At 46.0% G+C, this 144179-nt stretch overlaps 2 protein-coding genes across 3 annotated transcripts; one reads left to right on the top strand and one right to left on the bottom strand.

Moving 5' to 3' along the window:
* Positions 1-37679: 37679 nt before the first annotated feature.
* SLC25A29 (solute carrier family 25 member 29) lies at positions 37680-111438 on the bottom strand. Its single transcript, XM_085626363.1, has 4 exons — positions 110752-111438; positions 106296-106339; positions 44325-44408; positions 37680-40732 (listed from the first exon to the last, which is right to left on the bottom strand). The coding sequence occupies exons 1-4, from the start codon at positions 110783-110785 to the stop codon at positions 39989-39991; spliced, it is 906 nt and encodes a 301-aa protein (XP_085482489.1). The 5' UTR covers positions 110786-111438; the 3' UTR covers positions 37680-39988.
* On the top strand, positions 107528-115204 carry LOC146799000 (uncharacterized). Of its 2 annotated transcripts, none has more exons than XM_085626364.1 (2): positions 107528-107686; positions 114114-115204. In XM_085626364.1, exons 1-2 carry the CDS (start codon positions 107677-107679, stop codon positions 114935-114937), a joined length of 834 nt encoding a protein of 277 aa, XP_085482490.1. In that variant the 5' UTR covers positions 107528-107676; the 3' UTR covers positions 114938-115204. The 2 variants fall into 2 exon arrangements, 1 of the variants encoding a protein (XP_085482490.1); XR_014968825.1 differs by lacking the exon at positions 107528-107686 and adding an exon at positions 112206-112319.
* The last annotated feature ends 28975 nt before the right edge of the window (positions 115205-144179 follow it).

Below are 144179 nucleotides of genomic sequence, written 5' to 3'. Positions count from 1 at the left end.
AATCTCCCTGGTCCTCTATTTCTGGAGCACCAGACATCAAGCATATTGAGCTCTGCCAGAAAATCTTCGACGGCTCTAGCTGCACTTGACTGTCGCAGCACCGGCCCCCAGACCGGTCCAGCGCCGGATTGAGAACACATTTAAAGTCCCCATCCCAAACCAGTGGAAGGGATGCCCAGCGCCGCAGGTGGACCAGCAAGTCTCTGAAGAATTGCGGATTATCAAATTTGGGCTGTACACATTGATAGCTATGAACTCCAACCCCCTACCTTTGACTTTAGAAATAACAAACCGCCCCTCTCTGTCGGTTACTAGAGCTTCCAGGGATACGTCACCTTTAGTATTGACCCATGTCAGGACCCCGCGGGTGTGAGTGGAAAAACCAGAAGCGTGAAAGGCGCTGTGAAGACGCCGGTGAGTGAGCATCTGTGAGTCAGTGGACAGATGGGTCTCTTGCAAAAGCGCGACGTCTGTTGAGATATGCGACAAGCTTCCTGGTTTTCCGAAAGTCATTGAGACCCCTAATGTTCCAAGTTAATAGTTTCAAACCATCATCTTAGAAATCACATGTAAACTTGTGACAGCGTAGGCCCTCGTGCCACGTGTAGTGCAAGAAGACCATCGAATCGCACTTGTAAGCAGAAACACTCTTACTGCATTACAAAGGTACCATGTGTATACTGTGTCCAAAAGAAAACGAACAGAAGACAAACAGCGCTTGTCAAAAGAACAACAGAAATACCAACAATTCTCGACATTACCCTTCCCCCACTCACGCCATGCAAACCTCAACTGAGCAATGACCATACCCACGCACCCACCACCCTTCCCAACAAAACCTATACGTCGATTAGAATAGTTCAGTGAGTAACACACAGGGGTGGATGTTACCTTCTACCGCACAAATCAAAGGAAAAAGGAATCAAAAGCAAAATGCAAGATAACAGTCCTAATTTTGCCATCAAAAGCAATTCCATAGCATCCATGCTGATAACTAACAAAGCAGGTCATTCGGTTGGGACAGCATGTCAACCCCCCGCTCACACATTCAAGGTGTAAAGATAACTTTAGTGCAAGGGAACCACAAGACCCAACCATTCCCAGTCACGCATGAGAACAAGAGAGGCTAAGCAATACTTGCGGTAAACTGGAGACATGATTAACATAGAGCAGGCACAGGAATTCAGGCATAAAGTACCGGATCCACATGGTCAAACGAGGGGGGGAGAAGAGAGAGCAGAGTCAATCCAAGCCTCGCACTGACTCCCAATCCAGCGGAGGATGGCGGAAGACACTTCAATCCTCGTCCCCTGCAGCACCACCGGTCGCCTCGCCCAGCCCCTCAGAGTCCTGACTGCATCCAGCTGTTTTGGGTAGGTCTTTCAGTGCCTTCTGGAGTGATTTGAGATCTAGGAAAATTCTGGATTGGCCATTTAAGGTGACTCTCAGTCTAGCAGGATAGTGCATTGCGTACTCGATGTTTTGGTCACGCAGTTGACCGTTTTAGAGGAGCAAATTGACGCCTGGCTTCCTGCACTTTCAACGTGAAGTCCAGGAACAGGGAGATCGCGGAGCCTTCGAAATAGAGGGCACCTTTTGTTCTAGCTTGCTTCAGGGCAGCGTCCCTGTCCCTGTAGTTTAGGAGCTTAGCAATAACTGGTCGTGGCAGTGCCCCGGGGGGAGGTCTGGGGACAAGAAACATCAGAGAATATCTCACGACCCAGGAGTGTGATCAGCAATTTTTTAGTGAACACCTCCATATTGCCAGTAGGCATCGATTCCGGTAGTCCTGTGATATACGTAAATTACTCCTCCTCGACCTCGCCTCTAAATCCTCCGCCTTTTCCTGCAGGGCAGCTATCATCTTAGCGAGCTGTTTTTTTGTGGTGCTGAACTCCGTCTGCGCCTCCTCGACGTCGGTGACTCTCCTTTCAGTCATATCAATTTGTTCGCCATGTTTGTCGAGGCGTTCGGACATCCTATCCATCCGGTATGCAAGAGTGTCGATCTTACCATCGATGGTGGAGAGACTTTTCTGTAGATTGTTCTGCATTGCCACAAGGATCTGTTTTAGATCGCCCGCTGTCTCCTCTGACAACTCCTCCCGGTCGTCGGTGGTGGGGGCATCCTCTATGTCTTTAGTCCTCGACTTGTGTTGCTCGAACTGGAGCTTCGTCTGCGTCTTGTCTACCCTGCCCATAGTATGTCGTGGGGTCAGCATGTACTGTGCCCTCGAAGATCAGCCGCACTGCACCCCGAGCAACCAAGATTAGGTGTAAGTCAACCTTCACCTCAGCACTAATTATGTGCCACTAAAACGGTGGGGAGTACAGATTATCGGGCTTTAATGTAAAGGCTCAGGAGACGCCAGGGCTGGCAGTAGGCAAAGGTGACAGGGTGCAGATCGGGGGTCACACACCTGAGACGATGGGGGAAGTGCTTCGCCTGGCAGGTCCAACGAGGCCGGCGACTCTGCGCCCCAGCGAATGATGATGACGCGCTGCAGAAAGGAGAGCCAGAACAGGCAGAATGAGCGGGAGGAGCGTTCTGCTGAATAGTGAAGGCACAGGTAACCTTGTAGGGTTGTCCTATGTGTGGAGGCCGTAGTGGACTCTACAGTAAATCCTGTGTGTGGACCCTCAGGTAGACCCGGACTGCGTCTCAACCGCCCCAGTTGATTTCAGCTGCCCCTAGTAACAGGCAGACGTAGGGGCAATATGGTCCCAGCTGTCTCGTGTGGGAGTGAGCGCTGTTAGACCTCTGTCCCCCTCTCTACCAGCGTCGGCGAAGAAAGATTGCAGGCACTAGGAGTGGGAGTACGGCTCTTCTTCTTGGTGATGTAGACTCCCGCATGCCACCTGGGGCCCCTCCGCTCCAATCTCTTTAGGTACGGCAAGTGGGTGTCCAGGAATGAAGCTGCGCCACCCGTGTGCTTGTCAGGAGTCCACCCACCACCGAACGGCCGCCAGTTCGGGCGATGTACCACAGGGACAGTCCACTGGGCACCCCCTCCAATCGCCGGTGTATTCATCGCAGCAGGCCCTACCTCGGTCCGTCACCACACTGCAGAGTCCAGTGCACGGCAGGCAACGAGGACCGGCCGCAGGGCCACCAAGGGCAGCAGCAGCAGAGCTAGCCCCGCCGCGCGTCACCCAGAGCCGCCACCGCACCTCACCTCAGAGCCTCTGCTGCGCTCGGTGGTCTCCACACGCACCTCGGCTAGCAGCACAGCCCGCTCAGCACTCCTTCAGGCAAGGCCTCGCGGCACCGCAGCGCCGCACTCATCTTCAGATCGGGCCAGCAGCTCAGTCGAAGATGGCCAACTCGTCGCTCCGCACCACAGGGCACACCAGGCCCCGCTCCGGGGCAGAAGCTCTTCTGTGTAAGGGCCCGTCCCAACACAGGCCCCCCGGGGCAAAGGCAGATCCGCCGGCGGTAGATCCACTGGGCGCCGCGGCGTGGTCCGGGGCACAGCACGGCCCAGACCCAGCAGCTCCCAGATGGGTGAATGTGGAGTTGAAACAGCGTGTAGAGCGCGGTTGTAGGCCTCAGCAAGTCATGGCATCCAGAGTGCCCCGATCTCAAGGATATTCACCCCAGTCGTTGTCACTGCCACCAGCCGTCCCCCGTCGTGATACAGGGGTTACTAATCAGGCATGGACGCAGGATAAGTGAAGGATTGTAGAGATGGCACGTGGAGCTCGCCCAGCGCGCGGCCATGTTCGGTTCCGGCAAGCTCCGCCCGCCATTGGCGAGGCACCTTCTGTGCCACCACTTACTCAGCATTTGCGTGGGGGGCACTGATATGGCTTTGGCCTGGGGTCCCCTTTCAGAAAACCCTCAGCGTGGTTGACACAGAGGGGCAGTATGCACTTCTAAAGGCCAATCAGTACTCATAGGTAGTATCTATGCACCTAGCACTGAGCAGGGTACATTTTGGGACCCCCCTCTCAGGCATCTTGGCCCAGTTTACAGTGTCACAATGGATACTGGGAGGGGATTACAATTGTGTGCTCGACTTTTCCCTGGACAGACTCCACCCTCCCCTTCCCCACTCCCCATCTTGCACACAGGCAGAGTGCTTTCGGGCCTGGGTGCATCACTGGTCGCTTGCAGATGTCTGGAGATGCCGACATCCCACGACCTCTGCGGGTGCCTTGATCGCTTCCTGTGCTTACAAGCAATCACCCCCCTGTTCCAGCACACAGACTACCTGGGGCGTGTTCTATCAGATCATGACACGCCCCTCATAACCCTTAGATGACGGCCCCCTCTACCTCCTGCTCCAACTTGGTGGTTACAGCACGACTGCCTCTGCCTCGAGGATCCAGTATTTCGCCATGAACAAGAAAATAACATCTGCCAGGATGCCTTTAAAGTTGTCACCAGGGGGGCATGTATGCAACAGATAGTGGGAGTCCGCACAACAGTGGATAAAGGCCTGCAAGCAGCGGTGCATAAGCTAGCGGCCCTCAGCAACGCTGCGGATGCCAACTTGGCATCTACGGCTCATCTCGCTTAGGCAAAAACTGCTTACGCAGCAGTGTTAGCAGAACTTGGGCGGTACAACTTTAATGTACCGGCTTTCCAAATTTAAGTACTGGCAAATAAAAAGTTGGTATCAAACCATCGGGACTGAGGTGGGCTTGTTCAATGAACTGGAAAAGGCACTTTGGAGAAAAATTGCAAAAAAGAAAGAGGTAGCGATTTTCTATTGGTTAATGCTGGACCTCGAGGAAGGAGAGTTTAAATTACCAAAGAAGCTGTGGGGAGAGAGTTTGCTCGGCAGTCATCTTGAAGATTTATGGCAAGTATCTCATGACATCTTGTACACTACAGTACAACCTGCAAATTTAAGAAGGAATCATATCTTTTGTGTTCACAGGGTGTATTGGTCTCCCCTTAAGCTCGCGAAATTCTCGAAAGGTCAAGTGCCCAAAGTGTCTCCTGGTTAATGTGGATGATGTCCATATGTTTTTAACCTGTTCAAAGCTTCGGCATTTCTGGGCAGAGGTAAATAAAGGTATGGAAGATATTTTTAGCCTAAGCATCCAGGTAAACACAGCTTTAGTTTTCTTTGGCTTGTTTCCAGATTGTAAGTCATTTTCCAGGTGGGAAAATAAGTTATGTTTATATTTGATTTTGCTTGCAAGAAGAGAAATTTGCAAAAAGTGGATAAAAGATATTTCCCCAACTTTTTTAGACTGGGTGATTTCCATCAAATATACAATGAAGATGGACAGAGTTAAATTGGAAAATATAAAAATAATAAGGATAGTCGAAAACATTTTTGGGGTCCATGTGAGGAATGGTTGGGCACTCTTGATCAATAGGGAAATCAGTCCAATGATTAAGCCTTTACACTCTTTTACTTCATCTCTCTGGTTCTGTAGGGCGCCCAGGATTATACAGAACAAGCATGTAGACAGGCTCTGTGTAAAGCATTTCCATCGAGATACAGAGCTCTCCAGTTGGAGCTATTTGAGAGGGGGCCACAGGAGTAAATTTAATAGCTCTGAATTATCTGATGGCGAATGAGGACATAAAAAATTTAATTAAATAAAAAATAACATCTGGCAGGATGCCTTTAGAGTTGTCACCAGGGGGCATGTATGCAACAGACAGTGGGAGTACGCACAACACTGGACAAAGGCCTGCAAGCAGTGGAGCATAAGCTAGCGGCCCTCAGCAAGGCTGCGGATGCCAACTTGGCATCTACGGCTCATCTTGCTGAGGCAAAAACTGCTTACGCAGCAGTGGTGGCAGAACTTGGGCGGTACAACTTTAAGGTGCACGCTGCCAGTGTGCATCAAGAGGAGGACAGACCGGGAGCGCTTTTGGCCTGGCTTATTCACCAAGACTCCGACACTCATCCCATCACAGAGATAGTCACCCCTTCTGGCATTCCGGTCCACTCCCAAACTGAAATCCTACAGACATTTTATGACATTATTCCCGGGTATACAGGGCTCTGGCGTATGATTGTGCGGAACCAATATGTCAGTTCCTCGCCGCCCTTACCCTGTCCTGGATTACTCCACTCAAGAGGACCTCCCTCGATGCGGAGATCACACCAGCTGATGTGTAAAAGGTGATCTCCTCCGTGGCCCACCATAAAGCCCCGGGCCTAGATGGCCTGCCACTAGATTACAGTACCTTTTTTCGCTCTTCTGGCCCCCCGATTGGCAGACATATACAAGGCGGCATTGAAAGACAGTGAGCTCTCTCGTTCACTTCGGGAATCTCTTTTGGTCTCGTTTCTAAAGCCAGATAGGTACCCAACCTTGCTGGCCTCCTATAGGCTAAATGGCCTTTTATCTGCAGATTACAAAATTATTGGTAAGAACTTGGCAGACCGATATGCCCAAATCCTCCCAGCACTCATGCGCCCAGACCAGTTAGGGTTTGTCCCAGGCAGGAGCACCTTCCAGAATATTTGTCGTCCTTTCCACGTCCAGGATGGGGTGAGGGGCCTTTTCCCTCGTGCCGTTTGCCTGGTCCTGGAGAAGGCGTTTGATACCTTATCCTGGCCCTATCTATTCGCTGTGCTTCAGCACATGGGAGTGAGACCCACGCTCTTGGCCTATACGAAGCTACTGTACTCGAATCCTGCATCTCAGGACCGTCTGGGCCGCTACATCTTGGCACCCTTCCCTGTGTCGCGGGGCACGTCCCTCTCCCCCCTACTCTTTGCCCTGGTAATGGAGCCCCTGGCTGTCCGTCTCCAGGGGGAGGGAAAAGATTGGGGCAATCTTTTGGAGGGCGATACCCACAGTGTGTCCCCGTACACTGATGACCTGCTACTCTACATACGGGACATCTCGATGGACCTCAAGCCCCTCTAGGTCACGCTTGCAGACTTCGCAGACACGGCCGGGTTGAGAGTCAATTGGGTCAAATCCTCTGTCTGTCCTCTTAGCCCCAACCTTCCCCCGTGGGTGGTGCATATCAGTGATACCTGCCTCGCCTGGTGCGAGCAAGCAACTCGATATCTGGGTGTCCGACTCTACCACACTCCGCGTGATCTCTATGAGGGCAATCACCACAGAGTACGGCGGGCATACGCTCACTAGTTGGTTTTTGGAGGACCCTCCAAATGGCCCCCCTTAGGGAAAATCGCTTTGGCGAAGATGGTCTTTTTACCTCGTCTCCTCTATCACTATGCGAACATTCTGTACATTCCCCCTGCCCCTTTTTTCAGGAACTGGATACCCTGCTCCCTTATCTGGGAAAGTGGTCATCGGCGAGTCGCCCTAGCTAAGCTACAGCTGATGGAAGTCTGGGGACCCCGTCATTTGAAGCATATTTCCTTGCAGCACAGCTCCAGTGGCTATTTCGCTGGACGGCGGGGCGATATCTGGGAGAGGCCTGTTCTGATGCTGGGCCTTATTGTTACCGGCAATCTGACATCTGCTCCTGCCGGGAGCCTGGCCTACCTCGACCCATAATATCCAGGTAGACGTGGCAAGGTCCTGTATGTGCCGGGTCCATCACCTGTCCCGAGGGATCCCCCTCTACACCCCACTGTTGCCGCTGGCGGGACTACCCCAGGGCAGGGGCTACTACACTGCCCGTGTCCTGCAGGCCTGGACAGACCTCTCAATTCTCGAAATGGACCCCCTTTGTTGCTGAAGGCCAGCTGCTCCCTTTAGATCCACTGCCAAAAGAGAGCAGCCCCCCCCCCAGGCAGTTTCTTCTCCACCAGAAAATTATATTGGACTGCCATCCTCTCTGGATCTGTCTCTCGGAGCAATTGCACGACTCACCCAGTGCTCCACACAGTACTGTCCATGGGCCTGGCAGTATCTGATTACATGGATATACAAGGCCATCCGGGAGCTAGCATCTGCTTCACTTACCCAACCGAGACACAAATGGGAAGAGGCTTTTGAGAGGTCACTACATGATAAAGAGTGGGAGCGTGCACTAGAATTTCCAAAGTAAGTATTCCGAAACTCCAGTTTCAAAAACATACAGTTTTTGATCCTACGCCGAGCCTACCTGACGCTGGCACAACTTCAGCGCTACCACCCAGAGTCACAGTTGTCCTGCCCCTGTTGCCAAGAGGTGTGGGAAGTGCATTGACCCCATCTTCACTGAATGGGCTATGCTACTCCTGAGCTACCGACAAGCAACTAATAAAGACTCAGCATCCCCGCAACAGCAGGATTCACCCAGAACATCTCGCTGAACACCCCTCTCAGGGTCCAAGGCAGGCCTATCCTCCCGAAGTCCCCTACACTGCACACATGTACATTGGGCATTGGTAACCCCCAACAAGGCCACTCTCCACCACCACTCACCTAGGTCCTCAGCCGCCTAGTAACCATCAACAAGAAACCCCCCCCTCCTTCCTTGCCACATGCCTCTGTTTTGTACCCCAAGTTAGTAGCTGGTTGTCTCTCCCCATTTTCTCTTCTTGGGTACATACATAGGAGGAACCCCCCAACCCCCACCCCTCAGGAGGGACTAGCTCCTCTAAGGCATCACTTTGATCTCCAGCATTGCCTGTTTTTATGACTATTGCCTGTAACAATGCTTCACTACCATTAATATGCCCTTGATGTTTTGCCTGAACCTATGATTGATAACAATGTGTACTGCTTCTGGAATGTTAAAAGCCCAATAAAATGGTTTAATAAAAAATAAAGTGTAGTTCAACTGAGTCCCAGGATCCAAAAGGAACTGTGGGGTGTTTCGCATACATTATATCTGAATAGACAATTGAGTGGCATTGTCTAACATGTCTAATCCAGTATAAGTCCTTATTTTTCAATGAGTCATCACCTTCAATGGAGCCAGGCTGTAGCTTTGGGACTTTTACCATGAAGACTGTGTGGCCTGTTCCAGCGAGAAAGCTCCTCTGTATTCTCCTAGTTGAGACTAATCCGGCTGGCTTGAAAGATGGTCACTACATATCCCATTGACTGCACCACACAATCCTGGCAAAGTAGAATGTATGGGCGAAGCTTGAACATTCTCTAGCATGCAGAGAGCAGATGTAAATGAGACAGCTCTATGTACAGAAAATTCACCCAAGCTACCTTGTTGATTCCAATGGTTACTTAGAGGGACGGGTCGATGAGAGGAAGCAGGAGCTTCAGGGGCAGCAAATGATCTGCCCCTGTGGTCATGCCGAGCTGGTAAACTCTGTTCATTATGAGACTGATGTGACAAGGCCACTACAGCCCCTGACAAATTACTAAGAGTCTTGACAACACCCAATTATCTTGGTTTCAGATTTACAACTACATCCCTCAGGCCAGAAATTAAACAATTGTTTTGTCCCGCAACAAAGGGTCTCGAGTGAGAGGGACGGGTGGGAGAGGTACTGGAGGTACAGGGACAGTCTGCGAGTGGGAAACTAGTGGGAAAGTCTCCTGCTTGGGGGCATACATATTAGAACAATGAACATTAATATGAACTTGGGAATACCCCCTATAGTCAAAGGTGGAGGCAGGATTATTTTGTGAGACCAGCATAGGAAGTTCCGTCTTATTATGAGTGGTATCAGATAAGCATGGATTTTTCCAAGCCCTATGCTTCATTTTGAATAAATCAGGAACCTTACCCCCTCTGGCGCCTTTCTCTCCGTTCATGTCTTTGTTTTTTAAAATGGTATCCACCACTACGTTTAAATGATCAATCTCATTTGTTACACAGTTCCCAGCTGCATGTCTTGACTATTTAGGGAGTTTTGGTTGAGCAGCTGCACTTACACAGCTTATTTGCGCCTTCCATTTCCCCATTCTCATGCCACAAATGAGGGAGTTCAATGGGTAAAAGCCGCAGTATCTTCAATGCCCAAGTGCACAGAAATTGTGGAACCTGGACCTGTCTTCTCCTGCCGCTGATGGAGATAGGACAGGCCGGCGTGCGCCCCACGCCATGCGATGACCTCAGGCGCTATATATATTGGGGAGAGGATGTGGTCTCACGGCTAGACTGCCGACTTTGTGGCTGCCCGCGGCTTGCGCAGTGGGCCACCTAAAATGGCGTCTACCTTAGTACCACTTAGGCACACCACTATCCCTCTAGTCTTGGGACCTCCTCTCCCGGACGTGAACCTTTGGTGCTGCCCACACTGGGCAGGCACGGACTCGAAGCAAATAAGTCTCCTAACCCCCACCATTTATAGTTTTCTAGTAATTCGTTTAGAATTGGGGCGGCCACCGTGGCCTTCAAGGTTGGCCTCTCGCCAGAGCGCATAAAAAAGGTTGGACATTGAGAGTCACATTGTTATGAGCGCTACATCCGCCCGTGAAGGGTTTCAACAGGCTTTAAGGGGTTGGCTAGGTACAAACAATAGTATATGCTCTGAAGTATCATTGGGTTGTTAATGTATATTGTACAGTTTTTGCGTGCAGTGTGTTATGGTTTGTTACTAGATTTGCTGTGTGTAATATGTAGCATCATTAAATAGTGTGTGAAAATTTGCCTTCATTTATTTTGCCAGGGTTCAAGGTGTGGGTGATCAGCCATTCATGCGTTGCCAGGTTGGCACAATGGGCGGAAACACAGGACTTGGAAGCACGTGTTCTCCCAGACACAGATTGCCTGGCTGGGGTACGCTGGCAGGAGATGGCACAGCCTGCTCAACAAACTGCAGCAGAGACTGGTGGGTGGGAGGCCCCCGAACATCTTGGTCATCCACCTTGGAGGCAAAGATCTCACGGTTATGGGCAGAGAGGCACAGTTGCAGGCAATGAAGGCAGATATGGGTGTAATCAGCAAATACATTGGGCAATGCGAGTTATGGTGGTCGGAAATAGTCCCGCGAAGGGTCTGGCAAGGCACCAGGTCATGTGAGGCAGTTGAACCTTCCCCTGAGAGGGGTAAACAGCGCCATGCGCAAGTTCACGGACCAAAGAAGCTTTGGCTTCATCAGGCATGGGCTAATTCATGCCAACACCAAAGGGTATTTTGACGAGGACGGGGTGCACCTGTCAATGGTGTGCATGGATCTGTTCTTACTGGACATTAGCGAGGCCCTGGAAATAGCAGGTTGCAAGTGAGGAAATTGAAAGGCTTGGTGGGGGGCTCTGGAGGCAACGGGGGCCACTTCCAGAGCTTTGGCGGAGTTACAGGGCGATCCAGAGGCGGAAGGGTACCTCTTCAGGAGCACAATAGGGGTGTCAGTGCCAAATCCCAGGAGTCTTTATGGCAGGTCCGTGTAAGAAAATCGTCGGCACCCTGCTAGTCCTTAGGGCGGATGTAAGCCTGAACAACCGGGGACTGGCCTTGCAATGCTCCGTCCGAAAAAGGGGTGTGAGTAAGATGGTGGACCAGTGGTCCAATGGATCCAAGGGGGAACCCAGCAAACTGGTAGCACTGATTGGGTTGGCCACAGTGCAATTTGGCTCATAAGGCGGGCAGGGCAGTGTAGGTCAGTCACCGCTGCCTACCCTTGGATCGCCCATAAGATAACCCACCATTTGCATTCTTTTGTATGGAATAAACCTGCAGCAATCTTTTTCCCAGCCAAAATTGTGTTGTGTATTTATTTATTCCATTGTGCATGCTAACTTGGCAAAGGGTGGGGAGTGTTGCCTATATAGGCACTATGGAGCTGGGAAACACCGGTTCGAGCCTCGGGTCGGCTCCACATCCTGTGATTCTGGGCAATGTCCCCATGCGTACAAAACAAAAATGAATGTGTCCTTGTGTAACATAACTCGTGCTCATGTAAAGTGCTCCAATACCTTCGGGTCGAGTTTGAGCTATATAAATCTGCAAAAATAAATAGCGCTACGGCAGCGGTGGCGGAAAGCTGCAATCCTGGCTCCTCCTCCTCTTGGCAATGCAGACTGGGGCTTGTAGTCCCCAGACCAAGGGCAAAAAAGCTCTCAGCGTCCTTCGTCACAGGATGACCTCAAGTGCTATATAGGGCAACGGAGATGGGAAGAGGCAATCCTGGCACCTCCTCCTCATGGCAATGCAGACTGGGACTTGGAGTTCTCAGACCAAGAGCAACAAAGCTCTCAGCATCAGCTAAATATAATTTATGACCTCGCCAAATATACTGTTTCTTTAAAGAGAATTTATCCCAGCATTTCAGTATGAGAAGAAGATCTTTTTTGCTAGTGTAGATGTCCATTTGCGAGTGAGAAAGAATTTCCATGGCAGATATGTTACTCTGGGTAATAACGTCTCCATGTGACAGGATGGGTTATGTATTTGTTGGTGAAGATGTCATTTCAGATTGATGATCCAGCTTGTTTTAGAATTTATGTTAGTTACAGATTTTAATGTTTACCTTTGACAGCAGGAGAAATACTTGTGATTGGTATACGTGAGTCCCTAGTGTGACCTGGCTGCAATGCTCTGATATTTCTGGGGATTTGCTAATCGAAATTTGATTCTCAGGATAGAATCCCTGTTTTGTGTTTTTCAAAATCTTGTTTGGGTCATGTAAGAGATTAGTTCCTAATATGTGACAGTTTAAGCTAATATATGAAGTGTACAGGTTTATGTATAAAAAGCTAACTTTGTCTGTGTAATATTGTCCATGCTGTTTCCCCTTCAGTCCATGTTATCTTGTCCAATGTTTATTTTTATTGTGGTAACATCCATGAGTTTGCCGTCTTTCAGCCATTTCAGAACAGTACGGGGTCCTGACAAGAGTGAGAAGAAAATGGTGAAGAAAGAAGCATACATTACAGAAATATACAAACAGCAGCAGAATTAAGAGTATTCAGCAAACGTCAGCCAGGTGAGCACCAAGAATATGAATCAAATCCATAGGTTTTGTGTATGCATGACTCTTTGCTCCTCAGGTTTTCCAACGGATATTGATTCCCACCAGGGCCCTCTGTTGTACCCATTTGTCCGTTGGCATCAGAAACCCCTGTTTAGTCTCGAACTAAAACAGTGTAACCCAGCTCTTTCCAGCTTTTATGAAGTGTAGATTGTGTATTGCTGTACTCATCTTTAGCTACTACGCCCCATTGCTGCCAATCCTGACTGATCCACATTTGAAATGAGCCATTTGCCTTCCATTACACACCTGAGCAGACCAGGGCTTGAGGTTTTGGCTGACAGATTCCTGTAGGCAACAGGTGCCAACGGAGCAGAGTTTCCATCCTGTGCCCTCAGGATTCCCAATGCTTTTAAACATCAACAAACCCTCACGGGTCAGCGCGTTCACTAAGCAGAGCCCTCATCCAGTTGCCTTCATCGAGGGTTGGTTGTGAGCGAGGCTCTGACAGGCATCAACTTTCACCCATCACTGAGCAAGCCCAAATACAAAGGAAGTGAGACACGTACTATATGTTTTTATGACAGATTGTTTTCTGCAAACAGTGGAACCTTAAATGAAAAATATCAAGAAAGCATCATTTTGGGCAAGGGATGTCTTTTTATCCTCATGCTAGCTCTTATTTCCTATTTTGAAGAAAATTGTAATACTGAGCCTCTCATGAGGAAGCATGATTTAAAAAAATAATTCAATAATTTAACTTGGTAATATCACATGAATGCAGTACATTGGTTTAGATTTGCATTTTGGATAGTATATCCCCGACAACATACGTATGGGGAAAGCAACTCCTGCTACCTATGCCAAGGATGTGAGGATCCAGATCAGATGCTTAACAAGCATGTTAGTGCCAAATATTGCAACTAGTTCAGAGCATCCATGTACTTATTGACTACACTCGGAAAGACCAGAGCCACTTGTGACCGTCTGCTGCAATAGATCACACGGTTAAATGAAACACAAAGGCTAAAACGAGTGATGTGTTGCATTCGCCTTTCGGCAACAATATGCACTGATTTGTGAATCTGCAGTTGTGCTAACATACACTGCAAAAGGATACATCTAAATGGACAGTGATACCCTTTGCCACTTTTAAAAAAAAGTTTGTTTATTGAAAAGCTTGCAATACATTATAGAAGCTCCATGCGTGAGCCATCGGCATTGCGTTGCATGAAACAATACAAGCATTTTAGAGGTCCACAAATTGCATCTAAAATATGCAAAACAAATATGTAGCAACCATCTCCTGTAAAACAAAGAACCCCCATCCCCTCCCCCTCTCCCCCTGGCACTGCGAAAGATATGACATATATGAATAAAGACTCTTGACTGCTTATAGGCACACATGAAAAGTAACACGGTAACTTGTTTCCAATTGCATCAGGTCTCCTTGAAGTACAAATGAGAATTCATGATACTACCCTTTGCCACATTTCAACATGAAAAGGCAATTACCCGGATTTATGTGCAGAACCCGATGGAATAGCTGGAAAAGGCTTGTGGAGGGCAGGAGGGAGAGGTAGAGGGAGAGGGAGAAGGAGAAGGAAGGAGAAGGAGAAGGTGAGGGAGAGGGAGAGAGAGAGCTGAAGTGAGATCTGCTTGAGCTCCAAAAAGGGAACTGGATTTTTGAAGTCCCTGGCTCAGCCCTGGTAGCTCAGTGTAAACTTTTATTAGACAAAATCCATGTGGTGTGTGTGAAATAAGCCACACAAAACACAGTTACAAAAATAAAGATTTTAAAAGTTCTGAAAAAGATAAAAATGCAACAAAGAAATGTCACAATTTTTTTTTCAAAATTAGATACAAGCATCCACATTTTTTATTAAAACCAAATCATTCCCAAACAAAACCAATGGAAATAGGTGTTAAGTTGTAACCTATAGGAAATGCAAAAAATGTTTTAAAGTAAGACTACTTGTCCTGCAGTAGTATGAACACTACATAGACTGCCTCTTTGGTTTCCTCACAAACTGATGCGGTCGGATTGAAGTTGGTGGTTGACCTCTCAAAAGGTGTTCCTTTCAGGCTTAGAATTTTTAGTTGGAGTCAAGAACTCATCAACCTTGAAAGACGTTGCTAGCTAGCTACTTGGGTAAGTAGTTACATTCCAGGTTTGAACTTCCTGTCAGAAGGTTCCGAGCAGGAACGACCACAATGTTGAAGTGGTAATGATGTGCCTGTTTCTGAGGGACCTGTTTGTTCAAGTCCTCCAGGAGTAACATTGTTTTCTTAAAGAAAAGTCCTCATATCATCAGGATTGACGTCCAATTTTCCTACAGGATGGTTCCGTCAATTTAGCTTCCAGATCTAAAATAAATGTCTAATTCTGTGCCTAAGGACATCCCCCAGCCTCCAGACACAAGTTCTATAGGAGCACTAGGCTTTAACTGATGTACTTTGAGCCCAGAGGGTCATTAGGAGACTGGGCAACAAGCGATGGAGAAAATGCTGAAATGCAGATGTTTAGCACAGAATGTGCGGCAACTATCTCCAACACTAGGATAATGGGTAGGGTACTTTTTTAGTGCATTAGATAGGGAAGTCATCTGTGCTCTGAAGAACCAGGCAGATTGTCACCTAGTACTGAGTAAAGCAGGGCATGGCTAATGGTAAACAATGCAATCGCTGATGGTGACATACAGCAGATCCCAATAAAAATTCCCAAACTTCCCTCTCCCAGTTTTGCAGCAATGTAATGCACATCGTCTCCTGTGTGTGGCATTAGAAATCCATGCATCGAAAAGCCAAACTGGAAATTTCTATCTCATCTAAGCACCCCCAACTTCGTTATTTCCCTTTTATTTCAGTGTCCTTGGCTTTAAAGGAAATCTCTTCTCTTGGGCCACCACTAGGTCCAGACCATGGTGCCAGTGTTGTTTCCTGGGAATGGTGTAACATGGCATATTCACTCACATGTTTCAACTTGCAACCTCAGAGGTTTCCTCTAGGAGTGTAATTTGCAGCAGCATAATTATGAGAAATTAGAGCAAAATTCTAGAAGATTGTATGAATTATGCAGGAAATGAAACCCAGCATGTAGCGCTACTTTCGTCGCCCAAAAGGTACCCTTGTGTGAAAAATGGACCCGTGGATGCATTTAGCGCCAAGAAAATAGCACTAAACAAAACAGAAAACAAACGGCAGAAGCCACTGATGCTCACTAAATTTGTTGTTTATATGATCCTGTGGTACGATTTTTGTGCCAAATTACTCATAATTACGCAAATGGAGGTATTCACATATCTTTTGGTAATTTTGTGTCAAAAGAGTAAAACAAAATTACCAAAATTACACTGATTACTCAAGTGCAAATAAAATTTCGCCCAGGCCTAGTTTTCACCCTCTAATCCTTGGCCTTGTGTAGCCAGTCTTTTGCAGAGGCAACTGGTTTTCAAGACCAACAAAAGATGTGAATGTGGTGTGCAGTAGGGGCCCATCCACTGCCAAAGTGGTGAGGGATTGGCCGGAGGAGGTAGGTGGGGAAGGTTCAGGTACAAAAAAATCAACTTACCTGAACGCTGCCGCCGCCCGCCGCATTGCACTCTTCCAGTCTTCTTCTTCTGGGCATAGGCTCCCAGACTGCACTGCGGCCAATCCTGACACTGCATGGAAGCAACGTCAGGACTCCCCCTAACGCACATGTTGCCGATGTCGTGGGCCTTGAGTCACAGGGTGCATCCCTACATCATGGCGGCACATATCAGAGCACAAACGAATCCCTGTTGTCACTTGTAGGCTACAAATGACAGCCAAAATGGAATGACATGGGACACATGTGAAACTCCGAAGAGTGGGATACCCTAACAACTGTGACACACAGAACTGGCAGTTAGAATACGTGACACCATAAACAGCCCCACTGCACAGAGGTGACACCCACCATCCATCAGCAAATCCGTCAATTGACAGCACAACATGTCGCACCCACACTAATCTGAGTAAAGTGCCTGTACAGATGAGTGAATAGCACCCAGGGAATGTGTATCGGAATGCTTTTATTGGCACATGCAGTGCCTGTGGCAGTCAACGTACTCTGCCATTACTGCGAAGGACCCAAACAATGTGACGTCAACCAGAGAAGAAACTGTCAATGATGTAGTCCCTACGGTCTATTCCTGCTGCGGCTGCAGTGGGGTGTGGTCCACCTGCCTCATCTTTATCATCATCGTCCGGTGCATCTGGCACTCGTATCCATGGGGCTTTGCTGCGTACACATATGTTGTGCAACACACAACATGCAACGATCATCATGCTCAGGAGCTCTGAGCTGTACAGGAGCTTACCACCTGTGACGTCCAGGCACCCGAAACGTGACTCCAACACGCCAAATGTGCGTTCCACGATGCCCCTGGTGCGTTTGTGGGCCAAATTGTACTGCCTCTGGGCCTGTGTGTTTGGGGCTCGGAGGGGTGTCATCATCCAAGCACAGAGTGCATATCCTTGGTCACCTGTGACAGTGAAGAGAGACAAGAGTCATGACTACATACTGCATGATGTGTTGGCAGGATCACTGGTTCATTGGTGTATGATATGTGTTACTTAGTCAATCCTGTATGACATGTACTGCATGTTGCAAATGAGCTGCATCACTGTGTACTACGTAGCCTCACTGCTGCACCTCCCTCCCGAGCACATTCACTAGTGTGCGCTGCGCGATTACATCACATGCACCCCTACGGCACCCCATTGACATGCCTGTCTGCGCATGTCTAGAGGCCAGAGTACGACACAGTCATGATGCTGCGCAGTATGTGGCCTGCCACGTGTGTGTAGGCTCATTGCAAGGACAGTGCTGACACAGATGTAGAGCACCTGCCTGGCTGAACTCGACATGCCGGTGAGTGCACATCTTTGGTTCATGCTGCGCTAATAGTGACACACACAACAGTTGGCATGTGTGATCCCTGACTCCGAGCGGGAATGTCCTCCCCCATGTACCCCTTCGGCCAACCACACACACAGGGGACATGCCACCTAGCAACATTGTCGAATGCGTGATGGGTGGCGCAGACACTACAACAGAGACACACACATCAGCCACATCTTTGTCAAGGCCCACACTGAACCACACCCAGATCCACGTGTATAGGAGCTACACCCCTACGCAGTACTGTCATATGCCGGGCCAGCTCATTCGGCTCACGCTTACAGGGGGGACATAACAAGCTACATTTCCGGGATCTTCCCCACTAGCTGGGGTGACATGGTTGCGCCACTGTCCACTACACTCCATACACCAGTGATGTATGTCGACATGGATATGTGTGTGGTCTGCATACTGCAGTCTGGCCAGCACATCCACGCCACACATGGCATTGTGCACATGCTTTTAATGGGTCACTTGCCTCCGTCGCACATGCCTTGTTCCCACCTCTCCCCACAATCTGCTATTGTGTGGCTGAGGTGCCATGCCGTTGATGGGTCATGTACATGGCTAGCCCAGGTTACCACAGTATGTTGTGCTCTTGTGTCTGGTAGGTGGGCATGTTGTTTGGCATGTTGCATGTGAGTTTGTAACGTGTGCATTGCCAGAGGTGTGAGTTGCATGATTGTGGAGTTGAGGTGTGTGGTGTGTTCATTTGGTACTTACCAACGAGCAGGGCATTTCCATAGGTGCCATCCTGGAAGCGCCGGTTGATGATGGACTGTCGGAAGATGTAGGAATCATGCACACTGTCTGGGTAGTTGGCGACAACATTGGTGAAGAGTCCCCGGTGGTCCTCTATTGCCTGCACATTGATGGAATGCGTGTGCTTTCTGTTGCGGTAGTTGTGTGCAGTGTCGGCAGGGGGCACAAGTACGACATGTGTGCAGTCAATTGCGCCCAACACGTGCAGGAATGCAGCTATGGTGTAGAATCCTTGCTTGGTCTCCAGCTGTTCCTGCGCAGTCTGGGGGAAGTATAGGTACTGGGGTACCAAGCGGAGGATGGCATCCAGGACAGGTTTGAGGAACTTAGATCAGGCTGGCTGTGAGACCCCTCCGACTCTGGCGGTTGTTGGTTGGAAGGTCCCAGAGGCCAACAGGTGCAGCACAGCTAGCAGCTTTGTCTGAGGTGGGATGTTGGTTATCTACTGTGTTGGTACCGTCAGCCTGTGGGCAATGATGTTCAGGATGCGTAGGATGGTTGTCCTTTTGAGCCTGTAGTGGGCAATGACATACTCTGGTGTCATGTCTGTGAGGCTGGTGCGTTTTCGGAAGGTCTGCGGTCTGTGTCTGCGCTGCCTCTGTGGTGATCCGGGGGGGGGGGGGGGGGGGAGTGCAGGGGGGGCGGTGGCGGGCCTGGGTGTGGGGGGTGTTGTGGGCCTGTTGGGGCTCCAAGCTGCATGATGAGTAGCTCCATGGCATCTGTTGCTCTTCAGGTGTGGCTGTGGGCTGGGCTCCTTTTTGTGGTGCCGGCTGCCGTCCGACTTTGTACCAGGTCAGAGCAGGTGTTAATTTCCTGCTGCTAACGCGTCTTATCGCATGTTTTGTGGTCGTATCGCCAATCTGGCTGGTCGTCGAGAATGTTGTGGAGTGGTGTTGTCGCGGCTTTTTGCACAGGTACGCCTACTCTGCATCTCATTAGCGATAGTTGCCAGGGTCATCTGTGGCGATGTTTTTTGCGGCTGCTATCGCTGGTTAACTGGCGATATAGGCTGTTTGCACCAGCTTGTGAACGGGGTGGTAAATTTATCGTGACTTTGGCTGCCATAAAGTGCCGATAACTCGGCGATGGCTCCTTGAAAATATGGCCCTAAATTTCACATTTCAAAACAGCTGTTTGGGAAATATGTAATATGATTTCAGTCACCACTGTCTTTTCAGCACAGGTTAATCAATGGTTACACATTTAACATCACATTCAGTTTTAAATAACAGGATATATGTCGTGCAGCAGAGACTACCAGGAAAACATACAATCTAAAATGACGTTACTTTTTAGAAGTAGGTGGAGCAAATATATCCTTCATTCTTTCTTCCAGTTCTGGAATCCGTGGATCTGCAAAAGACAAAACATAACAAATAACCTGCCTACTATGGTAAACAAAACGGGAATGCCTCAAAAGTGCATTTTAAGAACGCTGGGAAATCGCAATAGCGCCTTGTAATTGAAAGAAAGCCAGATAATATAACGTCAGAAAGCCATCGTCTATTTACTAGAGATAAACTTTACTTGCACATGTATCATAATATCACAGTTTTAAACAATTCTAATAGTGTCAATTTGGATCACAGACCATCATATGAAGTAGATGTGTTTCAATATATCTACATGAATACTCACTCTGGAAGGGCTCCCACGTGCACCCCACAGACAATCATACTTTCAGTCAAACACACACTTCCCTTTCATCCTACAGCTATGGCCCATAACATGACATACATACAACGCAGGTTAAAGTCAGAGCACCTTTAGAAATCGCAAGTACTGGTGACAGACACCGGAATCAGGGTGAAATTCGTACACACATAGACTCTCAAGGTCCTAGTAACATCTCAATGAAAAGTACATATATGGTTTTACATTACCTAGAATAAAAGAGGATAAGGTATATATGGTTGTACACAAACAATAATTGTACATATATAAATAATAATATTAAGATTGTTCCAGCCTATTTTGCCATTCACTTTCCAGGGTCCTTGTGTTTAAACCTGGGCAAACGCCGACGCGCGTTACGGTGAATGGCCAGAGGGATAGTCGCATCTTCTTCAGGGCGCAAGGTAGATAAAAGCAAACCAGGTTGGCCGGTGATGGGAATCCAAAGGGAGTCTAGGATCAAGGGCAAACCCTAACTAGGTTGCCCACTTGGGGTTCTCCAAAGAAGTGGGGGCACACGGCCCAATAAGGGACCTGCCAAAATAGAACCCCTATATGCCCAGAACGATACACAAAAAAATGGCAGACCAGCGAGGGCTGCTGAGATCACAAAGCATACGCACAGGCACTTCCGAAAGATACAGTCCAATAGAAGATCTTCAAGATAATTAAATAATTCAACAACCGTAAAACATGATTAATGAAATCTGAATATGGAGCCAAGGCAGTGTGAAACACAGATCCAAAGCATCTGATGTGAGGCGCACAGAGATCTACGCTGGGGTCTTGCGTGCAAACAGTTGCCTTTGAGCACTAACAGTTCCATAACTTGGAAATACAGATGCAATTTGAATCATTCCTAGTCCTGATGATTGTTCCGCATGATATCTTGACATTAAACTAGTGGCGGCCCGACATATTTTGATCCATAGCATTGCGGCCATTCCCACTTTTTTATCTGGTCCATTGCCCGTAATTTAATTGTTGCCACTTGTTTTTTACTATTTGGTGTAAATGTATTTGTCCTATTTCATATTTGCTTGTGTACTATTGTTTAGACGTGTACACACTTTTTTTTGTAAGTCATTGGTACGACGTTTGCATTTTTGAACCCAACTCGCTGTTGTACATATGCTCAATTGTCTTCAACATTGACTGAAAACGATCTGATGATAGTGCCCATATTTATGATATTTTGTATACAAACTGAAGGCTTAATATCCAAACAACTGTATACACCCTGAGTTGGTATCATACTTATCACTTTAATTACAGACATAAGTGCATTGCCTTTTACAATATCCTTTTTGTACAGAGCACAGGTGGTTGAACCGGTCCAGCAGCCTTCAGCTACAGCAGGAGCAAGTACTATGGTGAAGTCAAAACACCTGGAATGTCTACCAAAACCAGACTTTTTATGCCCACACCGGCTGCATTTAACTTCATGACCAGGAGCACCAGGTCCAAGGAGGAGGCGGGGCACTCAGAGATAGAAGGCAGTAGTGGTAGATGACAATAAACAACACTCCCGACCATAGAACATCTTATTTGTTCCAGACATTGGTGGAGGTGTTTTTGTTGTATGCATTACACTGACAGGTAAATGGCTTTTCAGCTAAACATAAAAAGGATGCAGTTTGACCACATGCCACTGGCGAATTGTCAGTTATGGATGTCATTTGTCTAGAATGATACACAGAGGCTTTTTAGATTTAGGCTACAAAAGTGATGCATAGTGGCCCTAGAAAGTGGAGTCATGATGTAACTATGGTGACATATCTGTCAAAGAAATTTAAAGTAAAAGAGGAAAACACTTCTGCAACCACAGGTCAAGAAATCCATCTGGAGCGGAAAAGTAAAGAAGTTACACAAATATTTTAATAAAACGGAAAGTTGATAAATAGATCATCTTCGGAGCAGATATTAAGTTAAAAAAACAAAACAGGATATACATTCAGTAAAGTCTGGATAAAGCATGAAAAAGGTCTACGTTCAGATAATTAAACCCTTTGTGTCATGGTAAGCAAATAAACAAACTGGATAAGTCAAGTGTTCCTTGCCTGTGAACAATTGCTATGTCTTCATGTTCAGTGTATTAAAGAACGGCATCTTCATTTGCACCCCTAAAAAATCCCTATTTCTGGATTGTGACCAATTTCTGACTGATTTTTGTCCTCAGAACAGCTTTGCTACCTTGTTCTTTGTTAACTTATAAGATTAGCATTAAAGATATTGGTAATCATTTATTAGCCTTTTCAGGGCTTTAAGTGGGAGGAAAAAACTGGGGGGGGGGTCTCTCAAAAGGGCATGGCCAATGTAATTAAGGGCGTGACTTAAAAACACATAAGCTAAAAATCTGTGCTTAGCATAGTGTGCCGCCCAAATTGTATTTTGCTGTTTCTGTCATTGCATCCAGATATATGATACAACAAGTAACATCATACCTACAACAAGTCACGACTTTTGGCTTTGTCAATGGTTGTTAGTTGCATAAGATAAATAAGCAGCAACTATGGCTTGTATAGAATATTGAAAAACTTCTACTTAAGGTCCTGGTGACACCACGACAATGTTGCTGCTCCTGTTTCAAAAAGAGAAGGGACATCCAGAGAGAAAATGAATCTCTTTAAAGGATTTCCCTTCCACTACAATGCTCACCTGCATGACTTCATGCCGTAACTTCTCCATTAGTGAGAAGTGAGCAGCCCACATGATGTGCCTGCTGTCACTGCAGTCTGGAAAAAATGGACCGCCTGTGCCAGGGCACAAAAGAGAGCCCGACAGAGACCCGCTTCAAGGCCCCCTCTAAAAAACTGCCAGTGCTTAGCACAGGTGAGACCCAGCTCAATTAAAGCCCTGAGCCTTTTGATGAAGCAGCGTACTTTTCATAAATCAGAGGCTCGCTGTAACCTAAAAGAAGGGCCACTGGCGGCTGAGCAGAATTAACATGTTCCTTTGGCCCTAAAATATTTGAATTCAGTGCATGTGGAATGCTTAGGAGCCAACTATCCAAGCTAAGTAGTAGGTGCCTGGCAAGTCAGACTGCTGTATACTTTGAAATACACACACTTTCCAGACTCTACTCTAATGCGATCTGTGATAACTGCAAACACCCCCCCCCCGTAAGTTAATGGGAGGACACAAAGACCCTGCTCCAGCCCCAGTGATCCGTGTAGTGGTGGACTCTGGGCGCTTTTTAAAGGAAGCTTTGCCCATGGGTTGGTCTGCGCAGGGGTGTTGTTTAGCAGCCCAATGATGAAGCATGCCACAATTTTGTGGTTGATGGCAGTGTTTCAAACATATTAACTTTGCCATAAGTCTCTAGGGGAGAGTTATAGTTTACTCCTACTATACTCCTACTTCTCTTTGTGTGTAGTTCTTTTAAAGGTTTCCTGCCCTGTTATTTCCCAGTAGAGACATTTCCCACCATGTCATTGTTTCACTTGACGCGAGCACAGATGACTTTTATGATCATGACGAAATGGATGAAGGTTTTGTCCTAGGTGCCAGAAGTTCTGTATCACCTGTAATTTCCCTCCTATGAAATAGGCCAGGCATTGGGCATGGCTTGAGTCCTGGGATTTGAACAATGCAATCTGTCCCACAAGACTGCGTCAGGGGTTGGGGTGGGTGTCTTCTAAATACCATAATTGCCAGTCACTGAGTCTGAATCCAAAGAACTAATTGGACCAACACACAAAGCAAATGCAAAACAGCTGTGACCTCACAGCAAGCCGCACTCTTCACCCTGCTGGGAAGAACTCATTCATTGTCCCGGAATCTAGCCCCCAAGAGAAAAATCCTCTTAATAGCATGGGGTTGTCAAGGACCGCAAAAGAGAGTCGAAACTTGCCTGAAAATGCTGTGCTTAGATGAAATCTAGACACCTGATTCTTTTCTAAGTATATGTTAAATACATTCTTGCTTCTAGAAGAGGAACTTGTGTTGGGTTATTAATTTACTGTAGACAAACTCTTTACTAGAACAAACAACAGTGATAAATGGAATGCTTCAATTAACCCCCAGCCAATGTATTTTCCTTTCACTGGGTCATGATTATGTTGGATGACATGTAGGTTACACTAGGAGACAAGCAATTATTTTTCAACTTTTGCTTGCACTCTAGTTTGGTTCCCTGATGTGTGCCCTTTTCATAACTGAAGACTATGAAAGACTCACCCTCTGCCTCTTTTTTTGGTCGGGCCAACAGACCGCTTCATCTGCCTGTCATTGACAGACCTACCCAGGGACATAGCTTGGTCATCATTGGGGGGGGGGGGGTTGGGGAATTGAGATTCAGATATTCCAACAATCGCGCTGGAATATAATATTAAAATACAAGCAGTGTCCATGAGAGGGGCTAAAGGGGCAGTGGAAAGGGAGACGAATGCGGATTGGTAGGGGTACAAAGTGAGAGAAAATACAATATTTTTTAAAACTCACCATTGTTGAAGGCTTAAAAGAGACAGGGAGAGAGTGGATGTGCGTTTTTATGTGTGTGTATGGAACAAATCCAGATGAAATCTGACAGGCCCTCATCATACCCGACTGAAAACGCTTAGACCCAACTATTTAGCAGAAAATCCATTTAATATTTGGGGGGGGGGTGTAACCCTCCAAACACCCCCTGAAGCTACGCCCCTGGACCCACTGTATTTAATACTTTCACATACCCTTAGAGTGGACTTGGGGTCATCGCTCCTCAAACCATCAGCTTTTTGAGTTCTTCCTTTTCCAGCCATTGGCTTGAGACACTGTCAGTCAAATGTTAGATCAGTCCACCAGATTGGCTCTTTCTATCAGTTATGCCTCTGTCCTTCCTCACACAAAATGAGCATTTTAGAGTGCTTTTTTGTTATACTTCATAACAAAAAAACATAGCTACCTTTATGAGCGCTCACAGAGGAGTGGCAATAGTTGAATGGTTTTAGCTAGGAGTGATGGTCGCAAAAGCAAACAAACAACAGCAAATAGCTCTGCACCCCAGCGTCACAGGGGAGACCCATTGGCTTTGCCAATACTGGGTCTCTTACTAGATATTTTACATCAAGAAAAGTTATGATTAATATAGGTATATTACACACAATCTTTGTTTCAAAGTATGGCCGGTCATGTTCCACGATAACTGGCTGTCATGATTGGCTGACACCAAGCAGATAGGCAAAGGTTTATTCGAAGATTGTTATAATCGATGATATCACCCCAACAGAACCAGTGCAGGCTCACTCACACTCCTCAGTCACTCTCCAATTCCAACCACTTTAAATGCATCTCTGACAAGGTTGCTCGCGTCCTTGCGGGGCACCTATCCACAATGAGACATCAACACACCCAAACGTCCACAGCTGATGCTGTCCTCTTCAACATACAGCCGCAGCAACCACACACCCTCATTAGCCTAAAAAACGTATTACTAAGAAACCACACATCTTCCAGAACAACAAAAACACAATGCTATATGAACAACAGAAGTAAAAATAAATTATTAGTTAAATTATGCGAGAATAATGTAATGGAACAGGGCTGTCGATGAAGGAGAGGAGCCACCAGCAGTCAGTCTCTTGAGACACTGAGGGGCTTATTTACAAGCCCCTTGTGCCACCCGTATGTCACTTTTCCCATGTTAAAAGTGGGGAAAGAGGCTTGTAAATAAGCCCCTGAATTACTACCTCAGATTCCAAGTGCGGCGGGTTGACGGCACAGACGACAACAGTTAAAGAGCCTGGACAGGCAGGAATGCACATGTGCATCGTACTTCACAATCAGACCTAGCATGTTGCTTACAATATAGTTTTTAACCCTTAAACACTGCGGGGCAGATCTACAAGGAAGTGCCGCAGCGCGGCAACACAAGCCCTTTGGCTGCGCCACACTGCGGCACTTCTGAAGCACAGGAATGCGACATATTTACAATAATATGCCGCATTCCTGTGCTCTCCCCTGCGCTGGCGTACAAACTGCAGCCATGCGCCGGCGCAGGCACCCTTGCACCATGGTGCAAGGATGCCTGCGTCATGGGGAGATTGTTTTTGTGCATGAAGGGGTACCTTCCTGCACAAAAACAATCACAACAGATTTTCCTCTTTCAATGCGTCCTGTAGAATGCAGCACGCTTTGAAAGAGGAAAAAACAAGAAGAAATGAAAACATTTCTCCTAGTTGCGCCTCCCCTGGGAAGTAGTAGTATTGACACGCATTTCCAGATTTACCATTACTCGTAAATCTGGAAATGTGTCTCGTTCCATGGGTGTTGCGTATGAACACCCACAGCAACACCCATGGAACGTCCCTTCCACGCAAAGTGCTGCGTGTGAAGGGGCCATATTTACAAGGAGAGGAAAAGTCACGCAGGGTGGCTTTTCCTCTCCTTGTAAATATGGAGAAGTGAAAGGCGCCTCCAGTACGTACTGGTGGTGCAGGGGGCTTGTATATCTGTCCCTGTGGGGCTTATTTACAAGCCTCTTGCGCCACCAGTACGTCACGTTTTCCCATATTAAAAGCGGCGAAGGGGCTTGTAAATAAGCCCATGTGTTTAAATACCGGTAGTATTTTTTGACGTTCTGTGGTTCTTTTATTTTAATTAGAGAAAGAATTTAAGTAGCCGTCGCCAAAGCAAAATAAAATACAATTTGCTAAGGTTGCAAGACAGCAACCGGTTTCGTATCAGCTTGGACTGTAGGTTTCATTCCTTCCTATTATTGCTCTGACGCAATCATGTTTTCGAGTTCAGTTCAGTACCCATTAAAAGAAAGCGATGCAATACTCATGGTAGTGAAGGGGTCATTATTACTGCTCCAAGCTAGCCCGAAGCCAGCCATTTCCCATCACGCTTTGCTACAGTATAGTCGGCAACTTTTTTTTCTTTTCGCAGTGGCCTAATTCAGAATGGAAAATTCTATCCTTTAGCAGTCAAGGGCAGAGTGGAAAGTTTCTCTTGTTTCAGTCAGGAGCAAAGTGGTCAACAGTTCTCGCGTTTCACAGGCTGCATCAACCAGCCCCGCATGACGCCTTTCTGGGGGAGAATAAAAGATACAAATCGGACACAAGAAAGTAGAGCGAAGAATCATGCATCCGTTGACAAAAAACATACAGGAATGACGTTCACTGCTCAGTGAGCTACGACGAGTCTTGAGGTCTAGCCGGGTCTGGTGGCTCAGTGGCCTAATGCGCCCACTGCAGGGACCTGTGTTCGACCTCAAGGTCACAGGATCAAATCCCAGCGGGTCCCCTCTGCCTTTCATCCATCTGAGGTCGATAAAATGAGGAGCATTGAGTTGGGAAACAAGAAACATCTGTTAGTCAGCGCCAAGACACCTACGGGTGAACGAATTCACGTTATGCTGTCGTGAACAGGCTGGTACTCTCAGCAGCGTGAACCTTCTTATACCATGGTTCACTTCTTCTCTTTGATAGAAGATTAACATGTTATGCTTCCTCTATAACTTGGTCATCTTACAAACCATGATCTTTGCTCAGGGCCCCCATACCCTTCTGCCGTCCAGACACCCCTTCTCTACACAGGCCAATTGGTTCTCTGCCCTCTGCCCCCCCCCCCCCAGATCTTGCAGCTGGCACTCTCAACATTCCTCCCCCCCACAGTTCACACAAACTGTCATACTCTCACAAAGTTATACAAATCTTGCTAAAACATGGTCTTTATCCTCAAATATTACTTTATCCTTTGCAGAGCTGCAGGACGCTGGTAAACAAGATCTACAAACTTCTTGTTATCCCACTTCAATGTCTTATCTACTCTAGTGTCGGTTTGAGAGCACACGGATAAGTAAAGAATAGGAGAAAAAGACTGAATGCCAAAGACTTTATTTGAAATATCCAAAAGAGAGGAAAAAAAAAAAGCCAGCAACAATTAATGGAAGTGTCATAGCCTTTCCTCTACATCCATTTATGAGCAGTTGTACAAAGGCAAGTGGATTCACTTTAAAATCTTTAAGTACAAATAAAACAAAGCCCATGGAAATATCAGCCGTCAATGCACAGCAAAGTACACAATGGCAGGAATTCATTTCACACTTTTTTTTTTATTGTAGTCAGGCCAAAGATAAAACATTGCACAGTGTGGGAGGGCCTAGATGTGTGATATTTGATTGATCGGTGGGTTTTACGGAGTATACTAACACCCTATGCAAGGGTACTGATAAAAGCTAACTAAAGGGAAAGAGGGGCGCCAAGCATGTAAGAGAATAAATACGCTTTTAAAAACAATTGTGAAATGCACAGAAAGATTCCGACAGCCAATGGAAATAGCGTCTAGTGTTTGGGTAGGATGTCAGAAAAGGATATTATCAGCATGTAGAGAAGGTTAAGAGAGGATGCAAAGAGCGCAATTCAATGTACCATCTAATTTTGCTCAGAAGATAGAGGGGTCCAGTGGAATAACAGGCACGGTGATAGAAGCAGAGCGCTTTAGGCCGAGCACACCAGGCAACTGGGAGCCGAGAACGTTTGGCTGACGACTGATAAACAGGGGGTGCTAAGATTGTCGATCAGGTGCACTATGGCATTTTTAAGGATCTAAAGCTGGGAGAAGAAATTATTAGGAAGTCAAAATAAAACAAAATTGCTATACTCAAGAAGGGAGAGAATGGCAGCTTGAACCACAGGTGTTTCCTGAACTTAAAAGGGAGAAGGAAGAGGATTATTCTTGAGAAGTCGAATGTAGTAGAAGGAGTTGGCGGAGGTTTTCAAGATTTGAGGAGTAAAAGGTGAAGATTAAATTGCAGACAGAACTAAAAGGTGAAGAGGGAGATGCTACCAGGATGAGGACCAGATTGAAGGGGAAATGCCCACTATTATTATCTCAGTTCTGCCAGTGTTAAGTTGACGTCAATTGGATTTCATGCAAGAGGAAAAATCTGAGAGGACGGGACTAAAGTTTGTCTGACAGAGCAAGAGATCGCTGTTGAGCCTGAGAAGGACTTGTGAACCATCTGCGTAAGACATAATTTTGAGGCCATAGGAATATTTTTAGCCGGAGGGGAAACACAACAGATATTACAACACATGGGGCCACTGTAGAAAAATGTTTGGGAACTGAATTTATATGACGGCAGAAGAACTGCTTGTGAATGATCGGTGAGGAAGAAAGCGAATCCTGCCAAAGCCTTGTTGCAAATACCAAATTCACCAAGGCGAGAAAGGAAGAGATACTGTTTTAGGCCTCCAACAGGTTCAGCAGGATTAAGACAGCAGAGCTTCCGTGGTCTAAGGTCATCTGATGGAGTAAGAACAGATTCAGTACTATGTGGATGGTACAAACCAGACTGGGAGGGGCCTAACAGATAATTGGTATACATATAAAAAGGAAGTTGATGCTTGATCAGTTTCTTGAGAATTTTAGACTGATAGAGCAGAATGGAGCTAGGATGATTATTGCTGAGCCTCAAAGTGATTGCAGAGGCTTTTTTTCAGTAATGGTGTCACCAAAGAGGATTCCCACACAGAAGACACGGGAGCCACCGTGACAGGAGTTGCAGATACATAAGGGTGGTGCGAATGGGTGATTTGAGAGTGAGCAATGGAGGGAGAAGAGGGATCACAAAGAGCTTGTTCTAACAGCAGGCATGATTCGATGAAATACATTTGGGAGTAAGGAGATAGACTATGGTTGGAGTGAGGGTGGTAGCAGAGGGCAAATAATGGTTTGAGGTAGTGGGGGGAGAGCCATTAGTAATGACAGAAAATGTATTCAGTAAATAGTCAGACAGTGCATCACAGAGGTCGTTCTCCTAGTGCCAAAATGCTTATTTGAACAGGACTTATAGCACTCGGGTTAGCACACAAGCTGTTTTACAGCTAGATGGTCCCACTTCTAGTCACTTCACCTTGCACTGCATCATTTGCGTGCCAGCTCAGCTCTAGCTCGCTGGCCTATCCATGTGTTCTAACTTTAAATACATCTAGACAAAGATACTGTTCTTTTCAGTGGCCTGGCAATTTCCTCCTCCAGGCCCATCAGAATCCCAGCATTTTCAAATTCAGAAAAGTAGTAAAACATTTATATCCCCAGTAAGCCCCCCCCCCCCCATACCTGGGTAGCAGTGCCCTTGCATAAACACCGCCACACCATCCCCCCCACCTGCAGTAACTGCACTCGATTACAGAGGTAGCTGGAGGATGGTGGAGTGATGGCATTCATCTATATGATGGTGCAAGCACTGCCATGCGGATGTCCCTGTTCCTTCTTGCAACTTGATGGGGAACAGCGCCTTGAGAAGATACCTAGCCCCAGGAATCCTTGGTAATTCCCTTGATGATACTGCACACACACTCATTACCAGCAAGGGAGTCTCTAGGCTCTCCCAAGATCCCGAAAGGTTTCAAATCACATTTGTAATGATAAAAATTACCTTCCCTGTTGTGCATTCGCATCGCCTGACAAAAGGAAAATCTGAGGGACTGCCTTGCCAAACTGCACATGACGCCCCAAAACCTCTAAACAAAATTGTTGTTTATGTTCAATCAGCCATCAATAGAAAGGAAACCACCAGTGAACGTTTCCCAAAGGAGTAACTCGTTTCACCAATACTTATTCTCTGGACTTACTGAACTCTACCTAATAATATGTATTTCTCTCAGTCACTCACGACCTAACAAAAATACCCCAACCAAATGCTTTTTCAGACTTCCTTGCTCCATAATTTCCGCATTCCATGCTTCATTTCATACACTTACTTTCCCTTTCCCCAACCTAACCAGCAAGCAAACACTAGTTACTCCTACAGCCCACATCAAAACGGGTAAATTGTTAAATTCTTCAGCACCGATCAAGTGGAATAACATACATATTACTTTGTTACTTTCTGTGAATACAATAGCTGACTTGTTCCTCTTTCATTTGAAATGTGCCAGATAACATCAAGGTCGCCAAGTGTTAACTTTCAGCTATAAAAATTGGGGGGGGAGGGGGGGGGGGGGTTAACAAAAAGGTTACTTCCCTAACGTGGTGCGCTAAACTTGAAGAATTTTCAGGATTCACATGCTGTGCATTATCCCGCTATATAGAGATTTGGTCCAGATTACCTTAGTCGAGTGGCTCTTATCTTTTGTGGAAAGTAGTCTAGTCTGGTCTCCAGTTGCACACCTACCTTTGTAGGGCATATCTGGATTGTTTGGAACATCCATCGTGCAATGGTGTCTTGTTACCAGTGAGCCCTCGTTTGTATTTGCAACCAATATAAATAATTAGCTTCCTTTTCTGACCGCCTTTGACCTTTCTAAGTAGTACATGACTACCCTACGTACATCCAGGGTATGTAGGTCGTTTTCTACTAGTGTTTTAGGCTGCTGGGAGAACCCTGGCAAATAAATGGGTTGCTTGCTGTTAAACTGTGATTATGACATTTGGTATGAAGAGTGGGTTGGTTTGCATGTCCTTGTGTACTTGCAGGTAAGGCTCCCGAGAGGTTAGCGCTTGCATTTCACTTACCCTGTGTGGCACAGTGTTGACAATTAAAAGGGGGATTACAAACTTGAGTTCTGTATTGTGGAGTTCATTAGGTGTGTTAGTACCAGATTGAGGTTCATCTAGGCATTCGTACCGATCTCAGCGGAGCTATTCTCTTTGTTCACTTTAGGAATTTTAAATCACAGGTGAAGTGAAGAAGCTTCTCTTTATATGTTCCCATGTGAAGGGAACTATTGCTGCCAAGAGGACCTTTAATGAAGTGCAAGTTAAACTCTTGTCTAGCAGGTATGTTAGGTACCGAATCACAGTGGTATCTTGTGTCTGGTTGCACAGCAGGTCCTTTCTCTGCATCCACAAGAAATATCTTTTCCATTTTGCTGCTTTGCATCTTCTTATACTTGGCCTTCTAGCCTTTTAGAATGCCCATTGATCCCTTAGGAACACCTAAATGTCAAAACTCTATGTCCTCAGGAGCCAGTCTGCTAGACTCGGGCTGTTAGGCTCCAGGCGAACCTGCCTCTCTACATGGAGAATAAGTCATGAGTCTATGTTCCCAATGCAGTTTCTATGAAGTCTGAGAACCAAGTTTGCTTGCCCATTGTGGGGCAAATCAAGGTCAGCCTCATCTGTGATCGTATGCACTTGCTTATCACTAGTGGTACCAGGGGAATTGGGTGAAAAGCAAATGCAAACTTCCAAGACTAGTCTATCAACAGGGCATTCCCCAGGAAGTGGTAGTGCTGGTGCCTGGATACAAAATCTCGGCAATTTGCTTTTGCCAGTGTTGTGAACAAGTTAATCTCTGGTGTGCCATACTCTTGCAACACCCTTTGAACTACTTGTTGATTTACTTCCTATGCATGTGAGACAGTCGCTTGTCTGTGTAATCTGTCTGCTTCCACGCCCAGTAGGTATACCACTATCAAGTTCATCCTTCTCTGGACAGCCTGGGCTAGCAAAGAGAGTGCGTATGACCTTGTCCCCCTCCCTGGTCTGTTGAGGTAGAACATTGTGGCTGTACTGGCTGAATTTGCACTGTTTATCTCCACACCGGTGTCTGGAAGGCCAGAAAAAACGGTCCTATACTCCAGCAAATCTAGATGTTGGACTGCTTGCTATGCTTTCCAAAATCCACTGATGTTGAGCTCTCGTATATGCGCTGCCCATCCAGTGTGGGATACATCCGTGGTGAAGGTCACCGTTGGAGTTGGTTGCATGAAAGTTCTTCTGACTGTTGAGTTGCTCATATCTTTTTGTACCTTCTGTGTTAGAACCACCAGATCTTCCAAACTCCCTGTTGCTTGTGACCACTGGTCTTAAACCCATTCCTGAATTGAACTTGCATAGGTAAACAGCGGGATCCAGGAGGCAATCATGCCCATCATTTCCCCCCATTTTCCTCAGTCAGAGACTGATCGCCAGCAGTAGTGGTGAGATTGTTCTGTTAATGGCTGGATCCTCTAGAGAGTAGGGAAGACCCTTGGCCCTAGCTGTGCTGATCCTTGATCTCAAAAATAGCTTCTCTTTTTCTTGTGAGGGTTCCTCCAGGTTTATTGTGAATGCCAGTTTGTGAAGTTTGTCCAGGACAGTCCTGATGCTCCTCCTGCAATGTGAGAACACGCTTTCTTTTTTCGTCATCTAAGTAGGGATATACATGTATTTCTTTTCTTCTCAAGTTGCAACTGCTGCCAAGTATTTTGCAAACCCTTTGGATGCTGATTTGATGCCAAAGGGGGGAGCACTCAGAACTTCATCCGTGGTTCATATGAATGTGTAAGTACGTCTTTTAGGTCTATTGTTGCTAAATATTAATTTTCCAGCAGCTGTGGGTTGACCTCCTGAAGCTTTGTAGTTTTGAATTTTTGAGTTTAAAAACTTGTTTAGGAGCAAAGATCTAAAATTTGAGGTAGTGTTGTCTCTTTGGTACCAGAAAGTACAAAGAGTAATGTCACCGATTGGCCTACACTTTCTTTTGCCTGTTTTTGCTGGAGCTATTCCACCTTGCATTGCAGACATAACATTTCTTCATTTCAGTGAGATATTTTCTTTGGTTTCAGGCCTGGAGAGGGTTTTGAAAAGTTCTATCCAATAACCATACTGGATGATGTAGAGAAATACATTTGTTTGACATGACTTTCCTCCATTCCTGGAGAAAGCACCCCCCCCAACTTGTGTTATGTTGTGGGATTGTTGAAATGCGGCGTCGCATGAGAAGCCTGCTTCTCAGGAGATCTAGCTCTTTTCTCTTGCATTGGGCTGTGGGAAACTGTCATTGCTACACTTTTAGTGTCCTTGCATGTTGGTGGTAGGAATGTGGTATTGAGCTTTGGAAGCTCACCCATCCAGGTCTTCTCAGGGGAGTTGCTTCAATTTGGGGGAATCTGTGGAATTGCAGTCCCTCCCATGGGCATCTCTACAGGTTTGTTCCTGTGACCAGGGTCTGCTGACTGCTCCAAATAAAGATCAGGATCAGTGTGGCTGCTTTTGTTTCAACTTCTCTTTGGTTGGCACAGAGAGAGTTTTGTAAGGCTTAGAGTCTGAATGTTTTGGTTCAGCTCCATTATGTTTTTTCAATCTTACATTAAGATGTTTCGGTGTCCTTCCTCCTTGAGCTTTTTCGGCAGCTGCTCTGGACGATCAATAACCTCACCATCCCCCTGAGCCACCTCTCCGCCCAAGACATTCTTCTCATCCATGCTCACAGGGAGAGGTCCATCAGCGACAAACTTCCTTTCTTCTATGACAGAGTAATTTGCCTGCATTTGCTTCACTGTGGTTGTTGAGGTATTTGGTTGAAACTTGGCACAGGCGTTACAGCCGTTGGTGCTGTGATCTTTTAGCCAGCAGAGATTGCAGACCTGATGGCAGACTCTTTTGGAAAATTTATAGTGACACTTAGGGTAAATCCACAAGGTGCATTTTCCGTCTCCCTCAAAAAAACCATCTTCCTCAATGATTCCAGCCCCCGTATGAGCCTTATTCAGCGGTGCGATCGGTCTACTTGGTAGACCTAGTTTTTTTGACTGTCTTAGGTGGTTTTCTATTTTTTCCTCAACATGTTCTCTGTAGGCTGTCTTTTTCCCCAGATTCGGGCAACAATCCATCAAAAATATTCTGCTTCTATTTGGGCGTCTGTGGAGCTTCAGCTGTTACTTCCAGATCAACGGCAGAAACAAAGAATCTGAAGAGGAGGACCAAGCACATGTGCTTCTGGAGCGCACACCTGACATCACATGGGTATGGACTGACCACCAAATAGGATCAAATGACAACCAGCAAAAAAAAAACAAAAAAAAAACTAAGGTATTCCCGTCCCACCCACTAAATGGCGGTATCATGCCCACCATTGGTAGATCCAGTATCTACCAATTTAATTTTGTGCCTAGTGTATATTCAGAGTTTTTCTATTTTGAGACATTCAATACCCAAGATGTGTTGCGTGGAAACTTACCCTTTTACAGAATGCAGAGGAACTAAAACTGGTGACAGAATGAATTAATTGTGGAAGAGTTAAACTCAGTATGTGGGGGGAGGACAATAGAGTGGGTATGGAAGAAATAAGTGAAGGTGATAATACATTAGTCTGGTAAAATGTAGAAGTGTACATTGGAGTAAGAAAACGAAGAGTGGGAATGGTGTGGCATCAGAGCTACAATCCAGTCTCTGCCTCCCATTAGAAAACAAACTTCAATATTATGGTCCACCTGCCAAGAGAGACAATCACAAGCTATGATGTAACGCAAGTTATGTGTAAAGGTGCATAAATCTCCCCAAATAGAGAAATGAATATGTTCTATTCAGAAAATGTAGCACTTCCAATCATCAGTTTTCCCATCAACCTAATGTTCAAGCAATTCTTTTAAAATGTATACATGCAATGTTTTGTTGAGTGCAATGATTTCGGCCCACTAGCAACCAGAACAAGAGGGATAGGAATATGGACACAAATAATGGCAGTCACATGAGAAGGCTTGCTACAGACGGACAAACCCTCAACGTCATGGGCAAATATACAAGGGAAGATAGATGGAGGAGGTGGTGAAGAGTTAGGTCAGTACCTTCTCTTTCTGCTAACAGCAGCAAGCCAGAAAGGCATCGGGACCACACAGCAATGTTACTCTATCCAGCAACAACCAGTGGGAGGTCCAAATCTTAGTCGGACTAGTACTGTGGAATATGAATGGCTTAGGGGAAAGGAGATAAAAGTAGTGTCTGTGGAGCACCTGCTGTGCCACAGGACAACTGCCTCAGACATGAAGCTGCAGTGCCCCTCAGCCACACTTTAATTTCTTTTAGTAATGACACTTTATTTTAGTCACCCATCGCAAGCTTTGACCACACAGGGAAAAGGGGTGGGGAATTTGGGCTAGGCCTGCAACTCCAGCAAGAATTAGCACTATGCCACAAAAGTAGTCAGAGGATAGCTGCTGGAAACTGATTATAAACAAGATCTAATATAGCCCAACCTTAGAGCCTAGATTACATTATCTTTTTTCAAGGTAGCACTCCAGTGTCCTTCTACCTGGAGGAAAAAGCACTGGTTTAAGGATAATCGGTCACCAGTGTTACTTGAACATGAAACACCTTGAGAAAAAAACCACAAGTGACATGGAACAGTTTGTTTAATTAAACAGAGCGGACGGTAGAACAGTACAGGTCTGAGGACTATCTTAACTTACAATCGGTCTGCAGCCTTCTTTTATACAGTTCATCGTAGGTAATAAAGAATTTCTAGTGATCCATGTATGGTGAGGAATGTAAGTTGCTGCTTTTGGAGTCCTAAATTAATTGTCTAATGGAAAATACAGGTGGGCCTCGACCTTGTGTGGACAGAATGTGGCCAGTGGGTAATGAGTCCAGATGTCCGGCATGGGGAGTGCATTATCACTGCATGTGCTGTGTCCGAATTGACCATGTTCCTAACTCATGTAGCATCTGAATTTATGGTGTTTTAGGAGGACACCTACTCCGCCAGCCACGTGTACTTTATTGGGGCCAACCTCCCTTGACCATTGTAGAGTCGCTGCGCCTATCAGTGACCTTGATCTAAGGTTTCCTGTTCGTGCCTTGGTCTCCAGGCTACATGCCACCCACCTGTAACCTATCAATCAGTGACCTCTGGTCCAGGTCTCAGAGCTTGGCTGAATACATATTTGTGAGTCCACAACGGGCAAATTCCTTTAAAAAGATGCAGTTTCATTCTCATAAATGAATGTATAGCTTTTCACATTAGCATCAACTTTCCATATTAACACCAGTGCTACTAACAGAAGATCAGGTCTTCAACTCCAAAATGTCTAATTACTACTGCAGTGACACAGGAAGGAAGACGAGGCTTAGTGGGTTGAGGCAGGACTCAGTTACATCCATCATGGTCCTGTTTCAGTCTCAGGGACACTTTGTATTCTAATTGGATGTCTGTGCAATTTTAATGCTCAGTATTCTCTTTCCCAGGCTTCACCACTATCACTCTTAATGCCTGACAACCATTTTGTTTGGCTTTCTTCAGTCTCTGTCTTTAGTATGCTTACTACGACTCTCTTAAAGTCTTTTAGGCCTCAATGTATTTCACTTACCCCTCAAAATACATGCACACAATCACTCTGGCGAGGTCTATAATGCTCTTCCAGTCGATTGGCCCATCGATTGTTTGTAGCCGTCTTTCTACGTTTTTGTAGAGATCTTTCACTATTTAAGTTACATCACACCCAGTTACTCCCCATTCTTCCTCTACTTGGCTAAATCACAAAACATGCAAAGTGGAGCGTGTCTCACTTGCGTCACCGCTAATTTGGTGGACTGAGGTTCCTAGCAATGAAAAGACATAGGACCATGACTAGGTTGTGTTCCTTCTTATCAATGCCTTGCAAGAAAGCAGTTAGGTGAGAAAATAAATCGCAAAGTGTTTCACAGGGGACATGAAATGTACTTCTCACTGGGGAAAATAAAAGCCTTGATCAACTAAAATTCTACTACTTCCTGTACATTAAGAGAACTGAATGTTTGAATATAGGCAAATTCTCACGAAAAGCAACATTTTTCAATGTTTTTTTTTTAAAAACAGATTAAGTCTGCTAATCTTAAGTGTCATTTTAGCTGCATGTATCGCCCAATATCTGTATAAAAATGTTGAGTTCACTTAAAATGGGGGAAAACACAATTTCAGTTACTTAAACAATAGGCAGGGTGATGGAATTGTTTGGGTTTGTATTTATTCTGGTTCAAAGGTGGTAATCTTAACATTCCAGTATCTATAAACTTCTTTTGGTGAGTACTGCTCAAGAGCCTACAGTGTATTCTGCAATTAAATTATGAAATACAATAGAAGTTGTTGTTAAAGAAATGTCTCACACTTTCTCTAGATTTGAAATATCACCCCCAATCCTTTGCTCATAATATGTTCTCCATCCTATATAGTAATCCCTAAAAATCAAAGCTAGACAGATGTAGGTAGTACCATAAACTGTTAGAAAACCGTCTCAATATTTATTGTATACCACAAAACATTGCCCCCGCCCGAAAAAAATATACCCTCTATGAAAAAACAAAAACAGTGAAGTCCTTTATAAAAAGTAGGACTACTTTTATTTCCCTTTTGTCTGCTTATTTACAGCCATTACAGTGTGTTCTACAAAGATGTGTAGCAACTTCAATCTGAAAAGCATCACCTACTCAGCTTTACAGGCACTACTTTAAGCAAGTATGTTCAAACATGTATATTGTAAGCTGAAGGTATAGCAACATTTACAGATTTATCTTGTAAATTCTCGTACAATGGAATAATATTTCTCTGAAGAAAATACTTGCACAATACAAATATATATATATATATATTTACATACACACACCCATGATATATATTGCACCTATCCATAAGAGATAGAAATAAATTCCAAATGTTGAAATCTGTTTTACATTTAAAATTTATAGCAGCCAAATGTGACGTTTCATGGCTCACACGGTCTTTAACCTGTTAAAAACATTCAAATTGCCTTTAGATCCAATCACTTCTTTAAGCCACGGGATGCAACGAGACATTCTCTGGAGTGCTAAATACTTTCCTGGGCTCACAGTTTCTCAGAAATTAAACTGGTGAGAACTAATCTAAACTGGAGCAACCCAGACAACAATACGTGGATTTTCCATAATGTGCAAATTGCGCAACTTTCAAGATGCTCAGATAAAGTAGATGATACGGGCTGCACTCATACTCAATGGATCACTACGCAATACCATATGACATTAGGGCTTTAAAAAGGTTTGAGCACATACATTAGAATCTGCAAATCCCATGTTAGTATAGTTTAAAAGTGCTGCATTTAAAATAAATGTCATATTTAACCCTGCAGCACTATAAATATATAAATAAAATCGTTCTTACTATGCAGTTTGGTATTTAAAAAAAAAAAAAAATCCCCTTGCTCCTTTATCGACCAACATTTCCTTTGAATAAATAAGGTCGGCTGAATCTCCCCCAACCTCGATGAAAGCTAACTAACTATTCCTTACCATTAACGGAGGGTGCTCAGCAGCAGAATACAGTGCAGAATGACAAACTGATTGTATTTACGTGCTTTCTAAACACACATATTGAGATCATGGAAACCATTTCTATTTTTGAGAAGTTTCTTTAAAAGGATATAACTAGAATTAAACCCAAAAGGGGCAGGACCCAATTTCAACCGTTAGATTTCTTTTTTTTCCTTTCTTTTAACAGTCAGGCAAATGTGGCTTTTCAATAGGATTTTGATATTTCAAAACACTGACCATCCTTTGCACACTGGCCCTTTTAAACAAAAGGAGTTAGAAAAACCACACTCTTTTTAACTTTTTCCCCTCATCATGATTATTAAAGGGATACATCCTCAAAAGCTTAAAGGCAAAGGGGTTCTAAATGATTCCAGTTTAAACCTTGCATCAGGTTGACAGTATATCAAGAGCTGAACACAGTCGGTCAAGTTGTGTAGATCAACCCCCAAAAGAGCAGAACGGCCTTTGCATAAATAACAAGAGGCACAATGGAGATCTAGGGGACAAGCAAGTACAATCCAAAAAAGTTTAGCAAGTGGAAATTTCTGTCAAAAGTCTCAAAAGCAGCAATGTAGATCTAACCAAAAATATAGAAAACCACATTCAATGAGGAGCACAAGTTCCATCTTCGATGCAACAATATGTAACAGTCCTCCCAAAGTGAAACGTTATCCATCTTCACTGTGACTTGATCACTGCGATCAGTAGTTCGGTCAATACTATGGGATTTTGAGCAATCCAATGTTCCAGCACCTTCATTATGACCCCCAGTATTGTTCATACAGTACACCTAAAACTGAGGGTTGTAGAAATGGTAGTCCTCACATTATTTGGATTTTCAGAAATTCATTAGGTCATTGTACAAGGCAATACATTTATACAATGTTTCTACTGATCGAATGTCAGTAAAAACATAAACATTACAGCTCAGGGCATGGACATGATCTGAAAGTCTTGAGACAACCGAAACAAGTTCACAGGCTCGAAGGCTGCTGTATTGCAGGACCTGCTTCACATTCAGGCATGTTCTCCCCAGCCCTCATGTACATCAGAAAAAGCGTGACTGTGGCAAAAGTTGCAGCATTAACTGGGAAAGCTCGTAGAAGGGTTGAAGTGAGACCTCTTGTGAATACCCGCCATCCTTCCACCTCATAACTCTTTTTTATGCAGTCAAGAATTCCATTATAATTATTGACACCCCCAACTCCATCGGCCTGAAGTCTGGACTTGATAACATCGATTGGGTAGGTTGACAGCCATGAGACAATTCCAGACATTCCTCCAGCCAACAACAATTTGGGAATAATGTAGCGGTCATTAGGTTCGCAACTTAAATATCTGGTCAGGCAGTCATATGTAAGGAAATAAAATCCAAAACTTGGCGTTTCCCTTAGGAAAGTAGTAACCATGCCTCGGTTCACTCCCCGAAGACCCTCTTTTCGATGGATTTTAACAAGGCAATCAAGGGAATTTTTATAATTTTTAGACTTTGATTTGTATTCACCGGTGCCCTGGAGCTGCATTCTTGTTTTAGCCAACTCCATTGGACAACAGATTACACACTGCATTGCTCCTGCTGCTGCCCCTGCGAGAAACTGATTAAGTGGAGTGTCATTCTCAAGAAGACGAATGACATTTCCTTGGACACCGAACACCAGAGCGTTAATGAAGGTTAATCCCATCATGGGTGATCCAATTCCCTTGTACAGTCCAAAGGTCTATACGAAAGAGATAAAAAGAAGACCATAATTATAATTGTGATTGACAATATGATCAACAAATAATTCCCACTTTAATCATACCTTGATTAATTCAACAAAATCAGAAAAATACTTAGCGTCATGGGTATTCAGAAAAGATTTGCAAAGTTCTATGAAAGACCCTACAATGGAGGATATTTTGATTGGCTTAGGCCCACAAGGGGGAGGAGGGGGGGGGGGGGAAGGGAGGGACATAACAAGATGTGCACTTTGGTGTCCCAAAGTACTTGCCCAGAGTATGTTTTCTGCTTACACTGAAAGATTAGGACCAGAAAGTACACTCTATAATATGGCATTTCTGATGGAGGAGCAAGCAGGAAACGTAATCTTAAATTTAGTCTCCAATTTCTACTCTTCCTTTCAAACTAATTTTATTTTAGATTCTACCATATGTAAAGCACTTGCACCTGAAAATTAGACTACCTCAAAAATTCCATTTTATTTTGAATACACAAGACCCCCATGGGACCAAAAACTACATGGAGTCCGCTATGTGGAATACTTTGACATCACAGATTTAAAAGTGAACTTGTGAACAGTGAGTTTATGGAGACAACCCAATTTTTGAGAAGTGGTCCATACATACATCTGCACTTTGATGTTGGGCGTTTGAAGTGAAAAGGAGAAAAATAACCTTTGAAATTTAAGCAAGCTACATTGGTATCAAGGACTCATCTTTTCAAACTAATTATACAGCCAGACTTTAAAATACTCAAAGATGGAAAAGGGCCTCGGGTATCATAATCTCCGAAAGCCATAGCATAGACTCAGATACCTATTAAACCACATCTTAACGCTACTTCCTTAACAAAATAGTAGCACCGTTCCTGAAAGTAATGTACAGTTAAAAAAAAAATAAAAAAAAAATAAGGTTTTCTACAAATTGGTAGTAAATAAAAATACCCAAGGGAGTTGTTAACTGGCTTGGCGACATCCATAGATCGTATGATGAAAGATCTCTTAACATGAGGATGAATATTAATTTGTATTTTTTGTTAAGTGTGGATCAGTTCATTCATCATACCGGCATATCGCAGCAAGTCAAAACCACTGTTAAAAATAGCTTGTCGGTGCACAATGTAGGCACAGCAGTATGATGATGCACACCCTGGAACAGTGTAAAGGTGGTGTCAGCTCAGGACAAGTATGCATATTGTGAGATAACACGATGAATGTCAACATAAAAGATTTGTCAAAAATCAGCACAAAAAATAAAAAAATAAATCTCAAAATACTAGCTTGTCCATTTCCTTATTTGATTATATATCCCCCCCATGAGCAAGGTATTCAGCGCTCAAGGGCTCAACATAGTGGACATACAACAATTAGCCACAATAGTACGGTTTCCACCCAATGAAAATATCCAACTTCATGTGCTATAGGACAATGACAGTTTTATGGATAAGACCAAAGTTGGCATAGACTGAAAGCCTAAGATTTGAATAATTATGGTACTACAAACATGACTGATGTTAAAATAATATTTGTGCAATTCACCATTCTCTTCCACATCTTTCCCCAGAGATTTTTCTGCTGTGAGCTGCTAGTGTGACAACATTTTCACATATGTGGTAAAACCACAAATCTCAGATTTCCCAATGTGGCTGGTAATTTAGATTCGAGGAAACCTTGGCTGAAGGCTTCAGTGGCTATCTGGTAGAAAACTGGAAGCAGTATCCACGAGCTTAATACCTAGGTCTTTCAACCTCTATGTGTTTGTGCTGCGGGGCAGTCTAATATCAACAAAGTTAAACTGAAGCAACAACTAGGCGGCTGGTGACCTTAAGCCAAGACCATGGCGGCCATTTGAGGACACACCAAAGGCTTTCAAGAACAAATAATTACAGTGAACATGTAGATTTCTGACCACCACCAGAGCTTGGGGGCATCTAATCTTTGGGGATCGAATCGACCAAACACACACCCCTTCACAAAAACCACTAGCAAGATCAGGAAATTTGGAAGAAGCCACACTGAACCAGCTATGTCAAAGTTCTTGTACAATTTTTGTTGAGCACCTACAGATGGTCCAGTCTTCTTCTCTGGGAACACACAACTATAGTCTTTTGCAACAAAGGCAACTTCCATCAAGAAATCTGTTTCCTCCATCATGGAACAGAAGTCGAATTTGTCGAATAGAACAGGGGAAAACCTACCCATCCAGGCATGGAAACACCATTACTCAAAACTGTAGGCTAAACTGTGGTACAAATTTGGACACTACCCTTTCCTACTTATAGACTATGCTAAAGAGAAGTACAAGTATTTTATATACTTAGATTAGGCACAGAAACAGCAGAACAGAATCTGTTGATGTCTCAGTATCTAAATCGATGCGGACACCAAGACCATGAACACTGCTCTTTCCATGCAACAGCAACCACAGTACAAGTCGCCAGACCGCAAACAAAGACACAGGAGCAAACGTTTGTCACCTATATCACTGGAAGAACCTGTTCAATCCCCACCCTTACTTCTCAAATCATTATCACTATTGAGGCTGGTAAGCTAATACGGTCATCCCTTGAATACTTTAGTTGAAAGAGGAAAAGAAAGATGCACCATAGAATTTTGAGATGAAAAAAAGATGCTTGTACTGTTTCACTGATTTAGGCAGTCAATGGCATGTTTGCTAGAAAGAGACTCACATTTGCACAATCCGACAAGCTTAGAGTTGTTGAGATAGTCCGGTAGGAGAGCAATGTTACCACATATCAGGGAATCAGATGTGTAGTGGTTGCACTTAAGCTGATTGGGTGCTATCCAATGATCCACTTTAAAGAGGCACTACTGAGGGTATTTGCTTGGGAGGAATTCAGCAGTTCATCTTTCTGATGGTTCTAGGTGCCAAGGCATAATTCAACAAGTCATGCTTAAGGACCAAAGGAGTCTGTTTGAGTGGTGAAGCAGATGTTGAAAAGCAGGGGTTAAATAGTGCAGCAGTGCAACGTTTAGGGTCTCCCAAGAAGAGAGGATGGAAATGGTAGGAAAAGACAGCCCACAAAAATGGAAGAGATGTCCGATACCCAAAGGCATTCGCGAAGGAGTAGGTAGCAGAGTCACTCTGTATTTTGAACATTCTCCAGTTCCAAACCACTACATGGATGAAAACCTACTGGCACAAGGTCACAAAGGTTTCTCAAGTCAACGAAATATAATGGTTTAAAGGTAAGCAGCTCACTTAAATGTTTTAGAGCCAACGATAACCCTAGACATATCCCTGTAGTTGTTATTAAGGTACGAGGCATGCAGATAGGTTACTTAAGTAGAGGTTTTATGTAAGAGTTTCAGAGCCAACGATAACCCTAGACATATCCCTGTAGTTGTTATTAAGGTACGAGGCATGCAGATAGGTTACTTAAGTAGAGGTTTTATGTAAGAGTTTCATGCGGAGTGGCCGAGGAAAGGCTATTGCTGAGATTTAGGCATCCAAAGCAAGAGATCAGAAAGTCACAGTGCTTGTGCTAGGCAGATAACATTTGCACATACTGAAGTATTACTAAATTCGAAGGTTCATTTATAACGAGGTCTGCACAGATTTGTTACTTACAGTTTCTTGCCTTATGATGGACTGAAAACAATGGTAGGTGCCACGGTAGAGAGGCTTGGCAGAATTCTGAACTTGCAAGCGCACCTATGGGAAAGGTTATCAATTAATGCAATGCTACCACATAAGTTAACCATTGATAATACAAAAACAAAATGTCATTTCTAAGCACTCAAGCTTTAAGTAAGCAAAATGATATAACATATCTGCAGCTCAGACATGGTTGTATTGTACATCTAGCAGATGCATAAAGTGATTAACATTTATATAGATTAAAAGGTAACCATTTATAAAAACAAAAAAATGTAACTTTTTATGAACATAAAAGTAGTCAGTACATTGGAGCTGAAACATTACACGCTGTGGTTTTGCTTTTCTAATACGCATTATAGTATTAGTGAGCGGTAGTAATAAAGGTCCATCTTTCTTAGGGTTATATCCAGGAGTTCGAGGAGTAAAGAGTATCCCGCCTCCCCCCCTCCCTGCTGTATGGATTTCAGCCTGGGGCGTGGTCTCCGATCTCCTCCCCTGCCGTGTCTCTGACTCACTCTGGTGTGTGGCTGTGATCTCTGCCCTAATTTTCTATCTGTAGACCATAGTGTCTCATTTTTTGGGGCAACCGCAGACTTTATAGGTCACCCTTTCTGCGACCATATATAAATCCATACCCACCCTCCTTACTGCAGGTGTGGGAAGATCAGGGGCTCCCCAGTGTTAGGCTATGGTTCTCTTGGCCACTACCAGTCCCAGGTTGCATCACAGGAGTTTGCTACGGGTAGATCGATCTCAGTGGAGACTCCCAGCAGCACGCGTGTGGCCTGTCTGAGGAGGCCAACCCCCAGTTTCGCACTCAGCTCCCCCAATATCGGATCCCAATACATCCTTATACGAGGGCACTCCCACAATGTGTGTATGTATGTATGTACCTCGTTCAACTTTACATTTCAGGCAATTGGGAGTGTCACTACCCATAGCATGGAGGCGTGCCCTGTCAAAATATACTATGGATTTTGTACTGCAGCAGTCGCAGTCGCAGCTGGATTGCGACATCCCTCGGGTGCATCAGGGCCTCTTCCAAGTCAATGTCTGGCAGCTGTCCTGTCGTAATTTCCCACCTAGCTCTAAGGGCCCCCAACTGATCTGGGATATTATTGATTAGCGTTTTATAGGTCCATGAGACCGCTTTGTCTGGTATTTCTTCCTGCAGTAGTCTGCCTTCAAGTGAATCCGGGGAGCATCGTGGGGGTCGATCGCATCCGCTTTCCAAGCGCGTTGTACTGCAGGTATTTATATCTTTTGGGAACAGCTTAGCTGGAACTCTGTTGTGAGTGCCACAAAGGAGAGTACCCTTCTTTGAGTATGTCGCCCAGTCTGGAGATCCCCACGGTCTCCCACTGCTTGAAGCCCTGGAGCCTATTTTTCTCTGGTAGTCTTGCGCCCTTCCAAAGCGGTGTCTCCTTCATCAGTTTTTTATCCCATTTCATTTGATGTTGGGCCCTCTTCCACGCCTCTATGACCCTTTGAGTGGCAGGCAGTGGACTTCCAGTTCCCCTGCAGGTGTAAGTGATGTCGAAATTGAAGCCTTTCCAAGGTGTAGGTGGTGTGGTCTTTGGGCATGTGTCCCCATTCATTGATAACTATCAAGTGGGCTGCCCTGTAGTATGATCGTATATCCAGTAAGGCTATACCTCCATTGCATTGCTTGCACTGCAGTGTGGGTAGTGCTATTCGTTGGTGGCTCCCGTCCAAGAGGAGTGTGCGTAGTTTGGCATTGATAGTGTTGAAGATTGTCTCTGGAATTAGACAGTATGGGGATCATTACGATGGCGGTCGGATATTCACCGGCCACCACCGTAGCGGAGATTGGGTCCAACCGCCATACGTGCGGTGGAAACGCTCATCCAATTATGATTGGCCCGCCCCTGCTGCAGTTGGATTCCTCACCGTTAACATTGCGGCGAACGGTGCTAGCAGCAGCACCGCCGCGATGCGAAAAAGAGCATGTTGTGCATTTCACTTTCACTCCACTACGTGGCAGGCACTACACTGTGCCTGCCACTTGGTGCAGTGAACCCAGTGCACCCACACCTCCCCCCCCCCCCCCCCCCCACACAAGGGGGGCCAGCCAGCCTTTCAATGGCAGTTCAACCACCACGGAAAGGCTGGCTACCGCTGGCATCGTAATTGTGCCGGCGGAGCTTGCTAGTCACCGCTGCCATTCTGGGCATGCTGACCGCTCCACCGGGCAATCGGAACGATTTCTACCGGCGGAAAAGCATCGAGCAGTCTTTTCGAACGCCGTGGTACCTACCACCATCGTAATATGGCGGGGGGTACATCACGTTACGATGGCGGAGCGGTCGCTCCGACTGCCATCGTAATGAGCATCTATGTGTTTTATAATAAGTACAGTAGCTTCAGGAGTGTTATTTTGTACATGGTGGCTCTCCTGAGAAGTGTCTGGGGGAGCAGTCTCCATCGCACCACGTCTTCCCGAAATTCCACTAATATTTGTTTGATGCTACGATTGATGCACACTGTATTGTCCGTGGAGATGTAGAGCTCCAAATATCGAAAGCCCTTAAGTTGTTCTGGTATGTTGTCAGTATCAAGCAAGCCCCCACAGGGTAAAGACTGGATACCACATTAATTGGAACAAATCTAGAGTGGTCACCATATTCTCTAAATAGCTGCAGTAGCAACAGGAGTACCGCATCGGGGTCAATAATGTACAGTAGAATGTCATCTGCATATAAAGAGATTCTTTCATCTCTGAGAAGCCCGGTGTCGTTGCTAACGCCGCTTAATCCTGGATGTGCCCCAATTAGACATGCAAGTGGCGCCAGTACCAGTGCAAATAATAGCGGGGACAATGGGCATCCCTGTCTAGGGCCTCTCTTTACCGGAAAGTCAGCCGACGTCTCGCCATTGACGGGCACTCTAGCCTTGGGGTTAGTGTATAGCAGCTCTATCCATGCCATAAAGGCAGGTCCAAATCCAAACTTCAACAGGGCCTTGGGAATGAAGGGCCAGTGCACAACGTTGAAGGCTTTCTCAGTGTCTAGGGAGAGGAGGGCGTGAGGGGCCAGCCTGTCTGATCGTTTCTAGCCAGTTAGCCAAGCGGTGGAGATTGAAGCACGTAGCACATTTGGGCATAAAACCCCAATGGTCGCAGTGGATCAGGGAAGTAAGCACTGTAGCAAGCCAGAAGCCAGAATTGAGGCCATTATTTTGGTTTCCACATTAAGTAGTGATATCAGGCGGTACGAACCCCAGTTTGGGGGGGGGGTTCCTGGTTTATGAATCACCAAAATGATGGTCTGACATAGGTCGGGTGGCAGAGTTCCTTCCCCCAACGCTGCATTGAACATGTTCAAAAGGTGCGGGGCAAATAGATTGGCATTACGTTTAAAACATTCTGATGGTAATCCATTTGGGTCCTCCATGATTTCTGCCTGGAAATCGCATCTGCCACTTCTTGTAGTGTAAGGTCGTTATCAAAGGCCGTTCGGTTCTCGTGCATAATCCTGGGGATTTCTATGGTATGTAGGTAGTTGTGTATTTACGTCTCATCTGCTAGGGGTCTGTCCTCATAGAGGGCCCTTTAGTAACGAGCGATTGCGTCCGCAACTGCCTGTGCAGTCGTGTAAACTTCCCTGCTTTCGTGAATCTCTACCACCCACCTGTAGAGTCGATGTTGTGTAGCCACAAGTTGGATTTGTACCATCGCTGCCCAGTACTCTCTTCGAGATCTTGGGAAGCAAATGAACATCTGAGTCAGGAGTAATGTGTCCCTCTAGGTCAAGGAGTTTCTGTTCTAAGGCCTCAACCTGGCATGTTTCTTCTTTCCACTTGTGGGCTATTATATTTTGCGCTCTGTCTCACAACATGTTCTAACATGCCTCTGGTAATGTAACTGTTGAGGGTACAATGCCCTCGTTTTCACGAAAGTATGGCTCTGTGGCTATCCGGAACTCCCTGACTACTGTGCGGCCAGGTAGGTCCCAAGTAGACAGCCTCTACTCAGGCCGGGGCTTGGAGGTACCCTCCCTACCGTCAGCCACAGAGGTGAGTGGTCAGATATGCCCCATGCTAAATACTCCGCTTTTTCAATTACTCCCAGCTCACCGGCGGGTGTGAAAAGGTAATCCAGCCTTGAGAAGACTCTGTGGGCCCCTGGGAAGTAGGAGTAACTACGCATCCTGGGGTTGTGTAAAAGTCAAAGATCAGTTAGTCCAAGAGAGCCTACAAACTCCATCAATGGGGTAGGTATGCGTGTCCTCTCACTCATCTTAGATCGGTCTAAGTTCGGGTCTTGTACGTCGTTAACGTCGGCACCCAGCATGTGTGGAAGGGCCACACCCAAGAAGTATCTCAGCCAGTTTGAAAGGGGTTTGGCACTGTAATCGTGGCAGGGCATATACACTGATCAGGGCGAGTTCCCTCCAGCCCGATGTTCCCTGTACTGCGACACATTCCATTGGGATCTTCCCAGGTCTTGGTTGTTTGGAAGGCGTTTTCCTGATCAGTATGGCAACTCCCCTTGATCCAGATGTGAAACTTGCGTGGGCTAGCATGGTATATGGTCCCCTCGCCAGGCACATCGAGTGCCTCCTGGAGGAGAAATAGGTTGGGTTTAAGCCTTTGGAGGTATCTGATAACTAGTCCCCGCTTAACATAATTCCCCATACTATAGACCTTCAATGTCAGCACAGAATAACTCTTTACAGCCATTGTTCCAGTGTATGGGGTCTTGGCTGCCGCTCCTGCGTGTGCCGCTCCTGCGTGTGCCACCCCTGGTCTGCGCCGTAGGATGCTTGTGGGTTGTTCCAGGTGTCTGGCTAAAAATGTAGACAATTCCTCAGACAGTGCAATTTGCTTCTCATCCCCCCCTTTGGTCCTCCCCTCCTCACTCCCCCTCCCCCCCCCACTTCCCATGTGATGATGTGTGAAAGGGGGTTCCTGCCCGTGCCCTCAGAGTCTCGGTGGTCAGGGAACTTCTTTTAGCTCTCCTTTGCCTAAGGCTCATTCTTGTGGGGGTCCTCCTGCCCCCTCCCCCCCACTTCTCTGTGGGGGCCACTCCTCGATCCATGCCCAAGCCTCTTCGGGTGTCTCGAAAAAGTATGATTTGTCTTGGAAGAGTACTTTTAAGTATTGCGAGAAAAAGCAGCATGTACTAGATTTGGAGGGCTCTTAGTTTTTGCACTTCGTTGGAGCAATCTAGGAATGCCATTCTCTTGGTATTGGAATATTTGAGTTCACCAAGCTTTCTCCATTCCCAGAGTATTAGGTCTCGGTCTTGAAAATGAAGAAATTTCTTATCCGTCTCGAGGGCTCCCCGGGCGGTGGTCGCCTACTGGGCATTCTATGGGCCCGCTCGATTATAAAGCAGTTTGAGAATTTGGCCACCGGCAGTGAATCTTTAAGCCATGTGATCAGAAAAGCACCATGGTCTGATCCTTCCGTGCCCTCCGGATATCCAATGAAGCGCAAGTTAACCATTTATAAAATTGTCCACTTTTTTTTTTACGCATTTATTTCCCCATGTCGTCTACAGTATATATATATTTTTGACTATATAGTTTAAAAAGCACAGAATAAAACTATTATTAAACTGCTGATCTCAAACTAAGAGGTGCAGTTTTACCAGTCTTTGACAATCGATTATCATGTTTTTGGGGTGGCGTGTGGTGGGGAACAAGGTCATTATTTACCCACGTTAAATATCTCAACAGCCCCATTTTGCCCTTGGAGGGGACAGGGGAAAAGGAATCAGCTAAAGTTGCAGATGATCATGGTCTATACTTGAAGTATCCACCATTTTGTTTCTAAACACTGGCCTCCACACCCCCACAACAATAGCTGGTCTGAACCTCATTTGTTTGGGGGAAAAGTACCAGGCTCAGCCAGGAGAAATGGAGGAAGGCTACCAAGTCATGAATCTGGAAGTAGAGCCATGATTGTTTCTGAGACCTGCCTCTTTGGGGAGGCCCACATCCTTATAACCTGCAAATGCATTTGTGCCCATGGTGAGATAGTGGTGCCCTTATGCCTAAAAATGGAAAAATCAATAGCGAGGTATGCGATGGTGAACATACCTTTATAAAAATCACCTAGAACCCATCTCAACTGCACTGCAAGGTGCAGCGTCATGCTGGCTTGACTAGCTCAAAGTAACACTAATGTAATATCATCCAAGCTACAGTCTTTACAAGTCTCTGCACGAGTGCTCTAATCGGTGCTACATGACTAAGTTGGAAACTATTTGTACCATCAATATGTTCAATACCAGATGGACAATCACATTAAATATGCGCTTTACACAAAAAGCTCTAAAAGTATTTACAAGATAAAGCTCTGTTCAAGCAGAGAGCAGGTGTTGGACTACAGAAGACTACATGGATGAGGACCCCAAGGTTGTTGACCAGGACAGCATGCCTTTCGATATTAAACAGGATGTGTATGGATGGTAAATTGGATTTTTACCGTCCAATGCAAAAGTAGTTAAGGATGTTTTTGGACCATTGGATATTGAACGTAATAGTTCTGTTCAAATGCAGCAATTTCAGAGTTGTCAGCAGTTCCAGAAAAATTGGTAATTTTAAACTGTTTGCATCCCAAAATATGTGTAATGTTTGCAATATGTAAATTGCAAACCATTATTGATACACATACAAAATGTTTACTTTCTCTCCGTACAGCAGATAGAAAAATAGTTTGACAAGGATGGCAGCCTTAAAGAAAATATTAGATAAACCCTACAGAAGCAGACTTATCAAGATTACTCTGCTTGCAATACAATAAAGAAACAAGAATTTTTGGCAATGAAGAACATTGGATCTATTCTGACAAATGCCTATTATAATACACTCTGGAAAGGTCTAGAGAATGAGCAAAATGATTACCGGGAGGCGGGGCAATAGCAGATCCTATCAAAAACACAACCAGGAAGAGGAAAACAATAGGTTAAACCCTACCACAAATGTACACTTTTCTACAACAAAAAAAAACCGTTTTGAATAATAGCTGTGAGACATAGGAAGAAATGGTCTTCGATGCAGATGGTCTCTCTAGAGGAGCTCCTCTCATCCCATGGCTCCACAATGAAACCCCCAGATATCCCAGGGATTGAAGCGCAACAGTGACAGGCCTACAGACAAAGGGGTGGGACCTCCTGAATTACCCAGATTATTCTTTAAGAAAAAACAGTTGGTAGATACTACCTTCTCGGCAAGCACCCCACCTAGATGGCATCCAAAGCCCATCCGTGTGGGGCCGCTGATGTGCTTATGGAAGAGCTGAACCAAAGGTAGATCAGGTAGAAACAGAGTGGCTGGCACCTTTTCTAAATGTGTGAAAACTAAATTGTTCTGCCTGGGCCTTAAGGGTTCTTTGAGGGAACTCAATATAGAAAATTATTAATGTACATTTTTCTCTCAAGCTCTCTGCATTTTTTCCTGCATGGATTACATTTTCAGTAAACAGTTTAGTATCCTCCAGGAAGGAAGCTTCTATTTAGAGTGTCACAATATCTGATCATGCCTCAATATCAGTACGCTGGAACTGGGTCGTGGTATTCCAATAACCTTTATATGTAAATTGTATCCCTCTTTACTGCAAGATACTGTATTTAGAAGGAAACTGGTGGCATTACATTTAAGAATCATTTCGGGGGGGGTGAGTGTTGATGCTGGTGTAGGGGATGTCTTGAAGTAAGTCATGAAAGGCAAATCTTCTACTATGACAAGTTTGCAAAAGTGGCTCAGACAGGAAGCAGTAAAGTTAGAGAAAGAGATGAAGTGAACCAAGGCAGATTAGGCAAATGTTCTTCATACCCTTCTACCCGCCGCCAACCCCGAAAAAAGGGACAAACACACATTAAACATACTTTAGAGGTCCATCAGGGGCCATCATAGCAAGAAGGACCGAGAGTTCTCCAGTTCTGCTGAGGAAATCCTCTTATGAATTTGATGTTAAGAGGGGTCATAACTTGCATGGCAATAGTAGATAATAATGAAGAGCTCATATGCACAAACCACTGAGCAAACGCTGCAGGAGTTCCTTAAAAATGAAGATGGGAAAAGAAAGAAATTTAGGTTTCTCTACCAAGATTTATATATTGGAGATCTAACCTCCCAGGTAGAATAGGAAGCATACATTTCTAAATTGCAATCCCCAAAATCCCTCCTGCAGCCATTGCCTTAATTAAGAAGCAAAATACTCTGGAAGAAGTGTTTCAAGTGATTTATTTAAAGCATGACTGCAGCAGATGGCTTTCCAACTCCCATTTAAAAACTTGTTTGTTGCTCTGGGTCCGAAGCCAATACATTTCTTAATTTAGTTTGTTAACAAATGGTGCATCACAAATACCATGTGTGACACCATCCTGAAAACAGGTAAAGATCGGAAATTATGCTCCTCTTGTAGGCGGATCACGCCAATTAATGTGGACATGAAAATATATTGCAAGATGTTAGCAAATCGATACGAACTGATCTTTGCAGACCTGGTTCATTCAAATGAACATAGATTATTAAAGGAAAGCAAACACACAGCAACATTAGAAGGTGGTGCACTTGAAAAGTAGGCAATGTCCCAGGACTGCAGGGCTCATATCACTCAATGCGAAAAGGGCTTTAGATAAAATGGATTGCAGGATCTTGGATAGGGTCCTTTGTTTTAGGAATGAGCTCCAGATTTAGAACATGATAATGGTGAACAAGGATTTACTTTTTGGAAGCTTAGAGCAGAATGGAAGGATGTCAAGGCTTTCTTTCTGGAGGCTGGAACGTCTCTTACCCCCTTTATTATTCGCCCTATGTATAGAACCCCTAGTGAGTAATATTAGCCACCTGGGTGACGGAAATTTCATTCTGTTCCGCCAAGCATACAAAAATGTCCTTACGCAACTCCATCTTAGAACTGGTGAGCTATTTCGTTTTGAACGTGTAGCAGATTAATAACAACATGTCCAAATACACAATGTTAACTATTATAATGGTGGGGAAGGCGGTGGACCAATTGCAGAGAAGCCAACCCAAGTAGGCAATGTAATAAATCACATCTCAGAAGACTGACATCTGGCCTGGTAGTTCTTTATAAAATCAATTCCTTACCCCTTATGGAGGCACAACTTAGGGATTTAATAACAAGTGCCGCCCCTTTTCCTCTTTTGATTTGTAGAACCAATATAGAAAAACCAAACACTTTTTCAGAAGTCATTTATTTAAAGCAGGCATTCCAAAGCAAGATTAACCACAAGTTCTTTGACGAGGAGACAGATAATTTTTTATGGCGATGTGCCCTTGCTCAAGTGTTCCGATTGCTCATTTGGAACAATGCAAGCAGTGAAGAGACCATGCCTTGATAAACTTCTTGCTCTACTGCCACGCTGCTCAGTTAGAAGTTATGGTAGCATTGTTAAAGAAATAATCAGCAGAAAAGCAGGGTGTACATGGAGCAGGGACTGATGAGCTCCTCTGGAATTTAGTATGACCAGACAGGAAATTTAGAGCATTCAAAGCATATTTTACAACTCCATTCAATACTGTCCTTAGGCTGTGAAAGAGGGCTTAAAAGAGGGTGGGAGAAGGGTCACATTTACCTCAACCTTTACACTAATACATTGTTACAGTGATGTCACACCAGCTTGTGTCCTGGCCCTTTTGACCTTTCAGAAATGGCAGCTGTAGAATAAGCAACATCTTTCAGGTATTGAAGAAAAGTTGTTTGAATTTATTTTTTAATGTAAAACAAACATGGAGTTTAGGAATTTGATGCTAAACTCCTTCATGTTCTTAGCTGCGACGAAGGCTAAATTGTTTGAGAAGTTTATACAAACCGCAGAGTTTGCTAAAAATCTTTTTGGAAGGGTATATGCCATTTTTCTGAAAGGGACTAGATTTCCTCCCAGGCCATATAGAAGAAAAGATCTTAGAAAGGGAAAACACAGTTAAAAGGTAGGAAAAGACTAGTGATGAAAAGTAAACTACAAACTAATGTAGGACAGATATTACATGCCATCAAAATGACACTATTTAATTTGACAAGTCCTGGTTGCTGGAGAGGATGCAACCAGACAAGAGACTAACGGCACATCTGGACATCATGCCTCAAATGAACCTTTTTCCAATATAGGAGGTGTTGAGCCTGATGTAAAAGATACAAAGATGCTGATCGATCCCCTAGCAGATGACCTTCCAATGATATTACAGGGCTTAAGGGCGTCAAGACTCAAGGTACTTACTAAGAGTGATAGAATCCGGATCTGACTCTCCTTGGGGGTGGCAAAAATACCCATAGCTATTAAACGGGGGGGGGGGGGATGTTGGCCAATCAACCTCGTTTGAGAGATTTAGATTTTTGTAGACTGTAGGCAAAATGCTACTCGAGCTATGGGACATTTCCATGGGTGACATAATATAGGATCAAACAGTCAGTATCTTGATACCTGTCCACTATCTTGTTTGCAGGCTACGAGTCATGACCTAGGTAATAATTTAGGGGGTTGGTCCCCAGGAAGGAATGGGATGTCCAAGAGGTAGATATAGGTGAAACTGTGTTATGTTATTTAGATATTTTGTAGGGAATTGCACTTCACAAGTGTTGCTTTTCTTTGCTAACCAAATTTAAAAATTGGTTAAAAATCTTTTTTTTTTTTTTTTTTTTTAAAAGACAAGAACAATACTTTCCGCGTTAAAACCAGATTTTAAACTCGGTCTTACTGACAAATAAACATGTCTGATACCTGCACAGATTCAGAGAGAATGAGGTTTAGGTTTATCAGCATCCTAAATTGTATTCTTTCACACTCGGAGGACATTCCTCATAGCAAAAGAAAAACCAGAAGAAACACTTCAAACTCTCATATTCTACCAGTGCAAGAGCTGTGTAATGGCACAATATGGATTCAGCTTATGGTTTACCTATACACAGCACAAAGGGATCATGTCTTCCTAAGAGTTACAAGTGAGTTAACTGAATGGGTCATTCTTCCTACAGAGAACCTTGGTATGCCTACATCTGCTTTCTACCAGAAGATGCAACGGCTGATGCTTTTTCACAGTAATTATAAGTTCACTACAAATGGCTGAAAATAATTGTACTTCTTTACTGAACAGTTAAACTCAGAAACAGTGGACTACTGCTTCCTTCCCCTCAATGAAGCTCTGCAATTATTTACCCTTACCACTTACTGTTTACAAGTCAGGGGATTGAAGCCTGCAGCACACCACAATACAAACAAAATGAAGACATGCATCAGAGAGGGGAACCCGAGGAGCCGGGAAACTCCCCATATGCCTTGTCTACTCCTGTGGCATCAACATTGTTATCCTGGTGTCATAAGTGTCCTTTTCCCCTCTGTTCTCTAATAAACTAATTTGTTTAGTCCTTAGTTTTCAAATCAGGCAATACGAGACATTATTGTTGGTCCATCTGGAATTTATGATGTTTTTTTTAGATACGGAGGCGGGCCAAGTCATGGAGACATATAGGAAAGTTAAAACTTTGAGGTTAGTCACCGATTTTGCTACAGTTTCCTTTAAATGCAGGACTTGGCATTTCATATACATTTGTTCGGTCACCAGTGGCAACAATCCTTCCGATTAAAATGACACCACAAATGGTAATTGGGAAGATGTCAACTTAAGCTTTAGTTTCAACCAACACAATGACACAAAGGCCTGAAACAGACAGTTGTGCATGCCATGAAGTGTGGTGGAAAACTGGTTACTCGAGTAAAAGTATTGTTCGGGGATTGTAAATAATGTACTCTATCAACAATTGCCTTCTGAAAAACACACTACAATGAACAATTAAAAGGACAATGCGCAATCAAATACGGGTTCCATTAAAAAAAAAACGTTATATATTAAATTAAGTTTTTAAAGAGTGTGAATGGTACAGACATTTTGAAAATAAATGGGACAGAGAAATTGAAGTATTCACCTGGTCTATACTTACGAGGTAAGTCTACCGTGAAGAGGCTTATCTCTCATCTACAACAAAGTAACACTTTTGCTATTAATGAAGACAGACCCTAGCTCGGAAAGTAAACAGAGTTAAACGAAACAGTACATTCGTACATATTATATCAACAATTTGTCAAAAGAGGGCTAATAATCTGAGCTATGGGTTCACATTGGGTTGACCAAGTCACTGTGGACCAAGTACGAGTGGGGATATATTCTAGATAAAGAATTTAAAATAAGTCAGGTAACTTAACATCATTCTCATTCCAACCCGACTTTGTACTCTGATAAAGCATCGCCAGTAGTTGATTTCAGTAAATGCCTAGGTCAACATACATTTGCTGAATACACTTTGATGTTTCATTTCAGTAATCGTCCAGCTTCTGTTGGGTCACTACGTTTACATGCAAAACTTAACAGAGTGAACAAGCAAACAATCAGACCTGAATCAGCAGTAGGGATGCTGGGAGCTGTCAAACAGACACAAGTTTTTTTTTTTACAGGTTTAGCCAATTTAAATGTTGACAAACATGCAATAAATACATAACTGAACTTTTTTCATTTCACTGGATAAGGATCAACCCAAAAATATTTTCGATTTTCTGCAACAGTAATTAAATTGACAGACACCACCCCATATCCACTTCTCACCATAAATACTGCCATAGATTGAAATGATGTACACTGCATGTGGAGTCATACCAATTCAAACTAGGTTCTCATATTTATGATTGCCTAAATACATTTTTAATTGCCATATATGATAAATGAAAAGCAAAAATCGCTCTGTGCCATTACATTATCAAGAAAAGCTACTTACCATCAAATGTCATCTAACCACATACTGCCAGCATATGACTTCTGTCCGGATTAGAGCTTGACCAGACAGAGTTGGCACCAGCAAATCACACGGTATTTTCACAGGGCCACTTTTAGGTTTTTTTGGGTTGAAGAGTGGCACATGAACGGCCTGCTTGGGTTGACAACTAACTCTGTATCAGGTACTGAGATTTTATAGCCATGGGCTGCTTGCATTCCTCTAAAGGGGCGCTGCCGGATTTAAATAAAATATTTCTAAAATCAAAGTACTGGAACTATGGCGTCCTCACAACATGGAAATAAGTTGCAACCATAATTGTTGCCCAAGCAACATTCTTGAACACATGGTATTTACTAAATTGGGTAATTTATTTATTTAGTTGCTTAAATATGTTATTTCATTAAAGCTCAATGTTAGGTCAGATATGGAAGGTTATACATGTCATGTTCAAAGCTTGTGAAGGTTCTGCATTTGGTCAGTTGCTTATGACTGCAGCGTGCTGATGGATGAGATCTTTATCTTGGAATAAACATCATTTTAGTGGCATCCCTGTGTCCAGAATTCATTTACCAGGAATGCTTCACTGGCGCAGTCGGCAGGATAAACACAGAGAAGATCTCAACAAAAAAGAATTGGTGAGAAAATTTTCCTTTCGGAAGTTTCCAGGACTTAGGAACAAACTTACATCTCACTTAACTGGCAAGCTTCTAAAGTCATATTTATTGAACATCAAATAAAGACGTTGATGGAACTAACCTTAAGTAATTTAATAGTCATTTTGGATTAATTTAAAGTTCGTGCCTCTGATGCTATCTTCCATGATTTTTAATGAATCATAAAACTCAGTTTAATGACATTTTGTTCAGTGGATCACTCAACATTTGTTCTTGCCTCAACGTTAACTTTTGACTATTTGTTTAGTGACTAGGTCAAGAGTCTTGACGTGGCTTGGAGTTGTGTTGGGATCCAAACTTTGCAAAGAGATTATTTCGTCTTGAACGGTGAAAACGACCTGTTAATTTGAGTTTATAATTACATCAAGGCTCGAGTTATAACGGTAATCTTAAAGGCAGGTTGGCTCGAGCTCCTATTTGAACTGTAAAGAAATACTTAACTGCAGCGTGGCTTGAGCTGCAACGAAGCATTTTTAAAAGTAAACTTAATTACCTTACCGATCTTCTGTCATCTAACATTCCGAAGATCTTCACCGTCTTTCATGCGGCTTTCGTCATTGCGCATGCTGCGTGTGTGTTGCTGTCACATACTTGGTTGCTAAGCTACACTCCTCTAGTGTTGTCCACCATCATTGCGCAAGCCCTGCATGTGTGGCGGCCATATTGCTTCAGTATTTACATTGAAGTTTGGAACATTAATGAAGATGAAGCTGCAGTGACGCGCACATTTTTTTTTATTGCCGTATCAGCGCATTGTTGAAGTCGCAGTTACACATACTTTACTTGGATGTTTCAGCACGCATGGTTTGAAAATCTCAGTGGCACGCACACTTGATAATCCAGCATGCACCGTCTATGAAACATCAGTGACACGCACACTTATTGCTATACCAAGGAAAATTTCAGTGAAGCATTTCAGTGCAGCGTGTATGGTTTGAAATTGCAGTGACGCGCACACTTACCTTGATATTAAAAGCGCGCATTGTTGAAGTCGCAGTGAGGTGCACACTTTACTTTGATGTTTCAACACGCATGGTTTTAAAATTTTAGTGGCACGCAAAATTTGGCAACCCAGCGCGCACCGTCTATGAAACATCAGTGACACGTACACTTTGTTGGTGAACCAAGGAAAATTTCTGTGAAACATTTCAGTGCAGCGCGTATGGTTTGAAATTGCAGTGACGCACACACTTTAACTTGATAATTCAGCGTGCGCTGTTAATAAAATGTCAGTGACACGCACACTTGTTAATGAATGTACAGTTTCATGCACACCTTTGTTTAATATAACCGTGTTCATTATAGTACTTTTGAATATTATATCTGTGTATATTCAACGACATTTGTGGTACATTTTAGGTTGCAAATATGCTAAATGTTACAGCGGCTCCTTTCATCTAGCCCTGAACTCCACCTATACTATGGAAAAAGTGGAAAGTTGCTTTTGAAAGATATGCCAGGGTTTGTGGACCTTCTCTTAGCGCTGAAAGGAAATTGTCGTTGCTTACATGGTCTAGGATCTGAAGGTCAGGATGTTTTCGATCACCTGCCTGATCTCACTCCAGCAGAATCTAGAGATTTGAAGGACTATGAAATTTGTATAAAGAAATTAGATAAGCACTACCTTTCTAAAATTAGTACCATTTTAGAACGTTATCAATTTGCAAAGTGAATGCAAGAAACTGATGAAACAATTGAGTTATGTCACACATTTAAGGAATCTTGCTTCATCATGTAAATTTGAGGAACTTGCCGATGAGCGCATAAGGGATCAGTTTATGTTTGGATGTAGTATGGAAAAAGTCAGAGAAGAATTGTGGTTAAGAGATTAACCCACTCTGGAGGAAGTCTTAACTAATGCTAAGTGAATTGAACATTCTCTTAAATGTGTAGCGGTTATTAAAAAAGATTCGGAAAACGATCTTAAAGTTCACGTAGATAAAGACACACGTGAGAAAACATTTTTTAGAGATAAAAAAAAAAAAAGAGGATGTCAAAACTTGGTCAGATAGAAAGTGTTAAAGGTGTGGCAAAGCTTGGCATCTTGCCAATGACAAAAAGTGTCCGGCACTTAACCAAACCTGTTCTAAATGTAAAATAAAAGGAAATTTTACTGCGTTATGTAAAACTAAGTCTAAGCCTAAAGTTAAGGAGGTTGAGGTTTATGAAGGTGCCATGGGTGGGTCCATTTCTGAGGATTTTGAGTGTGGTCAGAAAATAGTTCAGGTTGACAACAAATCTACTAAGAAAGCTTGTCCTTTTGATGAAATTAAGGTTGAAAGAGAGTATTATTTGACTCAGGTGCAAAGATCACCATAATTTCTAGTGAATTTCTAGTGAATTCTACAATATGATGCTAAAAGGGAAATTTTCTTTATTGTAACCCTTAGCTTATGGTGGGGAACCGATTAAATTACAAGGTTATTTTGTGGGACTAATAGAATACAAGGAAAGATTAGCCTCTGGGAAAATTGATGTATCAAAAAGAGGAGACAGTATAATCAGCTGGATACATTAAGGCGATCTTGGTGTGTTCTTAGACCCTAATGCTGATCCACCTATACAACTAAGGTGCCGATTCCGATCCGGGTTGGAAAGCACTCCGACCGAGTCGGATCCGGAGTGTTTTCCGACCGAGCGAGTACGATGTGCGCGTATGCTGTCAGACTCGGTTCGGTCGGACTCCCATAGAAGTCAATGGGAGCCAGTTGTATGATGCGTACATGCGCTCCCATTGACTGAATGGGTACGCCTCGAACAAGTGCGCCCCCTACAGTGGGTATGCATCGGTGCCATCCGCGCCGTACATGCCTGTGGAAGGGGGGGTACCCTTGTGTCTCCCCCTGTGTGCGAGTCGTACGGCTGCGAGTGGGAGTGGGGAGGGGGGGGGGGGGCCGACGCGGACCCCTGAAGTCAGACTCCGGGAGCTTTTGCTAGCCGGACACTCCAGCTCGCACAGGCTGTCCGACGCGTACATCGTACTGGCTCGGTCGTGAATCGCAGCCACTGCACGCCACGGTTAGTTTACGACCGAGACGTACGGAGCGGTTCGGACCCGGAAACGACTCGGTCGGTGAATTTCATGTAGCTCGCATCGTACAGTCTCGCTCGTACAGCTGTACGAGTCGGCTGGAAAACACGCGTGCAGCTCGTAGTTTTTCCAGCCGGATGGCGTTCGGTGCCCTTCCGACCCGGAATCGGCCCCTTAGTCGGTGGATAAAAAGAAAGGTAAGGATGAATTGGTTTTCAAATTAAAGGCAGAATTTCCAAAAGTTTTTAAAGAGAATTTAGGATGCTTAAAGGGATATCAGCATAAAATTGAGTTGAAGAGAGATGCCATTCCTGTGTCCTATAAGGTTAGAAATGTACCTCTTTCTGTCAAAGAGGATATGGAGAAAGAGATTAAAACATTGAGAGATTGAGAAATCATAGAAGAAGTTGAGGGGTCGGAATGGATGGCTCCGGTTGTTTTGGGTCTGCATTGATTTGAGACAGCTCAACAAGTGTGTAGTAGTAGATAGGTATACTTTACCTAATATTACTGAAGTGTTACTTGGTGGTGCTAAAGTTTTTAGCACCATTGATCTTACATCTGCTTACCATCAGATAGAGTTGGAAGAATCATGCAGAAGCTACACATCTTTTATTACCCCATGTGGTACTTTTAGGTTTAAGAGGATGCCATTTCGGTTAGTGTCTGCTTCTTCTGTGTTCCAGAGAGTGATGGAAAAGGTACTTAAGGATCTTCCTGGTGTATGTATATACCAGGATGATATTTTAATTTATGCCAAGGATGAGTCTGAGGATGATTTAAGACTTAAGTCTGTATTAGAGAGCTTATGCAAGCACAATCTTACTGTTAAAGCTGAGAAATGCAAATTTAAATCTAATTCAATTAATTATTTGGGACACAATGTAACTGGTGAGGGAGTTAAACCAAAAGCAGATTTGATCAACACCATCACAAATATGTGTTCACCTTCAAATAAAACTGAGTTAATTAAATTTTTAGGTATGATTGAATACTATGCTAAATTTGTGATGGGTTTTGCTGATGCTACTGTCAATATGAGGAATTTGTTGCGTAAAGGTATAGACTTTGTATGGTCTGATCTTTGTGAAAAAGAATTAATTGCTATTAAAGAGAAGCTTAGACATGCACCTTCTCTTAAAAGTTTTAATCCTACAAGTAAATCTATTTTGATTACGGATGCTAGTGAGAAGGGATTAGGAGCTGTACTACAACAGCGAGGCCCTACTGGAATGCAAACCATAATGTATTTGTCAAGGAGTTTGAGGGATCCAGAAACTCGCTATTCTGTTGTAGAAAGAGAATCTTTAGCGGTGTTTTGGGCAATAAAAAGGTAAAAAATTTAGATTTTGAAGTACACACTGATCACAAACCTTTGGTCGAAATTTTTAGTAAGAAGGGTTTGGATCTGGTTTCTAGTAGGATAACCAAGTGGATTATTGGTTTGCAAGAATACAAATTTCACTCTCACTTACATTCCTGGAATTGACAATGGAATAGCGGACGTGTTGTCACGCTTGGTTACGAATGACCATGCACAAGGCGATGATTTAGATGATGAAGATGAATGGGTGTCTGTAGTAGACCATGACATTTCAGAAAAGAGGTGGTTTGAGGAATTGGAGCGTGATGTATCTTTGTGTGAAGTGATGTCCCTGATAAAGAAAATGGATGGAATAGTAGTAAGGATGGTTCGGAATGTAAAAACCCTTTTTGGGTTGTTCGAAATAAATTATCTGTGGAGAATGGATTGTTATTTCGTGGTTCTAGATTAATACCTCCTGACAGGCTCAGAAAGGAATTAATTGATTTAGTACATGTTGCCCATTCTGGTCTATCTAACAGCAAAGAAAGATTGAGATTGTCATACTGGTGGCCAGGAATGGATAAAATGGTGGAACGGGTCATAAGAGATTGTGTTCCTCGCACTCTTAGTGATAAATCTAAGTGTACACATGTACAGCCCATGATTTTAAGGAAACGTCCCAGTGGACTATGGCAAGATATTGCTTTAGATATTGTTGGTCCTATTCATGGTAAGGAGACTCAAATATTTGTATTAGTGGTCATTGATATGTATTCAAGATGGCGGGAGATTTATTATTTTGTCTGTTATTGATTCCAGCCATGTCATGGAATGTTTGAAAAGCTTATTTGCTAGAGAAGGTTTACCTGTTTCTATTTTGACAGATAATGGTGTACAATTCATTTCCAAAGAGATGGAAGAGTTTTTATCATATAGGGGTATTGTGCATAAAACTTGTGTTCTTTATCATCCTGAGGCAAATGGCATGGTTGAGAGGTTCAACAAAGTTATTAAGGAAACCATAGTTTTAGCCAAATCTTTTTCTTTAGATTGGAAAAAAAGAGGTCATGACGAAAATAGAGGAGTATAGGTTATCGCCTCATGCAATGACTGGAAAAAACCCTTTCTTATTGTTTCGTGGTAGAGTACCAAATACATGTGTAGAACCACATTGGGTTAACAAATATGAGTTGGAAAAAAGGGAAAGAGTGTGTGAGATAAATCTTCAGCACAGAGAATGGAAGAAAAAGCCAGAAAGAGAAAAGAGTACTTTGATGTTAAGAACGCTGTAAAGAAAACTGTAGTGAAAATAGGAGATTGGGTCATGATTAAGCGGCCCGGTATTGTTGGAGGTTCTACAACTAAATTTATTAAACCTATTAAAGTGATTAAGATTTTTAACAATGCTTTACAAACTCAAGACCATTGCATTTGGAATCTTAATAGAGTAGTGGTTGTTAAAGGTAATGTTGATGGTGCAAGAAATGCTGATTCAACATATGAAGATCAGAATGACAATGGTCACAAGCCTGTTGGACAAATTGTATAAGAATAGAAGAACGTCTTCCAGGATAAGGAGACTTGGACATCTTGCTGACATTGTTTAGTATCTAAAATTTAAGTATAGGGATACTTATTTTTAATGTAAATTATAGGGAAGGGAGATGTGTGGTATTTACTAAATTGGGTAATTTAGTTACTCAAGTATTAAAGTTCAATGTTCGGTCAGATATGAAAGGTTATGCATGTCATGTTGTTCAAAGCTTGTGAAGGTTCTGCATTTGGTCAGTTGCTTATGACTGCAGCTTGCTGATGGATGAGATCTTTATCTTGGAATAAACATCCTTTTAATGGCATCCCTGTGTCCAGAATTCATTTACCAGGAATGCTTTAACACACCACTCGCAGGTTGCCTGCACAAATCTCCACCTTTCGTCCAAATATGGGAAGCAAGCCTGAAACCAGTTTAGATGCATGAGGACTGCAACAGAAGGACACCTTGGATAACAGCATATAATTAGTGCAACTAAGTAACTTACACTGTGTGAGCTGGAAAGGGCTCTGCTGTCAAAGACTGCTGGACGGCTGGTGATAGTTCAAGCTGTTTCAGACTAGTGAACAGCTTACAGAAGCCTCTTTGACAAATGCTGCATCTGCTTTTAGACTGACATGTAGGTTAATGCTTACAGATTACATGTGAGGTGGTCCTAGTAACTGTCTACCAGTCTAAGGAAATAGGACTTCCTGAAAAATGACTGAAAACAGGCTTTTCGAGCTAGCCTCACAACAGCCCTACTCGCCCGAGAACACAACTTCATGCATGTCTCATCGGTGAACGCGGTTCTTATGTCAGCAAAAGAGGAACTTTTATGTGTAAACCAGTACCAATGATACCTACTTGCCATATCAGTCCTGCAAATGGTACAATTTGGAATGTACTAGAGGACCCAAAGCTTTAAGACCCAAGTACCCTTGTATTATTATTTTTAAATTGTATATGTTATTGTTAAACACTTTGTAGCTCAGTGGTTCCAATTGTAGTCGTGGGAGAAGGGTCCCAATTAATTAAGGACCGCCGAAAACCTTCAATCAGGTCCAAGGACACGAAACACAGGGTAGGGACGGCAGGGCAGGTTCACCACAGCTAATAGGCAGTGCGGGTTCACACCGTGGGTTGTGAATCGAACCTGAAACGAAGGGACGGCAATTAACCGGGATAGTTTCAATGATCTGTACCGCTGAGGACTGTGGTGAACCTGCCCTGCCGTCCCTTCCCCCCTTGCCGCATCCCATCGCACGGCTCCTTGACTGAGGGTCCTATCATAGGTCCCGGCGATCCCTTTTCCATTCCTTGGTTACTACCACGTACCACTCCTATTTTATCTGGGCAAAGGCAATATTGTCAGTCCTGATGATGATCTCTATTTTTGTAAATTGGATCGAAACGTCGTCGACCTTTGTTCAACTACGTGTACACTTACTAAAATTGTTCATACTAAGTGCCACGGTTGTGTTCACTATTATGCTTGTTTCATGCCCAATTATTACGACAAGCTTCTTTGTTTTGGTTTGTCTTAAATGTCTTTGTTTCATGTGTCCTGATGTTACCCATTACCTCACTTTTATGTTTGTTGGTAAAGGATTGTACCCCACTCGGTTCAAATTCGTTGCTTTGCTAATTTTTGAATAAATCGGATTAATTCCCTATCCAGCTGGATAGTTGAAATATAGTTTATATTGCATTCTATATTTATTTAACTCGCATTATTGTTACAAGGACCATTGTCCCCGATAATGAATAACCAATGAAATGCAAAGGTATTCAAACGATTAACTGACGGTGGTCGCACTGACATTGAGAAAGGCGGCTTCACCCAAACGGATCTGTTCTGTACTTTTTGTTTTGGCAAATAAACCTATTGAATTCCCACGAGTGCGCCTCAGTGTCTCCAACATCGGATTGGTGTTGGAAAATGAAGTACAAGTATAAATATATAGCTGTATCTATAGATCTACATATTTTAAAAGGTGACACTGCGGGGTGACTCGTATTTGTTTGGGACAAGATAGTGGTTACACTGAAGGCTAATCTTGTTGTCCATGCTTTCAGCGTCACGATAGCCTGCGCAAATCCTGGAAACTAGATTGGTTTTCTTGGCTGGGCAAGCACCTTTAGCCCTCCCTTGCTTACAGTGAAACTAAAACTCAGTTCCCTTTCCTGTGTTGCTCGCTGTACCATGGTAGAGAAGGCCAGAAACAAAAAGACCAGTATATCACTAGACTACTAGCTTTCAAGAAGCTGCCAAAAAGTAGGGCAATGATAAAGATGCACTGCCCAGAACTGAAGGAAGTATCACATTTTCAACAACAGGAGCCCTCTGGTTGACCCTCACTTCACAGGAGTGTGCCCAAAATAGAATGAATAGTTACCTCAAACCAGTAGCTTGTACTTCATGTGAATTCGAGGAGACGCTGCAAAACAGTTAACGAATTATGGATGAATGAAGGCCTTGTATCCAACAAGGCAGGGTGCATGAAATTTAAAAGTACGACATGCAGAAATATAAGAATAACACGTCCTTATAGTGTCTAGACCCAAGAGCTATTTTTACTGCGGCACCTCTAACTATCTTATGTAGAAAACCAGGGTGCAGTTACAATTCTAATACTACATCTCAGGAATGGGACTAGCTAGAAAAATTAATTAAAACAATTATAGAAGTGGACTCCAAGGGTCATGTGGCTGACCTTGTGTTCCAGCTAAAGGGAGGTCTTTTCGGTAACTGCCCGGGTGACCAGTGGCAACTCAGCCTGGACTAGACCTTACAGCTGGCTTCTGCCTGACATCCTGAGAGTTTCTAAGTGCCTCACATGAGGTGCTTTGAAAGTGTACTGCTGTGGTGGGTTGGGACTTAGAGAAACTGGCCCCCCAAAATTATCTAAATTAGGCCCATAGTCCTTTGTCAGGTAGACAGAGAACATTACTTACTCGCCCGACAGAGTTACATCCGGTCTAATTTAGGAATGAGCGCCAAGCTGGTGTTAATTTCTAAAGCATTGGCAGGAGACGTTGTCACAATGGTTTCATTCAATGCAGTTTACAGTTTGGTACATAGTTCCGTGCAGCAAACGTTCGAAAAGAAAAATACAGCTGGAATTTGCAATTTCATTTTTTTTTTTAAATTGCAGTTTTCACTGCCCATTACAGCCAGGGTTTTCTTGGTGGTGAGGGCCAGAGAAAATGGACCTCGAGTTTCCAGAATATAAAAGAAGGTGGGCAGAATTACACCACAGGGCCATCACAGGGGTTTAATCACCGGAGAGAAGGAATAGTCTCCTCCGCCAATAAACCTTGGGCATGTGGAAGAGTATAGCTCTCCCCAAGATATAAATTAGGCACGAGTCAGAAGGTAAAATCTTTAGCCTCGACTAACCTAGTTGGTGCATCTAACCTTTGGTCCTTCATGGTTGGCCTCAAATTGCACCTAGGTCCTGGTCTACTGCGACCACTGCCTGTTTAGGCTTCTAAGTGCTATTCCTACAAAAAAATAATTCTCTCTGTTTTTCCTTATTGGATTTATGACAATTTGTTGATTACGTTTTACTTTATTTTTCTCATGTTGTTTCCAGTCTATTACTATGCAACTCTTTGCCAGTAACAACTACAGGGCGATCATATGGTACTGCAAGTGCCTATTCTTTTCATTACATGTGCAGCCCTAGAACACAGTGTTTGAGATTCTGCTCTATCATATTGTCAACTGAGTCTCACAAGAATCCACAACACCACTCAATAACGCTTGCATGTCCATCCACATTCAGCATTCTTAGACTTGTATCTTTGGCACTTAGCATGTTCGGAAACATCTTGTGACTAACATCTGGTGTTAAATGGGTTCGTGCACTGATCTGAAATGGGTAAAGTGAAACCTTAAGTTACTTGAAGTTTTTTTGTATAGACTAAAGTTCTTTATCCATGATTTGTGTTTAAGTGTCTCCTTCCCACCGAAGTTTAACATGCAGTTGCCCATTTGAAAACTCCTTACATATAGCCCTATAAACTGCAGATGTGAGAGACCCCCTTGTGACAGTACTAAGACAATGCCATAATGCATTGGATTTGGCTGATCTCCCAGGAAATCCCAAACAGGTTTTGTTTTTTCCACTATGTAAGTCAGGGCACAATATGCCATGATTTAAGCAGTCATCTTGCTTCTTCAAACATGCGCTTGGTATCCCTTTTGAACAGGTCACTCGTTCTGTACGCATTACCCATCGATCTTGTTACTCCGGCTAATACACAATTTGCAAAATTCTTGCAATCCTCATTGGGGGCATTAAATCCAAAGGGGTGCCTGTATATTTAAGATAGCTCAAGCGGTCTATTCATAAGGATTTCTTAAGCGCAGGGTTACCATTGAAGGCTTACTCACACTGAGAGACACCCAGGTAATCTGCAACTGAGTAAACAGTTAAAACAGGGAAGATTTTTGCTTTTTCCTAAAGGCTAATTCGGAGTTAGTCTGCCTTAGATTCAGCTGCAGTCCATTCCAATGTGAGAAATGTTGATTAGAAAGCAGCATTCTTGCATGAATGTATGAAGCGAGCAGATTTTGAATCATTTTAGTACCTCTATTATGCATGGATTTGTAGGCCATACACTACTTTAAAATGTATCCTCTTGAGAATAGGCAGCCAATGCAGGCTTACCCGGGCATTGGTAAAAGAGTGGAGCCTAGGAATTTTCAGAAGAATTTATGCTGCGACATTTTGAGTAACTTTAGGTCTACAAAGAGTTTGAGTAGTCAAGTCTAGACATAATGAGGCCTTGTATTTCCTGTCTACGAGAGGTCGCCAGTAGCCATCTAAGCAGTTTTCTTAAAGCTCTTAATATGCCAAAGCATGTAGCAGCCATTTTTTTTTAGCTTGAGCCGCCATTGTCATTTTTCTGTCAATCCATACGCCAAGGCTTTTGACTTCAGATTTTGGAGTGGGGTAATTACCAAGACAATCAGGCCAGTTCATTTCAATCCATCTTGAGGGGTGGTTTCCTACCACCAACACCTCGTTTTTAGCCCGTTAAGCTTAAGGCTGCTTGATGACATCCACTCCACAACATGTTTATGGCAAACATAAAGAGGGTTTGAGGTCTTAATTATTTTGTGGAGAGAGCAGTAACAATACGAGTGTCATCTGGATACAATAGATGCACTGGTGAAAACATAATTTATGATTTCTGCCAATTAGGGGACATACAGCTTGAACAGAGTAGGACTGGGTGAGGACCCCTGAGGGACCCCCACACTTAGCCACTTAAGAGCAGATCCAGATATTCTGGTTTGTTTTAGCCTAGAGATAAATACCCAATATGATACCGTATCAACTGCTGCACCGAGATCCAACAGGACCAGCCCAGCAGTTCCATTCTGATCTAAGTTGGCCTTCAATCCTTCTATTGCCGCAATAAGAGCAGTTTTGGTACTACTGCCTGCCCGAAAGCCAGTCAGTGACTGATTGTCTTCATATTATTTTGAAACCAATAATGTTTTGCAAACTTTTTTATTAACATATTTTTCCAGGACTTTCCTTATTCCCAGCAGGAGACTTATTGGTAGATAATTCTCACATTTTTCCGGATCAGCCGATTGTTTTTCGTTAGCGGCCTTAAAGTGGCGTATTTCCATTTTTCTGGTACCGCTCCAAGGCTGAGTGAACAGTTGAACATATCAGTCAGTGCAGAGATTACTACTTTTCCCTTTTTTAGCAAAATATCAAGGGGTGCAGGATCCAAAAGAGAACCCGATTTTAGAAATTCCAGAATGTTTATAGTCTCTTTTTGAGTAATCTCTGGAAATTAACTCCATTTTCCCTGGTGGGTGATCGGGGTCCTATTAGAGATGCCATCATTACCTAATGAAAGGAGGATACTTATTTACCTTTTATTTAACTGAGAAATTAGCCGTCATAGTGCATCTTATTTCTGATGGATGCTGGTCAGCTATCTTTGTTGCTGGTTTCATTAGGCTATTTACCATATTGAATAATCCCTTATAGGAATTGGTGGCATTGTTTATTTTGAGGTCAAAAAAGTCCACTCTCATCTTCCTAATGGCATGGTGGTAATTTTGTATTGCTATTTTACAGTTAATCTTTTCTGTTATGTTATAGTTTTATCTCCATGTGCTGTTTTTTAGCTATTTTTTTTATTCTTGAAGTTCTGGAAAGAACCATGGTGCTTTCACTCCTTTCCTAGGACCCGCACCCTGTCAAGAGGAGCTAGTGTATCTGCAGTGTTTCTAGTCCATTCCTGAAAGCTATTATATATGTCATCTGACAAATCAGGGATGGTATTAGTTAGAAGATTTTGACAGACAGTTATATTCAGTTTAGCCCAGTTTTGTTTTGGGTTATTGTTATTAAAAGTACTTTTATTAGTTATAGGGGTTCGTATTTTGAATGGTATTATTTTATGGTCAGACCAAGTAATCTTAGAAGGATCTCCTGTATTTAATTTATCCATGTTGGAAAATATGGGCTCAAGTAGGTGGCCAAGTTTGTGAGTAGGGGCTTTAACCAGGTGGGTTAGTTGAATTGCTGCTAAATCCATTAAACAATTGTTCAAGATCTCACAGCCAGTGTTATCCAAGTGGAGGTTTAGGCCTCCAAGCACTGTACAATTGCCAGTTACGGAACTATTTGTGGCCACTGTATCAGGAAGAGCCTGTATAAACGGAGTAGCGGGACCAGGCGGACGCTATATCAAAAGCCCTGATGTGGTGCAAGTAGGTTAAAGCTCCAGAGCGAAAGTTGCACATTCACTATCTGGCAGCGTTACTGGCTCAAACTTCATCATTAGTTCATCTTTATAAATGACTGAAATTCCACCTCTTTTTTTTTTCCTTCGTGGTTATACTTAACAACGACATATGCCGGAAAAGGGTCATACCAATGTCAAGCATGGATTCCTCTTTTCACGTTTCAGTTAAAAGTAATGATACCGGTTTTTTTTTCTTCCAAAAAGGTAAGTCTATCTGAACTATGATTAGGTAAAGACGTGCAACTCAATAAATAACTGTCCGTCTGGACTATTAAAATCTATTTTTACAATTCTGTTACTTGACTTATTAAACTTTATATTCCGCAAATCCAATTTGCAGATCTTATAAAATAAACTATTACTACACCAGGGATTATGGTATGGTCACAACGTTCACCTCCATTGCTATTCAGTAGGGCATAGTTCCGATGACGGATACCTTCTTTTGTCTGCATTGACCGAACCGGGGTGCTAGCCCCGGCCAGGTGCGCAGAGGAGCTCGCATATGGCGCGTCACTGGCTCGTCTGTGCCCTAGTGCACATTAAATACCAGGCCGGCGTGCAAACAACTGGTTAACCAAAATGGAAGCTGTTTACGTCCCTAAGTTGAGGCACTAAACACGGCCAACACCCACGGAATCTAGTGGTCCACGCAGGTACTCTGCAATGGGAGATTAAAGCAGCTAAAATGCAACACGCAGCCCAAAGTTAAAATTGTTTAAAAGTTTAAAAAAAAGAAATATGTAAGCTTCAATCCAGGCGCTGGATTCAGTTGAAGACCTGGAATAATAAAGTGCAAAATAGCAGCTTGAAAGCAAAGAAGTAGCGGCAGCTAAATACCTTGTCTGATCCCATAATTGTGCCACTGGGGCACTAACATCATACTGTGGGGTAGAAAAGAACAAAATTAGAAGACCAGAACGGCCACAGGAATATATATTAACATCTAGGAAGATATCCAAGTATTCGTGCCGAAGCTGTTGAATGCGTGTAAATGAATATGCCACGAGAGGCTGGTCCTTGAACCTTTGAGGAAGGTGCTGGGTGTCGTGGTCATAATCCAGAGAAAAATACATATTACTTCAAGTGGTCTAGGCTCCCGCCCATGCTACTGCTAGTCATAAAAAAATGTTAGTGGAAAAATGTCTAGACTCAAAAACACAGTATTATACGCACCTTGAAACAAAAAGCAGACGTTAAATATATTTTGGTCAATAGGTCTGAGGGAGATATACGCGATGGCCTCCCTAGACACAGAGACGGCCTTTTAGACAGTGGGGTGAAAGTTCAGCCTTGGTCGGCACTGCATTGAATCATATTGTTAGAACCAAAGCCTTTGGCACAAGTTAGGATGGGGAAAATAATATCTGATAGATGGACACTAGAGAGACATGCTTCGAGGGTGTCACTTGCCATGTTGACAGTCTGACATGTTGATGGAACCAATGGCTGGTATTTTAAGCTATCAAAAGGAGAGATGGGGAATTGCTACAGGGACCAAGGTGCACATCGCCCCATAATATGCTGGCTATGTTGCTGAAGTGCCAGGGACTGACAAATGGGGACTCCCTATGCACCCAAATTGCAAGTCCTCTGGTTTCAAGAGGAGAAGGAGTATTAAAAAATATATATCACTTAAGTTTTTGACCAAATTAACATTATTTTGTGCTCAAATATTCTTCCAGGAGGAAGTCTACCCCTACTCCTACTCCTTGGTGTCTAAAGAAACTACAGATTAAAAGTGTAACTGTCCTTTTGATAGCCTGCAGAATTGCATACATGTCCCGGGCGTTTAAGAATCTAGAGAGAATGGCATGCGGAAGCATGCCTGGTTTAAAGGGGAAGCATAATGGGCTTGGTCAATAGCCAACATCATGGAGTGGGACTTACGTAGCAAGGTTTTCAGGTATCATTATTCATCTCAAGAACAACAACTGATTGGCTCCTAAGAAATCCAAGATTCATAAACTGTTTTGGCTGGAGCTCCAATCTATGCCTTAATTTATCTCTTCCAAATATCAAGCAGTCTTGTGCAATTTGATGGTCGTGGTCCTCATCTCATGCATTTTCTAGGTTACTCTTTCAATCGCCACTTATTTCTCTTGACTGTTTCTGCACCATTTATCAGATTAGCACTACTAAGAGCGAGTTTGCGTGTTTTTTTATTTTTTTAAGGGCAGAGCGTTATTTGGACATTGGTTTCAGTAGGTCAGCTGACACCAGGGATTTCTGTACCCCGACACCCGTTAGCAATCTGTAGTGCTACAGTATTTTCAACTGATCTGGAGGTACATTACAGAACTGTGTTGGCCTGTGTGGGCCAGGTCACCTTGTCTTTCACCATGGTTGAGGGTGTCTGCGTAGGCAATGTAAAGTGTAGCTCTTTGCATACTCAGGCTTAACAGCATAGGACAGTATATTATCCCACCCAATCTGGGGTGGAGAGGGAGGCATGCATGGGATTGACACAAACAGAAACCAGACCGGCTCTGCAGATGCTTTTGGGCCCCATCCCTCACTCCTGTACCATAGTATGGTTCCCCCAATCTCCATGGCTCAGCATAGGCACAGCTGATCTCAGCTGACATAACGCACAGAATGCACCTGCCTTCAGCTTCGATGTCACCAGTATTTAGAATTCAATTATAAAAAGGGAGGCCATGCAAACCCCCCTCCCCAGGTCCTTAATAAGCCCTGGGGACCCCATCCCCTGAGGTAGAATCTCTTGGAAATGGGGAAAGGCCTGTGCCACCCACCTAAATTAATAGTTAATTACCAGGTCCCGGATATTCAGTGGAACCCCTCTGTAGGCCTGGCTATCCATCCCTTTTGAGCATTCCTAATAATTTAATCTACCACAAATCAACTGGAGTGAATGGGTGGAATGGTTTGCTTGAGCGCATAAAATGAATAGTGACGAGACTGGACTAACCTCTCTCCTGGGATTCCAGAGCAGCGTGCTGCTCGTCGTAAAATGATTCAACACTTCGTCGTGGATAGTAAGCTCTATATAATTTTACTTTTGCTGCTGGTTTAGAGACGGCAGAGTTTAACATAAATATTTTCTTGCAATGCTTTGTTCATGTCAAAGCAACGGCGTCACCGTATGCGCACTTCACAGCCGTGATCTAAGTCTACTATGGGCCACTAGACTCTCAACCACATAGGGCTGCACATGGCCAAATCTGTGTAAAAGGCAGGGCAACTAAGGAGGATAGCTGGCAAGGTGTGAAAGTTGTACATCGCCAGCAGCCCCACGAAAATTGCAATAGGCACAAAGGAATACATTCTGAGGAAGTGTGTACCTTCCAAATCCATGTAGGAAAGAAGCTAGGCAGAATGCCAATCTGTTACCCAGCAGGGTAACGAGAAAGAAGGGAGTAGGAACGTCTGCAGAACAAGAGCACTCAAACTTAAAAGGACTCCCAGGTCGACAGCTGGCACCTCAGTAGAAGTGAGATTAGATAAAGAACATCTGCCAGACTGTATTAATCTATGGCCCTACTGGCAACTGAGAAAGCACTAGAGTAATATACTAATTGCTGCATAGGGGTGCCAATAGACCCGGACCTGTAACCCCACCCTTAAAAAAATCCCATTAGGTGCACTGGTTTTAAGCACCATTTCTCTTGGGGAAGGAGAAGGCAAAAAAGCACCAGTTGTCATGGTCAAATTTAAAATGACTCTTTAACTACTTCTAAGGCTGGAACCAACTTGCAGCAAGACAGAGGCCTTCCTTCATTACCCAAGATGCAGCAAACCTGCACTAGTTAATCAACTTCAAGCATCCAGTGACACAAGGTTTCAGTAGCAGTCCAGCCAAATGGTTCTCAGAACATCACACCTGAAAGTGCTTTGTGCCTGCTAAAAATATAGTTTAAACCAACAGGCAATCGACCTTTTTGTAAACATTCAATTTAGGATTTTGAAGTACTTGGTGGATTTCAGAAGAACCACTGCATTTGAGACGAGTCGTGGTAAATCTAGTGTGAAAAGCCATGAGGACGGACACACACACACACACGGACACACACACACACACGGACACGGACACACACACACACACGGACACGGACACGGACACACACACCCCCCCCCCCCCCCCCCTTTTTTTAAAGATGTATCACTGATTGGAAACGGACGTTTCTCTATACCATAGTTGTGCCACACTGTGCATAGGCGTCAAGTGGTGACTTTTAAAGCAAAACTGGCTTCCAATCCTTGCATTGAAAAATCAAGTACAGCGAGAGAGCAGAGCAGCCCTGGCAAAAATGCGCAAACTAGCCTGCTCCCCTAGTCTCCTCGTGCTAGCTCACTCTTTCCATCAATCTAGTCTCAGTCACCCGGATTACTTTTTCTTCCTTCCTCCTCCCTCGCTCACTCTCTTGAAGCCTCCTCATGTCTCCTGCACTTAATCAACCTCGTAGAACTAAGAAAAGGGACAGGGGCAGCAGGAGCGGCCCTAGTTTTTCAAGATAGGCCTCCAAGCCCCCAACCCAGGAAATTCTCGGTGAATAAAAAGGCCGGTCTAATCCTGCCTTGCATAGCTGGGCGCTAGTACATTTTGTGATAAATGACAATCACGGACAGGGTCTAGTGATCATTATTTGCTCTAGGACCTGCTGAAAGTACATCACAGAGCAACATAGAGTAAATGCTAACAGCAGTACGCTCTACAGATCACCATTATGTTTAAAATAGAAGTGCATAAGAATATGCCATTATGATAAAACCTTGAAAAACTGGAATATTCAGTATCTCGGTTCACAGACTATTAAAAAAAATTAGATTGTGTGAACACCTCTATTATTGTACAAACCCTCTTACCCCACTGGTGTTAGATCTCCACAGAAAACTGCACACACTTGGAAAATAATCATCTAAACACCAAAGAAGCGTTTCCCTTTCTTGTTCATAAGCCTTTGAAACTACACTGCAGATTTTCGGGTCTTTAAAAAGTCTTAGCTAGGCCTCATGCATGTCAGCTGAACATTCACTCAGCAAAAGCTGAATGTAAAACAAGCATTGGCATAGCCAACAGGTCTCGCCTTTGCTACCTTACAAGTGTTTAGCCAGAGCCATTTGCTTTGCCATGGTATTTAAGATATGTTGTAGAGCAGCGTAGCGGTTGTGCAGCATGTCGAAAAGATATGATAAAAAAAGTGTTCTAAAGCATTTCTGTTACCTTGTATATAGCCAAAAAGACATTTTGTACAACTGAACGACCCTATTTAAAAAAAAAAAGTAGTAACAGAAAGAATGTCTAGTTTTTTTGTCCTTGCAATGCTGCCAACTTCTTCCTGCCTGTTCTAATGCTGGAGTGTTATAGCTTTTTTTTTGTTGTGGAGGAGGGGGAATAAACAGGAGGGTGGAGGTTGGAAAAATAGTACCTAAATTACAACATGAGCAGCAGACGACACTAGGAAAGAATCAACCAATGCCAGATTCCGAGGGCAGACTGAGGTGGTGCTGAGTGATGCAGAGATGGTACTGTGTGGTGGTGTACTGGTGCAGAGGTGATGCGGAGTGATCATGAGACAGTGGTGCTGCACTGGTGCTCAGGTGGTGCTGTGGTGATGCGCAGATGCTGAAGTAGTGCTGTGTTGATGTGGGGCTGCGTTGGTGCACTAATGTGGAGGTGGTACGGTGCTGTGCTGAGGTTGTGCGGCGTTGGTGCTGCACTGATGAGGAGATGGTTCTATGCTGATACGGAGATGGTGCAGTGCCGATGCTGAGATGGTGCTCAGGTGAATATAAGGTGGCACAGAGTCATGCCGAGGTGGTGGTGCTGCACTGGTGCAGAGTTTGAGCTGTGCTGAGGTGAGGCGCTAATGCGGAGGTGGTGCTGCGCTGATGCTGAATTGCTGTTGAGGTGTGTGGCTGAGCCGGTGCAGAGGTGGAACTGCGCTGGTGGTGCACTAATGCGGAGGTTGTGCTTTGCTTAGATGGTACTGTGGTGAAGGTGGTGCTGCACTTGTGATGGTGCACGGAAGAGGAGGTGGTTCTGTGCTGATGCAGAGATGGTGCTGTTGTTGTACTCTGGTGATGCCGAGTGATAATGAAGTGCTGCTGAGGTGGTGCCAGGTGATGCTTAGGTGATGGTGCAGCACTGGTGCTCAGGTGGTGCTGAGTAATGCTGTGCTTATGTGGAGATAAACCTTTAAATACATCAGTTCAGACTGTACTCTATAAACAAATCTCTTACATCTGGTTCAGTGTCCCAGCTTCATTCACCGCACTTTCAGAAAAACTGTGACCTTGATCCTTGTTAAATGTTATAATACTTTCAATATTAAGAATACCAACATTGCTCAAGAAAATTCACTCTGCAGACACATACAGGAGATATACATGGATTTTATAGTACTATCGGGAGGGGGGGGGGGCGACTAATTGTAAATTGTGCCCCCTATCAAAATGGTCTGCATGTCATTTAGTAGATTGGGGTAGAGAAGGTGGGTGTCATTTATATCATAACCCCTGTGGTAACATTTTTAATTCATTATTGTTGACATTTTCTCTTGTCCTCACACTTGATCTTACCTAATCGGATGGTATGGAATTAATCTCATACTTTGGGAGAGGCCAAGGGAGCTTAATTGATTTTATTGCTTTATCTGATTATTTTAAACCTCAATCTGTGATTTTCACTATGCATAAGGTTTGTTTTAGTGACCATTACCCATTATCACTGGAACTGCAGATTCAAGCGGATGACCACACTATACCTACTAAACCCTGCCCAATAACTTATGCCAAAAATAAGGGGCTATCGCAAAAATGGTCTATCATAAATCCTGATCTTGTCTTACAGCAGATCCTAATATCTAATACGAGACATGTCCTGGATAGGGCATTCAATAAGAGACTGGTTCCCCCCTCCCCCCCCCCTCTTTGAGGAACTGCACATTCTGTTGTCCCTCCATGTCCTAGATTGCCTGAAAGACAGCATAAATCCATCATCCATGCCAACATCCTTGGTTTAATAGTGACTGTACACACTCACATAATAAATTAATCAAGACATTGAAGAAAAAACCTCAAGATAAATTGGGAGGTAATACAGTCACGCTTTGAATAGAAGCAGGCGTTAGAGACGTAAATTGCACAGAAGACAAGAAGCTTGGGAACAACTTCACTTAGCATGCCAGAGTAGAGATTCTAGCCTATTCTGACAAACTGTTAATCAGGGTTATTTTAATAGCTCCAACAACAGCAACATGGACGCCACAGTTATGCCCGAAATCTGGGTAGAACATTTCTCTAGATTATATAACACTTCTAGCGAGCCACACTCCAACTGTAATTTTAATCATGGGTCAACAGCTTTGACACACCCGACACTAGATGAGGTGGCAAGGGACTTCAATCATACTGTGAAGAACAAGGCCTCAGGCCCTGATGGCATCCCAGCTGACCTGTTTTTAGCTGATCCACCATTATGGCTACCACTGTTAAACATTTTAAGTTGTTATGCGGCTCACGGTCCTCCCGATTCAAGGAGAACCGTGATAATAGTACCCATTTTTAAAAAAGGGACAGGTCTGACCCTAAATGCTATCGGCCCATCTCCTTAATTGACTGTACCTGCAAATTGGTGGGCAGTGTAATATTAGAGCAGCTGGAGACCTGGGTAACTGACAGTGGAGAAGTTCTCAGATATCCAATATGGTTTTAGGAGAGGACTGGGCACGGTAGAACAATGCCGCAATCTGCACCTGGTCATAGACAAATATACACTAGCCAAGTCTGGATCCCTTTACCTTGGTTTCATGGACCTTACGTCTGCTTTTGACTGGGTGCAGAGAGGAAGGCTGTGGGAAAAGATGCTGAATATGGGCATTGAACCATCCATTCTTCATTTTTTAGCAGCCATGCATCAAGATGTGACGGAGGGGGATTCTGATATGGAGTAGGTGGCGAACTTACGGCCCCAATAAAAATGAATCGAGGGGTTCGCCAAGGTTGCGATCTCGCACCTTTTTAATTCTGTTTGAATAGAAATGATTTAGGAAATTATATTAAACATGGTAGTGTGGAAGCCCCGATAGGCCGCAGGGTGCTACCTGCATTACTATATGCAGATGATTGCGTCCTAATGTCTAGAACTGGGGTGGGGTTGCAGATGCTCCTAACCAGGTTTAACAATTTTATTAATGACCTTGGTCTGAAGACTAATGTAGGGAATTCTCATACTATGGTGGTGGGTAATCACCACCATTTTAAAATCTTGTTTCATAAATAATGAAAAATTGTCTTACGTTCCCACCTTCTATTTGGGAATTCTTTCTGATCAAAAAAGCACTTGGCATTTAGTAGAATCAAGGACTAGTAATTTTAACCAAAGCATGGAGGCTATTTTTAGATTTACTAAAAAGTTAGGCTCTAAACCAATTAACGCAATCATTAATATCTATAAAGCCTGTTCATGTGCTGTCACCTTGTATGGTGCTGGAGTTTGGGGTTCTTATAATGTAGGGGGCCTACAAAGAGCCGAGAATATGTTCATGAAACACTTGTTGACAGTTCCTAAAAGTACTGCTGCCACCATCTGTCACAGCGAACTTGGCTTGGTTCCTTAGTCTTTTCGCATCCAGCTAGCCCCGATACTACTGTGGCACACTATTTGGGCACAGGAAGAACCAGCTCTAAATCATGCTATTATTATAGATTACCTCAAACTGGAGTGCATGACAAAAATACCCTGGTTTAGTTATATAAAAAGAAAATCAGTTAGAGACCATGGGGTTGGTGGACTGTTTCTATAATCCAGATAATGTCGCTAAAATACCAAAAGTGAAATTAAAAAAGATCTTTGAACGCATTTATATTCTACTAGAGGAAGCTTAAAGATGGCTAAAAAGAGTGTTGTAGAACATTCATGGTTATTCTGCACTCCATGTATTGGGGCCTATCTTTCTTTTCATTTTAGTCATGCCAAATTGTTTTAATCTCATAAGATTCAGGTGTGGCATTTCACATTTTTTGGTCTTTTATCCACGCAAAGTTCATTGTGATGCCAAACTGGACTTGAGCCCATGTGACTCTTAGGGGTCTATTAGAACGTCGGGCGGATCACCACCGCCCGCATGGCGGTGGCGATCCGCCCGACATTCTCCTCCGCCCGTATGCCATTTCCCCGCCATATTAGTATGGCAGGGGGGACCCCGGCGGACGGAAAGACCGTCCGCCGGTTGTCCGCCAGTCACACAGGTGACCGGACGGAAAAGGGTCCTGATATGGTGGCGGTGTCTGCTAGACACCGCCATCCATATTATGATGGCATCGGGAAGCAGCCTTTTCGTGGTGGCAATGAAAGGCATGCGTTTTTCTCAGTTGGGGGGGCCATTACGGGTCCCCAGGATGTTGGGGAGCACATGGGGAGTACCTATGGTACCCCCCCCCCATTGGCACCGACAAAGTGACAAGCACCGCGCGGTGCCTGTCACCTTGTGCATGCCAAGGTACGACGTGCATTCCCAGCATTGTGGTGGGCGGTGTTCACAGCACCACCCGCCACAATGCTGGGAATAGAGCATGCCACCGCCACGGTGGCATTGGCATCCTAATTGCTGGTGCAGGACCGCCGCACCACTGGTGGCCAGTCCCAGCACCGCTAGTGTGGCGGGCGGACGAAAGTCTACCCGCCATCCTAATCGCCCCCCCCCCCCAAGTCTGTTCAGAGTACCTTACATTTCATGTTTTTTTGTAAAGTTTACATCATACCAAGGCATGCTTTTATTATTCCGCTTTTAAAAATGTTTAAATATCAGAAAGTGTCCGGCAGCATTATATCACCATCAGCTTTTAAAAGATAAATTTACTTGCTAATTATCTACAAATATATTTCTTCGGCCGTTCGGCTACAGGGCATTGTTGGTAAATGATTCTATGAATTTACTTATACCCTGGTTTTACATTTCTAAGACGTTATCTGTGGGAATTACTATTTAAAATATTGATTTTCTGGTAATGAAATTGCGATCGTCATGGAATTTATTATCCGTCGTTCATATTTCACTTATTTGATGTAAATGTCTTTATGAGGTCTTCTTTTATGGCTGATATTTAGTCGAATAAAGATTTTTGACGGACTGGTTCAGTGGATTATAATATTGTTCCATCTATAACACAGGGCGCATACAGGGGCAACGGGACAACTGACTTTTCTCAGGGCCTGCTAATAACTTAATAGTAAGAGCTAGGGCAGCTGATGAATGTTTCTAAGTTCATCTTTAGAAAACTATCACGTCTAATAATTGTCACTAAATTCAGTGATGAAATGTACGATAATAAACTGAAACTTCCAGTGTTTTAAAGAAACATTTTAAATGCCTTTATTATATTCTACACGACGTTTGTTGCATAATTTACATGCCAAATACATTGATGACTTGACTCATGCTTTGGCTCTTACAGCCAACCCCTATCCCTGGCTCAGGTCTTATTTTGATGGCTTGCCCACCTCTCGTCTAGGGACACCAAGGTTATTGCATATTTACTGCTCACCGCTACCTTTGCACTGCATACACCTGCCTCACTGGGCTGTTCCTGCATGTCTGCACGTTCAGATCTGGAGTATCTTTTCTTCAATAGTCACTGCTGGCCGGCCTTCCACCATAACAATATTGCAATTGCATTTATTTAGCGCTTACTACACCCCCGGCGAGGTGTTGAAGCGATTTTCAGTGAGTAGCACACTAATTTGTTAAATAATGTAAGCAATATATTTATGGAACAGTATAATTACAAATCCACCTATTGCTTCATATGGATGGTTGATACTGAACTGATTAGACCAAATTAAACTCTTCAAAAACAAAGAAACAGAGGCGGGGGAGGAGGATAAGGATACAAGACTAGAATTAATAATGGTGCAATTTTATATACCTCTTCACAACACATTTCTGCGTTCCTAAGCACTGTTATTAACTGGCATTACTTTAAACATTTATATTGCAGTCCTCGGTTTACCAACCTTAGAAAGATGGGAGGTGTAGTTTCCCATTTCCTAATTTTTAATTTGTGATCCGCAAATCACAGCAGTCACCAGCAGCAAGCCTTAAAGCAGCACAGCCATCTACAGTACAGGAGGTGAGCATATGCCACTGTGCAGGTGTTAAAGAGCAATGGCCAAACAGAACAGCATGGAAGAAAGTCTCAAGCACACAAGGAAGTCCCTCCCAAAAAAGGGGAGCAATAAGTGGAACTTCCAACTAGCGGGTGTGTAGAAAACAAACACTAACAGAAACCGGAGTCTTCTGAAATTCCAAGGCCGCAACAGCAGAGTCTAGGCTATGGCGTAAGAGCAGTCATGGAGCGACAAGGCCCTTATCCGTCTTTAGCATCTCTGTATCGGTCTGTCTTTACAAGGTCCAACATTTTTTTTCCTGATCAGACAGGCTAGCGTCAGTATCACACAGACCTCGAGAAATCTACTAGCACAATCACTATTGCGAGTCAGATTTTATTATACGGTCAAGCTATTTTTAGGGCCTACTAGCCCTGTCTGGCGACCTGGCAAAGAACAGGTGTTCTGTTTGTTCACAAAGTGAATGAGCAATATAGATGCCGTTAAATCTGGTTTCATCTGGTCACATTTGCTGTGTGTTTAAGGGCAGAGGTAAAATGTCAAGCTATGTCTTCAGACAAATCTGCTTATTTTTTTCCTGGAGAATGTTTACTTTTATTCAAGTTAGAGGATTTTGAAAGGTGAACTGTCTGACAGTCATGCTGGGCACTCAACATGTAAATAGATTATACATGAACAGTACACATTTTTCACAATATATTTCAGTAGTTAAAAAGGCACTTCTTTGTAATTCTAAAGTAAGATAGAAACAAAGATTTTAATATGATCAAAACACAATCAGAATACTTTACTTGATTTGTAAATGACAAATATTTACTGAAAAAACCAATGTGAGTAAGGGTCTCAGGGGAATTAATTATGGACTGAGACAACTCCAATCCCCAATCAGTACCTAACAACTAACAGGAGGTGCTCAGTCTGTTCATGAGGAACAGACAGCCACTGACTGCTGTGAAGAATGCTTAGAAACCTCTTCAGATGTACGTATACGCGTCGGACATACGTGCTTTCACAGGCGTAGTCTCAGTCTCCATTTTATACGCACGCAGCTCTGACCGTTTCAGGCACGTTATTGCTGTCTGCCGTGCCGCGTGGGACCCTCTCCTTCACATTTAAGGTTAGTACTTGGGCCGTTGGTGTTGAAACTGGCATGGGAGGGATTCCTGTGTGGTCCGCTTTATGTTTGACTTTGAGTTCTTTAACTCGCTCCGTGGAGCCTGCCTTTTTACAGTAAAATTATTAATCAAATGCCATGCCGATCTTCGGCCCAACCCGACGTTTTACACCCGTATCACCAGCATTATTTTTACTGTAAAATTTACAGTAAAAATAATGCTGGTGATACGGGTGTAAAACGTCGGGTTGGGCCGAAGATCGGCATGGCATTTGATTAATAATTTTACTGTAAAAAGGCAGGCTCCACGGAGCTCGTTACATCGTTGGACTTCATTTTATAAATGTTGGCAACAGCATGCCATATATAGTGTTTTAATTTTTCAGCTTTTTTTTCTCCAAACGACCCTCTGTTCTGTGACTGGGAAACTCGTGCACACATTAGGATGGAACAGTCAAAGAAAGAGGAATGTAGAAGTGAAGCAGGATGCTATATTGATTTTTATTTTTGTTTTAATTAATAGACAGGCCATTTTAAAGTGCATGGTCTAGATTTTCGGAACTGACTGAAGTTCCTACGGACATTTTATTGATTTCTATTAGCAAACTGTACTGTGAATTGTATCATTTTGCTTTGTTGTCAAAGTGAAAATTGTACTGTGTAGTGCACCATTCGACATATTTTCCTTTTTAAAGTTCTCTCAGGGAAACACCCCTCTCGATTTCCCAGAATAAGTAGGATTCTCCTGCCTGATACAAATCACGCCAGTTTAATTATGCCACACTGCTTTAAAAGATTGCACAAGTCTACTTTCCAAAGCTTAGTCACGTGGTAGATTTTCAGAGCGCTGGAAGCATTTCGAACAAGTGTAGTGTGGTCTTGTAAGGCTTGTGCTTTTGATGTGGGTGCCATTTTGCAATGCACACACTGACTCGAAACTTCCGTTCACCCGTTTTTTCCCATGAAATGACAGATCAGGCTGAAAATAATGGTTTTTGAGTTAACAGTGCTGTCTTCTGGTCACTTTGAAATAGGCACTGCAACATGTGGATTGAAGTCAACATTTATCAGTTAAAATTAGATTGCCTTGGATTCAATGTTCGTTAAACTTTAACATGGGAATCAGTGGCTGGGCCGGGGTAGGCTAGCAGAGAAGCTGGAATTCTGCTACTTCTCCTGTATTAGTTATTTTTTTGAGGAAAGGCTTACACTGCTGCTGACCTGCAGTATCTGTCGTGTAGAAGCAGGTTGGAGCAGACCGAAGGTAAGAATAATTGTGCTTACGACCAGCCAAGTGGGAGGTCACCCACAGAACCTGGAAATTGATATCACAACTGATAATGGTAGTTTTTGTCCATTTTTAAAGTGCAGCCTTGTAATTAATGGTCATTGGGAGGGGGGGGCACCCAAAAACATTGTCGCACTGGGCACCACCAGTTCTAAAGCCGGACCACCCAGGAATCCAGCGCCGTTTTATTTATACCCGCGTATTAATGTATACATTTTTGAGCCTGGCTTGGCAGTTCAGGCTGGACTGTTCCCATGAGGCACAGGGTCAAGACTGATTTGCATATGGCTGGGTTCGAACTGGAACGGCATGGTGAGCAAAAAACGATGGATTTAGGCCCAGATCTCTGTACTGGGGTGAATGTATGCATTGTATGACATTGTTCTGCATTCTGTCCATCAATTGTTGTTTTGCATACATTTTTGCGCCTGCAAAATGGTTCTAAGTCAGAGCTGCTCATGTTTACTATTGTCGGTTCCAACCGCTGGGCTAAATTGCAGCAAACTTACAATTTGCCATTGTATTTGACCTTAGACTTCAATAGAAAACTGAATGCTCTTTCTGTCTGTGCGGGGTACTAATAAGAATAATAAGTCCAAATGGTCACCATCATCATGGGCTACTATTGCAAACTAACAGAAATAATAGATCCATCATTAGGCAGAGAATAACTTTAGTTCTACTTATACTTGTCTTTACCTGGATGTTTTGTACTTCAGGCTTATTATTCCGTGGAGACTGTGGAGGAGACCTGGAAGAAACCTGGAAATACTTCAGCAAAGGAAAAGAATCGACAACCAGGGACTTTACAGATAGAAAGACGAGAGGAACCGATTCCCATCTTTCTGATTGACAATGAAGAGATTTCTAATGCCAAGTTCATCTGAGCAAAGTGAAGTTGCAGGTTCTTCTGACAAAAAAAAGGACGGGAAACGAAAGGCCAAGTACAGAAAGTACGATGACAGGTATTTGGATTATGGTTTCACGTGTGTTCAGGTTAATAACAAGGAACGTCCTCAATGTGCAATCTGTTTAAAAGTCTTGGCTCAGGAATCCATGCTTCCAAGTAAACTTAAGCGACATCTTGAAAGTCTTCACCCAAATGTGGTCGGAAAGCCAAGGGATTTTTTTGTAAGAAAACTTGCAGAAGCCAAACTACAAAAGTCCACTTTCTCAAAACAAACCAAAACTAATAGTAACGCCCTCCTGTCTTCATATAAAGTGGCCTATCTAGTAGCACAGAGTAAAAAACCCCACACAATTGCAGAAGAGCTGATTTTGCCTGCTGCTGTTGAGATGGTAACAATCATGCTCGGCGATGATGCGGGTAAACAGCTGCTGAAAGTGCCTCTTTCTAATAATACTATCAGCCGGAGGATAAATGATATGGCTGAAGATATTAACGATCAGCTCATCTGTAATCTAAGAGGCAAAGACTTTGCACTCCAGTTGGATGAGGCAACAGACAACCACAAAGACACCCATCTTATTTGCTATGTCAGGTTTCTATACGAAAAACAAATTGTTGAGGATTTGTTGTTCTGTAAAGAAATCAAAAGGTGGAACCACAGGTCAAGACTTGTATGCGGTTGTGGATGATTTCATGCAACTGAATCAAATTGACTGGGAGAGATGTGTTGGAGTTTGTACAGATGGGGGCCGTTCAATGGCAGGATGCTACCAAGGACTTCAAGCTCGCATACGATCTAAAGCTCCTAATGCTGTTTGGACACACTGCATAATTCACAGAGAAGCACTGGCAGCAGGAAACCTCAGTGAAGAACTGCATGGTATTCTGAAAATTGTCATCAAAGTGGTAAATTATATTAAAACAAGACCATTGAAAGCAAGATTTTTTGCTAAACTGTGTGAGGACATGGGTGCGGAACACTCATGTCTCTTGTTCTATAGCAGTTCTCGGTGGCTGTCTCTAGGTAACTCCCTGCTTAGGGTGTATGAACTGAGGAATGAAATCTACTCATATCTACATGGTGATGAACATTGTTTTGCTGACAAGTTTATTGATGCAGACTTTCTAATACAAATGGCTTTTCTTTCTGATCTATTTGAAAAACTGAATGCACTGAACAAGTCCTTGCAAGGCAATAATACTAACATCTTGCAACTGTCAGACAAAGTTTCAGGCTTTAAGAAGAAAGTGATCCTTTGGAAAAGCAGTCTAAGCAAAGGTGACTATAAATGTTTTCCTTCATTGGACCAGTTCCTGCAGGAGAATGAGATGGCGTTAAACGAGGAACTGAGGACAGTTTTTGTTCTGTATTTGTCTCAACTGCGTTTTTACCTTGATAAATATTTTCCAGAGGATGAAGTGGAGCCAATAAAATGGGTGAGAGACCCCTTCAATGCTGAGATACCTCAGCATTTCAGCAATGAGGAAGCAGAACAGCTTATTGATGTTTCAAGTGACTCAACATTGAAAGTAAGGTTCCAGTCTCAGTCACTGCTTGAGTTCTGGTGCCAATCTGGAGATGAATATCCAATGATTAGCAAGAGAGCCCTGCATGTTTTGATCCCTTTTGCAACTTCGTACCTTTGTGAAGCAGGTTTTTCAGCAGTTGCAGTGATAAAGTCTAAATATAGGGCAAAAATTCACCTTGAAAAAGAAATGCGTGTTGCAATCTCAAAAATAACTCCAAGATTTCAGGAGTTATGTAAGGAAAAACAAGCACATCCATCTCACTAGGATTTGTAAGGTAAATTTCAGACTCTGTTTTATTATATAGAAATTTGCGAACTATTGTTGTGTGGTTAATAAAAGTTGCATGGAAACATATTTGGCTATTAATCTTGTATCGTTTCACACTTAACAAAGTTTTATTAAACAGCTGTTATCTTCGTATTTTGTTACAAATATGATTATACTACCTTCATTGCATCCCAATTAATTTAAGGAAGACAACAGGAAGTACTCCCGAGGTCGGGCTTACATCCCCCCCCACCCGTAAAAAAATGTTGGGGAGCCACGGCCAACTGCCAATTAGGTCAAGGGAGCCATGGGTCAAAAAAGTTTGGGAACCACTGGTCTAAGGCCACATGGACCTACTGGGTACCTGACCTGACGTTCCTTAGGAGGGCTCTTGCCAAGGTGTATGTTCAAACCATATGAACTCTAGTGACGTGCAGTGCTCTAGTGTAAGTGAAAATTAAAAATGGCTACCTGGGCAAAACATAAATTTAATAACAATTGTCCAAGTGTCATACTTAAAAGAATCTAATAGTCTGGAAAAAAAATTTGACTATTTCCTGGCTAAGTCTAAAGCGGTCGACATGTTTCAGCCGAATTGGTCAGTTGACCCGGCTTTCTTCAGGACCTAGATGTAATCGAATAAAGGCTACTGCAGGATAAATACACTTCGTGCAAAAAAAATTTATGAAACAATACCTATAAAGGAAGTAATCAGGTAAGTATGTGGCAATTGCCACCCTACCAGTACAAGCGAACCTCGTGCTTGAAGGTAAGAGCTATCTCTTCTTTCCTGAAAAGAATTCAAACACGTCAAACAATCAAAAAAACGTCTCCACATCAATCACGGCAACAGCGACTACTGTTCGGCAGTGCCCATTATGCCCTGCTTAAATCACGAAAAAAACCAAAAAAATGGTTCCATGCAGAAAAGTACTAAAGAGAACTGTACTTGACTTACCCAGCATTATGTGGGAGAAAAACCTCACCTCACCCGGCTGACTGCTCGGAGATGGAGGCACCGCTCTGTTTGTATGCAAAGTAAAACAAAAAAGTTGCATCCTCATACTTGTCAGTCTACATACTTGGCATATAAATCAAACACTTTGATTAACCTAAATGAATCAAAAACCAAACAACACTCAACCCCTAAAAGGTGCACTTATGCAGTTAAATGAAAGAATGTCCTTCCTGAAAACTCCATCTTCATAGAGCACTGAATGCTCGTGCAATTTAAAATAGTAAAATCTCAAACTGTGTGGCTCCCCTGGTTCACTACAAAAATTAACATTCAGCAGAGTCAAAGGAGAGCACCCTATTCTACAAGGTTCAAAAAGGGCAAATATTGCCAATTCACTGCAACATTAGGTCAGCAAAAGAGAGAGACAGAAACACGCAGGTCTCACGGACACAAACGAGGACTATCAGTCCTCGTTTGTGTCCGTGAGACCTGCGTGTTTCTGTCTCTCTCTTTTGCTGACCTAATGTTGCAGTGAATTGGCAATATTTGCCCTTTTTGAACCTTGTAGAATAGGGTGCTCTCCTTTGACTCTGCTGAATGTTAATTTTTGTAGTGAACCAGGGGAGCCACACAGTTTGAGATTTTACTATTTTAAATTGCACGAGCATTCAGTGCTCTATGAAGATGGAGTTTTCAGGAAGGACATTCTTTCATTTAACTGCATAAGTGCACCTTTTAGGGGTTGAGTGTTGTTTGGTTTTTGATTCATTTAGGTTAATCAAAGTGTTTGATTTATATGCCAAGTATGTAGACTGACAAGTATGAGGATGCAACTTTTTTGTTTTACTTTGCATACAAACAGAACGGTGCCTCCATCTCCGAGCAGTCAGCCGGGTGAGGTGAGGTTTTTCTCCCACATAATGCTGGGTAAGTCAAGTACAGTTCTCTTTAGTACTTTTCTGCATGGAACCATTTTTTTGTTTTTTTTTCGTGATTTAAGCAGGGCATAATGGGCACTGCCGAACAGTAGTCGCTGTTGCCGTGATTGATGTGGAGACGTTTTTTTGATTGTTTGACGTGTTTGAATTCTTTTCAGGAAAGATGAGATAGCTCTTACCTTCAAGCACGAGGTTCGCTTGTACTGGTAGGGTTGCAATTGCCACATACTTACCTGATTATTATACTTCCTTTATGGGTATTGTTTCATAAAACTTTTTTGCACGAAGTGTATTTATCCTGCAGTAGCCTTTATTCGATTACATCTAGGTCCTGAAGAAAGTTGGGTCAACTGACCAATTCGGCTGAAACATGTCGACATGCCGATGCCATTCTTGTTGAAATTCAAACACTTGAGGGACAAATCAAAACCACCATTACATCAGCTCTATTTAAGAAACAAATGGATGAGACTAACAAAACCAATAAATAATATAGAGACAATATTTTGATTAACAAAATAGATAAAGTTCAAGAAAGATTTAGCCCGTTTTTCTTGGGAGAAAATCTACCCTTATACCAGCGATACCTATGTGGCCCCGGTATTTAATAACAAAGGCAGACGTTATGGATCCAATTATTCACCATCTGGGTCTGATCTAGGATCAAGTGACTGATTCCTTTACTACCGGGGCACCTCAAGGGAGAGGGAGAGATCAATCTCGCAGATACAACAAGAGGCGGGGTACCCAAGGATTTTATCCAAATCAAGGCCAATGGTGGCCACCGGCCCCCTGGGGATACCAACCGCCCCCGTTTCCACCACATATGCAACCCTTTCCACCGCAACAACAATTCTATTCAAACCAGTCTTTTTTAGACCAGGGTCAAAGTCGCGGCAGGGGCAAACGGAGAGGCACTCCCACCGTCCATTGGCAACCAGACCCAACATTTCAGAATATGCGGAGCAGGAGGGGCAACCAGCAGCTGACCCCCAACCCGACCGGGGATTAAATGATTTGATAGTCAACCTGAGTTGGAGGACACTCACAGAAGATGAACAGAGTGTCCTGAACAAAGGGTTAGGCTTTGTGCCCACCCATTTAGGTGACCCTTTTGCCTTGAGGTGTGAGCTAGAGAAATTCTTCAGAAAGACTCGGCTCCACTTTTTCTTTCAAGATAAAGAGCTAGATAACACTTTGTCCCCCAGTAACAACATGAATACTGGTCTACGTCCGAAATCCAAATTTTACACCTTTGTCACATCAGGTTCCCTTCCAGGTTATTACCTTTGAGAAGGCAGTAACTTATGATGTGAATCACAGGTATCCAACTTTAGTAATTTCACTAAAAAGGACAGATTGGCCCTTCAGAACTTGACAAGGGATGCGTCCGTCATTATTAAGCCGGCGGATAAAGGGGGTGCTACGGTCCTTCAGGATACTGTTGTATACCGGACTGAGTGCTTGAGACAGCTTAATGACACCAAATCCTACCAAATTTTGGACACAGATCCCACACCAAGGTTGACTCTGGAGATAAAACATCTAGTCGAGGAAGGGGAGGCAGAAGGGTGGATCACGCCACACGAGGCAAAATTTTTGGTAACCAACAATCCAGTGATGCCATACTTTTATTGCCTCCCCAAAAATCAACGACCACCTCCTGGACGACCCATTATATCTGGGATAGGCTCACTACTGGAGCCCTTGTCCAAATTTGTGGATTTCTTCCTACGGCCTATGGTCATTGAGATGCCCACTTACCTCAAGGATACGTCTGATGTATTGCGGATCTTGCCAGAGATAGAGTTCAACACTAGTACCGACATTTTGGCCAGTTTTGACGTGAAGTCTCTGTATACTTGCATCCCCCAGCAAGAAACTTTGGACTCTATCAGGGGCCTTTTAGAGGAACGCGAGTTGAACAGCATGACTCCAGTCAGTTTTATTATGGAGTGTGCCAGAATGGCAACGAGGGAGAACTTTTTCAGATTCGAAGACCAGATCTTCCTCCAGGTGTCTGGCACGTCCATGGGCAGCGTTTTCGCGCCCAGCCTCGCCAACCTCTATGTCCATCTTTTCGAGCAGAACTATGTACTGAACCACAGCAACCCATATCGTAAACATCTGGTGCTGTGGAAGAGGTACAGACGACATTTTGGTGGTCTGGCGGGGTACGAGCCTAGAGATCCTGGCCTTTCAAACTTGGCTCAATCAACAAAATGCCTTTTTGAAATTCACCATTGAGTTTAGTCAGCAACGGCTGTCTTTCCTTGATATTTCCATCTTCTCCCATGAAAACACATTGCAGTGCGAATTATTTAAAAAGCCCATGTCGAGGAATTCCCTTCTATCCTTCGATAGTCATCATCCGAGGGCTCTCAGGGAGAACCTTCCGGTGGGGCAGTTCCTGCGAGGGCGAAGGAATTGTTCCACCGGCGACCTCTTTGATAAGCATGCCAGTGACCTGGCATTTCAACTTCGGTCACGTCAGTACCCAAAGCGTTTGGTACGTCAGGCTTGGAAGAGAGCGTCAAATAACAACCGGGATGCACTGCTAGATGACAGCACTCCTAAAATCCCCAATGACAGGTTGACTTTTGTAACCACTTTCTGTACCCTGTCTAATCGATTGCAGAAAACAGTCCACAAGCACTGGCGTATCCTTAATGTGGCATCTGAAACCATTCTGCCTCCGCTCTTTGCATTTAAGAAGGGCCCTAGTTTACGGAACAGTTTGGTTCACACACGACCATTGTCACAACCCACATGTGACGTTAACACCTTGTGGTCGCTACCCCCTGTACGAGGCCACTATCCTTGCGGCTCATGCAGCGTATGTCCTCAGACAACCAAAACGACATCAGTGGATATAGGTACTAACCGTCCCTGGATACTACAGAATCACACACATTGCAATTCTGAGCGTGTGATCTATATGATCACATGCCCTTGTGCTCTGCAATACATTGGTCACACTACACGCAAAGAGAACCTCCGTATAAGTGAGCACAAGAGCACCATTCGGTGTATGAAACAATCTACTTGTTTGACTAATCACTTTCTTTCCAAACTACACAAGGCCGATGATTTGAAATGGATTGTGCTTGAACGTCCATTTATTCCCCAACATTTAGCAGATATCTCAAAATTTCTGTTCAATAAAGAGCAAAGGTGGATTTTCAGATTGAAAACTGATATTCATGGCCTGAATGACAGCATACCATGGGCCTCTTTCTGAAACCAGTTTTTTGATTGCCTAAGATCATTTGACCAGTGTGTAAACCTGTGAGAATGTGACGACATTTTTATCACATCTGATACCAAAGAGTCATTAGGAGTACTTTTGATCTTTATAGGTCACTGCACAATTGGGCAGTATTAGCCCAGACATCATACCATACAGACAGATGTATATCTTGGTATTTACCATCCTCCATCTATCGTTGATCCAGTTGATTTATGGGCAAATTAATGTAACTATTGACCCTAATGCGGTAGGCGGCCGCTACGTTTTGTCATTAAAATTTGTGTGACCTGCACTATTCTACAATGATATCATTATGTAGATACGACCTGCTAACTTTGGCTTGTTTTTTTGTGTTGCGTGTGAAGATGTGTTACTCAACCTTGAAAAACGGCCCGGTACAGTTTTCGGGTGTCACTATAGAGTGTATCTGACCACGGTGATATTTGGTCAATAACTGAAGGGACGGGCGTACACTACAAGATGGGCGTCTTAATTTTAATTTAAGAAGTGTATCCATGGTGAATACGTATAAATTGACACACAAAGCGAGTGTATCGCTTTGGCACTGTAATCGCAATAGGTTGAGCAAAATACTTGGGTTGACTCTGCCAGTCCGGAGAAATACTATATCGAGGGTATAAGCTCATAGTCATAGATGGGCCCTCTAACTGAAGAGGCGGGTTCATGGAGAATACTATGAAACTGCTATACAAAGTGAGTTTATCGCTATGGTATTATGTTATTACAATGGGCGTGTTGAATGACTTGTGCTGACTCTGCCATTTTTGAGAATTGAACTATTAAATCAAGGTTACAGGCTTACACTATGAGATGGGCCCCGCAATTGCAGAAGCGAGTTAATGGAGAATATCAATCAATTGGCATATTAAGCGAGTTTATCGTTTCGCCATTGTGCAATTGCATTGGGCTGAACTTGTGCGATCTATGCCTGCCTCGAGAATTATCAAGTTAAGTCTATCTGGATTCGAATGCGCATGCGTGCACGCGGAGCCAGGGTGCACTACTGGTCTCTGACGCCGCGCATTTGTGAAGTGAAGTGTCTTTCCTCTGAGCACTACAACAGAGGTTGTCGCGCCACGCTGCTAGTTCGTTTATCGGAATGCGCATGCCCGAGAGTGAGTGTCTCGAAGTGCGCGCATCACGCTTCCTAGATGCATGCTTATTGGTTGCAGATATATTGGCAGCTGAGCTACATCAGCCAATTTTGAACAAATTGAGACGGATACTTAAGGAGCTTTCCCTCCCCCTGCCGTTACCTCCCAGACAGCTCGTAGTCTGGTCTGAAGTACCGACGGACAGGTAAGGAGTGGATAGTCCTCGTTTGTGTCCGTGAGACCTGCGTGTTTCTGTCTCTCTCTTTTGCTGACCTAATGTTGCAGTGAATTGGCAATATTTGCCCTTTTTGAACCTTGTAAAATAGGGTGCTCTCCTTTGACTCTGCTGATTTTTAATTTTTGTAGTGAACCAGGGGAGCCACACAGTTTGAGATTTTACTATTTTAAATTGCACGAGCATTCAGTGCTCTATGAAGATGGAGTTTTCAGGAAGGACATTCTTTCATTTACCTGCATAAGTGCACCTTTTAGGGGTTGAGTGTTGTTTGGTTTTTGATTCATTTAGGTTAATCAAAGTGTTTGATTTATATGCTAAGTATGTAGACTGACAAGTATGAGGATGCAACTTTTTTGTTTTACTTTGCATACAAACAGAGCGGTGCCTCCATCTCCGAGCAGTCAGCCGGGTGAGGTGAGGTTTTTCTCCCACATAAAGCTGGGTAAGTCAAGTACAGTTCTCTTTAGTACTTTTCTGCATGGAACCATTTTTTTGGTTTTTTTCGTGATTTAAGTAGGGCATAATGGGCACTGCCGAACAGAAGTCGCTGTTGCTGTGATTGATGTGGAGACGTTTTTTTGATTGTTTGACGTGTTTGAATTCTTTTCAGGAAAGAAGAGATAGCTCTTACCTTCAAGCACGAGGTTCGCTTGTACTGGTAGGGTGGCAATTGCCACATACTTACCTGATTATTATACTTTCTTTATGGGTATTGTTTCATAAAACTTTTTTGCACGAAGTGTATTTATCCTGCAGTAGCCTTTATTCGATTACATCTAGGTCCTGAAGAAAGCCGGGTCAACTGACCAATTCGGCTGATACATGTCGACCGCTTTAGACTTAGCCAGGAAATAGTCAAAAAAATGTTCCAGACTATTAGATTCTTTTAAGTATGACACTTGGACAATTGTTATTAAATTTATGTTTTGCCCAGGTAGCCATTTTTAATTTTCACTTACACTAAAGCACTGCACGTCACTAGAGTTCATATGGTTTGAACATACACCTTGGCAAGAGCCCTCCTAAGGAACGTCAGGTCAGGTACCCAGTAGGTCCATGTGGCCTTAGACTGTGGCCCTAGACCTAGTCCTCTAGAGGCCCAGATGAAGAAGCTCCGCCAGTAAGGGTGGGCTGATGGACTCTTTACTCTTGCCTGGTGATGATCAAACTATCTGAAGAGGTTTCTAAGCATTCTTCACAGCGGTCAGTGGCTGTCTGTTCCTCATGAACAGACTGAGCACCTCCTGTTAGTTGTTAAATATTCAATGAAACCTGATTTCCACATAGTTTGTATCAGCAAAACTGCATGGTAGTGGGAACGTTTTTGGCTATTTCATTGGAAAATATCTGTAAATGACAGTGTACTAATGCATCATGCTTTAGTGATGCATTTATTAAAGGAGAGAGTTGTAAAATATGAACTGAGAAACATTCCTTCTCCCTGTCCTGATGATAATTCTATTGGTGAAATAAGAGGCTAGTCAGGGGTCAAGTGAACCATATATGTGGGCTAGAGTTTTATTACACATGGAGCAAAGGTTCAGCCTATTGAATCAATTCGTACAGCACACATGCTGAACTCGCATATTTAGAGGTAGTCTTGTATGTGATAATGAAGAAAAAGGTAACTAGGCAAAATAAAATATATGCCCAAGATCACAAAATTATGGGTCAAGTGCATTACAGTTAGGTCGAGTAGATTATTCAAGTCACTAGACCTGCAAGTCTGGTAACATTTTCTGATTTTTTGAGGCATGCAACAGGAAATCCCCATTCTGCGCCTCTTTTCACATGCACCATCTGGTGTGCGTAAGAGGCCTCGAGGCAGAGTTGTTCCCTGCGGCACTTTGTCTGTAGTTTCTTCAAGGGGATTATCCTTAGTAAGAGGGTTGTGGGCCAACATAACGATCATACCAGATCACAAAGCATGCAATGCACATGCAATAAAAGCCCTCTTCATATTATGTTTGACTGAAACATGCACCATTTCTAAAAGGGTTCTTGGGACAGAAAGACGTCAACACCTAAAAGGCCAGTTAAAGGTGAGGCCAACCCCATTGCACCAAACCTCCTCCGTATAAGGTCATAAACAGAATGTGCATTGTGCCCATGTGAATATCCCTTTCGGATCTCACATGTGGCAAACAGGATGTAAACAAACCAATGAATGGTCACTTCAAAAAGAGACCCGGAGAGCTCATTTTCAGCATCTGCGCCGGCGTTCATGATGGCCACCATTGTGCTAGTAAATTATAAAGGAAGATAAGTGGCATGAAAATTAAACACGGCCGACTTCCTAAAGTGAAGTGTAAAGTAACTGAAAGGTATTGTCAGCGCCATGAGTAAACCTTCAAAGTAACATGATTTTGTAATGTGTAGATATAAAAGGGAGATGTTATTTTGCACGCATATGCATTTGGATAGATTTGGCAGGATAGAGGCTGTGGCGTAACCTCCAGAGCTGCCCATTTAGGACATGGGGGACCCGGGTTGGAGTTTCGGCGTTGGTTAAACTGTGCCTTTCAAAAACAAAGGAACTGCAGTCGGCTTATAGATGTTCTGATAACGAGGACTGCGGTGCCGCCAACAGAGGAGCTTGACGGGGGTAGGACACAACTTAAGAGGATAGGCTAATGGTTTTCTATAGCAAAGCAAATGGCTTTAACTTAATGAAAGGCGAGACATATTGTTTTTTCTGTCGTGAGTACGAGTGGGACAACACAACCCACAGCTCTAATGTGAGAGGCAAGCTAGGCCAAATTTTTTGATGTTTTGCCTTGTGCATTACACTTCTGCGTTTTTGCTTCAGAATATCAGGCAATGGCTTTGGCATATTTCCATACAGTAAGGACTATGATGACATTGGTAAAATGGCTTTATGTCCCCGCTTGCGGGTGTAAAGCGCTATATTAACGCTACAATGCAGCGGCGGCAGTGCTAAAACAAAAGACTATAGAAAAGCAGTGACACGGTAATCTCTACAGGAAAAAGAAACGCCAAAATAAGCATGAACTTTGTATTTGTCATGGAGCATGAAATATGACACTATCAAGTACTTAAACAAAATAGGACGACCGAAAAGTATTTCTTAATTTAAAGGTTGCTACATCGTATTAAAATGATTACAAAGCAGCCGCGGTCTGTGGAGGGAGTTCTGTGGGACGGAAAGGCGGGGTGGGCGAGGGGCAGGGTGGGGGGTACTAAACACCGGAATATGGATAATTGGAGGTTAGCAAACAATTAAATACATAAAACGAATTTTGTAGCGCGCGCTGCATCACAAAATGCGATGTAGAGCGTGCTACGAAATTCGTTTTATTTATTTAACTGTTTACTTACCTCCAATTATCCATATTTCGGTGTTTAGTACCCCCCCACCCCGCCCCTCCCCATGGAACTCCCTCCAAGGACCGCGGCTGTTACAAAGTATACTCATTTGTACGTAGCGCTTGGTTTTGAAGCCCTTCAACATCAGGTGTTACTTTTACCGACTCTTCGAGATTCATTTTATCACCCCTAGAGAGAAGGGAGGCTGAAAAGGACGACATTAAAAAACCCTGACCTGATGGGCGCGTGCAACCATATCTGCATCAGGCGCGTTCACCCTCTGAGCTAGCGCAGATTTTCACATTGACATATTATCCCACTAATGAAAGCCATGCATAGGCAAGATATGCCTTCTTCGTTCGAAGTAAATTGGGAAGAGGGAGTGGGTAACATTTTTTGAATCACCAGCCTAACGTCAAGTGGCAGGCCTCACAACCTCCCCTTCTACTAACATGGCGGATCCCTGATGATTTATTAATTTTCCTCTTAGCACGTTCACTTATTAAATTCCTTCCTCGAGCAGTCGATATTACCAAAAAAAAAAAAAAAAAAAAAAATATATGAATGGCACCATGAATGCTATATTAGAATATGAAAACTGCACAACTTCTGCTGGAAAAAAAAAATAGTAGTGATTAGCTTGTGGAGCGTCTATCCCTCAAGCTCAGCCTGTGTAGATGGGTTCCCTGTTGGTTTTAACCATCACAAGTTCTTTCTATACTTTGACTGCCCAGTGCAGCCTGATCACTGTGAATCACCCGAATTACTTTCCTGGTGGAACAATGAGTCGGTCGAGGCTATCGGAGCGCGCTTGACAACCAGGTCTAGAGCCCTGTGAAGGTTGACAACACAGCGGCACCGGGCACGCAGAGCCCGGGAAGGGAAGGCATAAAACGGGTGGCGGGTACACGGGAAGGACAAGAAGAGCAGCCCAGGACAAGACCTGGAGCCCGGAGAGGACAGGAGGACGGGAGCCCCGGGGGGTGCAGAAAGCACCGCTGCCCGTCTCCTGCAGATATGTGGGTCCCCAGCGAACTGGAGAAATACGGCGTTGACTGCCTCTCCGCCGCTGTTGTTATCACGCTACAGGAGTAGCACAACCAACACACCTTGCACCTGAGGAGCCGCTGGGACGCCGGCACCAACTGCATAGCAGCAGAGGAGGGTGAGGCGCAGGCCCCGGGACTGCGAGGACCAGCATTCCACAGCTCCAGCTGGTCCTCTTCCCGCGTGAGCCGCGCCCCCTCACAGCGCCACGCCCCCAGCCAAAGCCCTACAACTACTTGCGGCACCCGCTTCGCGGGTGCCACTCGTTTCAGACTGCCTCTCCGCCGCTGTTGTTATCACGCTACAGGAGTAGCACAACCAACACACCTTGCACCTGAGGAGCCGCTGGGACGCCGGCACCAACTGCATAGCAGCAGAGGAGGGTGAGGCGCAGGCCCCGGGACTGCGAGGACCAGCATTCCACAGCTCCAGCTGGTCCTCTTCCCGCGTGAGCCGCGCCCCCTCACAGCGCCACGCCCCTACAATCTACTACCCTTTAAAGAGCGCGTTCTGGACCGCGTAACGCGGGACGCGCGCGGGACGCAGCCCGGGGCGAAGACCGGGCAAAGAGCGGGCCGTTTAAGGCCGTTCAAGGACGGCCCTGGCCCTGAACCCCTGCTTTTTGCCCGTAATCATCATTTAACGTCTAAGGTAGGCGGAACTGTGTCCTGTATTTACGCAAAACAACATCAACGGCCGCCTTCCAGCTATTACACCACTCTCTGTTGACTTTGTGTTCAGATGTCGGCTATGCGTAATAGAACTAGAAGTTGTGCGAAAAAAGCTACGGTGGTAGCACAGGTGACAGGACCTATAGACCTCTTCATTTCCCGTGTAAACGAGACTATTGATCAAAGCATTGTTGTATTGGAAAAAAGAGTCTCCATGGATCTTGCAAATGCTAAGCGCTCATCCTTGGGTTCTCTTGCTAATGCCAAATCACCCGCTTTGCAGTCTTCGAATATTTGCTCCCTACCCTTAACCATACCCACTAATAGTGCTCCGATTGTACCTAATACTGTTGATTTATCGGTTGCCCTAACAGACTCGGACCCGTCTTTTGTGGATCTGGAGGTTACACCAGATCTAGAGGCCTGTCAGTCTTCTGGCAAAGCGGCACCATGTCTGAGCGGGTCTAAGGATGTGGTAACAGCTCCTGTACCTATAGCTTCTCGGGGAAGGGTTACCAATCTCCCAAAGGCTATATCCAAGAGTAAAAACAAAGCTAAAGTTACAGTTAGGAATCATAATTTGATTTCCCCCACCCCACAAATGACTTCAGGTATTCCTTGTTGGGTGCAAAATATGGTAACAGATTTAAAACTGGACCTTGAAGCCACAATAGCAGCACAAATCAAGCCTCTAATTTCCAAACTGGATAGGCTTACGTCTTTAATACATTCGAAATGGCCACATAAAACGAATGGGCAAGGGCCTGATCAGCCACAAGGGATTACAGAAGCAGCCCCTAAATGTCCATCATGTATCCAGCCCCCTAAAGATGTATTAAATAACGTTCAAGTAACCGTAGCCCCCGGGAACCCAGTTATACCGCACTTGTTGCAAACTGGGAATAATTCTGTTCAATCCACATCTATACCCATTCCGAAGGTGGTGGGTTCTATTTTGACTCCCCAACACTCTGTTGTTGGTAATAATACCACCACTATTCAAGTAAAAGATGTTGTAGGGAAATCTAATTCCCCTTTAGCACCTTTTTCCACGAACAAACCTGAAGGTCCTAAGCCAAAGCAGGCACGTTTTAGGTCAATTAATTTACCACCAGAGGTTTCCCCTTTTGTGGTCGTGTTGACAGCAGTCCCCCCGTTGAAGGAGGGAGTAAAAGAAACTCACGTTGAGCTAAGAAATAAATGTGCTCAATGGTTCCACCTACATAAACCTCTACCCAACAGTATGAACGGTGAAATTCTTACTGTACGTAGAGGGGACTGGGTGGGTAGAAGCAAGAAAACAATAGTAGGGGATGTAATTACAGTTAATTTTAGAGATACAGGGACAGTTAGTTATATATGTAATGTTCCCAACAGTGGTCCTGCGACTCAAATTAACCCACTCCCCTTGTCTTATTTCTTACCGATGCCTTCAAGACCAAACCCTCCTTGTTCCACTTTTCAAAGTAATAGAGGATCTGTGTATTCCCCGCAACATGCTACTAAACCCTGGCAGCAACCACCACACCCTTCTTTTTTTCCACATTATGTTAATTTTCACCAGCAGCCATTACATGCTCCATCTTTTCCCCAGCACCATGTTAATCCTCATTGGTCACATCCCCCCCCATTTTCCACCACCCTTATTTCAGTCTGCCCATCAGTGGCAGCAACCCTTTCAGCCAATACAACCAGTTAAACCCCAGTGGCAACAAACATGGCAGGACTTGCCCCCTTCCCAAGACTCCCTGTACTCACAACTTGCTCATCCTAACAGATATGCCGTGCTGGACGAGGTAGATTGACTGAGCTCTACTGAAGCTCTGGATTTAACCATCTCTTTGTCCTATTTAGATATAGCGAGTGCTCCTCCTGTTACACCTTTAGCCGCACTTCCCGAATCCCCAATGGTGTCATCGGTAATACCCCTCCCGCGTTTAGAAAACAGGGATAGCTTTGATGCATGTACAGCTATTGTTACTTCCAGATTAAGCCCAGATATCATCTTTCGGGAAGATGGTCCTACTCTATTACGAGCAACTCAGCCAGAGTCATCTGTAGTTGGTGATTCTGGCAAACCAGCAGGACTCTCTCTTGTTTCCTGGAACATTGCTGGCCTTGCCAGCAAATTAGGTACACCCTTCTGGACCAGTTTTTTGGGGGAGGGATTGGACCTAATTTTGTTACAGGAAACTTGGTGTCTGGACCCCATTAACATCGAAGGGTACGCATCCTACTGTCTCAGAGCCACCAAATCTAGCTCGGGTAGGGCTAAGGGGGGCCTTTTGTTGCTTTTATCTACCAAGCTGTGCGATTGTATGGTTAAATACAGCACGACAGTTGGGACTCATAGCCAAGTTATAAGGTTGGAGTGTAGGAAGAATATTGATTTAGTTGTGATAAATTTTTATAACAATCTCTTTGATGCTACTAGAGGGGATATCCTACCGCCTCTAGAAAGGGAAATAACTAAAGCCCTTGGTATTTCGAAAAGAAAGGCCGAGGTTGTCTGGGCAGGGGATTTTAACCTGCAGCCCTGCCATTTGTCCAACGGGAACATCTGCGGTTTTGGTGCAGCAATGAGTAGTCATTGGGGGGGTTTGGGTGTGAGGGAGGATTCTCCACACTTCCAACATTGCAGTTATGGTTCCACATTAAATAATATGCTAGTCACACTAGACATGACCCTGTTAAACTGTAACACAAACAACCAGGCAATAATATGCCCTACATTTACAGGCAGAGATGCAGGATCATTTATAGATCATATTCTGTTGTCTAGCAGTGGAGGCTTTACCGATCTGCATGTAAATGTAGAAAGTCTCAGTGACCATAACAGCCTTCGTGTTACCCTTCTGGGGCATGGTACCTCGACGGTTTCAGGTGGGAAATGTTCTACTGATTTAGTACCTATTAGACCGAAGGGTCTAAGGATTAAGTGGACTGGATTAAATTCTAAGGTTAAGCAGAAGGAGGTTCTTACCAGATGTAAGAACCAAATTAGTTTCTGTTTGGATGATGACTGTGACTTAGGCTGCCTATTAGTTCACTTTGTCTCCATGAATAGTATTATTGATGGTATTTTTACTAAGGCCTCGCTATCCAATAGCGGGCCGAAGCAGGGGTGGTTCGATAAGACCTGTATAGTCGCCCTCCGTGATTTAAAGAATGCTTTAGGCACTAATCCACGCGTTAAGACGGATATACAATTTTTTAGGGCAAGATATAAAATAGCAATCAATACTAGGAAAAGGGTATTACAGTCCGAGGCATGGGATAAGTTGAAGGAAGCAGCCGAGACCAAAAACTGCAAACTGTATTGGGAAACAATTAACAGCCCGTTTCTCAATAAGGAAGATGTTCCAGAATTAACATCTTATGTGGCATGTAGCGATTGGGTCAGTCACTTCTCCAAAATTTTTAATCCAGAAGGGTTATCTCTTGAGTCAATGTTACCCGAGTCTATCTCATGGCTACCCCTCCCGTTGGGAATTACATTAGAAGAAAGCCATGAAGCAATTTCTTTAAGCAAAGGATGTAAGGCCCCTGGCCCCGATGGGGTCCCGCTGGATTTATACAAAGATGAACCAGCTTTATGGGCTCCCATCCTGGTGAGGATATTTAATTGTGCGGCAGAAACTAATTTCCCGTCTACTTGGGGTCAATCAGTCATTATCCCTCTACATAAGAAAGGTGATAAATCAGAGGCCTCTAACTACCGTCCAATTTCATTATTGGACGCCTCTGTGAAGGTGATGAGTAGGATTTTGCTCAGGAGGCTGGAAGATTGGGCAGCTGATTTTAACATTTTAACTAGAGTCCAATATGGCTTTCGGAAAGGCCTGGGCACATTGGACCAATGTGTAAATTTGGACCTTTTAATTAACAAATATACTGTGGCTAAAAATGGCAATCTTTTTTTATGTTTTGCTGATTTGAGCAGTGCTTTTGATTTGGTTAACCACACTATTCTTTGGGAGGTTTTGTTAGATGCAGGGGCTCCGAGGGAAATAGTCCATTTTTTAGCTAGACTTTACGAAAAACTTTCTTGTAAGGTCCGCTATGGCACCCTTGGCGAATGTACCCCTTTTTTTTTAAAGTGTCTCGGGGCATACGCCAGGGATGCGTTTTGGCCCCGTTGTTATTTTCCCTCTTTATTAATGACGTCGACCGTTCTTTGGTTGACACCCCAGCAGATGCCCCCTTGATTGGTGGTAAACCTGTTCCGCTGTTACTTTACGCGGACGACGCTGTTCTCATATCCCGTACACAGTTGGGCCTTCAGCGCCTAATCGATAATTTTATGCAGTTTATTCAAGTTAGGCGGCTACGCGTGAACAAAACTAAGACGTATGTCATGTCATGCGGTCGGGCAGCTAAGCAGGCTAAGCATACCTTTTTTCTGGATAAGGAAAAGTTGACCCCTGTCAAGTCCTTTTGTTATCTAGGAATTACATTTAACAATAGCGGGTCTTGGACCTCGGAATTTGATTCTATCAGATTAAAAATGCTGCGATCTACTGGCAGTATTTTTCGTTTTGCCTCTAAACTCGGCTCACGAAGCATTTTAGACATGATGAACATATACAATGTTTGTTGTGTCTCCTCTGCACTGTATGGGGCAGGTGTATGGGGCCACAGTGTGGGTACATCCCTGCAGAAGGAGGAAAATAAATTCTTAAGGAGGTTGTTATGTGTTCCCCCTTCTGCCTCCATACTGCTGATCCATGAAGAAGTTGGGATCGAGTTTATTTCTGATTTAGCAGCAGTCCGGCCACTTTTATTGTGGCGTTCTATTTGGGCTAAACCAGAGACTCGATTTACTCAGGATATCATTCTTGATTGTATAGGCTTGGACCACTCCTTACGCATACAGTGGTTGAGATACATTCACCGCTGGTATCTCCTTCTTTTTAATATCGATGTATTCCGTGAGCCAAAAGAGGTTGTTTCTATTTCAAAAAAGAAATTAAGACAACGTTTTTAAACTTTCGAAAGGCAGAGCGAGATAAAATTTCTGGCAATCTTATTACCGTGAAATTTTATAAAGATCTAAATTTAATTTCGGGGTTCCAATCCTATCTTGTGTATGTGACCCGTCCTTCCCATCAGTATGTTTTAACACGTGTCAGACTGGGTATTGTTCATCACCTGGTTGCATTTCCAAACACAAGAACCAGTTCAGATATACCCTGTCCGTGTGATAGTATTTCCCGGCAGAATAGTCGCCACTTTTTACTTCTCTGTAAATTTTATCATTCTCTCAGGTTAAAATACCTTAAGCCAATTTTTATCAAATATAATATTCGTACTACAGAAACAGCACTGATACTCTTATCCTCATTAGAGAACGAAGAGATCTGTTTTTTCCTGGCTACTTTTATTCTGAAATGTACAGCTGCCAGGAAAAGTATTGCACTATAATATTTTTATACTTACCTGTCTGTACCTATGTTATACAGCTGCCAGGTATTGTATTACGCTGCTATTACTGTTTACATTTTTGTTTGTATATATACGTCTTCAAGTTTTATACCATTTTTGGAACGAAGGTATTATTCTTATTTTGTTGATGTCCACAGTATATTATGATTATTTATAAATTTTGATGTACAGCTGCTAGGAAAGGCCCATTGTCTGTTCATTCCTGTACGTTTTGCTTTTATCATAGTACGTTGACCCAAATTGGCAAGATTACTCCTTAATTGTTGCACTTTAGCCTTTTGTACAACGTCTTATCATTGTTTCTTACAAGTGGTCATATGGTGATTTTAAACATTTTAACTATGTATTCTTTCTGCTTGTATGATTTGTATGTACAAATCGAATAAAAGCTTTAAATTGATTACTTTCCTGGTGTTCAAAAAGACCATGACGCACCCTCATATTTTGGGATATGCTAGCCTGCTTGAGAGAGTGCAGCTCCATTACCCTGCCCTCTGCAGAGACTGTGGGGGCCTAGACCGGTGAGACCGCCAGTGGGTTAGGGCATGGTGTGAAGGGCCGTCCAGATTTGAATCCGGGATGAGGCTGCCTTTCATCCTTGCATGGTCGATGGCATGAGTAACGGTAGAGTGTGTTACTGATGTCCTTGTCGACAGCTCATTTTTTTAGGGCGTGCATGCCATACAAACCCTGCAGTGTATACATATTATTTAGCGTATCCCAAGGAACCCATAAGCCACAATGAAAATAAAAACAGGGAGTAACATTAACTGAATCCTGTGAAAATAATTCTCACTCTGTGACCTCCCATACTAACATTAATGGACTTCTGTAGCAGTCACCCCAGTGCAAAGGGCCACATGACGATTTCCGCATAATTCTAGATCTCACACACTCCCCACACATTCCGGTACTTTAACGCAAAACATCATTTTTCTAGCTCAAAAGTATCAACAGTTACTAAAATAAAAGCACCACACATGGTGCAGCACAATGAAACACCCTTGTCAAAGTCTCTCAACTTTCAGTTGCTGGTCGCTCTAGTTAGGTCTTAAACTAGTGCAAGTGAGATCCTAAGTTTGCCGTGACATTTCGAATTTGCTTTAAAATAGCAAAATAATGCTGTAATGGATTGTGCCACAGTTCTCCACATAATTTGACTTTTCTTGCCAGACAATTTTGTCACCCTTCCATTTTGGCATAATTCCAGTGGCTCAGGGTACGCCTTACATTTGGGATAGAGCAGACAGTGCACTCAAAGAAATCCTCTGCCGCCAGCTGCCTGTGAATTCGCTGACTGCTACGCTCAAGTACAATAAACCAGAATATGGAGTTATCCAGCCTTCTGTGTTTCACAGCATGTGCGCGTGGGATAGGCGTACAAGGCCTCGCGCTCAGAGCAGCAGCTTTAAAAGGGAGAGGCTACAGAGAGAGAAATATCACTGACATGGATGAACCAACGGCGGGTGTATATACAACTGAAGTGCGTGGTATTTTATCAACCCCACTGCAGTGAAAGGGTTAGCAGAATCCGTGTTTGCGGGTTAAAATATTGGCTCACTGAGAACAGCAAAGGGTGCCGAAAGGCTGCCAGAACCTGTCTCCGTCAATTTGAAGAAAAAAAAAAAAAAAAAAAAAAAAAAGGAGCTCACAGAGGAAAGTAAAACGAGCGCGGCCCGTCATGGGACGGACAGAAGATATGCACGCGGGGACTGCCTTTACTGGCGGAGGGGAAAAAAAGTCCCCCGTGTATCATGCCGCCAGTAAAGCATCCAATCCCCGCGTGCACATCTTCTGTCTCGTTTGTCTCCCCGCATGCACGCTGGAATTGTATCGATTCCAAAAGGCCTCTGCATGGCAGAGCAGAGCATTCGCTGCTTTCGCCAGGCCGAGACCAAAAAAATAAAGGAATGCGCCAAAAACGCCATAAGTAAACCAAAAAGTATGGGGACATGTAACGGGGCAGTCTCCTAATTAAGCATTCCCATCAATGAAAATCAGGCATTTACTGAAGAGCACTAACAAGATGGGAGGTCCTTGAAGCCATATTCCAAATACTGCATGCCTCGCAGAGCAGGGCATGCGTGCAGACTCTACCTAAAAAATAATAATAACGGATGGATCAAATCTTTCTCGGTATACAACCTAATGCAAACGTTTACTTCATTTCCATTCTCTGCAACTTTTAGCCGAAAAAGGAATAAGACATGAAAAGAGTGAGTCACATTGCCCATAGAGAGGAAATGCAGGCACTTGCAGGCCAGTAGTTAACCAACAACTGTGCTGAAACTGCTCTGTATGAGCCACATCTTGCTTAAGAAACATGACCAACACCTGAATCTCAGCTTAAACATCAAAAACAGCCTGGGGCTTACTTGGTTGATTAGGGCGAGACCTTGCTAAAATGCCAACAGGATTTTGCTCCACTTAATGAGCAATACGCAAACAGTGTTGGCATAATACGCTGAAATGCGGTTTCTGACTCCTGATACTTAAATAGTTCGTTGAGTGTAAGACCCCGGTGCAAGTCAATCCAGTTTCCATGTCCTTACAGATATGGCAACCTGTTGCTACGAAACTAATTTGAAAACTATACAATTGCTCAATGATTCAAGTGTTTGGAAGAGCATTAAACAATGGGCAAATATACAAAAGTTAACCTACCTTCACAGTGTCAAATGGATGTCCCACAAGTACACCTGCAGCACCTGGAAATAAAGAGATTGTATAAATGAAGCACATTAGCGACACATGCCGGATAGGGCGAAGCCAATATAACCAGCTTTTAAGCCGTGGGTAGCTAGTTAATTCATGTTATGTATTGCAAGTGTGCACTTGTAAATGTTATCCTTTTCAGTTCATCATGCCCGCCCCCCTCCCTCGCAAACTCTTGAAAAACAAGTTCCTTCAATTTTAGTTACATTATTTATTCCTACAGGAATGGTTGGGCTGTGTGCCAATTCTCTGTGATCAAAACAAGCGTTCTATAAAAAGACTTGCTGTACACGAACACCAAGCACAAAGTAAATAAACACCACTTCAAACTTATGTGATCAGCAGTACTCTTTGATGACGTATTTTGAAAGATGTAGATAACGTGGTTGAACGAGAACTCCCATTTCATTTAAAACGGAAAGCACACATGGCTGCCTTCCACCTTAAAGAAAAAAAAAATAAGGCCTTGGCTACTCGAAAACTAAGCTTCGCAGCGCTCATTGGCTCGCGCGTTGCCAATACGACAAAGCTCTTCTTATTGGCCGGTTTGGTGGGTGTGCAAAAATTATACATATACATCCGGAAACCCCCACTTGGTGCCTGACGACAGACTCAAATGCCCGTTCTGATTCGTCATTTTGGAGGGCGTGCAAGACAACTTTCCATCAATGGTAAATAGCACACCAAACAAAACTCCCAGCGGCACTCAATACATCAACGTTACTAAACGGGGAAAAAGGGGAGACGGGCGCTTAGTCTACATCAGCACCATCATAGCGCGTGCCAGAATACAATGTACATACATGGAGTAATAAATCGACCGTTGTTTAACCATGATGCCAAACATATCAAGTACACGATGAACCTGATTTTTTGCATCTTTTATATAGCGCGAACTCGACCAGAAGATATTGGAGCGCTGTACATGAGCACCGTATTTACATTACATATTCAGGCACAGGGAGATTACGTGATTTTGCCCAGAATCACAGGATGTGAACGCGACCCCGAAGCTCGAACCCTAGTTTCCAGCACCAAAGTCGGCAGTCTAGCTGACGGACCACATCCTAGAGCAAAATATGGAAAAAGGATGTAGCAGATGTGATGCGAGAAACTGCTGCACTCACCCTCAATATGATCGAATAGTTTAGTCACTTCAATTGCAGGGTTGCCGAAATAATATTAGTTTCATGAACCCCACCCAGCAGTGCTGTTTCAACCAATCACACCAGTCTCACTTTAATCGTCAGACTCGTCTAACCAAGGTATCTCAATATTAATAACCTCGAACACGGTGGCTAATGTGGACCTGTGAATTACCTCAACGTCGATGAGTGCAGGTGAGATTTCGGTTCAAAGTTACTGCTTCTACTGTGATAAAAAAAAAACAAGCATTGGCATAGCCAATAGGTCTCGCCTTTGGGACCTTATAAGTGTTTAGCCATGCAACAGTTGGGTAACTAATTACTTATAAGGTCCCAAAAGCGAGACCTATTGGCTATGCCAAGCGGCCTTGCGGCCGCGAAAGTGAAAGTGATCGCGATTGCGATCGTGATCAACATCAAAGCGGCCGCGAAAGTTAAAAGTAATTGCGGTAAAACGCGGCGCGCGCGCCCGCGCACATGCACTGTAGCTCTAGGCTGGCCTGGTAGCACTTTTTGGAGCCCTCTCAATAAGTCTCGCCAGACCAGCGCATGCGCTGGGTCAGGCGAGACCTAAAAAGAAGGAATCCAAATTCGGCAATAACAAACAGATAAGTTCGGCCTCTCTTTAGCACCTAACAACCTGCATGGGAGTTCTAGGCTAATAGTTGAAGTAAACAAAACATTGGGTTGCTTCAAAGCTGATGAACACGCACCAAATGCAACCCCCTCTCCCCCCCAAAAATGGAACAGATTAATTGTTTAAGTTAAGGTCACCAGCAGAAAGTGAAATAGAAGTGTTTGGTTTACTGTCAATTCCTTCTCATTATATCACAACTATCTAATGGCTGTCTAACTACATACAGAAGTTGCTAATGACCTTCCTGCCAGTTACAAAGGAAATAGATAATTCGTTTAAAAAAAAAAAACCAGAGCGGGCGACGCATACCGAATAAGGATAGGGTGGGTGTTCATACAGTGCAGAGTACACAAATGAAAGCTCAGCAGAAGCTGGTAACCAGTTAAGAACCTACCCATGCAGAAAAAAGTTACCAGAATCCTATTTTCCAGGAGGCGCTAGTCTGTCACACCATTCTTAGAAGTCAGTGGCCACCAACAAAGAATATTTAACAACTACTCTAAAGAAGTGGGGGAGATTAATAAGCCAGTAGAAGGAACGCCTTTGTGAACGGAAATGGAGTGAAGGTCTCAAATTGGTAGTCCTATATAATTGAAGCAGCTGTTTAGCAAAGGAAAAGGAAACGCAGGCTTTTCTTTCGCAGCATTTTAATAGCTTACAATGACAAGCAGAGAGAATGTGTTTATTTTTTGCAGAATCTTTCTGCAGGTTTCTACAAGTTCCGTGCTACCGTTTTTTTTTTTAAATGTCTAATATCCGTTTCCAACAAATATCTAACAGGTTTTTTGATGCGTTTTATTTTTTCACTAGAGGCTTTCTTTTTTTAATTCTTTGTCTTTGCAAATCTGCTCGCTCTTTCATATGAAATAACTACGCACCAAGGTTTTAAGTTAGTTATGAGAAAGGTGATGATGTTTATAAGGATACTGCAAGTCACCTTGGAGATTGATCACCTTGTAAAGGAATGCAGCCTCGTTCCTCTATATGGCTATGGAACTCCTCAGTGACTTGCAATATCCTTATAATATATGACAGGGGGTAAAGATGTTAGTGGGAAAGAGACAAAGATTTCTACCATATTCTGAAGACAGGTGTGGAAGACTGAAACTTTTCAGTTGCTTCTAATGAGGTGGGAAAGAGAATGCAAACTTACCAGGCATTTCCTGGTTCTTGCTGAAGTCGGCAGAAGTCTACTGGCCAACTCACAGGGATTGATGAAGTGAATGGGGGCTACCTGCCACCTAGCTCTTAAAAGCTACTCAAGTAGATGGATGCCTGTTAGCTGGCCTCACAGACCAATGGAAAGGATGACCAGAGGACCCAAAGTGTTTGGGAAGTAGATGGAATCAGAACATTTGGTCAAGAAATGTAGTTTGCCAACCAGCCGCAAAGAGTTGCCAGGTAGGTAGAAGCCACTCATTCACCTCCAGGGGGCTGGCAACAAGTATGCATGTCACCCAGCAATAGGTCTTCAAGTTATCGGTGGAATTAAAGTAAGGGCAAGAGAGAGGAGGGGGCAGTCCGAAAACCACCCCAAAGAGTTACGTCAACTCATTAAAAGAATAAAAGCCATCCCTCAGAAGTTGGCACATGATCGGAGTTCTCCTATTAACAGGGTGGGAATACATCTTTTGGAGTATCGCCAAAGGGGTGGTGCTTTGGAAGAAGGCCTAGCTCTCAGAAGTTGGACCCCAATGTTGGTCATTAAGATGGATGATCATCGGCCACTTCCTTTTAAGTTCACCAACGGGTGGCAGCATCCAAACCCCGCCGTAATTTTTGAAAGGTGGATAGCTGTAGAACAACCGTGTCCATGTGTTTGGTAGATGAGAGGAGGCCCAGAAGCAGTATTGTACAGCAATATAACACCACTGCTTCAAGAAGTGAAGATTCTGCTACAAATGTAAATGCATATTTGCTTTTATACACCAACAGCAATCGTGCAACGAAATGAACCATGAACTTCTCAATCCCGGATTAGTCTCCTTGGGGTCCTGAACTACCTCGCACTCCCAAAAGTAATCACGTTATTACTGGACAGCCAAGTAAACTTCCACTATCCCCGGCCTGGTGCCTATTTCGCACAAAAACATAATGCTGCTCAGAAGGTATTAGTGGGAACAGTATTTGTCAGCAGTTTAAGCATAACATTTCACCACGCTGATAAATAGTAAAATCAAGGTGGCTCGGTACAATACACAATGTCCAACGCGTTATAAACTATTAAAAATACACATAACCCAATACAATAGTGAAGAGTTTCAAGAGGCAGTTGTGGGTCTCCGGTTTCCTCTCTTCAGTAATACTGATTTTTGCTTAACTCTGCCACCATGGCTATGCGTCCTAAAAGAGGAACGAATGAGAATTGAGCACAATATATAGCATAAAAAAGCTAGAGGATTAAACATCATACCCGATTAAAAAAGGCCAGGTTAGTGTCAGCGCACCATGTATTCTTTAAATAAAAATCAAAGAAAACAAATGTACACAATACGTGTTGCGGAATGTATACAGGGCGCCAAACTCTGCAAATACTAACACATCTACATAATAATACATAAACGTCTTCTTTTATTATCAATAGGAGATAGAGGCGTGCACAACTCTGCAGCGTAGCCCTTACCTCCTGCACAGCCAGCCAAGAAATCCATTGCCATGAGTGCCGGGTGAGCAGCTCAGCACTTGAGTTGGTCGCGGACTGGAGCTCAGGTTTAGATGCACTGGAAGGCGTAGCCCAGATACACAGCAGCACCGAAAATGACGTGTGTGTATGTGGGAGACAGGTTCTCTGCACTGAACGTCACAGAAAGCACAAGTAAACTCTGAATCAACCAGACTCCGAAGACTACGAGAACGAACACACAGTATTAACTGAGAACTGCTTTCAGGGTAACAAGAACGTCCGATCTCTACACACAGTTGTCCAATACAGGAAGCCCACGCAGTCTTGTAACACGCCTTCCTGCCGGTCACGAGGCTGATTTACAGTAAATAGGGTGTTCCTTTTATTCCAGTTATTTTATTTAAAGACAGATCGCAGGTATGACGCGTACGGTGTTGCTCCTCTGTTCTATGTAGATGGTAAATAAGTCCGAGGTGGCGGGTAGCCACAGCTTCTTTCCAAGCGGGACTGGAGTGTATTATAGTTCTGCCTCCTTCTGCGCCGTCTATTTCTGACGCTATCTCAACCCGGTGTAAATATCCTTTTATGGGTGGGGGAGGACACCAGCCAATCGGAGGCGAGAATTAGGCCAACACCCGCCAACGTTTCGCCATTTGCTTCAGCCGCCCATTGGACGATTTGCTTTTCGGTGTCCCTCATAGCGTCATCGACAGTGGAATCGATAATGGAATTGGAGAACGTTTTAATTACTCCAAGTATTTGTAAGAAGGGTCGAAAAGTAGTAATTTTGAATTGGAGTAAGGAACTCAGGGCAAAAATCTAGGCGCCTAAGATTGCTCCAAATTCGCAGACGAAAAGAATGTGCGCAGGGCGCACTATCACTGGGCACAAGTAGGCACAGTGGCCATCTTGAAAATGGTGATTTGTATAGTTACTTAAAAGTAAGTTTAAAAAAAATGTTTCTGAAGTCTCGAGGAAGAACACTTTAATATGAAACATCGTAAATAATGATTTCCCTGTGAGCCCAAAAACACTTTTTGCACCTTTCATCTCACAAGTGCATTTTTAGAATGCCAACGTTTACGTACGTTTGAATGTAAACAATGCGGCTTTTAAACAGTTCGATGGAAGACACAACACAAAATACCCTTCAAGTTAAGGTGCACATTTGTATTAGGCAAGGCTTGGAATCGGCTTTCACAAACTGTCTTGCATTTTGTATCTGGGCGCCATTGACTACAGTATGGAAGTTTAGTGAAGCGTTGCAAGTTCCAATGCAATAAGTAGCACCATGTCAGCTTTTCGGCGCTTCCTTTTATTGTTCTGCCTGGCTTAGGACCACACCTACCGCTAGAACTATAACTTCAAGATGGCCGCCCAGTTCCGAAGCACCCCGTCTGGCCATTGAAAGTCCGTCATTCATGTCCAAGAAGGAGATGCGTTTGAATATATTAATTTACTGAACGCAAAGCGTGGGCCTTATGTGAACACTCGTTTCGGTTGTGTGTATTGTTTCACTGTGAGAAGCCCACCATAAGTGTTAAAACTGCAAAATTGCCCCGCGAGAGGTACGGTTTTGTCACGTGTGCCACCTGTCTGCGAAATTCCAACTTGAACATCATTCACTTTGTGTTCAAATTATATTTCAAATATCTAATATAGTCATTGTGCTATTGACTTGGGCCACGCAACAATAAAATTGGTGCACTGCGGCTGGGCAAAAGCTTCTTATATTTATACCGGCTTCGTGTAGCTGCCACCTGACCCAAAGTACGTGTCTACGTGTGTTCCTAGTTTCGGGTTTCACTGTGCTGGCTTAGTTGTGCCAGATTCAGAACGCCAGACTAAATTACATTTACAAAACGAATGCAGTTCGGTCAAAGGGACTCTCCTACGTATTTTAGACTACAGTTTAGAATTAATTTTATGGTTAAACAGAGCGCGCTCATCACTGCAAAATAAACGCCAGAGAGTCTAACTCAGGAAATGACATGCACATAGGGTGACCAGCTGGCATGGGTGCAAATTCAGGACAGTGAGTGTAAAAAATAAGAACAAAGGGTAAAAATTCAGAACAAAAATTCAGGACAGGAGGTCAAAATTCAGGACAAAAGGTAAGACACGGACAGAGGGAGGAGGCTGACACACGGAGTGAGGGAGAGGGGGACAGAGAGGGAGGGAGACACAGGGACACGGACAGAGGGAGGAGGCTGACACACAGAGGGAGGGAGAGGGGGACAGAGAGGGAGGGAGACACAGGGACACGGACAGAGGGAGGAGGCTGACACTCGGAGGGAGGGAGAGAGGGAGGGAGACACAGGGACATGGACAGAGGGAGGAGGCTGACACACGGAGGGAGGGAGAGGGGGACAGAGAGGGAGGGAGACACAGGGACACGGACAGAGGGAGGAGGCTGACACACGGAGGGAGGGAGGGAGAGGGGGACAGAGAGGGAGGGAGACACAGGGACACGGACAGAGGGAGGAGGCTGACACACGGAGGGAGGGAGAGGGGGACAGAGAGGGAGGGAGACACAGGGACACGGACAGAGGGAGGAGGCTGACACACGGAGGGAGGGAGAGGGGGACAGAGAGGGAGGGAGACACAGGGACACGGACAGAGGGAGGAGGCTGACACACGGAGGGAGGGAGAGGGGGACAGAGAGGGAGGGAGACACAGGGACACGGACAGAGGGAGGAGGCTGACACACGGAGGGAGGGAGAGGGGGACAGAGAGGGAGGGAGACACAGGGACACGGACAGAGGGAGGAGGCTGACACACGGAGGGAGGGAGAGGGGGACAGAGAGGGAGGGAGACACAGGGACACGGACAGAGGGAGGAGGCTGACACACGGAGGGAGGGAGAGGGGGACAGAGAGGGAGGGAGACACAGGGAGAGCAAATCAGCCGTGTGGTGTGTGCGAATGTCTGCTCGTCAGCAGGTAGACTGCGTGCATGTAGCCAAGGGTGGCCAGTGCCAGAACCCCCCCTCTTCTCCATGGCAAAACACAGGGCCATGTCACAACCTGTGCACGAGCACAACGCCAGCTACCTGCATTATATAAGTGTGTGGATCCACTCCATGTGCACATGTACAGTGCTACACGGAAGGCGCCAATGCATGGCTCGCCACACCTGCCCACTCCACTGCTGACTGCAGTCACACTTGACGCAGCAAGTAAGACTGTGCCACACATAGTTAAAGGGGCCAAAGTGGTGCCCAAGGGACACACCCATGCACAAGTGCACTGTGAGTGGAATGCAAGACAGATCCTAATTCCAAGAGGAAATGTGCCAACTTTGAAACTGATGAAACATGGATGTTGCATGGACCAAAATTAACATTGTCTCTCTCACACACAGGTCAACCTCGTGGTTCACCCCCCAACACTGGGGGGGAAGACTCACAGGACCCGGATCTGCGGGAGCCCGATCCCACCGGCAGCGACGACTCTCACCACTCTGTGGACGACCCCGACCAACCTGGCCCGTCTGGTGTCCAACCACCTGCAGCACCTGCGTCAGGTACAACGGGGCCAACTACCACCCCCACTCCTGCCACATCCCAGGAGATACCCCGGATCCCTGCCCCACCACCACAAAGCAGCCAGGCTGGCCAGGAGGGACACGGTGTCCCGGGCACCCAGGAGGAGGCAGGCGACAACGCCAATGCCACCCCTCAGGGGTCCCGGAGACCCGATGTGCCCACAAGGGCAGGCCAGGTGCAAGTGGGCAGGGGTGGTGGGAGTGGAGGACGGCGGAGGCGCCAGCCTGACCAGTTGGCTGGGGAACCGGTATATTCCCATGTCCGTAACATCCTGGACACATACCGGCAGGACACCACAGGCATGGCCCAGGTTGTGTCCACCCTCAATGAGATCAAGGGGACCCTCGATGAGATAAAGGCCCAGCAGGCCCAGCAACATGCCTGTCTACTGCAACACCAACGGAGGATGGAGGACAGACAGGCTGAGCTCGTGACGGTGTTCCAGGGGATTCACAATACACTCCGTCGGATGGCCGACAACATGGGCAACCCTCCCTGTGCCAGAAGGCGTAGAACATCACCACCCACAGGGAGGGATCAGGAGGAGGAGGAAACATCCGATGGAGCATCCCAAACATCGTCACGGCCTGCTTCTGAGGGTCCCCGCAGGAGGCCGGGTCGTTCACGGAAAGGACCGTGAGGGTCGGCGCTACATCACCATCTCCCAGGACACCTGGCCTGGCACCTGGCCCACTGGAGCAACAGCATCACAGCATCAAGAGACATTCTCTGCCACATGGCCTTGCTGGTCACTGTCTGACCAATGTTGACAAAGACTGTGGCATGGACTCTGAGGACTTCCAATGGCAAGGACACCAACTCCCCTACTGAACTTTGGATTCCAAACTCCCGGAAAGCCCCTCACGTCATACCCCCCCCCCCCCCAAAATAAAAGATTCACACCATGAAGAGAAGATGCCTGCTGGTTGCATTATTACCTTACATGTGTCTTGTAAAGTCTAAACATGCCTGAGTTCTCTTTTGACTTCAACCATCCACACCCTGGGGCCTGAGTCTGGCACAGGACACACGGGTCACAGTGTATTAGGCAAGACAGACACGGAGCACCATACACACCCGTGATGGGCCCAACCAGCTGAGGGGGTGGCCGCACAACCGTGCTGACAGACACATTGAGTACAGCAACAGTCATGAGCAGAGGTCAGGGATCCAGTCCAGTGTCCTGGGGGGCACCCAGGTATGTGTAGACAGGTGGCAGAACCATGTCCTGCAAGCTTGAGTCCGGTGGATGCAGAGAATGGGGGCCTGGCCAACGTTGGATGCATGGGGATGGCACATGTCACAATACCCACACAGTCATGGACATCATGCATAATACACAGTCTCAGCCCGCACACACAGCTTGCATCTTGCTACTCGACACATAGACACATATCCACTATCAGGGGAAACCATGCCAGACATGCTGGATGCACCGTGGCAACACACCAGCATTGACTGAGAAGAGGCACCTTGGAGGCATAGCGACACCTTTATTAGTCATGTTTTCGGGATTGCAGAGGCAACTTGAAGTACACATGAACACTTCATGTGGAGTAACATGTGGGTCCAACACTGGCACCCCCCTTCTGCAGCACAAATGCGTGATAGCCATGGAACTGGCACACAATTGTCGGCCAACAGCTAAACACCCACAGCTGCTCACGGAGAGACAGCCATACACCATTGATCCGCTGATGTAGAAGTCCCACACCATGTCAAGCCAATGCAAACCGTATGTGTCCGAGGGCAGTGTTACACACATTGATGCCATCATCACAATCCACTATCCCATCACTGATGACTGTCAACCAGTCAGACCATCTATTCAGGTGTACACAGCTGCATGTCGTGTCCCATGGTGATGCTACATGGCTGCAGAGGAACCAAACATCGACAGGGGCAGTGTGCATACATCGTGAACAACTGCCACACCCAATACACCCCTGATGCATCCCTTACCCTAAGGAGACTTCCAAACTTGTCCGTGCGTGTAACGCTGAGTCAGCACACGATGACGTGTCCATGAGGAATAGCAGTGCCACAACAATGCAACCAGCAGATGGCATGCGCAAGTACCTGGGGATGAGAGACACACAAGAAGTCAGCCACAAAAAGCACAGCCACTTGCATGTGCATGTACTCGACACATGTATGGATGACAACATGCTAGGTCACAATTATGACTGGGGAAATACAACCATCACTGCCACCATCACTCCAGTGACACACCCACACACACCTCTGACTCACGTGCCATACATGCAGGTGGAGACACACATCACAACACATGCCACACGTGGAGCAATGTGTGCACACTCAGACACTGGTACTCACCACTAAGCAAAGAAGTCGCGTATGAGCCGAGTCCGGATGTCCTCTTGTGGCTCCACATCCTCCACATCACTAGCCCCATTGCCAAGCCCTTCGTCCTCCACGGGTGGATGGTCCTCGTCATGTTGATCCAGGATGAGTGGCACAGCTTTCTCAACTGCCATGTTGTGCAGCATGCAGCAGACCATGAAGATTTTGCAGACCTTCGCCGGGGCATATGGGAGCGCGCCGCCGGTCTTGTGGAGGCACCGAAATCGGCTCTTCAGCAGGCCAAACGTCCTCTCTATCACTCGCCTTGTCCGGCCATGGGTGGTGTTGTAGCGGAGCTGGGCCGGCGTGATGGGGTTGCGGAGAGGTGTGAGCAGCCATGGCATGTTGGGATAGCCAGCGTCCCCTACATGGGAAGCACTTGGACATCGTTAGAACTGGTGAAGCGGTCGTGCTGGTAGGCTATGCAAAATACAGGACAGACAGACTGTACCCACCAACAACACATGCTCGTTCGTTGCGCAGCTGCATCATCATTTCAGGCACCCTGCTACGCCTCATGATGTAGGCATTGTGTGCTGATCCTGGAAAATGAGCACAGACATGTGAAATCACCATGTTGGACAGACACACCACAAGGGCATTGATGGAGTGGTAGTGCTTCCGATTGCGGTACGCTACCTCCCGTGCGTGTGGTGGTACCAAAGCTACATGTGTCCCATCTATGGACCCAATGACATGGGGCATCCCTCCCAGGGCATAGAATCCACGCTTGACCCCAGTCAACTGTTCAGGGGTTGGGAACTTGATGAAGTCATCCAGGTGAATCAACATGGCCTCTAAGAAATCATGCAGCACATGGCAGAACATGCTCTGGGACATGCCACCAACATGAGCTATGGTATATTGAAAGGTACCCGTGGCAAGAAAATGTAGGGCTGCCATTACCTTCAGCTGGGGTGTCAGTGCCGTAGGATACCTGTGCTGCGGTTGCAGGTGTGGTGCCAGTCTCGCCGTCAACTCCAGAATCAACGGTTGGGGGAAGCGGTAGCACCGGATACTGTCATTCTCCCGCATGGCAGCCAAGTCCGGAATTGGCCGGGCAAGAGGCGGCGCTCTGCAGTAATTTGGAAGTGACAAGGAAGAGTGAGTGCACTACGACAACAATTTATATGTACTGAGCACATGTTAATCTGTTAATACACATATGCTACATAGGGAGTCAGGTATATGCTACATGCCCTGGACACGTATGGCTGCCAGGTGACATTCCTACCAAGACCCAGCTACACACGGAGATTGAGAACCTCCCCATGCCATGCCATGGGGTTAGCTGTGTCCCAGTGCAAGTGAACAGCCAGACGCAAGACAGGAGTGACATACACCCACACATCAGCAGAAGTAGGATGCCGATTGCAGAGACTGGTAGCGGAACACTAGAGCCACAGGTCACATGACATTACACTAGGACAGCCCACACACCTTGCCATGAAGGTGCACATGTCATGACTCACCACACATTCATTGAGAGGATGCAGACATGTCCTTGTCACGCTACTCCGTGTCCCATGCATACATGCGCACCTCACATCCGATACCACATGTGGCATGGTGTGCGGAACAGTGTGCAATGTCAATCTACACACAGACACATGTTGGTTGCTGCAACAGCTGCAGCTTTTGAGGGTGCTCCAACATCAACCTAATGGGAAGCCCCCACACATACATGAGATAGTCACATCGTGCACCGTGGGTAGTGACAAGTCAGGTGTGGTAACTCCTGTACCGGGCATCAGGGGACACTTCCGTGTGTTGGTGTCCGTGCCATGCCAGTGACGCTCATCCCAAGTGTGCAGTACGACATGCACACATGTCAAAGGAGTCAAGGGCATGCCTGGCACACATTGCACCATCACACATTACATCTGTACACATCTCATCATACATCTGGTGCCTTCTCGACTCAGGAGTAATGTTCCACATCACAGCCTGTCACACCTGTGCCCCACACATGTAGTAATGCACAGACAATGCCTTGATGTCCATTCATGGACAAGTATGTCCATCCATGGACAAGTATGTCCGCCCTATTCCTTCCTGTGTGCTGCCTGTCACCACTGTGATGTGTGAAAACCGCCGTACTGCTGCTAAGAGGGCCTGTGTACGTTCCCATATCACTATGGGAGTGCTGCCGTATGTGTACCCATCGTGATGGCGAGCGTACAGGCATGTGTACGGTCCGTACCACTACGAGTACGCATACGCAAGAACACCCATAGTGGTAGGGCCGTACACACGCCTGTACGCTCCCTGTCACTATGGGTGTCCTCGCGTATGCGTACTCGTAGTGGTACGGGCCGTACACACGCCTGTACGCTCCCTATCACTATGGGTGTCCACGCGTATGCGTACTCGTAGTGGTACGGGCCGTACACACGCCTGTACGCTCCCTGTCACTATGGGTGTCCTCGCGTATGCGTACTCGTAGTGGTACGGGCCGTACACACGCCTGTACGCTCCCTATCACTATGGGTGTCCTCGCGTATGCGTACACGTAGTGATAGTGAGCGTACAGGCATGTGTACGGTCCGTACCACTACGAGTACGCATACGCAAGAACACCCATAGTGGTAGGGCCGTACACACGCCTGTACGCTCCCTATCACTATGGGTGTCCTCGTGTATGCGTACTCGTAGTGGTACGGGCTGTACACACGCCTGTACGCTCCCTATCACTATGGGTGTCCTCGCGTATGCGTACACGTAGTGATAGTGAGCGTACAGGCGTGTGTACGGGCCGTACCACTACGAGTACGCATACGCGAGGACACCCATAGTGATAGTGAACGTAGGCACGCGTGTACGGGCCGTTGCTATGCATTTGGGGTGCCCTAGGGCCTCGGAACGCACCGTACCTGTGTGTGAAGCTCCAAATTACATAGGGGACACATGAGGGACAAGTATTTAGGCCTACATGCATGCTGGTTGTCATGAAGACCAAGTTCAAATTTTGAATTTGTTCAGGAAGGTGCACAGCAGAAGTCAGTTGGAATTAATCTACTTTGTTGCAATGTGTTTGTGGGGCTGACATCATGCAGGAGAAAAAAACAGATTGAGAACCCACAGACTGCTAGGTTTGAAGGGATTGGAGGAAACATAGGATGCAAATGTGAGCGACCAATCACTCTGTACTCCTGTGCATGAGATGGGCCAGCAAGGCAGATATAAGGCAGCCAGGTCCCATGAGGGAGCACTTGCCTACACATCTCTGTATTCCACGACCCAGCTGCTGCTACTGATTCCCTGGAACCATGTCAAGGGCTGTGGAGAGGTCACAGCCATTCACCCTGGAGGAGAACATGGCTTTGGTGGATGTGATCCTCCCACGGTACCCCATGCTGTATGGGCGACCAGGTTATCAGGTGAGTGCAGTGTCCACTGGCACAGACTGTGTCCCTTTTTTGTGACTGTGACTTCTGCCATTGTGTCCAGGTGTGACACACATGCTATGTACTGTAGGGGGTCCCGGGGGGGGAATGCCTGATGTCTCCCAGCAGTGCCCTGAGACAGGAGGGGTGGGTGCCTATCACTCCCAGCAGTGCCCTGAGACAGGAGGGGTGGGTGCCTATCACTCCCAGCAGTGCCCTGAGACAGGAGGGGTGGGTGCCTATCACTCCCAGCAGTGCCCTGAGACAGGAGGGGTGGGTGCAGAGTCCTCCCAGCAGTGCCCTGAGACAGGAGGGGTGGGTGCCTATCACTCCCAGCAGTGCCCTGAGACAGGAGGGTTGGGTGCCTATCACTCCCAGCAGTGCCCTGAGACAGGAGGGGTGGGTGCAGAGTCCTCCCAGCAGTGCCCTGAGACAGGAGGGGTGGGTGCAGAGTCCTCCCAGCAGTGCCCTGAGACAGGAGGGGTGGGTGCCTATCACTCCCAGCAGTGCCCTGAGACAGGAGGGTTGGGTGCCTATCACTCCCAGCAGTGCCCTGAGACAGGAGGGGTGGGTGCAGAGTCCTCCCAGCAGTGCCCTGAGACAGGAGGGGTGGGTGCCTATCACTCCCAGCAGTGCCCTGAGACAGGAGGGGTGGGTGCAGAGTCCTCCCAGCAGTGCCCTGAGACAGGAGGGGTGGGTGCAGAGTCCTCCCAGCAGTGCCCTGAGACAGGAGGGGTGGGTGCCTATCACTCCCAGCAGTACCCTGAGACAGGAGGGTTGGGTGCCTATCACTCCCATCAGTGCCCTGAGACAGGAGGGGTGGGTGCAGAGTCCTCCCAGCAGTGCCCTGAGACAGGAGGGGTGGGTACCTATCACTCCCAGCAGTGCCCTGAGACAGGAGGGGTGGGTGCCTATCACTCCCAGCAGTGCCCTGAGACAGGAGGGGTGGGTGCAGAGTCCTCCCAGCAGTGCCCTGAGACAGGAGGGGTGGGTGCCTATCACTCCCAGCAGTGCCCTGAGACAGGAGGGGTGGGTGCAGAGTCCTCCCAGCAGTGCCCAGAGACAGGAGGGGTGGGTGCAGAGTCCTCCCAGCAGTGCCCAGAGACAGGAGGGGTGGGTGCAGAGTCCTCCCAGCAGTGCCCAGAGACAGGAGGGGTGGGTGTGATGCACAGTGTGAGCCTGGCTCATTGATTGTGTAGTTGCCCTCATTCCACCTGTGTCCTTTCAATGGCACGTACTGCTTTTGGCCTTCCCCCAGAGGATCATGTCCCTATGACAAAGGTGCAATGCGTTGGATGCACACTATGCCTTGTTGTAAACAGCAAATGTGTTCTAATCTGTGTCCCTGTGACATGTGCCAGGTGTATTGATGTAGTGTCACTTGTTCATCCTCACAGGTAGACGCCTCTGCCAAGGAGCAGATATGGCTGGACGCCGTCAGCGCCGTGAGGAGTGCGGATGGTCGGAGGCGGCACCTGTCCCAGGTGAGGAAACGCTGGCAGGATATCCGGTGCTGGACGCGGAGGATCGCACGGGTCCTGCTGGGGGACTCATCTGAGAGCCATAAGAACCGCGGGCGCCGCCGTCTCTCCCACATCCAGAAACGTGTGCTGACGGTGATCTTTTCAGACTTGGACAGGCGTCTACAGGACATGCAGCAGCCGGAAGGGGGTAGGTACATGTGTGTGTTTGTTGTGTTTCACCAGCATTTGTAAGTGCACTGTTCCATGGATACACTTCCAGGGTTTATGGCGCTGTGCAGATCCTGTTCCCCACAGTATTGCAGTGCTCTCCTGCCTCCCTTCCCCTCCTTGCAATGTGTTCATTGGTCTGTGTGTAGTCACTCCATCACAAGGTTATGTAGCCTGACACCTTCTACAAGTGTACAATGCCTGCAGCATCATGTGTGGGGGTGGTGTGTAACAGGTTTTGTGACCTTGCCTGTGCCCTGTCCAGTTCTGGACTTGTGGGTTCCATGTCAGTTGGCACTAATGCTGAGTCCAGACATGGGAGTTAATCTCTCGAGTGCCAGGCCTTCCAGCAGGCATGTCCCATGTGGTGGCCTGTGACATGATGTGCATGAGTGTGCGTTACGCATAGTGCAGGAATGTTAGCGTGTGTTGCAGTCATTCCCATTCAGGAGCATGGAGTTGTGTGGCCATTACTGTCCCCAGGGGCATATTTTCCTAGGTATCATGTGTGTAATCCGAGAATGTCGACAATCTCTGTGTCTACAGCATAGGTTGTGCTCTGTGCCATTGTCCCCTGGCACCATGTGTATTGACGTGAGATGTATTACAAGTGTCCACTGTCCTGCCTGACCTGATTTTCCAAGTACATACTCACGGTGGCCATTGCCTGTGTGTCTTGTTGCAATCATCTGATGATGGCCATTTGTACATGATTATGTGGACATGCGCACCTTGAGTATTTGGTGTGCAATCTTGAATTATTGCATCCCATGTGTATTTCACAGACTAAGAGATGTAAGTGCTTCCTGTGTCTCCACAGATTTGTCTCATGTAGGGGGTGGGTGGTGCGGGCATGGCCTACATGTCAAGACCTGTAATCTCCTTGCTAGGACTGGCCAGTGTGTGATGTTTGTCTGGACATACACTCAAGGTGCAGTGTGCCAGTCAGGGTGGGCATGTTATCAGTATTACCTATGCTGCATGTGCCTCTAGTTCCTGCCTATGGTCCCTGCTCATCCCTATTTCCTGCCACGCTGTGTGGTGCAGATGCAGTGCTGGATTGTCCCCAGGGCCTTGCTCCTCAGTCAAAATTCCATGTCATCTCATTTGCTATTGTGTCATGCTCTCCATAGTTTTTCCATGGCATGGTGGGTCACACAACTGTGTCTTGCAGGGCCTACATATGTACCTTGTTTTGTAATTGTAACTCTTCCTTTTTTTCAGGCTATGCACTGTGACCTAAGTAGATTTGACTCATGTGACATATGTATACAGGTGTATGATTAATTTCTGTCTCTTCACCCTGCCCACAGCATCGTCGGGGGACACGGAGGGAGACATGGACACAGACGGCGCGGAGGGACCGAGCACCAGTGCCAGCGGTGACATCGGGGCTGGCACTTCGAGTGGGACTGAGGCGGAGGAGAGTGAACCCGGGGACCTGTCGACTGGCACAACAGAGTATGAAGCTGACGGGTCCGAGGATGATCTCTCCGAGTGGGCGGTGGCTGCACCACCATCTGACAGCAGCCCTACATCTCACACCGCCCCCTCCATTGGCATCAGCCGCCTCCCACGTGCTAGTGTCCCTTCCCAACGTGCCCGGTCACCACATGTCTCCTTCCTGCCAGGCACCGCACCCCCTGCCCCTGTCTCCACTGCTGCCGCCAATGCTGAGTCTGTGGACATCCAGCGGCAGTTGCAGATTGGTCAGACTGCGATCCTTAATGTCCTCCATGGCCACAGCCAGGTCCTCAACAACATGGAGGCATCCTTGGAGGGCATTCATTCATCGCAGGCTGACCAACGCAACTTGCTGAGGTCCATAGACTCCACACTGACTGCAGCAGTGGGTCTCCTGCAGCGCTACGTCCCACCCCCTACCCCTGCCCCTTCCACACTTCCCACTCCCATGCCTGTCCCACATACACCCAGACGTAAGCATGCACCCACCACAACAGACACAGGCACCACACCGGCAGGGAAGGTCCACCGCACACCTCCTGACACGCACACACAGGGTGAAGTAGGCACACCCACTGGGTCGGGGGGCAAACGTGTGACACGCAGCCAGAGTGGGAGTCCGCATTCCACCAAATCCACTCCCTCCAAATCCCCTCCCCTCAGCTCTCCTGGCCAGATCTCCCCCAAAGACTCCTTCATGGCCGCTCTGTCCCTGAGCCCCACAGTGACACCACCCCGCAAGCGGTCAAGGAAGTCCACGGTCAGGGTGCTTGAGTCCCCCCCTGTCCACACCCTCCCCCAGTGGCGCTGCGACCCATCCCTCTGACCCCCCCCCCCTCCTTGGGGCCTGTGGTTCATTCGGGTGCAGGGGAGTCCCTGGAGGACCTTGCCAAGGTGTGCAGCGCGCTCCTAGAATCCACCTTTGTCCCTGCCCCACCCCCTGTGGTGGAGTCCTCCATCCCTGCACCCACGTCGCCTACCCTTCGCCCTCCTGTCCCTGCGGTGCCTGTTCCTTCCCCCCAACATGATGCCCTCACCCCTGTGGAAGACAACGGCTTGTAACTGTGCAGGCAAGCTAGGGGGCACGCATCCCACTGTGTCCCCCATCCAGCTGTGACTCCTGGACTGCCCTATGGGCTTTGTAAATATTGGACTTACTTCATACCAGTTTTTTGCTCATGCTGAATAAAGCTATTTATTTTTTTCCCTTGTAACACTCCTGCTTTGCTGGCATTGCTGTTGGTGGGGCTGCTACATGGTTGTGGGTGTTGGTCATGTGTTGGGTGTGTGGGAAATGTAGTAGTGTGCTGCTCATAGGGGGGACCCTGGGATCTGTGTGCCATCACACAGTGTTAGCTAGCTTTCTCCATTCATGTTAGCAGTTGCTGCATGTTGCAATTGTCCAAAGGTGTATTCCTTCCTCTGTGTACCCTGACTTCTTCCCTGCAGGGTGTCCCCTGACTTTAGCGCAGAGCTGTGTGTACATTAGCTGGGTGTGTGACGTAGTCCTTCACCTTTGCACATGCATGCTGAGCCATTCTCCACCTGCATCATTCGTGGCATCCTTGGTAGTCATTGTACTTGTGTATGTGGACTATTGACATGACTTCATGTGGACATGTTTTCTTTTTGGCCCTATGCATGCGTATACTCCCAGCCTCGCACACATGTGGTACATGTACTGCAGGGTCTTTGTGCACCTGACTGACATTTGTGGGCATGGTATCTGTGGCTACTCCACCCTTTGCGTTCCATGGGCACTGCTGGGAGTGATGGGCACCCACCCCTCCTGTCTCTGGGCACTGCTGGGAGGACTCTGCACCCACCCCTCCTGTCTCAGGGCACTGCTGGGAGGACTCTGCACCCACTCCTCCTGTCTCTGGGCACTGCTGGGAGGACTCTGCACCCACCCCTCCTGTCTCAGGGCACTGCTGGGAGGACTCTGCACCCACCCCTCCTGTCTCAGGGCACTGCTGGGAGTGATAGGCACCCACCCCTCCTGTCTCAAGGCACTGCTGGGAGGACTCTGCACCCACCCCTCCTGTCTCAGGGCACTGCTGGGAGGACTCTGCACCCACCCCTCCTGTCTCTGGGCACTGCTGGGAGGACTCTGCACCCACCCCTCCTGTCTCAGGGCACTGCTGGGAGTGATAGGCACCCACCCCTCCTGTCTCAGGGCACTGCTGGGAGGACTCTGCACCCACCCCTCCTGTCTCTGGGCACTGCTGGGAGGACTCTGCACCCACCCCTCCTGTCTCTGGGCACTGCTGGGAGGACTCTGCACCCACCCCTCCTGTCTCAGGGCACTGCTGGGAGTGATAGGCACCCACCCCTCCTGTCTCAAGGCACTGCTGGGAGGACTCTGCATCCACCCCTCCTGTCTCAGGGCACTGCTGGGAGGACTCTGCACCCACCCCTCCTGTCTCTGGGCACTGCTGGGAGGACTCTGCACCCACCCCTCCTGTCTCAGGGCACTGCTGGGAGTGATAGGCACCCACCCCTCCTGTCTCAGGGCACTGCTGGGAGGACTCTGCACCCACCCCTCCTGTCTCAGGGCACTGCTGGGAGGACTCTGCACCCACCCCTCCTGTCTCAGGGCACTGCTGGGAGTGATAGGCACCCACCCCTCCTGTCTTAGGGCACTGCTGGGAGGACTCTGCACCCACCCCTCCTGTCTCAGGGCACTGCTGGGAGGACTCTGCACCCACACCTCCTGTCTCTGGGCACTGCTGGGAGGACTCTGCACCCACCCCTCCTGTCTCAGGGCACTGCTGGGAGTGATAGGCACCCACCCCTCCTGTCTCAGGGCACTGCTGGGAGGACTCTGCACCCACCCCTCCTGTCTCAGGGCACTGCTGGGAGGACTCTGCACCCACCCCTCCTGTCTCTGGGCACTGCTGGGAGGACTCTGCACCCACCCCTCCTGTGTCTGGGCACTGCTGGGAGGACTCTGCACCCACCCCTCCTGTCTCAGGGCACTGCTGGGAGTGATAGGCACCCACCCCTCCTGTCTCAGGGCACTGCTGGGAGTGATAGGCACCCACCCCTCCTGTCTCTGGGCACTGCTGTGAGGACTCTGCACCCACCCCTCCTGCCTCAGGGCACTGCTGGGAGTGATAGGAACCCACCCCTCCTGTCTCAGGGCACTGCTGGGAGTGATAGGCACCCACCCCTCCTGTCTCAGGGCACTGCTGGGAGGACTCTGCACCCACCCCTCCTGTCTCTGGGCACTGCTGGGAGTGATAGGCACCCACCCCTCCTGTCTCTGGGCACTGCTGGGAGGACTCTGCACACACCTCTCCTATTTCACAACATGTACGCTCATTACATACACGGATGTGGGTACGCTCCATGCATTCGAGGTGGGGGTACGTGTCATACTTACACTGTTGGGGTGGGGGGTACGCTCCATGCATTCGAGGTGAGGGTACGTGTCGTACTTACACTGTTGGGGTCAGGGACATCTTAAGGATTTTGGGGGCCCTGGGCCAAACATGTTTTGGGGGCCCCTGTTCAGAACAGCTTTGAATTTATGATCCAATTTGAGCCCCTGTTTCCCACACAGTTTCCGCTTCCTCAGCGGCGTTAGCGATCCTGTTTGCATCATAGGCACTAGCCTATATATTCCCGATCTAAATGGACACGTGCAGCCGACAGCGGTAGGAATTAGTGTTTCCTGCCCTGCTCGTAGTTTTTTTAATACTTTTTAAAATGTATATGTGTGGCTGAATTACTCTGTGCTTTTTAACAATTTCTCCTACCTACGAGCACTTGCACTTTACTTGATTCTGCTTGCCTACACCTCCTCGGCTGCTTCGATTCACATCTCTCTTTTCCTCCAGTCCTGGTCCTCCACGGCTGATACGCCGATTGTGCGGAGGGCTGTGGCTACTATAAGGCTCCTCACTTCCACCCACGTAGTTTCCACTTCCTCAGCTGCACTAGCGATCCAGTTTGCATCATAGGCATTAGTCTATATATTCCTGATACAAAAGGATGTGCGCAGTGGGCGCGCCGCCGGCGCGTCGAAGGCGCACCAAAGGCAAGCCAGTCTGTGCCCAGAGGCTTCTGGTGCCGGCCATGCTGCCCAGTTCCCCTCCGGTGAGTTTCTTCCACTATATTACGATAGGGAAACACTGCTTAGGCGGCTACCATTATGTCAGTGTACAGCGGCTGATCCGAGCTTGGAGGTAGACTTGCGATGCAATAAGTGCAACTAGTCTCTCCTCCATCCCAGGAAACCCACACCCAAGATCCTCCCATGCAACAATAAGTGTAAAAACAATAAGAAAACAAAGGACTTAAAGGCCACCCTTTTAAATTGTCGCTCTATACAAAAGCATGAACCTTACATTTATGGCCTACTTTTAGACGAACAGCCTGATCTTTTATTTCTCACTGAGACCTGGCTGTCTGAAGCCTCCAACCCTACTATCACCTTGGCCATCCCTACGGGTTATGAAATCCTTAGGAGGGACCAACCGAGTGGGAAGAGGGCGGTGTCGCCATAATTTACAATCAATTACTAGACTGCTCTCCCATCCCAATGGGAATCATAGAGGGCGCAGAGTCCTTAGACTTCGACTGTACCTTCTTCCCCCATCATAGCATAGCTGATTTTCTAATTTACAGACCACCCAGTGCAATTGGAAATGTTATTACTATGCTTAATACAGCCACCACCTCCCTGGCCTTAAAATACAACAACTGCCTTATTCTGGGAGATTTCAATATACATATGGACAATGGAAAAGACCCTCAACCAATTTCCTTGTTGGAGACGCTGCAGGCCTGTAACACGTTTCCATCTATTTCTTCGGCCACCCATGAGAAGGGCCATACCCTAGCCAAATCTTTCACAACTTTGACATATCAGTAAACCTACCTCTTCCCATTATCTGGTCTCACCGCCTCCTATTAAAAATGTGTCATTCCCAACTCTGCCACAGCCCCTCGGGCTAACGCAGGGAAGAGGGTCCTTAATTACAGGACGTTCCATAAAATATCCATCCCGATGTTAGCAGATGCCCTCGGTCGTTCCTCACTGGAGCTGTCTGGCTGCCCGGACTTGGATGCCCTCTCAATAGATTCATGGCTCCGAACTAACATTGATGCACCTGTACCGGTTGTTTCCTGCTCCTCAAGGAGTTCGCCCCCACCAGCTCCATGGTTTAACAATTCCCTCAGATCTAGCAAAAGAAATTGTAGAAAAATGGAACGTAAATGGCGTAAATCCTATCTACCTGTGGACAGGAAGGTGTATAAAGACAACTTAAAAGCTCATTAGATTCTCGTGAAGGCAGCCAAGAAAAACTTCTTTCAAACCAAGATAGAAAATGCCCAAAATAAGAGTAAGGTTATCTTTAGCATAGTTAAATCCTTTAACGCCCCGAAAGCTGGCACAAACGAAGGGCCATGCATGCAAGAATGGTATAAGCAAATAGCTCAATTCTTCCACAAAAATATCCCCATGATCGAACAAGCCTTCACTAACATCTCAGAGGAAGAACTGACCTTCTACCTTAGTTCTAATAGCAAATTTCACCTCTTGGATCCTCCATCTTTACTAGCTTTCCCTGCGTTTCAGCTTGAAGAGTCACTGACCCTTCTCCAAAGCGTTAAGTCTGGCTCTCCTACCGACCCATCTCCAGCAAATATCCTGAACCTATTAGCTTCCACCATAAACCCCACTGTAAACCAGCTTTTTAATGCTTCCCTCTCCTCAGGCAACACGCTGAAATTATGGAAGAATGCTAAGATTCTTCCACTGATAAAAAAGACTAACGCCAAACCGACGGACCCTGCCAACTACAGGCCAATCTTCCTTCTTTTGGCCCTCTCCAAAGTATTAGAGAAGTATGTAAACAAGGCCCTCCAAAAACACATTGACGATGGGAAGCTCCTTCATGTGTCCCATTCCTGTTTTAGGGCTAACTACAGTACGGAGTCCGCTCTGCTGGAATTGACTCAATATCTCAAGGGTAAGCTGGACCAGGGAGGCAAGGCTGTTCAGATACTGTTCGATCTGTCGGCGGCCTTCAATACGGTCCCAATTGAGAGGCTCCTGGAGAGACTTGCTAACATCCAGGAGCCATAACATGGATATCATCCTTCTTGGCAAATGGATCTCAGGACATCTGGCTCCCCCTTTCTCATCCCCGGTGCCAGCCATGAATGTAGGTGTCCCTCAGGGCTCCATTCTTAGTCCTACCCTTTTTAATCTATATCTATCCCCCCTTGCATTTCTAGTAGAGGAAGAGGGCGCCAAAATTGTTCCCTATGCTGATGACACTCAGCTGATTTTTATGTGTGAAAAAGGAACCAACTTTGACGGGGCAATGATTAGATCTTGCCTCACAAAGGTTTTTAACTGGCTTAAGATCAATCAGCTGAAGTGCAATCCTGACAAAAGTGAAGTTGTTTTCTTTGGTAATCCAGAAACTTCTGACTGAAGCTCTTGGTGGCCAAAAGATCTGCCATCCCCACCCGCGGAAACGGAGAAAGTCAAAAACTTAGGAATTGTCATAGAAAAGACAATCTCCATGCGCTTTCAAATACAAAATCTAACTGGCGCTTTGTTTGGCATACTCCGGATGCTAAAAATATTCCTGCCACTGTTGCTGCTCGAGAGCAGAAAGATCGTGATGCAGGCTCTGGTGACATCAAAGCTTGACTATGTCAACAGCTTGTACCTTGGTCTTCCCAAATCCCTTATTCAGCACCTACAAGTGGTACAAAACACGGCGGCCAGGGCCATCCTGAGACCTAAACCCAGATCTAGTATGACCCCTATTCTCAAGTCTCTACACTGGCTCCACATAAAAGAACGTATCGACTTCAAAGCGAGGACCATCTTCTTTAAAGCTTTCCACGGCTTAGGAGCTGTCTACCTAAATAAGCGCGTTAATCGCTATACAACAGCTAGACCCCTAAGATCTTCCAATGCCAACCTAGCCCTCGTGCCTAAAAAATGCTGTGCCCGCACTGGAGGCAGATCCCTTGGCTTTCTAGCCACAAAATTGTGGAATATAGCCTCCCTGAGTCTCTGAGACTAACCACAGACCTACTCTCTTTCAGGAAGAACTTAAAAACCTGGATTTTACTAACTGATGGGTCTTTTACGCACGTTTTCCTCCCGCTGTTACGCGCCAGGACACTCTAGTCTGAGTAGTTGCGCACTTTATTAAATACACTATTTCATTTCATTAGTTCCCTGACAGTGCAAAGGAACACTCGTTCAAATTCTAAGGGCCTTATTTATGAGGCCTTGCTTCACTTTTATGCCGCAAGTGCGTCACTTTTTGTGACGCACCGGTAGCGTAACAAATGTGCCATGTTGCTCTATATTTTCAAAGTGACGCATCTAGGCAGATGCATCACTTTGAAACTCCTGCACCACATTATACCTGCACCAGGTATAATGTATGCAGGGTGGGTGTTGCCCCTCAAAAAGCCTTGTAGAAGGAAGTGGCGCATTGAAATCTATGAGAACTCAGTGCGCCACTTCTAGGACGCCATTGCCTCAATATCTTACACCTGCCTCACAGCAGGCGTAAGACTGATGCAGGCCCTTTCACATGGGGCTTGCCCCATGTGAAAGGACACATTGCTGGAGTTGCGTCTATTTTCAGACACACCCCAGCAATGCATCACTTTTGCGCCTACAGATACGTCAGAAATACTGACATATCTGTAACATGATGCGTCATGATGCGTCATACAGTAAATATGACGCATTGATCAGGTTGCAAGGAGGGCGCACTAAGAAGAGACGCATCCCTGTTTTCACACAGCCATGCATCACTTCTCATAAATAAGGCCCTAAATGTGTTTACATCTAATATTCAGGGATAGTTATGTGTGTTTTCAATATTGTAACACAGCAGCAGCTCATCAATATTACTGCAAATAATCTTTGTAACGCCCTCCCATTTCTTATTTGTAAGGCCTTGTTTTGATCTAAAAGAATTTTTTTTATGTATATTGCATGAAACATAAACACAACATTTCTCTGCAAAATGGCTATACTAGACTCACAAATAAGGTGCATAAAAAAATAAATGAAAGGAAAACAGTATTTAAAACAATCTGTTTAAGAAATATTCAAAGGTCATTAGGGCAAAACTCTGGAGATTGGAGCTGACTCTGTCAGGGGGCCCCCTGAAAGGCTGGGGCCCTGGGCCAGAGCCCACTTTGCCCCTGCATTAAAACGTCTCTGGTTGGGGTGGGGGTACGCTCCATGCATTCGAGGTGAGGGTACGTGTCGTACTTACACTGTTGGGGTGGGGGTACGCTCCATGCGTCCGCGGGTGAGGTTACGTGTCGTACTTACACTGTTGGGGTGGGGGTACGCTCCATGCGTCCGCGGGTGAGGGTACGTGTCGTACTTACACTGTTGGGGTGGGGGTACGCTCCATTCGTCCGCGGGTGAGGCCACGGGTCGTACTTACACTGTTGGGGTGGGGGTACGCTCCATACGTCCGCGGGTGAGGGTACGTGTTGTACTTACACTGTTGGGGTGGGGGTACGCTCCATGCGTCCGCGGGTGAGGGTACGTGTCGTACTTACACTGTTGGGGTGGGGGGTACGCTCCATACGTCCGCGGGTGGGGGTACGTGTCGTACTTACACTGTTGGTGTGGGGGGTACGCTCCATACGTCCGCGGGTGGGGGTACGGGTCGTACTTACACTGTTGGGGTGGGGGGTACGCTCCATGCATTCGAGGTGAGGGTACGTGTCGTACTTACACTGTTGGGGTGGGGGTACGCTCCATTCGTCCGCGGGTGAGGCCACGGGTCGTACTTACACTGTTGGGGTGGGGGTACGCTCCATACGTCCGCGGTTGAGGGTACGTGTCGTACTTACACTGTTGGGGTGGGGGGTACGCTCCATACGTCCGCGGGTGGGGGTACGTATCGTACTTGCACTGTTGGGGTTGGGGGTCCGCTCCATGCATACTGGGTGGGGGTACGGTCCGTACATATCCGTCCCCACGCTATGTGATGCTTGTGCGGGCCGTACCCAGGCCTTTGCCACGTGGGTATGAGCCGTCCCGCCATTGTTGGGGTGACGTAGGTGTGGGCGTGGTACGACTCGTACCCACGCTCTTAAGGCGTGGGTACGGGACGTACCTGTCTGGTTGTGTTGCAGGTTCGCGTCGTCAAGGACTTCCGTTGTGGCGGTCGCTGGCTTGGCTGGACACGGCCCCACCCCCTCGTAGTGACCAGGGCCTGGGAGTCAGGTATGTCCAGGGCATGTGTGCTGTGTGACTATGGTGGGGGTTTTGTGGCCTGCCCCTGGTCCTGCCGCCCCCCCTTTCCCCCCTTTCCCCCCTCCCTTAGTTGTTCTGACCTTCTGCGGCGTCTGCGTCGTAACCTGTAGAGGAGGTTGACTGCTATGAGGGCCGGGATGACACGTAGGTTCGGGTCCATGTCTGTCCGTCGCGTACGGGTACTCCTTGTTCGCGTCGTCCTGTCTGTCCGTCGCGTACTGGTACTCCTTGTTCGCGTCGTCCTGTCTGTCCGTCGCGTACTGGTACTCCTTGTTCGCGTCGTCCTGTCTGTCCGTCGCGTACAGGTCCTCCTTGTGCGCGTCGTCCTGATTTCCCGGCAGTTTTTGGCAGCCGGAAAATATTCACCGTGCGGGATGACGTCGGTGCGAATCGTAATTCCTGGTTCGTGAATGGCAGGCTGCGTGCGTCCCGACGTCAGGTCGGCGCTTTCCCGGATTGCATTTGTACGTTTATTTTAGTCGGTCGGTGTTTTGTACGATTCGTACGGAAAAGGTGTTTCCGTCCGAATCGTAATTCCATGTTTGTATATTTACACGACCGGGTACGCGTCGGAGGGAGATTATGCTCCGTCCGACGGTTTGTACCCGGTTTTTACCGGATCGTAATTGGCACCAATATATTTAAAAAAAATTTAACTTTTTTAAAACACTCCCCACCCTTATCCCCTATAACCCAACATCCCGCCCCTAAAACTATATAAATATTTCTCATATTATATACATTTTAACTATTTATACAAACAACTTCAAAATATTTACTAAACATACAATAACGATATTTTAACATGTCGATATTATTACTAACGATATTACTTACATCGACATATAATTAAAAAAAAAATACGATATTTTTCACATCGATATTATCTATTTCGATATTTTGTACTTTCGATATTTTTGACTCGATATTTATGTCCCTCGATATTAAAAAGTCGATATATAGACTGCTCACCCAAAAAAACGAGGTCGGAATCCGCCATGCCTCGACGCAGATGTCGAATTTTTAAGCGCTGAAGGGCCCGATAGCGCAGAGGACCGGGAAAGATAGTCTGGATAGAAGCGGAGAGCAGGCCCACGACTCTTGCAAGAGATCTGAGAGAAATGGAGTCGTTTCTGAGAACTTGGGAAATCTCTGACTTTATGGTGGAAACCTTTACTTGGAGAAGATGAAGGGAAGCGGTGGAAGAGGCCACCAGAAAACCTAGAAAATCAATTTTTTGGGAAGGAACCAGCATAGACTTTTCGGGGTTTAGGAGGAAGCCCAAATCGGAAAGGAAAGACTGAGTAATGCATTAGTGTGATAGCAGAGTTAGTCTGTCCGGATGCATCAATAGGATGTCGTCGAGATAGATGATCAAACGGATCCCGAGGGACCTCAAGTAAGTCACTACAGGTGTCATGATCTTGGTAAAACACCATGGGGCTGAAGACAGCCCGAAGGGGAGAGAACAAAAATGGTAAGACACTCCTAACCATTGAAATTGAAGAAATGTCCTGTGAGAATGGTGAATAGGAACCATGAGATAGGCGTCCCGTAGATCTATTCTGACCATCCAGTCGTTCAATTGAAGACAATCTCTGAGGTGAATGATGGTCTCCATTTTGAAGTGGCGATAGACCACAAACTGGTTGAACCATTTGAGGTTTATGACCGGACGCATCTTTTTGTTTTTGTTTTGAACTAGAAAGATGGAGCTTAGGAAACCTGAACGATCTAGAGGTGCCACTTGAATGGCGTGCTTTTGGAGTAAAGACTGAGGCGCCGATCACGATCCTGTAAAAACCGGGTACGAACCGTCGGACGGAGCAAATTCTCCGTCCGACGCGTACCCGGTCGTCAAAATCTACCAACATGGAATTACGATTCGCACGGAAACACCATTTCCGTACGAATCGTACAAAACCCCGACCGACGGAAAAAAAATACAAATGCGATCCGGGAAAGCGCCGACCTGACGTCGGGACGCTCGCAGCCTGCCATTCACGAACCAGGAATTACGATTCGCACCGACGTCATCCCGCACGGTGAATATTATCCGGCAGCCAAAAACTGCCGGGAAATCAGGACGACGCGAACAAGGAGTACCAGTACGCGACGGACAGACAGGACGACGCGAACAAGGAGTACCAGTACGCGACGGACAGACATGGACCCGAACCTACGTGTCATCCCGGCCCTCATAGCAGTCGACCTCCTCTACAGGTTACGACGCAGATGCCGCAGAAGGTCAGAACAACAAAGGGAGGGGGGAAAGGGGGGGGGGCAGGACCAGGGCAGGCCACAAACCCCCCACCAAAGTCACACAGCACACATGCCCTGGACATACCTGACTCCCAGGCCCTGGTCACTACGAGGGGGTGGGGGCGTGTCCAGCTAAGCCAGCGACCGCCACAACGGAAGTCCTTGACGACGCGAACCGGCAACACAACCAGACAGGTACGTCCCGTACCCACGCCTTAAGAGCATGGGTACGAGTCGTACCACGCCCACACCTACGTCACCCCAACAATGGCGGGACGGCTCGTACCCACGTGGCAAAGGCCTGGGTACGGGCCGCACAAGCATCACATAGCGTGGGGACGGACATGTACGGACCGTACCCCCACCCCGTATGCATGGAGCGTACCCCCACCCCAACAGTGTAAGTACGACCCGTACCCTCACCTGCGTATGCAAGGAGCGTACCCCCCATGCCAACAGTGTAAGTACGACACGTACCCCCACCCACGTATGCAAGGAGCGTACCACCAACCCCAACAGTGTAAGTACGACCCGTACCCTCACCTCGAATGCATGGAGCGTACCCCCCATGCAAACATTGTACGTACGACACGTACCCTCACCTCGAATGCATGGAGCGTACCCCCTATGCAAACATTGTACGTACGACACGTACCCCACCCGCGTACGTATGGATCGTACCCCCACCCCAACAGTGTAAGTATGACCCGTACCCTCACCTCGAATGCATGGAGCGTACCCCCTATGCAAACATTGTACGTACGACACGTACCCTCACCCGCGGACGTATGGAGCGTACCCCCACCCCAACAGTGTAAGTACGACCCGTACCCTCACCTCGAATGCATGGAGCGTACCCCCACCCCAACAGTGTAAGTACGACCCGTACCCTCACCTCGAATGCATGGAGCATACCCCCTATGCAAACATTGTACGTACGACACGTACCCCCACCCGCGTACGTATGGAGCGTACCCCCACCCCAACAGTGTAAGTACGATCCGTACCCTCACCTCGTATTCATGGAGCGTACCCCCACCCCAACAGTGTAAGTACGACCCGTACCCTCACCTCAAATGCATGGAGCGTACCCCCACCCCAACAGTGTAAGTACGACCCGTACCCTCACCTCGTATTCATGGAGCGTACCCCCACCACAACAGTGTAAGTACGACATGTACCCTCACCTCGAATGCATGGAGCGTACCCCCTATGCAAACATTGTACGTACGACACGTACCCCCACCCGCGTACGTATGGAGCGTACCCCCACCCCAACAGTGTAAGTACGATCCGTACCCTCACCTAGTATTCATGGAGCGTACCCCCACCCCAACAGTGTAAGTACGACCCGTACCCTCACCTCGAATGCATGGAGCGTACCCCCACCCCAACAGTGTAAGTACGACCCGTACCCTCACCTCGAATGCATGGAGCGTACCCCCTATGCAAACATTGTACGTACGACACGTACCCCCACCCGCGTACGTATGGAGCGTACCCCCACCCCAACAGTGTAAGTACGATCCGTACCCTCACCTCGTATTCATGGAGCGTACCCCCACCCCAACAGTGTAAGTATGACCCGTACCCTCACCTCGAATGCATGGAGCGTACCCCCTATGCAAACATTGTACGTACGACATGTACCCCCACCCGCGTACGTATGGAGCGTACCCCCACCCCAACAGTGTAAGTACGATCCGTACCCTCACCTCGTATTCATGGAGCGTACCCCCACCCCAACAGTGTAAGTACGACCCGTACCCTCACCTCGAATGCATGGAGCGTACCCCCACCCCAACAGTGTAAGTACGACCCATACCCTCACCCGCGGACGTATGGAGCGTACCCCCCACCCCAACAGTGTAAGTACGACACGTACCCCCACCTCGAATGCATGGAGCATACCCACATCCGTGTATGTCATGAGCGTACATATTGTGAAATAGGAGGGGTGTGTGCAGAGTCCTCCCAGCAGTGCCCTGAGACAGGAGGGGTGGGGGCCTATCACTCCCAGCAGTGCCCTGAGACAGGAGGGGTGTGTGCAGAGTCCTCCCAGCAGTGCCCTGAGACAGGAGGGGTGGGGGCCTATCACTCCCAGCAGTGCCCTGAGACAGGAGGGGTGTGTGCAGAGTCCTCCCAGCAGTGCCCTGAGACAGGAGGGGTGGGGGCCTATCACTCCCAGCAGTGCCCTGAGACAGGAGGGGTGTGTGCAGAGTCCTCCCAGCAGTGCCCTGAGACAGGAGGGGTGGGGGCCTATCACTCCCAGCAGTGCCCTGAGACAGGAGGGGTGTGTGCCTATCACTCCCAGCAGTGCCCAGACACAGGAGGGGTGGGTGCAGAGTCCTCCCAGCAGTGCCCTGAGACAGGAGGGGTGGGTGCCTAACACTCCCAGCAGTGCCCATGGAACGCAAAGGGTGGAGTAGCCACAGATACCATGCCCACAAATGTCAGTCAGGTGCACAAAGACCCTGCAGTACATGTACCACATGTGTGTGAGGCTGGGAGTATACGCATGCATAGGGCCAAAAAGAAAACATGTACACATGAAGTCATGTCAATAGTCCACATACACAAGTACAATGACTACCAAGGATGCCACGAATGATGCAGGTGGAGAATGGCTCAGCATGCATGTGCAAAGTTGAAGGAGTCCGTCACACACCCAGCTAATGTACACACAGCTCGGCGCTAAATATTGGGAACACCCTGCAGGGAAGAAGTCAGGGTACACAGAGGAAGGAAAACACCTTGGGACAATTGCAACATGCAGCAACTGCTTACATTAATTGAGAAAGCTAGCTAACACCGTGTGATGGCACACAGATCCCATGGTCCCCCCTATGAGCAGCACACTACTACATTTCCCACACACCCAACACATGAACACCACCCACAACCATGTAGCAGCCCCACCGACAGCAATGCCAGCAAAGCAGGAGTGTTCCAAGGGCAAAAAATAAATAGCTTTATTCAGCATGATCCAAAAACTGGTATGTAGGTAATTCAATATTTACAAAGCCCATAGGGCAGTCCAGGAGTCACAGCTGGATGGGGGACACAGTGGGATGCGTGTCCCCTAGCTTGCCTGCACAGTTACAAGCCGTTGTCTTCCACAGGGGTGAGGGCATCAAGTGGGGGGGGGAATGAACAGGCACCGCAGGGACAGGAGGGCAAAGGGTAGGCGACGTGGGTGCAGGGATGGAGGACTCCACCACAGGGGGTGGGGCAGGGCCAAAGGCGGATTCTAGGAGCGCGCTGCACACCTTGGCAAGGTCCTCCAGGGACTCCCCTGCAGCCGCAGGAACCACAGGCCCCAAGGAGGGGGGGGGGTCAGAGGGATGGGTCACAGCGCCACTGGGGGAGGGTGTGGACAGGGGGGGGGACTCAAGCACCCTGACCGGGGACTTCCTTGACCGCTTGCGGGGTGGTGTCACTCTGGGGCTCAGGGACAGAGCGGCCATGAAGGAGTCTTTGGGGGAGATGTGGCCAGGAGAGCTGAGGGGAGGGGATTTGGAGGGAGTGGATTGGGTGGAATGCGGACTCCCACTCTGGCTGCGTGTCACACGTTTGCCCCCCGACCCAGTGGGTGTGCCTACTTCACCCTGTGTGTGCGTGTCAGGAGGTGTGCGGCGGACCTTCCCTGCTGGTGTGGTGCCTGTGTCTGTTGTGGTGGGTGCATGCTTACGTCTGTGTGTATGTGGGACAGGCATGGGAGTGGGAAGTGTGGAAGGAGCAGGGGTAGGGGGTGGGACGTAGCGCTGCAGGAGACCCACTGCTGCAGTCAGTGTGGAGTCTATGGACCTCAGCAAGTTGCGTTGGTCAGCCTGCGATGAATGAATGCCCTCCAAGTATGCCTCCATGTTGTTGAGGACCTGGCTGTGGCCATGGAGGACATTAAGGATCGCAGTCTGACCAATCTGCAACTGCCGCTGGATGTCCACAGACTCAGCATTGGCGGCAGCAGTGGAGACAGGGGCAGGGGGTGCGGTGCCTGGCAGGAAGGAGACATGTGGTGACCGGGCACGTTGGGAAGGGACACGAGCAAGTGGGAGGCGGCTGATGCCAATGGAGGGGGCGGTGCGAGATGTAGGGCTGCTGTCAGATGGTGGTGCAGCCACCGCCCACTCGGAGAGATCATCCTCGGACCCGTTGGCTTCATACTCTGTTGTGCCAGTTGACAGGTCCCCGGGTTCACTCTCCTCCGCCTCTGTCCCACTCGAAGTGCCAGGCACGATGCCACCGCTGGCACTGGTGCTCGGTCCCTCCGCGCCGTCTGTGTCCATGTCTCCCTCCGTGTCCCTGGACGATGCTGTGAGCAGGGTGAAGAGACAGAAATTAATCATACACCTGTATACATATGTCACATGAGTCAAATCTACTTAGGTCACAGTGCATAGCCTGAAACAAAGGAAGAGTTACATCTACAAAACAAGGTACATATGTAGGGCATGCAAGACACAGTTTTTTGACCCACCATGCCATGGAAAAACTATGGAGAGCATGACACAATAGCAAATGAGATGACATGGAATTTTGACTGAGGAGCAAGGCCCTGGGGACAATCCAGCACTGCATCTGCACCACACAGCGTGGCAGGAAATAGGGATGAGCAGGGACCATAGGCAGGAACTAGAGGCACATGCAGCATAGGTAATACTGATAACATGCCCACCCTGACTGGCACACTGCACCTTGAGTGTATGTCCAGACAAACATCACACACTGGCCAGTCCTAGCAAGGAGATGACAGGTCTTGACATGTAGGGCATGCCCGCACCACCCACCCCCTACATGAGACAATTCTATGGAGACATAGGAAGCACGTACATCTCTTAGTCAGGGTGAAATACACATGGGATGCAAAACTTCTATATTGCACACAAACTACCCAAGGTGCGGCTGTCCAAATTATCATGTACAAATGGGCATCATCAGATGATTGCAACAAGACACAAAGGCAATGGCCACCGTGAGTATGTAATAGGAAAATCAGGTCAGGCTGTACAGTGGACACTTGTAATACATCTCACGTCAATATACATGGTGCCAGGGGACAATGGCACAGAGCACAACCTATGCTGTAGACACAGAGATTGTCGACATTCTCGGATTACACACATGATACCTAGGAAAAGATGCCCCTGGGGACAGTAGTGGCCACACAACTCCATGCTCCTGAATGGGAATGACTGCAACACACGCTAACATCCCTGCACTATGCGTAACGGACAATCATGCACATCATGTCACAGGCCACCACATGGGACATGCCTGCTGGAAGGCCTCGCACTCGAGAGATTAACTCCCATGTCTGGAATCAGCATTAGTGCCAACTGACAGGGAACCCACAAGTCCAGAACTGGACAGGGCACAGGCAAGGTCACTAAACCTGTTACACACCACCCCCACACATGATGCTGCAGGCATTGTACACTTGGAGAAGGTGTCAGGCTACATAACTTTGTGATGGAGTGACTACACAGAGACCAGGGAACACATTGCAAGGTGGGGAAGGGAGGCAGGAGAGCCCTGCAACACTGTGGGTAACAGGATCTGCACAGCACCATAAACCATGGAAGTGTATCCATGGAACAGTGCACTTACAAATGCTGGTGAAACACAACAAACACACACATGTACCTACCCCCTTCCAGCTGCTGCATCTCCTGTAGGCGCCTGTCCAAGTCAGGAAAGACCACCGCCAGCACACGTTTCTGGATGTGGGAGAGACGGCGGCGCCCGCGGTTCTTATGGCTCTCAGGTGAGTTCCCCAGCAGGACCCGTGCGATCCTCCGCGTCCAGCACCGGATATCCTGCCAGCGTTTCCTCACCTGGGACAGGCGCCGCTTCCGACCATCCGCACTCCTCACGGCGCTGACGGCGTCCAGCCATATCTGCTCCTTGGCAGAGGCGTCTACCTGTGAGGATGGACAAGTGACACTACATCAATACACCTGGCACATGTCACAGGGACACAGATTAGAACACATTCGCTGTTTACAACAAGGCATAGTATGCATCCAACGCATTGCACCTTTGTCATAGGGACATTATCCTCTGGGGAAGGGCAAAAGCAGTACGTGCCATTGAAAGGACACAGGTGGAATGAGGGCAGCTACACAATCAATGATCCAGGCTCACACTGTGCATCACACCCACCCCTCCTGTCTCAGGGCACTGCTGGGAGTGATAGGCCCCCACCCCTCCTGTCTCAGGGCACTGCTGGGAGTGATAGGCCCCCAAACCTCCTGTCTCAGGGCACTGCTGGGAGGCCTCTGCACACACCCCTCCTGTCTCAGGGCACTGCTGGGAGTGATAGGCCCCCACCCCTCCTGTCTCAGGGCACTGCTGGGAGTGATAGACCCCCACCCCTCCTGTCTCAGGGCACTGCTGGGAGTGATAGGCCCCCACCCCTCCTGTCTCAGGGCACTGCTGGGAGGACTCTGCACACACCCCTCCTGTCTCAGGGCACTGCTGGGAGTGTTAGGCACCCACCCCTCCTGTCTCAGGGCACTGCTGGGAGTGATAGGCCCCCACCCCTCCTGTCTCAGGGCACTGCTGGGAGGCCTCTGCACACACCCCTCCTGTCTCAGGGCACTGCTGGGAGTGATAGGCCCCCACCCCTCCTGTCTCAGGGCACTGCTGGGAGTGATAGGCCCCCACCCCTCCTGTCTCAGGGCACTGCTGGGAGGACTCTGCACACACCCCTCCTGTCTCAGGGCACTGCTGGGAGACATCAGGCATTCCCCCCCCGGGACCCCCCCTACAGTACATAGCATGTGTGTCACACCTGGACACAATGGCAGAAGTCACAGTCACTAAAAAGGGACACAGTCTGTGCCAGTGGACACTGCACTCACCTGATAACCTGTTCGCCCGTACAGCATGGGGTACCGTGGGAGGATCACATCCACCAAAGCCATGTTCTCCTCCAGGGTGAATGGCTGTGACCTCTCCACAGCCCTTGACATGGTTCCAGGGAATTAGTAGCAGCAGCTGGGTCGTGGAATACAGAGATGTGCAGGCAAGTGCTCCCTCATGGGACCTGGCTGCCTTATATCTGCCTTGCTGGCCCATCTCATGCACAGGAGTACAGAGTGATTGGTCACTCACATTTGCATCCTATGTTTCCTCCAATCCCTTCAAACCTAGCAGTCTGTGGGTTCTCAATCTGTTTTTTTCTCCTGCATGATGTCAGCCCCACAAACACATTGCAACAAAGTAGATTCATTCCAACTGACATCTGCCGTGCAGCTTCCTGAACAAATTCAAAATTTGAACTTGGTCTCCCTGACAACCAGCATGCATGTAGGCCTTAATACTTGTCCCTTATGTGTCCCCTATGTAATTTGGAGCTTCGCACACAGGTACGGTGCGTTCCGGGGCCCTAGGGCACCCCAAATACATAGCAACGGCCCGTACACACGTGCCTACGTTCACTATCACTCTGGGTGTCCTCGCGTATGCGTACTCGTAGTGGTACGGGCCGTACGCGCGCCTGTACGCTCCCTATCACTACGTGTACGCATACGCGAGGACACCCATAGTGATATGGAGAGTACAGGCGTGTGTACGGTCCGTACCACTACGAGTACGCATACGCAAGAACACCCATAGTGGTAGGGCCGTACACGCGCCTGTACGCTCCCTATCAGTATGGGTGTCCTCGCGTATGCGTACTCGTAGTGGTACGGACCGTACCCACGCCTGTACGCTCCATATCACTCTGGGTGTCCTCGCGTATGCGTACACGTAGTGATAGGGAGCGTACAGGTGCGCGTACGGCCCGTACCACTACGAGAACGCATACGCGAGGACACCCATACTGATAGGGAGCGTACAGGCGCGTGTACGGCCCTACCACTATGGGTGTTCTTGCGTATGTGTACTCGTAGTGGTACGGACCGTAAACATGCCTGTACGCTCACCATCACGATGGGTACACATACGGCAGCACTCCCATAGTGATAATGGAACGTACACAGGCCCTCTTAGCAGCAGTACGGCGGTTTTCACACATCACAGTGGCGACAGGCAGCACACAGGAAGGAATAGGGCGGACATACTTGTCCATGGATGGACATCAAGGCATTGTCTGTGCATTACTACATGTGTGGGGCACAGGTGTGACAGGCTGTGATGTGGAACATTACTCCTGAGTCGAGAAGGCACCAGATGTATGATGAGATGTGTACAGATGTAATGTGTGACGGTGCAATGTGTGCCAGGCATGCCCTTGACTCCTTTGACATGTGTGCATGTCGTACTGCACACTGGGGATGAGCGTCACTGCCATGGCACGGACACCAACACACGCAAGTGTCCCCTGATGCCCGGTACAGGGGTTACCACACCTGACTTGTCACTACCCACGGTGCACGATGTGACTATGTCATGTATGTGTGGGGGGTTCCCATTAGGTTGATGTTGGAGCACCCTCAAAAGCTGCAGCTGTTGCAGCAACCAACATGTGTATGTGTGTAGATTGACATTGGACACTGTTCCGCACACCATGCCACATGTGGTATCGGATGTGAGGTGCGTATGTATGGATGGGACACGGATTAGCGTGACAAGGACATGTCTGCATCCTCTCAATGAATGTGTGGTGAGTCATGACATGTGCACCTTCATGGCAAGGTGTGTGGGCTGTCCTAGTGTAATGTCATGTGACCTGTGTCTCTAGTGTTCCGCTACCAGTCTCTGCAATCGGCATCCTACTTCTGCTGATGTGTGGGTGTATGTCACTCCTGTGTTGCGTCTGGCTGTTCACTTGCACTGGGACACAGCTAATCCCATGCCATGGCATGTGGAGGTTCTCAATCTCCGTGTGTAGCTGGGTATTGGTAGGAGTGTCACCTGCCAGCCATACGTGTCCAGGGCATGTGGCACATACCTGACTCCGTATGTAGCATATGTGTATAGACAGATTAACATGTGCTCCGTACAAATTATTTGTTGTTGTGGGGCACTCACTCTTCCTTGTCACTTCCAAATTCCTGCAGAGCGCCGCCTCTTCCCCGAGCAATTCCGGACTTGGCTGCCATGCGGGAGAATGATCGTATCCGGTGCTACCGCTTCCCCCGACGGTTGATTCTGGAGTTGACGGCGAGACTGGCACCACACCTGGAACCGCTGCACAGGTATCCTACGGCACTGACACCCAAGCTGAAGGTAATGGCAGCCCTACATTTTCTAGCCACGGGTACCTTTCAAAATACCATAGCTCATGTTGGTGGCATGTCCTAGAGCATGTTCTGCCGTGTGCTGCATGATTTCTTAGAGGCCATGTTGATTCACCTGGATGACTTCATCAAGTTCCCAACCCCTGAAATGTTGACTGGGGTCAAGCGTGGATTCTATGCCCTGGGAGGGATGCCCCATGTCATTGGGTCCATAGATGGTACACATGTAGCTTTGGTACCACCACACGCACGG

Source organism: Triturus cristatus, chromosome 9 (genome assembly GCF_964204655.1).
Source record: "Triturus cristatus chromosome 9, aTriCri1.1, whole genome shotgun sequence".
Classification (NCBI taxonomy): Eukaryota; Metazoa; Chordata; class Amphibia; order Caudata; family Salamandridae; genus Triturus; species Triturus cristatus.
This window is presented reverse-complemented; position numbering and strand designations above follow the sequence as displayed.

Bases quoted from the DNA above. Each gene is read 5' to 3' on its own strand.
- SLC25A29 (XM_085626363.1), bottom strand. From the start codon at position 110,785: ATGGCAATGGATTTCTTGGCTGGCTGTGCAGGAG. The intron at 106,340-110,751 runs GTAAGGGCTACG...CTTTATTTCCAG, and splicing joins CTTGGCTGGCTGTGCAGGAG to GTGCTGCAGGTGTACTTGTG. The intron at 40,733-44,324 runs GTAAGTAACAAA...TCTTTCGTATAG, and splicing joins CCATCATAAGGCAAGAAACT to ACCTTTGGACTGTACAAGGG.